We start from the raw sequence: 142,273 nt of genomic DNA, 5'->3' as shown, positions 1-142,273 counted from the left end.
TTATTATTTTATTCTGGGTGGTGGATCACAACTGATTTATTTTCTTTTTAAAAATGTATGTATTTATGCATTACTTTCCTGTGCTGCTATAACAAATTATCACCAACTTAGTAATTTAAAACAGAAGCGATTTATTGTCTTATAGTCAGAGGTCAGAAGTGCGAGATGGGCTTCACTACCCTCTCCTGGAATCAGGGTGTTTGCAGAACTGAGTTCTTTCTGGGGACTCAAGGCAAAACTCTTTTCTTGCCTTTTTCCACCTTCCGGAAGCTGCCAGCATTCAGCAACTCGCATCCCTTCCCCCATCTCCAAAGCTAGCGATTGCTTTGCTGGGACCTCTATTTCTGCAGTTATAGCTCCTTATTTTGACCCTGCTCCCCCTGTCCTCTCTCCCCTGTGACCACACTGGGCCCACCCAGGTAATCCCTGATAATCTCCCACCTTCAGCGCCTCAACCTAATCACACATGCAAAGCCCCCCACGGTGCGGGGCCAGGTGTGCGGCCAGGTGTGCCATAGAGCATATTTACAGGTTCTAGGGATTAGGGGCCGGACATCTGGGGAGGGCCAGGACACCACGATAACGTATTTGATATACTCTTAAATAACAAACATGAAATATGTTGGTCATAAGAGAAACAGTTATAAGAAAGAAGGCCCAGATGGAGAGACGCACTCTTGCTCCCCACTGGGACTCTTGCTGGCAGCAGCCACCCCTGCCCTTTGGCTGGAGGACAGCCGAGGTACCGACTTGTGACAAGGTGGTCTGAGCCAGCCTCAAAGTCAAAGCCCCAAGCGAATGGCTCCAGGCTGAGTAGGGGCTCTTCTTCTAGCCTCCAGCTCCCAGGGGCTCTCCTTCTTCGTCGCTGAGATTCCCCCAGCGGGCGCGCATTTTAGAGGGGACACCAGGAGGCGCATCTACACCGCCACCATCCATCAGCTCCCCTCGGCTTCTTTCCCCGCCCCCCCCCCCCCCCCCCGGGGCCTGCTCGGCCAGGCCCACACAGTGCCCACCGGCTGGGCAGGGTCCCCTGTGTCCCTGGCGCTCCCTCGCCTCCCACACTGGCTCTTGGCCCCCCTGCCTGCTTTCTCCTGCGAACCCCCGAATTCCCACTGCGAGGACATTTGTATTTATTTTTTCTCCCCTAATACAAATATTGCTGTTTTCCAAACCTCCCGTCCCCTGCTGTGCCTTTGATTCTGAACCAGGTCTCTCTCCGGGTCGGGACGGATTCCGCTGACTCTGCACCCGTATTCCTGCTCTCCTTCCCCTCCCCGCTCCGCCCCCACCTCTAATCTCTCGGGCGGCCCTTGGGAGGCATCGCACCTACCCAAGGACACCAGTCCTCTCAGTCCCCGGCGGCGCCCGCAGCCCCTCCCCCACCCATCCACCCCCGCCCCCCCCGCCGCGGCCTGAGGTTGGCAAGAACCAGAAGGGACGTGATCCACGTGCCGGATGGCTGAGCGGCGGGTGGCCGCTACCCAAGCCCCCTGAAAACTCCCCTCCGGGCTCCCCCCACCCCCGGGAGTTTGGTTAAGGTTGGGTCGGGGTCTCTGGGGAGGCTGGGTGCACCTGACACGGAACAGCTCCCTCAGAGTCACCCTTTTCCCAGAGCACAGCCCCTGGGGGCTGGGCAGGCGCGTCTATGCAGCCTCCGCCTGGGACCGTCCTGGCGCGCGTGCGCACCTGCAGGGGGGCCTCGCGAGCAGGTGGGGGGGCTTCCTCCTGCACCTGCAGTAGCGGCTTCTCACCCACCCTCTGTCCGCTCTAACAACCCACCCCACCCCACCCCACCCGAGGGGGGAAGAAAAGGGAGAAAAAGTTAACGGAGGCCAAGAGCCAGAAGATTTTTGGAAAGCGATTTTTTCTTGCGCTTAGAACAGATGTGACATACAATATCTGGGCCTCCGAGGCCTAGAATATCCCTTGACAGGTTCCCAGGACAATTCTTTTCCTCTCCATTTGACCTCTTTATCTGAGGTGTAACTCCCACGTACCAGTCATCCCTTCCAGACGAGCAAGTCAGGTTTGATAGTCCCTGAGCTGAGCAGTCACCCCCGCGACCCGCTCCAGAACGTTTTCCTCTCGGTAATCAGAAACCTGCACCCACCAGCAGTCACTCGGTTCCTCCTCACCCACCAGTCCCTGGCAAACGCTAATCTATCCCTCCCTCCCTTCCTTCCTTTCCTTCCTTCCTTCCCTCCTTCCTTCCTTCCTTACGGTTTATTTGCCAGAGAGTGAGAGCGAGCACAAGCAGGGGGAGCGGCAGGCTGAGGGAGTACGTGGGGCTCGATCCCAGGACTCCGGTATTATGACCTGAGTCGAAGGCAGATGCTTCACCGACTGAGCTACCCAGACTTCCCCAAACGCTAACCTTTGATACATCTTCTATGGAAGGATAAGAGTCAAATAGATTTTACTCCTCTGGACATTCCCTATAAATGAAATCATGGGATCTGTGGTCTTTGTGTCTGGTATCTTCCACTTAGCGTAATGTTTTCAAGGTTTATCCGTATTGTAATACGTGCCAGCACTTTTATTCCTTCTTACAGCCGGATGATAGTCCGCTGAGTGGATGGAGCACAGTTTATCCCTCCATTCGTTAGCTGGTGGACATTTGGGTTGTTTCCACTTTTTGCTGTTATGAATAATGCTGCAGTGAACATTTTTGTCTCCATTTTGGTGTGGACATAGTCTTCGATTCCCTCGGCTCTATACCTGGGAGTGGAATTGGTGGGTTATATGGTAACTTTACCATCTCAAAGAACCATCAGAGACCTATTTTTAGGGTTTTTTTTTTGGGGGGGGAAAACGAAGGTGCGGCCAGTTCAAAAAACAGTTGAATAGATCTACAACAGGGATGGGTAAATCACCTCCCACATGTTGACAGAGAACCTTCTCCGCAGAAAGCCCTCTGCATGGAGACCTATGAGAGGAATAGTTCACTGTATGGTGTGGAATGAGACAGAGCTCAGGGAGGGCAGGATCCAGTGACGACATCCTCCTCCTGGACATCCCAGCTCCCAGGTGTCACCCATCACAGGGACTGAAACACATGGCAAGCAGAAATCCCACGGGCACGGCCCGCAGTGAGCGGTTAGGGCGAGGGTTCTGCTGAGGTCGTGGGGAAGAGTGCAGTCTTACAGCTGAAAAAATATTTGCCTCCACCTCCAAGAGAGTTTGCAGCAGGGAGAAGAGAACAGCATGGATTAAAGCCCAGCAGTGTGACAGTGCCCGATGCCCTTGGTCCTGGAGAAAGGAGGATAGCAGTCAGAGGGGAGGGGTCCATGGGAGTAAACAGAAGCCTGACATCAACACCACCCTGCTAAGGAGTTTGACCTTGAACCTTTAGGTTCTGGGATCTGTCCCAGGACTTGGGGCTGTGTAGGGTGATCAGCTTGCTCTGGAGCCATGGCCTTGGAGGAGGGGAGGGAGGGAGTCCTGAGGGTGGGGGTCTGGGTAGAGGCTCCATGGGGAGAGAGAGACCAGGAGAAACTGGGAGTGAGGTGGGGATAGGGAGGAAGAGGCCAGTGAAGGACGTCCCCAGGACTGCATGAAAGGTGGGAGGTGTGGGGGAGAGGGAGAGCTGCCTGAGTCATAAACACTTTGGTTTTTCTAGAAAGAATGACTGACATTACACCCCTGGGCACACAGAGCTGCTGAATGCTTTAACCGCTTGTTTCATGCAGTCGAGTTCCCACAGGAAGACAGCTTCACATGGAAACTCGGAATTTTGAGAGAGGCTTGCAGATTCTTTTGGTCTGGGACAAAGCCTTTGCTATCTGTCTCCATCAGGTGGGGGTGTGAGTGCCCATCCTATAATGGCGCCCATTACGCGGATGGCCCCATTCGTGGCACACACCACCCAATGCCAGGCCCAGCCCCACACTACAACCCCCTCCAGGTTCCTCCTCATGGGCATGTAAGGCCCACCCCAGGGCAGCAGAAGCGTGAAAAGGAAATTCTTAACTCCAGAGTCACATTTTTTCCTCCTCATTTTCTTGTTTTTCTGTTTTGGGGCTTCTTCTCCCTACTTCCCTGATCTTCCGGAAGAATCTGGAACACTCCAGCTGCCCAGTGTTCTCTGCAGGATCTGTGTCTGCAGGAGCTGGTGTCATTTCTTCCCCAGCAAGAAGGCTCAGGCACAGTCTGGCACAGCCTGGGGATTGCAAAAGTGCCCTTGACTCAAGGTGTCAGAGGAAAAATCAATCCCTAAGGCAGGATGGAGGTCGAAAATCCAGGATGGGAGCAACACAGGGGCAAGCCAGAAAGTTTCAAGGATGCCAACTCCCTGACTTTGATTTATACTCCTTTTCTTACCCTGGGGCGTCAAGGACGGCCAGCATGGAGGTTTTCAAGTGGGAAAGAGCATGAGGAATTCGGTGAGGCTGAGTAATTGGGACAGGTGTCTGGGCAGTTTCCTGACCTTGATATTTGTGCATGATACTTTTCCTCCAGGGAATTCCTGGAATTAGCCCAGACTACAGAGGTGGCCAGGTGTCACCGTGGCTCTGGTCCCCATGTGAGCATCACTCCTTATTGCCGGGAAGGTGACAGGTTTGGCAGCCTGTGGTGACAGAAGGCTAAGTCTGAACAGCACACACAAGGATTATCCTGGTTTTCCTCTGTGCCTCTGCTCCAGAGACCTCCCAGCCCTCCGGCTCTGGTGGATATTTCTGTGCTTTCATCCTTTTGGGAATTGGATCCTTTCATAATTCTACAACATTGTGAAATGTTTAGACATTAGGACACCTAGGGGAGTTGACACACGATTAGATAATAACAGCGCATTTTAAAATAGCTAGTGGGTTCCATGTTACTATTCTGTTAGTTGATGGTTAAAATCTTCATAAAAACCACAGGGTCAGATTTCTCTAAATCGTCTGTAAGTGGTTTCTGATGGTTTTCAGATAAGGATTAACTACATCAAAGCTGGAATGAACTTGAGCTTCTAATCCAAAATATATCTTTAGCTTAACTTCATTCAGTTTCAGATCTAAGAGCTAATTTAATTAATATTTATATGAGCTTTAAACATCATTAACAGTGGAGTTGTACATTGTTACTGTCACGGTCCCCCGATGGATAGTGTCCCTGTGCCCTTTCTACTTTGCAATGTGACTTTGTTGTTCCTCCTTAAATCAAGCAGTAAGATTCATTTCTCCAACCTCGGGCTGGCCTGGTGACTTGCTTTGACCAACAGAATGCAGCAAAAAGACACAGGGCAGCCAATAAGACTAGGCCTTAAGGGATATTGTAAATTCTCTTGTCAATCTCTCGGAACACTCGGAGTCCCTGTGGAGAGCAAAGGCGAGCTGACTGCTGTACAGAGGCCCCAGACATGGGAATGAAACCACCTTAGATCTCTGCCTCAGCGTTTCGACCAGCTGTCTGAACCCAGGGGTGGCCAGCAGAAACTTGAGAAACCATATATTTCTTTGCTGAAGTCACTAAATTTTAATAATGTTTGTTATGCAACAAGAGATAACAAATACAGGGGCTCCTGGGTCGCTCAGTGAGTTAAGGTCTCTGTCTTCGGCTCAGGACATGATCCTGGGGTCCTGGGATCGAGACCCACGTCGGGCTCTGCTCGGCGGGGAGCCTGCTTCCCTTCCTCTCTCTCTGCCTGCCTCTCTGCCTACTTGTGATCTCTGTCAAATAAACAAATAAAATCTTAAAAAAAAAAAGATAACTAATACAAACGGGACCCTAAATGGTGATAGGACGGTGTCCTTTTTCTATGAAAACTGATGTCATCCCTAAAAACAAATGAAGTTTCCCACTTTCCAGAACAGTAACAGTAGGGTTTCTTCCTTGGAAAAAAAGGAAGCAGGGTTATTTAAGAACATCTGTGAATTTAGATTTAAATGCCAAAATATAATAATGCTTACCCATGAAACAAAGAAAACTGAGTGGTTTCATTATTTAAACTAAGAGCTAGTTCAGGGAGGCAGAAAAAGAAATTGCTAAATGGGTCCTGTGATTGCCGGAAAATTGCCATTTTCTCCTTACTGGTGTGTTTGCTTGCTTTGTACTCAAAGGAGTTGGAACTGACTATCCTTTACACTTGGCTTTGAATTAGCAAAATCGTGCTCTCCCTTTCTGCCCCTTTTCCATGCTGACCCTTCTTTCCTAGTAGCTCTCCCCACACCATAAGCTCATCCATGCACGTTTTTGGGTGTCTGAATAATTTGCCCCTTTTTATATTAACTTTCTTTCTTTTTTTTTTTTTTTAAAGGTTTTATTTATTTATTTAACAGACAGAGATCACAAGTAGGCAGAGAGGCAGGCAGAGAGAGAGGAGGAAGCAGGCTCCCCGCTGAGCAGAGAGCCCGGTGTGGGGCTCAATCCCAGGGCCCTGGGATCATGACCTGAGCCGAAGGCAGAGGCTTTAACCCACTGAGCCACCCAGGCGCCCCTGAGTAACTTTCTATTGCATAGATATAGCCCTGATTGTTTACCGACTTGCTCACTGAAACACGTTTGGGTTTTTCTTGTTTGGAGCGATTATGAGTTGAGCTGCTGCAAATGTCTCTTTATTCTATTTATTTAATTATTTAAAAAGTGTATTTATCTATTTTATTTTAGAAAGAGGGTGCTCAGGAGCGGGCGGAGGGGCAGAGGAGAGGGAGAGAGAGAATCTGAAGCAGGCACCATGCCCAGCGCAGAGCCTCATACGCGGCTGGATCCCACAAGCCCATGACCATGACCCCAACAAAGAGTTGGGGGTGCTCGACCGACTGAGCCACCCTGGTGCCCCTCTGCAACCACAAATTTTATTTAATTTTATTTTAGTGCCAGTACAGCTAACACCGAGCATTATATTAGTTTTAGGTGGGTCCAGTGATTCCGCAGATACCTACATCACTCAGCGTTCATCAGAGTAAGTGTCCTCTCACGCCCCTTCACCTATTTCACCCATCCCCCCACTCACCTCTCCTCTGGTAACCATCAGTTTGCTCTCCATGGCTAAGAGTATGTTTTTGGGTTTATCTCTCTCTGTGTTTTTCTTTTTCTTTGTTCATTTGTCCTGTTTCGCAAATTCCACATAGGCATGAAAACGTATGATATTTGTCTTTCTCTGACTTATTTCACTAAGGGAGCTACTCTCTAGCTCCATCCACATTGTTGCACATAGCCGGCCCAAATTCCGAGGACCCAAGGCCAAGCAAGATCAAGTTCACATAATGGATACAAACACAGTGAAATGACCGTTTGTAACGGGCTGACTTTACATGTGATGAGAAGATAGGAGAGATAGAAATACATTTTTTAAAAAAATTTGACGCACTTTGATTGGGCCTAAAAATGTATTCGATATTGGCAGCCAGAAATGGACAAAGGATGCCCCAATTTGTTGATTTGAGGATTTGGGCATTCTTGAGGGTAGTTTTGGGGGGCAGAAAGAACTGTGCAGGTGTTCACTTTGGTTCTATATTTTAATTTTCAATATATGAAGTTTCCAAATCCTAAATCATTCTTCTTTCATTATTAAAGCTTAAGATACAGGTCTCATTTTTCTTATATTTCTAGCAAATTTGAGGCATCAGTTTAAGTAGATCTTTGGATGATACTTGGTCCCATTTACTAATTTAACTAATTAGCCCTCCTCAAACTTTTTTTTTTTTTTTTTAGTGTAAGTGAGTATAAAGGTTATTATAACTGGAATACAATTGAAATCAGAATTATCTTTCTATGGTAAATCTAAAATTCACAAAGGGTGGGGAAAAGACAAACTTCATAAAAAGAAAAACATTAAGCTTTTTTCTGAACTCAAAGCTAAAGAATTAGTCGTGACTCACACTTTTGTAATAACACCCTTAAAATGTTTTTATACATGTGTCGTTTCAGCCTTACTGGAATTCTGTAATAACAGCCAAAATATTGTCAGCCCCGAGCTTCCAGTTCAAGGCATCATTACTCCTCTTGTGATGAGTGAGTGAACAGAAAGGACATGCGATGTCTGTGTCTGCTCCCATGTGCCTCTCCAGCCTAAGAGGACATAATTTTCTGGCTTCTTTAAGTTAATCAAATATGCTATACGCCTAAGCTCATTGAGCCTTTGAACACATGGCTTTTTTCTCATCAAATGCTCAGTTTTTTTCTCTTTGGCTGCCTTATTACCATTCATTTTTTAAAGTTTAACATGTATAGTAAGAAGGCTTGATTTACATACACTGGGAAATGATCACCACGATAGGTTTTGTGAACATCCTTCACCTCGTGTACATAGAACAAAAAGAAGAGGGAAAAAATGTCTCCTGTGGGGAGAACTCTGAAGATCTACCCTCCTATCTTTCCTGCATACCCGAGGCCAGGGTGAGCTGAAGACCTCAGGTTTACATGACATCCCTAGCACTTGTTTCTCTGAAAACTACAAGGTCATGCCTTCAATCCCCTCTCCTCTCACCCACCCTCAGATCTTTTTAGCTGTATTGTAAAATGTCATATAACTGATTTCCTCTTATGGTGTTTTTGTTATTTGGATTAACAATAAAAAAACCTTTTGGGGTGTCTGGCTGGTGCGGTTGACAGAGTATGACTCTCGATCTCGGGGCTGTGAGTTTGAGCCCCACAGCAGGTGTAGAGATTACTTAAAAGTAAAAGAAATTTATTTTTATTTTTTATAGTATTTTTAAAAGTAACATATAATGTAGTATTTGCCCTAGGGGTTACAGATCTGTGTATCATCAGGCTTACACACTTCACAGCACTCACCATAGCACATACCCTCCCCAGTGTCCATAACCCAATTTTTTTTTTAATTTTTAAAGATTTATTTGTTTTAGAGAAAGAGAGCTTAAGCAGAGGGGCAGAGGGAGGGGAGAGAGAATCCCAAGCAGACACCTTGCTGAGCGCAGAGCCCGACGCTGCGTTCGATCCCATGACACCGAGGTCACAACCTGAACCAAAACCAAGAGTTGGACGCTCAACCAACTATGCCACCCATGTACCCCTAAAGTAAAAACAAACAAACAAACTTAAAAAAACAAAAAACTCCTGACTATTGATTATAGGAAATCTAACAAAGTTACAAAAGAAACAAAGCTTAAGTTCTCTCTGAACTGTTTCAACATGGTAAATAAACTTAGTAAGATAAGACTTCATCCCCAAAACAAAAGTCAAATTGATGATTCAGTTGCACATTTGAAATTCAGTGTGACACAGCTGAGCTTCTAATAGGTCAAATTCTCTTAAGTATCCCAAGAATATCCAACACCAAATGTGCATATCCTACCTAACAAATTTCATCTTCATGCTATGTTTTTGAGGGGCACGTGGCTGGCTTGGTCAGAGTGTGTGGCTCTTGATCTCGGGGTTGTGAGTTTGAGCCCTATGCTGGATGTAAACATTACTTAAAAGTAAATTAAAATAAAATATAATGGTTTTGAGTCTCAAAAGTTTTTGATACTTAATTCTAAATCTTCCTGGACTAAAAGATATTTGCGCACGGCAGAAAATAGTCAGCTACCCAGCTCACTGAGGCTACTAAGGCCACGGGCTACCGGCAAATATGAGGCTGAACATTGCCGAGTCAAAGTGGGTCTTCTTCCTGCAGTCATGCGGGGAGCCCTGTGCACGATTGTTCTGTCTGTGATTCCAGAGTCTCTAGGAGATTCTTTGGTGTAGCTTGAATCCTTATGTTCCCATTATACATACTACATTCAAATACCTTGGACCTTAACAGGGATCCTAATATATGTAAATTGTCTGTTCCTTTCAACACAAAAGAATTTAAAACTTGTTGAAATCTTGCTTTCTCTTTTTTTTTTTTTCAGACTATGCACAACTTCTATGGATATTTAAAATGCTTTCCATTTGAATTCTGTAGATCACACACACAGGTACCCATGTATGAGGCTGTCCCACTGGCCGAGGCCTGGAGAGAAGGCTGCGTGAACTATGAAGTCCACGTTCTAATACTTGGACACAGTGTATGTGGCATGATGAGAAAAAGAGTTTTTGTAGATGTAATTCAGTGAAGGATCTTGAGATGAGATCTTCCTGGATAATCTGGGTGGGCCCTCCATCCAACATTTGTCAATCTGGGAGGCAGGAGAAAAGAACATTAAACTACAGACGAGGCATAAGAAAGCGCAGGTGCAGACTGGAGTGAGGGAGACCTGGGACTCGGACCACCTTGAACCTCCAGAAGCCACAAGCACCAGGGAAGGATTCTGTCCTTAGAGGGAGTGCAGCCCAGCCAGACTTCTGGTCTCTAGAACTGTGAGAGAAGACATTTCTGTTATTTTAAGCAACCAAGTTTGTGGCGTTTGCTGCGGCAGTCCCAGGCAACTAATGCAGGCATGTTCAGGGCACACCTGGGCGAGACAGGTTTCTGCATGTGTATGAAGATCCTTGAGTTGCACCTATAGAAACCCCGTGACTCTCTTATTCATAAAAGAGTCACTTGTAAGGATATGGAGGACTAAAACTGAAGGTCAAGAAAGAATCTGGGCTAGAGAAAGGGATGAGAGCCAGGACATATATATATATATGTTTATATATATAAAATCTTAAAAAATACATATATATAATATTATATATATAATATTAATTATATATATATATATATATATATATATATATATATATATATATCAGCTAATGCCTAGATCTACTTGTAAAGGTCCTCCATCTCCCTAGAAATGCCTTTACAACTGCTTTATTGGAGAACAGAATCCAAATAAGGTCTACATATTCTATTCCATGTTGAGTCTTTCAACTCTCTTTTCAAAGTAGAATTTTCAAAAACGTAAAACCACAAGTCTCTTATTAACACAAAGTAACTAGTACCAAATATTTAATTAACTCATTAGTGAGGGAAGCAGCAGGATGGTTAAACTGGTTAAAAGAAACTTTCAGAGATGAAAGCATCGGAGAATGGCTTATAGGTGTTTAAAATTCTGGTTAACAACCTCCCAGGCGATAAAACCGATCATCAAAACATTTTTTTATTATCTTTGCAACCAGACAAGGAACGATTTGCATCCTTACAAGACAAAATTAATCTCAACTTCTGTCAGATAAGAATCATTTGCCTCTTTCAGTTTTGTATATGTTATCCTCCCCCTCACAGAACTGTCAACTATCTTAATGAATCTTAAATAGTCTGAAATGAAGGTGTACCCACCCTCACCCAGAGCGTTAGTGCTCCAGCATGCTGTTGAAAGGCAAAGAGAGCAAATCATGCATTTCCTATTTCCAAGTTTTGAGATTTTTTTTTCTTTTTTTCTTTCTTTTTTTTAAATTTTATTTTTATTTTTTTTCCTTAAGTAGGCTCCAGGTCCGGCATAGAGCCTAGTTCAGGACTTGAACTCACAACCTTGAGATCAAGACCTGAGCTGAGATCAAGAGTCAGATAACTGACTGAGCCACCAGGCACCCTGAGGTTTTCCTTTTTCTTAATGCTCTTTTAATCTAGAATAGTCTCCCCATTAGGTTGTTACCCTGTAGAAAGTTCCCACATTCTGATTTTACCTGCTTCCTTCTAAGTGTACTTCAGTCGACCGTGATTTTAAAATCAACACCTCATTGTTAGGATAACACAGGGCACTGAGTGCATGAGATGGTTTTTGTGCCAATGAGTTATTAAACTATTACAGGATGGTGAGCTAATGTTTTATTAATTTATTCACTCTGTTGTTGACCTCAAATTCAAACACGTCGGATTCCCATTGGGTACTCTAAAAATTGTGAATGTGGGTTTGTTTCAGGAGCACGATCCTGGGGTTGCCTCTTGATCGTGAACCTGCTTCCATTTCCTCCAGGAGTCCTTGGTGCCTAACAGATAGAGGTTTCCTGGTGGTTGTCTTTGAAACCTTGGCCTGCAAGTTTGAAAGGCCTCTTCTTCCCCACCCCTTATTCCTTATCTCAGCAAGTCACTGAGGGTCTGGGAACTTCTGTTTTTCATAAACAACACCGATTTTTCTCCTAGACATCAATTTCTAATTTGTTCCGCTTTCCCTGTATGTCTTTAATATCCTCCTCATGGCTTCTCTCTCTCTCTCTCTCTCTCTCTCTCTATATATATATATATATATATATATATATATATGTTTTTAAGATTTTATTTATTTGTCAGAAAGACAGGCACCGCAAGAGAGGGAACACAAGCAGGGTGAATGAGAGAGGGAGAAGCAGGCTTCCCACGGAGCAAGCAGCCCAATGTGGGGCTTGATCCCAGGACGCTAGGACCATGATCTGAGCTGAAGGCAGACGCTTAACGACTGAGCCACCCAGGCACCCCTATATATATTTTTGAGTATTTATTTATTTGACAGAGAGAGAGATCACAAGTAGGCAGACAGGTAGACAGAGAGAGAAGTAGGATCCCCGCTGAGCAGGGAGCCCGATGCAGGGCTCAATCCCAGGACCGTGGGATCATGACCTGAGCTGAAGGCAGAAGCTTAGGCACCCCTAGGTGATATTAAGGTGATATTAAGAATCATTTTCATTTTCCTAGATGTAAAGATGGCATTGTGGATGAAGGAAAATGACAGGTGTGTTTAAGTGTATTACTTATCTAGCGTGTGTAACAAATTCCCTAAAACACAGTATTTTAAATGTGAGTCAACAGATCAGGGGGTGACTCCCATTGGTATGTCACACATCCCCAAGGAGGGGTACACCGCCTGGGGTGGGGCACACCGGGAAGCACCAGGGTCATCCAGGAGGCAGAGGGGTGATGGGAAAATGTGAGCAGGAGCCTTTACTGTGCTTTTCAAGGAAGAATTGGCAAAGCAGGGAAAGCAAGGTTAAGATTGACTAGTGGGAATTGTTCGGGGGAGCCCTAGGGCATCGGGGCTTTCTCCAGTTGCCTGGGACCTGGGTGATTGGTGCAGGTAGATGGGGTCCCAGAGTGGGAGCGCCCTAGGAGAGTCCCATAAGGAAGTGACTGGAGTGTAGGCTGTGGATTGCTTGGTTTGCCCATAAAAGGTCTGCACTGTCTTGGCTTAGCCCTGCCAAGGACAATCGCTCAAGGTCAGCAAGGCTTCAGATGTCAAAGTATCAGGAACAGATGACTAATACACACAGTGATTTCAAATTATTTTTAGTATTTCATATAGTTTCTGGGGGTCAGGATCCAGGAGGGGCTTAGTCAGGTGGTTTGGACTCCAGCCCTCTTAGGAGGGTTACTGTCAGGATGCTGGTCAGAACTGTGGTCCCCGAAACTTGCCTGGGGCTGAGGGTCTGTGCCCACGGTGGCCCAGGCCTATGGCTCTGGAAAGAAGCACTGGCCCCTTGCTGATTTGGGCCCCAGTCCCAGTTAGTCACCCTGTAGGCCTCCTGACGGGGCTCCTGGCTTCTCAGAGACAGGGAGAAACAGAGAAAGACAGGATGAGGGAAAAGTTAGCCACACTTTTAAAAATAAGTTAACATCGGCAGTGTCATCATTTCTGCCATATGCTGTGGGTCACGCGGACTAACTGTGGGGCGACTGTGGGGGCACACGAATCCTGGAGGTGGGGGATGGTGCCAGCCAGCTTGTAGACTGCCACAGTCCACCAAAGACTCATATCCTTCCCGCGTGCAAATTAAGCCAACCCGTTCTGGAGTGCCCGGAACTTTCATGCTACTATAGTGGCTGCTCTACGTCCAGAATCTCACAACGTATATCCCATCTGGGTGTGATTATATTTCCCTAAATACAGTTCCTCCAGCATGGTTCTTCTTGACAAGTTGTCGGCCCCCCTCTCCCTCTGTATTAGTCAGCTCCGGCTGCTGTAACAAGATACCATAGACCAGGGGTGGGGGGCTTCTGAACAACGTTCTGGGGCCGGGGGTGTCCCAGATCAGGGTACCGTGATAGTCAAGCGCTGGGGAGGCCTCTCTTCCTGGCTTGGAGCTGGCCGCCTTCTTGGAGTATTTTCACGTGGCAGAGAGAGAGAAAGGGCTAGCTCTCGGTGTCTTTCCAATAAGGATACCAGTGCTATCACGAAGACCCCATTTTCATGGCCTCATCTAAACCTAATTCCCCTTCAAGGTTCCATCTCCACATACCATGCCGTGGAAGTGCTAGGGTTTCGGTGTTTGAAGGTTGAGGAGACACTTTTGGTCCCTAACACCCTTCCCCACTGAATGTATAGTGGGGCTGACACAGGAAAACCACCCCAGATGCTCTCGCTCAAAAAGGGAGAAAAATGAGAGCAAGGGAGAAGTTGCTGCTCCGTGTGGATTCTAGAATCTAGTCGGGGATATGTCAATTCTTCAACCAAGTCTCGAGGCTTAGGAGCTAGACTCCCAAGGCTTTGGACTCGGGCCTCTGGGTGTTTGGTTCCTCCCTGTGAGTCATCCTTCTTTTTTTGTGAAAGGTGTCCGGTGTTGGCCCCTGAGTGACATTCTCAGCCAGCCACCTGCCGGAGATGTTTGAGGGTCCGCAGGCCCCGGAGCATTTTGTACTGTCTCTGCACCTTTGGTCTGAGCCAGCGATACTCCTGCGCGCGTCTTTCTCTTAAAAGCTATGGATTTTCTGTGACTTTCCTGAGCATGCGCTCCATTAGACAAAGACGACACCCTCAAGTCTCTCGGAGTTGGGTCCCCTCTCCATCTCGGGTTCCTGTCCACAGCTGAGGGTCTGTATGGGGACATGTTCTAGAAGCTCTGCCCTTTGCCAGAGCCTGTGCGCGTCCTGGCGCATTCGAACTGCTCTAACAAAACACCACACTCTGCAGTTTATCTCGAGGTTCTGGAAGTCTGAGATCAGGGTGTCAGTGTGGCCGTGAGGGGCCTCGTCCAGGGTGCGGATTTATTTCACCGGGTGGCCGAGGCCGGGCAGCTCTGTGGGGTCTCTTTCGTAAGGACTCTAACCCCATTCTGAGGGCTCTACCCTCATGACCTCATCACCCCAGCGGCCTCCCCTCCTAACATCCCTGCCCTAGGGATTAGGATTTCCAAACATGGATTTGGAGGGGACACAGCATTCTGATGCAGCTCGAGGTACACCTTTAATCTCTGTAAAGGGCCTGTTGTCTGAGAAGGGTACTCTGGGGTCCCTCCGACCTTCCATCTTCCTGAAATCTCTTCAGAGTGGTTTGACAGGTTTGCTCTCGGGTTTCTCTCTGGATCACAGTGTTCCCAGTCGGACCCTGCCTTGGAAGCCATTCTTTTCTTCTAGTGTAAATCACCATCTGGGAAGGCTGAGAATTTTCAAAACCATCCAGATCGTAGCTCCTTTCGATTTTTATTTATCCCTCTTCTCTTGCGTCTTACTGGAAGCCATGAGAAGAGACCAGGAAGCACTTCGGTACTCGGGTGCGAAATCTGCTTAACTAGATTGTGAGTCCGCACGTGCGTTTCCTTCTGTCCACGTGTCTACAGGCAGCAGCAAAGCCAGGCCCTCTCTCTCCGGGTTCTAGAAAGTTACTTCTCTCTCCTGCAAGCTCTTCCCTGAACCTTTAGGCACCATGGCTTTCCTAGGAACAGCCTCTTCAAGGCCCCTCGGGCTCCCTCTAGCACTCTCAGAGAAGCCCGCGGCCCCGGGTGGCTCCCACGTTGTAGGGTTTGGTAACAGCAGCTTCCTCCTTGCAGGTGTACGATACAATGCAGGGAGTGTGCGGGCAAGGTGGTGGCAGAGCAGGAGGACCCCGGGCTCACTGCTTCACGCTACAACTACATCACTCTGAAGTCATCCCAAATACCCCAGAAATCAACTTGAAAACGGGCAGAACAAACCCCACAACTAAAGGTTGAGAAGATGCCATTTCAAAGAAAGGGTTTTAAGAATTGCAGAAGGGCCTGGGTGGCTCAGTGGGTTAAAGCCTCTGCCTTCGGCTCAGGTCATGATCCCAGGGTCCTGGGATCGAGCCCCGCATCGGACTCTCTGCTCAGCAGGGAGCCTGCTTCCCCTTCTCTCTCTGCCTGCCTCTCTGCCTACTTGTGATCTCTGTCTGTCAAATAAATAAATAAAATCCTTAAGAAAAAATTGCAACTAACCCATTAGACGGGGAAAGAAAAATTGGCTTGATTTCATCTCCGGCCCTGTCCGGCGGAGTTTCTCTTCTCTGGGGGCACCTACCCTCCGAACGGCCCTTTCACTGAGGCTCAACTGAGGCTCTGGACCCAGGACAAGTGTCTGCTCTGTACACAGGAAAACACTCAGGAATCACGCAAATCACTTATTAACATATCAGTGCCATTTTAACGAAAAAGTTAATTAAAATCCTGTTAGGTATTTTTCATGGAAGCTGACACTAAGATCCCAGAATTAATACAGCATAGTAAAGGGTCAGAAAGAGCCAAGATGATGTTGAAGATGGAGAGAAGAACTTGAGTATCCGCCAAAAAACCATGATAACTAAAGAACGTGATACGGGTACACAGAACAAAAAACGACGGAAGCCCCCAAAACAAATGTGGGGCAATAGTTTTAAAAAGTATGTATTAACTATTTACCACTATGTAACATTTTAGCCTCAAGCTTATCAACTTGAAACACTAGAAATTATTATTCTGCTGTGTGTGAGGGTCAGGAGCCCGGGAGTGGCTCAGCCAGCTGACTCTGGTGCATGGTCTCTCGGGAGGTTACCATCAAGATGCTGGCTGGGGTTGTGGTCACCTGAAACTGGACAGGAGCTGGGGGACCCATGTTTGCAATGGTCCAGGCACGTGGCTGTTGATCAGGGACCATCTTTGCTCTATGGGCCTCTCCACAGCGCTACTCATGACATGGCTGCTGACTTCCCCCAGAGAAAGTGATCTGAAAGTGCATGAGAGAGAATGCAAGATGGAAGCCATCTTTTACAACCCAAAACCGGAAGAGACACACTGCTTCTGTGTTCTCTGCCCCGCCATTTGTGGGAGGAGCCTGCACGAGGGTGTGAATTCCCAGAAGGAGCACATTATGGGTCATCTTGGAGGCTGACTACCACACTTTTTTTTTTTTAAAGATTATTTATTTATTTCTTTGACAGACAGAGATCACAGGTAGGCAGAGAGACAGGCAGAGAGAGAGGAAGGGAAGCAGGCTCCCTGCTGAGCAGAGAGCCCAATGTGGGGCTCGATCCCAGGACTCTGGGATCATGACCTGAGCCGAAGGCAGAGGCTTTAACCCACTGAGCCACCCAGGTGCCCCTACCACACATTTTTTTGAGGGGCAAATGTCATGTTGTCCGTAACTTACATACTTGGACAAAAAAAAAAAGAGATTGATGAAAGTGACAAGATGGCTGACTGGCCAAAGAATCCTCTAGAAGCCAGTTGCTTTCTTTTCCACTCAGCTTTCTGACCTGTCTTCACCGGCAGTGCCTGCCTAGCACACAAGACACGACGCTCTCCCAGCTGGCTACCTCCAGCTGCATCGGAGGCTGCGGGGTCGGGGGTGGGAACTGAGTCAGCAGCGCGGCCCCATAAGTGGTAACAGATGAGCTGGAATATGTTCTCCCTCAGGTATTATTTTGAGATGTTCTGAAACACACCAGCACTTTTTCTGATGGTGTTCCAAGATTTCTCGGGAGGAACAGTTCCACGGAATACTTTTCGTGACCTTGCCTTCAAGGTCAGTGTTAATCATGGGGTTTTAGCAGAGTCAGCAGTCTTCCTGAGCTTTGCCTTTACCCCGTTTGTTAATTCAGCTTGGGCTCATTCCGTCCCTGGACTTTGGTTCCTCATCTCATACGGAAAACTAAAACAACTTTGGAAAGATAACCTGCTGTGTCTGCTGAGTCATAGTTCTTCCGCCTATTGAGGAACTCGGTGAAATCCTAGTGTCCGCTGACACCAAGTATTTCTGTAAGAATGTAACTTTAAACACTTTTTTAAGAGCCTGGGTTAAATGTTAACTTGTGTGATGGATTTTCCAGAGCAATTTGGAACTAAAATTGGGGAATCTGAAAAACTGCCATCTTGGGTGTTGTGAGAAATTTGTGCATTTCAGGATAGAAACAAGAATTTATGTGTAAGGCTGCCCCTCAGTGTGTTCTTGGTGATAACACTTTGGTGGCTTCTTGGTGATAATTGAATAATTATTCAGATGTGGAAGAAAAACAAACAAACCCTAAACACCTACCCATTATTTTGGAGAAATTCCCAGGCAGTAAAATAATTTGATTACGGATATTTCGGACTGGGATATAAAGGAATCTGTTTGATGATAAATAAGTGTATCGCCAGCAGATAACAATGGGGAGGACAGGAACAGTGCCCACCATGGTGAGATGGGCTGGCAGTGTGTCCTCTTGGCTAAACTCAGCCATTTTCCCCAGAAATCCCTTTTCTGGTATGTTTCCAGTTTGATTGAGCTACAGGGGATATTCTAGCCTGGGAGTTGCACCTGTCGTCCTTCAGCTGGGCTTTTCTTGCTGAACTCAGGATATAAAACTATGGAAGGGTCGACAGGGACATGACTTGTACAGATTATCTAGTTGAATCAGGTCCTAAATTCTGTCCACTATAAGGGTCGTCAGGGAAGCTTTTTTGAAATAACAAATTCTCCCTGTGTCAATTATGAAGATTCTGGCTCAGGACGTCTGAGCCCAGGACATCCGAATTTCCTTTGCAAGTTTCCCAAGTGGTTTTGATGATTAGTTAAGTGGGTTCGCTAGTCCCTAATTCTGGTCTTGGTTCTCAGAGTGTGGTCTTTGGACCAGGAACGTCAGCATCATCACCCAAAATCTTGTTGGACGGGCAAATTCCCAAGGTCCATCCTGGACCACTCTGGATCAGAGGCTCTGGTTGGGGCCCTGCCCTCTGGTTTCCCAAGCCCTCCAGGGGATTTGGAGGCTAAAGTTTGAGAACCATATCTGGTGTCATCCCTCATTTTATAGTTAAGGAAACCAAATCCAAAGAGAAGGAACATGTCTGTACTGACAGGAATGGGAAGCATTCTTCATTGAGCTCTGGTGTTTTAAGAGTAGAATACTCATAGCGTCTGCTCTGAGAAACCTCAGGTCACTACATTTGTGTAAACAAGGTTTTCTTCCATGAGAACATGATACTTACCCAGTGACCGTGTTTATAGTACAAAATGCCAAAGGAATAGTTCATTAGGAATGTAGATGAGGGAATTGCAAAAGAGTTGTAGGCGGGGTGGCTCAAGTGGGTTAAGCTCTGCCTTTGGCTCAGATCATGATCTCATGGTCCTGGGACGGAGCCCACCTCAAGCTCCCCGCTCAGGAGGGAATTCTGCTTCTCCCTCTGCCTCTCCCTCTGCCTCTCCCTCTGCTGCTCCTCCCTGGTCGTGTTCTCTCTTGCTCACTCTCGCCTTCAAACAAATAAATAAAATCTTTTAAAAAAAGAAGAGTTGTAGCACTCAAGCAAGCTTCATGGAGAAGAATTCTAAAAGCTGAAGATGATTTGTATAAATAGTAAGAGAGGGCCGCCTTCTCCCCAAGGTGGGAAAGCCGCAGGAAGGAAAGGGTAGGGCAGGAAGGAGTCCAGCTGGGTTCTAGTGAAAGGTACAAATTAAATGATGAGTAAAACTGTACGAAGGATCTGCTAGATCCTTTTAGGAAACAAGGTGGGAAAATGGTAGGAATTAATTGCTTTTGAATACTGTGGCAGAGGCGTATTTTGTAATAAAGGGCTGCCTCATAACATTTGAATCTACAGCACATTTTGCTAATTGAGACTGATGGGGAGGCAACTTTTTTTTTTTTTTTTAAGTAAATTTAACACTGAGCTGGCAAACTGCAGCAAGGCATAGAGTCTTGAGATTATGAACTATCGCGTGTTAACCACTGTGTTATTAAATCAGAAGTTTGTAATGATGCTTAGGGAGCCAAATTAGCAAATAGAGAAAAATGTCATGTCATTAGTCGTATCTAGTCTTTACATCAATGGTACTTCCAAGATGCTGGAAGGTGCTTCAAAACAGTCTTATAGAAACAATTTTGTGTATTGATGGAAAACTAGGCTTGTCTAGAGGATGTCTTCCAGGCTGATTCTCATCTTTCAATGTCTTGGAGACGCCTGACAATTGTGTAAATTGCACGTAAATGGTAGACACTGAGACTGTCCTGTGTCACCCACCCTCCTTTCCCATTCCCTGGAAGAAAGCCAGTTTGCCTCCTTCTATACTTTCAACAATTTTTTACTCTTTATAAATGCAAATATGTGATTTTGGGGGGTTTTTCTTTTGAGCTGTTCTTTTAAAATCTTTTTTTTTGAAGATTTTATTTATTTATTTATCTGAGAAAAAGAGAGTGCATGTGAGCCCGGGGAGGGGCAGAGGGAGAGAGAATCTCAAGCAGGCTCCAGGCTTTTGGAACTGGTGGGGGGTTTCATCTTACAGCCCTGAGATCACAACCTGAGCTGAAATCAAGAGCCGCATGTTTAACTGAGTGAGCCACCCCTGCGCCTCTGAACTCGTTCTAACAACTGCCTGGATCCCTCATTAATGAATGAGGAGCGTAAAATCTTTAACACGGGACATTTTCACACGTTTGCGAGCATCGTGATTCTACCTTTGCCGTAAGATTACCCTTGAACAGTCCAGCTGTCTCCCTCACAAACCTTCCTCCCGAGGTCTGTCTGAAGATTTGACCTCTCTCTGCACGAAAGATCCCTGAAGGAAAAAGTCATCCTCAGTCTGGATTCACGCATTTTCCGATTAGAAGCAACTAAATTAACAAGGTTCCCTCTGAGGTCCTAAGACCTGGGATTAACTTCTCGTGGCCTCAGAAAGCTGTCCCCCTCTTTTCTCCACTGTCACAGATTTTCCTCATCCGCGTTTCTTCCTCTTTTCTTAACATTTGCAGCCAACGGAATTGGTTATGACAACTTTCGGTGACCAAAGCATGAAGTGGGGGACAACGATGAATACGGAACTATGTAACAATTTATTTTTAAAAAATGGCCTCATCCAGATTTAGCACCGGGAAGCCCCAGGTCCTAGGAGGCCGGCGCTCATGCAAATTTCAAGGGCGGGGCGTCTTCCTGCTTCGGGCCCTCCTCCCGCCTCCCCGCCCCGCCTTCTCCCCTCCCCCACCCGCCCCGTGCCCTCCAGGCCTCCCCTCCCCTGTCCCTCCTCCTCCCTCCCTCCCTCCCGCCGGGCCTTCGCGGGAGGCTGGGAATCCGGGGCAGGCACTGGCCCGCAGGGATCCGCCGCCCTCCGTCAGCGCGTCCACTTCCGTCCCGGCGGGAGGCGCCTCCGCCCCGCCCGCCCCGACAGTCCCCGGGCACGGCGGGCCGTCTCCGCGCGGGGAGAACGCAGGCTCCGGGCGGCGGACAGGTACGTGCACTGCGCGGGCCCAGGAACGCGCGCCGCCCGCGCTGCTCTCTCGCGCGCGCGTTTGCAGGAGGTAGAGCGAGTCCGTGGTGCGCGCAGCTCACGAGACGATCAAAGCCCTTGTTCAAAACCTGACTTTGTACCAAAGCGGTACTGTACTTTGTCACCGCGGAAAAGCAGCCCTGGCCAGCCCGCCTTGGTGTGTTGTCCCGCATGGTTTAGCCACATTGTTGAAAAGCGTAGTTGAACTCATACGGAAACTCGTGTTAAGTTTTTCCATTTATCTGGTGCCTTTCTTTCATGCCACTGAATGCTCTGGAATTACTGACCTACAGTTAGACCTTTGGTTGTCTGGTTCTTACCAGCATAAGTCTGCGGGGAGAATGAGCACATCTGCATCGAATGTAGCCGAACCCAGGGAGAGTCTGCCCACCAGATAAGCAGCAAGCCGGTAAAAATGGACCCCGAGCTTTTGCAGAGAAGAGAGCCCGCTGGCTTATTGGTGTGGTGCTACCCGGGAGAGCAGGCAGCCAATGCTCAGAAGTCCAGAATCCTCGATGGCTTGCAAATGAGGGCTTTTAGGGGCAGAATTCGGGGAGGGGATCTCCTGAGAAGGTGGACACTGCTGATTGGAGGCCCACGAGGTCATAGTAACAGGTGACCACTTTGTCTTTGGCCTGGAGGTCTTTTCCATCTCAGGAGGTTTGGAATCTGCAAAATATATCTATATTCCTTATGATAGTAATTTAAGCAAGCATTCTTACCCTTGACCCTAGGGCTGCGTGTCCCTTGACTGGGCTGGCTGTGCCTGGGGCAAATACAACCTGTTGTTTTCAAAGACCACTGAAAATAAGGTGGTCAGAAGTGAGTCCCGCAGGTGTCTGGGGGAAGGGCTCTCCAGGCCTCAGGAGAACTTGAGAGAAGGCCAAAGGCGGCCACGTGACTGGCATGCTTGCAGGCCAGCAGGCTGATCGGTCTGCCTTTCTAATGCATGCTGCCTAGCTAGACCTGTACCCTCCGGAAAATACGGGCAGGATTGCTGACAAATAAATATCTGGAGTTGGCGTGTGTAGGATCATTGTGGGGTAGACGGATGAGTAGGGCGATGGCTGATACTTCCCAGCTTCAAGATCGGGAATCAGTGGCCAGGCAAGTTTCTGCTTTGTTTACCCAGTACGGGGAAAACACCGAGCCTTCCCTCTCAGCCACTGCCTTCCTGGTACCTTTTAGCCTGTGTTTGGCTTGCTGATGGTTTCCAAATCTCTGAAGCTTCTAGCGATTTATTCCTTGATACCGTTGCTGGTTACAGCTGGTTCCCTTTGCTCGTCGAAATCTGTTTTCTCTGTTTCTGTTGGAGAACGTCATTGCATAGAGAAGGCTGACTTACGAATTATTGAAATCCTTGAGAGTATGAGAGCAGGAAAGCCAGACTCGCTGGACCATGCTTTACCACCCGTTTCTTGCTTTTTGATTTCCAGTGAGAAAAAAGGGAATGTTGTTCCATCGCATTGTTAAAAGATAATTTTCAGCGAGAGGTAAAATCTTGATTCTCATACAGATATAAAAATGAGCCCGTGTTGGGACACCCGGCTGCCTCCATTGGTAGAGCGTGCGACTCTTGATCTCGGGGTTGTGAGTTCGAGCCCCATGTTGGGTGTAGAGATTACTTAAAAAAAATTTTTTTTTTAAAGATTTTATTTATTTGACAGATCACAAGTAGGCAGAGAGGCAGGCAGAGAGAGAGGAGGAAGCAGGTGCTTAGCAGAGAGCCCGATGCGGGGCTTGATCCCAGGATGCTGGGATCATGACCTGAGCCGAAGGCAGAGGCTTTAACCCACTGAGCCACCCAGGCCCCCCCCCGCCCCCATTTTTTTTTTTTTTTAATGAGCACGTTTTTAAAGATTCTATTTCATTCATGAAAAAGGGAACCAGGCAGGTGTTATAACTGGTTCAAGAGAGGAGTCAGGAAGCATGGATATATATGGGGCAAAGGAATGCCTCAGAAAGGTTCCAGTTAGGAGAGGGGACAGGACTGTTAGCCCCTGGGAATTGGCAGATCAGACAGGCACCAGTGATCCCCGTGGGTCTTGACTTGTGATATTGTAGAAACCCTTGGTTTCTACCCTTGGTGAAGCAGGGCTGTAGGGTATGGGAGAACAAATTATTCATTCATGGCATTTGCTAAAGAATGGACCTTACTCAGGATCATCGGGATAGGGGTAGGGACCAGTAAAGTGGGGTTTTACAGTGGGGGAGAGAGATTGGGCTCAACTCCGGAAATAACAAAGAAAAGTGAGAATTTAGAGCCAAAGAGTGGAGCGGGGGTCAGTGGATGGAAAATGGCTAAGAGGAAGGAAGCATCACAGGGGATGGGAGTTCTGGAAAACTGACCGAATGGGTTCTTGCAGAAGACAAGCCAGCATGATCAGACCTCACCCCAGGGGTGGGGTGTGGGTGTTGGCAGTGGAGGATGAGGAACCAGATTAGGTTTGAAGAGTCAGGGATTCTATGAAGCTGACTTAGAGGGATTCTTACTGGAATGGAACGTGGCAGAGACGTCATCGGAAACCCTCAAATCAGGGTCTATTTGAGAAGAGAGTTCAGAGGAGCTTGGTGAAGGGACTATAAGTCACTTTGGGAGAGTGGGCCTTGAGGTCATTCACAGTCTTGTTGCATCTTGCATGAAGGTCATGGGCGGATGGTGAGATGTTAGCGCTGCTAGCCAGTGTGGCCTCGTAAAGGTGCCAGTCGGGGTCTCCTCTGCAGGGGCGCGTCTTGGTTATCCTTGGTGCCATGAAGAGCGTTCTGACTTCCAGAGGCTTCACTAGTGGAGACCACAGATCTGATCTCGAGGTGGCCAGTGAGTGCTGCCATGCCCACCTGCTAGGAAACAGAAGAGCCCTTCTTCTTCTGTTTATTTATTTATTTTTAAGATTTTAAGTAATTTCTGCACCTGACATGGGGCTCAAACTCAAGCCTCGAGATCAAGAGTTACATGCTATACGGACCAAGCCAGGCAGGTGCTCCAGAAAAGCCCTCCTTGACACATTTTATGAGGCTCCCACCGTCTGTGTCAGACCCACTGTCCCAGCCCTGTGGGTTTCCCCCAATAGGAGGAAACATTTTGCTCACCATGAGCGACCTCATGATGAATGTCACACAAAAGAAACTTTGTGTTTTTTGGGGACAGCCTCTGTCATCGGTGGCACACCCTCTGGGTCGTCTGATTCTGGCCCCTTGGTGCCACCACGACTCTTTGTAAGTCGCTGGTAACCAGTGAGTTAGTAACTTCTGTCCCCTCTGGTGGAGGATCACTTGGCTTCCTCCCACCTGTGGAAAAATCTGTTTTCTCTCCTTTCGCGATCTCAGGTTTCTCTCCTTTCGTGATGCCTTTACTCCGCATACCTTTGTGCTCTTTCCTTCTCCCTTCCAATGAGCTGTCACAGCTGCCTCATTCCCTCCTATTATATGAGTACAATAAAATCCTTAATGTGTTCATTTAAAAAAAAATCTTATGAGAGTCATCTTTTTATTTTTTTCTGAAAAGTCTCCTTTAACAAATGTGTCATTTGGGGAGGGGTGGGGCAAAGCCAAAATCCTGAAAGGGATGTCCAGACATTGTGTGTGTCCTCCAGTCAGTAGAACTGCCCTGAGGCTCTTTCCCTGAGAGCCACAGCGGAGAGAGGTCCTTGGAAAATCTGCTTGACCTAGAACACAGACTAGTGTTGTGCCATTGATGGGTCTGGCTGGAGTCCAGCCTTCCATACCCAGGCTGTCCTGGGCACTGCCCCTTTGTGCAGATCAGTCCAGATGGTGGCTCTCCTGGCCATAAACTTCCCTTCTAGAAAGTGGGTATCAGTTGAAGATAAAGAAAAAAGATTCAGGCTCAAGGGCACTTTGAAATGGCCACGATTTTTTGGGTTCTCCGCAGCCCCATAGGACAAGTCAGGTAAGAAATCAGCCTAAGGGGGCGCCTGGGTGGCTCAGTGGGTTAAGCCGCTGCCTTTGTCTAGGGTCATGAGATCAAGTCCCGCATTGGGCTTTCTCCTCATCGGGGAGCCTGCTTCCCTCTCTCTCTCTCTCTCTGCCTGCCTCTCCATCTACTTGTGATCTCTCTCTGCCAAATAAATAAATAAAATCTTTAAAAAAATCAGCCTAAGGACATGCAAATTGTCAAGGAAGAAGTCAAACTTTCAAGATTTGTAGATGACATGATACTCTGTAGAAAACCCAAAAGACTCCAGCAAAACATTGCTAGAACTGATACATGAATTCAGCAAATTGCAGGATATAAAATCGATGAACAGAAATCTGTTGCATTCCTGGACACCAATAATGAAGCCACAGAAACTGAAATCGAGGAATCGATCCCATTCACAACTGCACCAAACCCATAAGATACCTAGGAATAAACTTAACCAAAGAGGTAAAAGATCTATACTCTGAAAATCATAAAATACTAAGGAAATTGGGGCACCTGGGTGGCTCAGTGGGTTAAGCCTCTGCCTCTGGCTCAGGTCATGATCTCAGGGTTCTGGGATGGAGCTCCGCATTGGGCGGGGCTCTCTGCTCGGCAGGGAGCCTGTTTCCCCACTCTCTCTGCCTACTTGTGATCTCTGTCAAATAAATCAGATCTTAAAAAAAACAAAAAACAAAAAAACCCCAACAACTTAGAAAACAAATGGAAGAGGACTTAAAGAAATGGAAAAACATTCCATGCTCTTGGATTGGAATAGCAAATGTTATTAAAATGTCTATATTACCCAAAGCAATTTATACTTTTAATACAATCCTTAACAAAATACCACCAGCATTTTTTATAGAGCTAGGATAAGCAATCCCAAAATTTGTATGGAACCAAAAAAGACCCCAGATAGCCAAAGCAATCCTGAGAAAGAAAAGCAGAACTGGGTACATCATGATTCTGGACTTCAAGCTCTATTACATACCTGTAACGATCAAGACAGTATGGTACTGGCACAAAAACAGACACATAGATCAATGGAACAGAATAGAGAGCCCAGAAATGGAGCCTCAACTCTATGGTCAACTAATCTTCAACAAAGCAGGAAAGAATGTCCAATGGTAAAAAGACAGTCTCTTCAACAAATGGTGTTGGGAAAATTGGACAGCCACATGCAGAAGAATGAAACTGGACCATTTTCTTACACCACACACAAAATAAATTCGAAATGGATGAAAGACGTAAATGTGATACAGGAAATCATCAAACTCCTAGAGGAGAACACAGGCAGCAACCTCTGTGACCTTGGCTGTAGCAGTTTCTTCCTAAACATGTCAACAGGGGCAAGGGACACAAAAGCAAAAAGGAACTATGGGGACTTCATCAAGATAAAAAGCTTCTGCGCAGCAAAGGAAACTGTCAACAAAACTAAAAGGCAGCCTATAGAATGGGAGAAGATATTTGCAAATGACATATCCGATAAATGGTTAGTATCCAAAATCTATAAAGAACTTATTAAACTCAACACACTGAAAAAAAATAATCCACTTAAGAAATGGGCAGAAGACATAAATAGACATTTTTCCAAAGAGGGCATCCAGATGGCTAACAGACACATGAAAAGATGCTCAACATCACCCAGCATCAGGGAAATACAAATCAAAACCACCATGAGATACCACCTCACACCTGTCAGAACAGCTAAAATTAACAACACAGGGGACAACAGGTGTTGGCGAGGATGCAGAGAAAGGGAAACCCTCCCACACTGTTGGTGGGAATGCAAACTGGGGCAGCCACTCTGGAAAACAGTATGGCAGTTCCTCAAAAAGTTAAAAATAGAGCTACCCTACGACCCAGCAATTGCACTACTAGGGATTTAGCCAAAGGATTCTAAAATACACATTCGAAGGAGTATGTACCCCCTGTTGTTTATGGAAGCATTACCAGCAATCGCCAAACTATGGAAATAGTTCAAGTGTCCATCGACCCAATCGCCAAACTATGGAAATAGTTCAAGTGTCCATCGACTGATGAACGGATGAAGAAGTGGTATGTATGTATGTGTGTGTGACACACACACACACACACACACACACACACACACACAGTGGACTACTACTCAGCCATCAAAAAGAATGAAATCTTGCCATTTGCAGTGATGTGGAAGGAGCTAGAGTGTATTATGCTAAGTGAAATACATCAATCAGAGAAAGACAAATACCGTATGATTTCACTCATATGTGGAGTTTAAGAAACAAAACATGACTATTTGGGAGCGGGGTGAGAGAGCGGGAAACAAATCATGAGAGACTCTTAACTGTGGAGAACAAACTGAGGGTTGCTAGAGGAAGATGGGTGAGGGATGGGCTGGATGGGTGATGGGCATTATGGAAGGCTTGTTGTGATAAGCCCTGCGTTTTGTGTATAAATGATGAACCACTGATTTCCACTCCTGGAACTGATGCTAAACCATATGTCAACTGAATAGAATTTAAGTTTAAAAAAACAAAAAAGAAAAAGAAAGACAGAAATCAGCCAAAGGAACCAGCTGTCCACAAAGAGTGCATTAGCCATAATATTTGCCACTGTTGGTCTTGGATTGTTGTGACTTCTCTTACTAATAATAGTTTTATAACCGAGCATGTGAAAACAAAACCATGAGGAATAGTTTCAGATTTTCTTTGCGTAAACTACTAGCTCTGAATTTGTATTTCTTTTAAAATTTAGTTATTTTCTTTCTAAAGTATCCTGGGAGGTGCAGGAAAGAGTCTAACAGGCACCCATATTCAGGTGACCCAAACTTAAAAAATGTGAACATTTTGTCCTTAATTGGAACTTTCTGAGGCAATAAAATGTAACAAATGCAGCTAAAGCCAGCAGTCTCCACCCTCTCTCCCTCACCAGGAACCACTGTCTAATGGTGGTGTGTTTATTCCCATGCGTTATACTTTTATGACAGTATATTTATTAGTAAAAGAAATATATATTTTTTTAGTATTTACTTAACATCAAAAGGACCATTGTCTTTTTATCTAGCATTATGTTGCTAAGATATATCATATTGGTAAGTATACATGTACTTTGTTTCTGAGTGTATTTGTTTCCTGTGGCTGCCGTAACAGATAACAAATATGAACCAGCTGGGGGATGTAAGACAACAGAAGTGTATTCTTAAGGTTCTGGGGGCCAGGAGTCTGAAACAAGGGTGTCAGCAGGACCCTGCTTTCTGTGAAACCTGCAGAGGGGAATCCTTCCTTGCTTCTCCCCTTGTTTCTGATGGTTGCTAGCACTGCCCGGTGTTCCTTGGCTTGTCAGAGCCTCCCTCCAGTCTCTGCCTGTGTCTCCACGGGGCCTTCCTCCGCCTGTGTCTCTCTATCTGAATTTCCCTCTTCATACAAGGATACTAGCTGCTGAGGTAGTGGCCACTCTCATCCAGGGTGACTTCATGTTAACTTTTTTTTTTTTTTTTTAAGATTTATTTATTTGAGTGGGGAGGGGCAGAGGGAGAGAGAGGGAGTTTCAAGCAGACTCCCTGCTGAGCGTGGAGCCTGATGTGGGGCTTGATCCTAGGTCCCTGATCCCAGGACCTGAGCCGAAATCAAGAGAGTCAGACCCTTAGCTGATTGAGCCACCCAGACACCGCACCTTGACTTGATTACTTCTGCAAAAACCCTATTTCCAAGTAAGGGCACGTTTATAGGTTCTGGGAGTTAGGACTTGAACATGTCTTTCTGGGGACATAAGTCAGCCCACAACAAGGGATACATCACAGTTTATCCTGTTCTCCTGAAAGTCAGATTGCTTCCTGTTACTGTCATCACATCTGTGCCACCGAAAGCATCTTTTCCATACTCACCACATATGGGCACGAGTGTGTGTGTGTGTGTGTGTGTGCGCTTGCATGCACACAGAGGTCTCAATTTTTCTAGGCAATAGAAATCCCACACCCAGCTGTGGGATTTCTGGGTTGCAGGGTGTCTGCATCTTTGACTTTGCTAGACCTGGTCAGAGTACTTACCAGAGTTTGTATCTGTTCGTGTTCCCTCCCTTTTCCCCACGTGCGTACTAGCTCTTGGTGCTAACAGACATTTCCCAATCTGCAAGGTGCAAAATAGTATCCGTGTCATGTACAAAATAGTACGATTTCTTAGATACCAGTGAGGTTGGATATCTTTTCATATGTCTATGTGCCATTCAGGTGTACTCTTTTGTGAGTCGCCTGTTCATATCTTTGGAGCATTTTTCTCTTGAGTTGTCTTTTTTTGTTGATTTGTAAGAATTCTTCTTTTTTATTTACTTTTATTTTTTAAAAGATGTTATATATTTATTTGACACAGAGAGAGACAGTGAGAGGGAACAGAAGCAGAGGGAGTGGGAGAGGGAGAAGCAGGCTTCCTGCCAAACAGGGAGCCCGATGCAGGGCTTTATCCCAGGACCCTGGGATCATGACCTGAGCTGAAGGCAGACACTTAACCGACTGAGCCACCCAGGTGCCCCAAGAATTCTTCCTATATCTTACCTAGATATTAAATCTTCTGCTTTGAGAATGATATCTCAAATAATAACAACTCTTCCCCACCTCTACCACCCGTGGGCTATTTTGAAGCAAATTCCAGACCTGTAGTTTTTTTGTCTGTATATACATTAGCATGTAGCCGTAAAAGGTTAAGGATTGTATACACACGTGCGCACACACACACACACACACACACACAACCATCTCTGTGATAGTATTATCCCCCCCAATAACAGTAATGCTCAGTGCCATCAAATATCCAGTCAGTTCGGTTCCCCCAGTTGTCTTACAAGTGGGTTTTACAGTTGGCCACTGCTGTGCACGGACTTGTGTCCCTGCTAAGTTCATAGGTGAGAGCTGTAACCCCCCACCTGTTGGTATTTGGAGGCGGGGCCTTTGGTGATTCTGTTTAGAGGAGGTCGCGAGCGTGGGGCCCCAGGATGGGATTAGTGCTCTTATAAGAAGAGGCCAGAAAGCATGTTCTCTCTGTGGGTGCCTGTGAGGACACAGCAAGAAGGGGCTGTCACGAGTGAAGAGAGTCCTTCTCATCATCGAGCTTGCGGGCATCCCGATCTGGGACGTCCAGCCTCTGGAGTGGGGGGAAATACCTTTCTGTCATGTCAACTGCCCTGCCTGTGCTATTTTGTTGTGGAAGCTTGAGCAGCCTAATACACACTTCGTGAACTTTATTAATCCTTTTCTTTCTGGTTTGTGTTTTTTGGGTCCAGTGTAAGGAATGCTGCTTTACGCCAAGGGTCAAGAAAACGGTGTTCTCTAACAGATTCCTTCTGCTTTCCTCCTCAGGCTTCTTTCTGTCTGGCTGGGCTGCACAGCGGTAGGGGGAGCTCCACTGTGACCTGTCCGCTCCCCTGGATTGCTCAGGGTCGTCGCGTCTTATCCCCCATATCCACCTTATGCCCTTGACCTCCAGAGCCCGGTCTTGCTCTGCTCCGTCTCTCTGCCCTCTTCGGACCATCTTCCTGCTGTGGGACGGGGCTGGAGGGACACAGCCTCAGGGACCGCGTACATTTCCTTACATTTCATTTTCCCTCTGCTCCTGTCCCTTCCGACTTCCCCCGCTCTCCCCTCACTGCTGACATGGCTCTCGGTTCTCTGAGCAGAAGCAGGTAGGGGACATCCACACAGCCTCCTGCCTTCCCTCCCGGGACGTGGGGGACCTGCCCAAACTTCTGGGGAAGCTGACCTTCTCCCTGGGCTGACCCTTTGCCCCTCGCGTCATCAGTTTGTTTTGCTTGTGCTTTGTTTTCCGCTGTGAGCTCCCATTCTGATCCACGTGGAAATGTGCTAAAATTTCTTCCATTATAAAAAGAGGGGCGCCTGGGTGGCTCAGTTGGCTAAGCGTCTGCCTTCAGCTCAGGTCATGATCCCGGGGTCGGGCCCCACATCAGGCTCCCTGCTCAGCCGGGAGTCTACTTCTCTCTCTCTCTCTCCCCCTCTCTGCCTCTCTGCCTGCTCATTTTCTCTCTCACTCCCTCTCTCTTTGAAATAAATACAGAAAATCTTAAAAATAAAATATACATAATAATTAAAATATAATAAAAATAAATATAAAATAGGTAATAAAAATATAATAAAAATAAAAATAAAAATAAAATAAATAAATAAAAAGACTGTTGCCCTATCTTCCCTCCATCTTCTGCTCACTCCTTTTGCTCCTGTTTCTGGCAAAAGTCACGAAGAGCTTCTGCGTTCACCGGGTCTGATTCTCTCCTGCCATTCTCTGCAGCCTGCGGCTGTCTTGCCCACCCCAGTCCTCCAGACCTGTTTTCGTGGAGGTCACCCTGCCGTCCACCTTGCTTCGCCCTGTGTCTCTCTCAGGGTTTCTTGCAGAAGGTCTCGGTCTATACTCTGCTTCCTAGAAACTGTCTTCACGTGGCTTCAGGCCCATGACTTGGGGTTCCTCCCCCCTCACTCACTGTTTCTTCTCCGACTTGCTTGCTTGTTCCTTCTACTCCCCAAAGCCTTTAATGGTGAGGGTCCTAGGGCTGGAACTTCTAGATCCTTCTCTTCTTTATCTACTGTCGTTCCCTTCCTGGTGTCATTCACTCTCAAGGTTTTAAATACGATGTGCAGCTGATTCTCATTATTTACACCACAGTTGGACAACACCAGGGCTGGGAGTGCTGACCGCCGTGCAGTCAGGGATCTGCCTAGAACTTTTGACTCCTCAAAATGTAATCCTAATAGCCTACTGTTGACCGGAAGCCTTGCCGGTACCATGGACAGATGACTGACACATAGTTTGCATGTTAATATGTGTTAAATACTGTATTCCTGCCATGAAGTAAGCTAGAGAAAAGAAAATGTTGAGAAAGTTATAAAAAAGAGAAAATACATTTACGGTCCTAGAGTGTATTTATGGAAAAAAAAGCAACGTGTACGTGGACTCGTGCAGTTAAAACCCGCGTTAAGGGCCAAACGTAGTCATGGTCGATAAAGTCAGGTGGATAGCAGACTAGCAAATCCCGAACCACCGCTCTGAGCCTCTGGTCCCATTTCTGTGCATTGGTCAATGGGTCACCCCGTTTTATGTGTGTTTCTGAGTAGAGACGCCTTACTTAATAATAGAGTTGATTCATTGACATTGAACCTGCCATCAGCGGGTTTGTCTACCGTCCGTATTATCTTTGGGGGCACATGGAGCCCTTAGGATCACGAGACGGCTCTTCAGCACTACGCCTGGAGTCTGTTCATAAACAATGAAGTCGCCATCGAAAGTGCAAAATGCGGAAGCTGTGGGACCCCACAGAAAGCGAGCGGATCCTTGTGTGCGGTGGGGGCTGCATGAGGAGGGAGAGCGTTGCCTTGTTCGACCTTGGCAGGGACCGTGCGTGTCAGTGACTCAGATCTGCCACTGCTCTACAGAAGTCCGTGGATGATGGCGAAAGCATGACAAATACTGATTTTGGAGTTGCAGTAAATTTTGCAACGAGGCAAATTCATGTGTATGGAATCTGCCAAAAAAAAAAAAAAAAAGGCTGGGCTGGGGATTGCTGACTCTTTCAAGCTTGTCATTTCCGCTTGGACCCCTGCCCTGATATTCTTGTTAGGAGCTGCCACTCAGCTTGTCCGACAGATGTTTCCGACTTACCACCCCACTTTTAAGACCCGATCTCCTCAAACCTGCTCTTCCTGAGTCTCCCCCTTCTTGTTGAAAGACACGCTACCCTTTTCCAGTTGCTCGGGCAAAAAACCCTCATCGTCACCGACTCCTCTTTGTCTGACCCTCCTCCCCCGCCATGCCGTCTACCAGCAAAACCAGTCGGCTCTCCCGGCACATGGTGTCCAGGACCCTGCCACCCTCAGGCTGTCCCCTTTGCCGACCCTCTTCAGGGGTAGCGTCTTTTGTCTTGGATTGTGGAAGTCTCGCTCTAAGGAGGTTTGCGTTTGCCTTGCCGGGTGCCCAGGGATCTCGCTGCCCCGGGTCACTTGTTTGGTTCATTTCACTGCCTACGAATTCCTACTTTGAAGGGAGAGGGGAAATTTCGGGGGATTGGTTTCTTTTTTCCCTCCCTGGGCTTTCTAACCTTTGTCCTAGTCCTTGTTGGTAGAGTTTTATTTATTTTCTCCCCCCCCCCCCCAATAAATATAAACCTTGGGGGCTCTGACACTGCGTGGAGTCTCAGTCACAAATCCCCATCTCAGGGGGTATTAGTGCTTGTTCCTGGGTCTAGCCTGCTCCCCAGGATCGCTGGGCTCACTCAGTATCTGCTCGTTGCCACCATGACCCTGGCTTCAAGTCTCCTGTCCAATCCTGGCTGGGGATTGTTCCCTTTTTGGGCTCCACCATTTTAATTTTTATCTGTTGGTTACATTCCTTCTGATATTTCTAGTGTTTGTAATGGGAATGGATTCCTATTAGCCCCACTCAGAATCACAAGTTACCAGCGATTTCCTCCATGAAATACACGATGCAAATAGTTAAAATGAATTCTTTTCTACACTCTTGATTTTAGTTTACTTACTGTTTATCATCTTTGGATTTGCACCATTCAGAACATAATGCATGTTTCTCTCTCTCTCTGTAGCCCACCTTCAATCTCTGCAATGGCTAATGAGGCTCACCCTTGTCCATGTGACATTGGGCACAGGCTAGAGTATGGAGGGATGGGACAGGAAGTTCAAGTCGAGCACATCAAGGCTTACGTGACCAAGCCCCCCTTCCACACGGGCAAGGCTGTGATCGTCATTCAAGATATATTTGGCTGGCAGTTGCCCAACACCAGATACATGGCTGACCTGATCGCAGGAAATGGATACACGTACGTAGGAAGTTCTGTTCTTTTCCTTAAATTCCTGGAGATTTCTATGCTCTGTTACGGTCCCTTCAGGGAAAACAAAACCAAAGCCAAAAAGCCCTACCTGCATTCTAAGTTAGGTTACTACTTCCTCATCTCATGGTGCCGGCACCCCCCCCACCAACCGCAAATGGGGAATGTCACGTGAGCTGAACACCACCTGGCGTCCAGAGGCTGCCATTGCACCCAGACCCCCTGGCGCGCCCCCCCCCCCCCAGGGGCTTGGGCTCCTCCTTGCCCTGCTTGGACCTGTAGACCCCTTGGACTCGGAGGGAGTTACTGCTGGATGCAGGGTCTGCCTGGGCAGGTGCAGGGCGCCTGGGGCCGGCCTCCCTTGCCGGCTCTGTAATGGATCTGCTCCTTGGCCTTGGACACGTCTCAGCCAGGTCAGATTTTACAAGCAGACGACCCATGATTAAGCCTGGGCGAAACACATGCTAAACACAAGCGATCAGGGTCCTGTCCGAGTTCCCAGGGGTTCCAGAACGGTGCTGTGAGACCTCACTCCTCTCCTGAAGGTTAGGCCTCTGCCGGATTGAGTATTGAGAACACACCTGTCCGCTTCCCATCACGCCAGGTCCTGGCACAGTGTCCGTAAACACGGAGGAGAGGGGCCGGTCCTTACCTCTAGCCTCAGACAGCCTACCACCCACCAGCCCCGAGTGGGGCGCACCGCGATTTCCTTTGTTTTCTCAAAAAGCTGCAAATCCAGTGTGCACTGACCTTGTTTTCCTACCAGAGAAATCGATTTGAAGGTCACACGCCCACTGTTGTGTGACTCAGCGTTAGTGCAGATGGCAAAGAGGGTTTGCGCTGGAGTTTTCACTTTTTCATGCCCCCAGATGTCTGGAACAGGAGGCCACGTGACTTACTAGGGGCAAACCCAGTGAGAAGCACGGTAGCCAACCCCGGTTGTCCCGAGGCTGAGCTGGATGGACCCCGTGCAGAGGGCATTGCAGGAATGTGTCCTTTATCCTCCCAGTGACCCCGCAGGCTGGGCCCTGGCGTGGTAGCTTCCATTGTCCTACGGTGGGTCCTTAGCTAGAGATGGAACACAAACGATGAGCAAAGGCACCCGTGACTTACAGAGCTCTCCCACTTATCCAACTCCCTTTGCTGTCAGAATAACCCGTCGAGGTTGGCCAGGGCCGTCTGTTCATCAGACCGAGAAAATGAGGCTAAAAGTGACTTGTTAAGGTCACGGCGTGGGCGGGCGCCATACTGGGGCTTGAACTTGGGTTCTTCTGACCCAGATTCCAGGGTTCCTTCCACCCTGACAGGAAGAGCTGGGTTCCTCCATCTGTGGCCACGGCCTTTATTCTAGGAAGCGAGTCTCGGGCTGGTGCTGTGTGGACCCAGCCTTGGGACGGGGGGGCGGGGGGTTGACATGCATGGAGGAGGGACACGGACTCAGGGGAACTGGCTTGTTTTCTCTCTGCCGCCTGTTTTAGAACCTGCAGGAGACCGTTCCCTCTGAGCAGGAGGTTGTGCCCTGTCGGCATCCTGGGCGGAGGCTGGGGGAAAATTGCTTGGTCATCGTGACTGGATGTGTGACCCAGGTGTACCCTCTGACCTGGGACTAACGCAGAAGGCCAGCTGAGCCAGGTGGCTCCTCCCGGGGTGGGGGAGGGGGCTCTGGGGCTCCTTCCTGGGTCATCCGTCCCATGGGGACTGTGCCCGTGGGCTCGCCTTGTCATTTCAGATGGGCTGGGCTCCAAGGAGGCTAGCAGAGGCCTCGCACCTACAGTTGTGAAATCCCCAGTGGTCTGGCCTGGCGCCAGCTGGCCTCTGATTCGATCACACTTGGCCTTCGTGGTCCCCACTGTGAATCAGAATCACCAACGTAACAGGCTTCTTCATGAATGTCAGCAAAGCCCAGCAGCTCCGAAATGAAGAGCAATGAATGTCCCTGTTTGACAGGACCATCGTCCCGGACTTCTTCGTAGGTCAGGAGCCATGGCACCCATCTGGGGACTGGTCCACCTTCCCGGAGTGGTTGAAAACAAGAGATGCCAGGAAGATTGATAAGTAAGTTATCGTCCATGTTTGTGCCACCCCTCCACCCCGTCCCCCCACCCCCCGCTCCCATCCCAGGCCCCCCGGGAAAGTGGAGGCTGCAGGGTGAAGTGGGTACGGCTTCACTATTCAGACACCCCCCACCCTCCCTCGTGTGGGACTTCCAGGGCCATGGCTAATGCCTAAGGAAACTGGCTTTCATGGAGCCTGTGTGTGGCCTGGAAGGTGGGACGCCAGCAGGCTCTCTGCTTCCCTCTATGAGCAACTTTGTGGCGCTCATGCCAAGGGAACGTTGGGGAAGGACCACTTTGTGGTGGCCCGATTTCCCTTGACAAGGGTGCTTTCGAGGTGCATAGGGTCAACACTCCTTCCTTCCTGTCCAGGCTGCAGAACCAGTCGAGGCAGTGGGCGGAGAAAAGAAGCTGGGTCAGGGGCTTGCCCCATTAGGGCTCAGCTGACAGGAAACCCAAAGGGCTGTCCCCTCCCCCAGCCTAGACCTGACCCCCCACCTCCCCCTCTGAGAGACTTCAGGTCTTGACACCAGGCCCATTAGACCAGGACTGACATCTTGTCAGGGTCCAGGGAGCAGTGAAGTAAAAGAGGGGGATCCTCCCAGGATTTCAGCTTTTTATTGAAAAAAAGTTGCCCAGAAGCAAGGAACAGTGTGCTTAGCTGCCGTCCAGACAGCTCTTTCTGTCTGGGCTAAGTGTGCAGGGGGAAAGGGCCAGGAAGGTTCTCTGATGCCAAGCTTCTCCTGAACAAGTCAGTGTGAGCCCAGGGCAAAGGAGGTTCCCCCAACACCAGCCCGAATCACCTTGGCCATCTGTCCTTCTGAACTCTTTCCTTCCCGGTCACCAGACGTGAGCCTTGGGTTTAATAAGCTGCTCCCCCAGCTGAGGTTGGGGTAACTGCTAAGAATGTGGGGCCCTGCCCATGGGCATGCGGTCCCTGGAACTTTCTGTTCCTTCTTCCACCAGAATGCCCTTCAAGAGCTGCACCCAGGGCTGGTGGACCTCAGGCAGACCTCTGCCCCTAGCCCAAAGGGGCCTGGGGCCCTGCTGAGTGCTCCTACCTGGCTTCTCAGCCCCATTTTCATGCCCCACACTCACTGGGAACCCCTTCTCGCAGGGCCTGTGCTGCGGGCTGCGCTGGGAGCTCCCAGCATGGCCAAACTTGTGGGCTGGAGACCAGCCCAGCAGTGGTCCGTGGGACTGTCTCTGGGACATCAGCTGCCTTGTCTTCCTCTGCCCCATCCTGAGTAGTCTTCCTGCAGGGCTGTGTAGGCCTGGCTCCTTCACCTCAAGTCAGGGGGACCCTTGGCGGCCACCCCGGCTCCAAGCCTCCCTGAGGAGCTGGTTGGGGCCTGTGTGGAGACTGTCACAGCTTGTTGCTCCCCGTGCCTGGCTCTGTGTCCTTCCCTCCCTTTCCTCAGCGTTGGCCCAGAGATTCTTGGGGATAAGCCTCCTGCACACTTAACCTCTTCCTAGTCCCTCCCAGGAGACCTGCACCCCTAACCTGCAACCCCAAGAAAACCAAAATGAAGCCAGATGTGGAGAGAAAAATTAGAAGTAGAAACACAAGAGAACCACAGAGACCGGGATGCCACTGTGGAATTCATCTTTCCATGGGGGCTGGGGTCGGGGGAGAATAGTTAGGACCTTTTGCGACTTTCTGAGGAAAAACTGCGGGGGGGGGGTCTGCCTGCCATTTGTTAGCACAAAGCAGAGTGATCGCTGCTGGGAGATGCTGGAGCAGCCCAGCGGTACTGTGCCACAGGGGAAAAGGAGAGCCATGCATTTTAAACAAAAATGAGACCGAGAAACACTGGGGCATCTGGGAGGCTCAGTCGGTTAAACGTGTGACTCTTGATTTCAGCTCAGGTCACGATCCCAGGATCGTGAGATCAGGCCCCATGTTGGGCTCCATGCTTGCTTGAGATTCTCTCTCTCCCTCTTCCTCTGTCCCACCCCTCTCCCAGCCCATGACAAAGCAAAGCAAAACAAAACAAAAAAAAGGTGGGGGGGGGAGAGAGAGAGATAGAAACACTCACTTTGAAAGGAGACTGAAATCCTTGTATCTGGTCAAGTGTGTTCCTAAGTAACACAAAACCCATCTTGAATGCTAAAAGAGGTAGTTTCTGGCTTGAAGCAGGGGTTGGTTCCTAGTACAGAAACTATCTCTGGGACTTGCCTTCCAACATTTCTCTACTAGGTTGCCTGTACACTGCCTCCATTCTCAGGCAGCTCTTGCCGCTGGGTGACAAGATGGCTGCAGCAGCTCCAACCTTCCATTGGTCCCTTTTCCAGCAACTCAGCAAAATTCAGATTTTGCCCTCATGGCTATGGCTCAGTCATAGGTCTGTCCTGGAATCAGTCATTGTGGCCAAGAAATGGCTGTGCTTTCTGCTGGTCAGCCTGCACCACACACTTCACAACTGGAACCTAGTGCAGAATCCCCCAAGGTATATGAACCAAGGTGGGTGGGAGGAGAGCTTCCCAAAGCTGAACCCTGGTGCTTCCAGAAACGTAGGGAACACATGCAGAGCAGCACCAGCAAAGACATGTTCACACAAGCTCAAGTGTTTTTATAGAAGTGACCTCTTCCTCGTCTCCTCCAATTAAGGCCGTTACTCTTGAGATCAAAGCATCCGAGGAAAAATTAAAACCCCAAATGTCAAGAACTATTGCTCTTTCCATGTTTTGCGGAATTACTTAATTACCGCTCACATGAGGACTGTAAGTGCCCTGTACTTAGCAGTAGAATCCATTTATTTAAAGGTGCTCCAGGATATGCTATGATCAAAAGGGAGAGGAAGTGCAAGAGAATGGCTTGCTTTCTCTTTTTTAAGCTGTAGCATTTCTTCCTTATTCGATCAAACCAGAACTTTCTGCCTGGTCTTGCTTCCCTATCTCCGTTTGGGTGTATTGCTTCTAGCTGAAAATACACCGAGTTCCCAAAAAGCAATTTGCAAATAAACGTTTGCAAAGACCACTTCTGGTGTTCTTCTGGCTTACATCGTGCTGACAACTTTCCAAGTCCCGCTCTGCTCTTTGGGCACGGAAGGAGACCAGCGTTCCCGAGTCAGGGTGTTAGCTGCGGGAGTGAAGTTTGGGGAGCTGCCCGGCTGGGGCTCGTGTCTGTCAGAGGCAAGCAGGCTGGGCTGCCCCGTGCGGGGGTGGATCTTGGGATCAGGTCTTAGGACGCTGTGCTTTGGCCTCTGGCCTTTACTGGGAGGCTGTGGAAAGCCAGGGCTCAGCTTTCATCTGGGTTGTGGGCTGGTGTGATATGTGGTTTGCAAAGAGCCCGCCCGCCGCTCTGTCAGGTGGTTGGAGGAGGCTGTGCTTGGTGGAGAAACGTGTGGGGAGACCCGTGGGGCGATGTGCATCACTGCGGCAGCCGCGGGGGAGGACAGAGCTCCAAAAGCAAGAATCGCAGACCGCGGAGGCAGAGCTGCTGCGGAAGCCCCGTGACTGTCCATGTCCGAGCACCTGCTGTCCCGCGCTCGTCCCCTGCGGGGGGAGGGAGGGGGCGAGAGACGGGGTGCTCACAAAATGCCTCTCGATTGTCTTTTTGCCCGCCCCCGCCTTATTGAGATATAATTGACCCATAATGTCTAAGTGTAAGGTGTACAGTGTTGATTCAACACGTTTATATATTGCAAAATGACTGCCACCCTAGCCTTTGGCAGCACCAATGTCCTGTCCCAGGGTTACCTTCTTTTCGGTGGCGGGAACACGCGCTGCCGGCGCTCGCCGCGACCTGCGCGCACGGTATGCAGCGGCATCGACTGCGTCACTAACTCTGCCCCCGCGGCACGCTACAGCCCGGGGCTCGCCAGTCTCCGGACCGGAGTCCGCGCCCCTCGTCCGGTGTTTCCCCGCCCCCGCATCCCCCGCACCGGCGACCGCTCCGCGTCTCCGAGGCTGGCTCTTCAGAGTCCACCTACAAGGGGCCTCTAGCCGCCTTTTTTCGCTTTTTGTAGGATTTTCTTCGAGAGGGCGAGCCCGGGGGGGCGGGGGCAGAGGGAGGCGAGGGGGAGCCGATGCGGGGCTCGATCCGGGCCTCCAGGATCGCGACCTGAGCCGGAGGCGGTGGCTCCACCCACGGAGCCACCCCGGCGCCCCTGATTCCCGAACTTTCTGTTCCAGGGAGGTGGACGCCGTGCTGACGTTCCTGCAGCGGCAGTGCGGCGCGCAGCGCGTCGGCGTCGTGGGATTCTGCTGGGGGGGCGTGGCCGTCCACCACGTGATGATGACGTACCCCGGGCTCCGGGCGGGGGTGTCCGTCTACGGTAAATCCGCCTCGCGCGTCGGACTCGGTGGAGGCGGGAGGCCTGGGGGAGGCGCAGCCTGTCCGCAGGGGCTCGGCTCTGCAGCCCTGAGAGGGGAGGGCCGGGTGGGTGGTGCCGGAGGCGGAGCTTGGGACCCGGAGCCCCGGTCCCCGCGCCCAAGGGCGAAGGGGGTAACGTGTATCTCCGGGCTCGTGGTGACTCTCCGGCCGCGTTCCTTCTGAGGGACACCGTGAACCGCCGTCCGGACACGGGAGGGTCGGGCTGCGCGGTGCGGGCTAAGGAAGGAGGGGAGGGGAGGGGAGGGGAGGGGAGGGAAGAGCCTTGTAGCGGCGCGTAAACGCTCCAGCACGACAGACCGCCGCTGTCATGGCAACGAAGCAAGAGCGCGTGTGCGCGGGGCCGTGCGTACTAGGTCCATGCTGGAGGAGCGGACCATAAACATGTAAGAAAAAAAAAAAAAAAGGAAAGAAAGAAAAAAAAGACAGAAGGGAATTCGGTTTCTTTCATGATCGTATGTCCTACAGTTACAGACCGAGGATTCCTATCTGGATCAGTGGTTGTTCGCTGTGGCGATTTTGCTTACTTTTAGCATTAAAAAAAAAATCCTTTAAAGATACTAACTTACGGGACGCCTGGGTGGCTCAGTTGGTTGGACGACTGCCTTCGGCTCGGGTCGTGATCCTGGAGTTCCAGGATCGAGTCCCGCATGGGGCTCCCAGCTCCACGGGGAGCCTGCTTCTCTCTCTGACCTTCTCCTCGCTCATGCTCTCTCTCACTGTCTCTCTCTCAAATAAATAAATAAAATCTTAAAAAAAATTTTTTTTTCAAAAAAAATTTTCAAAAAGATACTAACTTACACCAAAGAGAATACGTTGTCAGTTGGCTTTGGGCACAACGGGGATGACCGTCCCCTTGTGTGAAACGAAGGCTCTCCTGCGTGGACGCCTCGCCGGCTCCCCCTTCTGGCCGCTGTTGCGCATTGCTTGGCAGGACGCAGGAGACGCCTGGGGGCATCGAACCTTTGCTGTCCAGCGATGCATGGTGGCCTTAACAGAGGGGGTCAGGGAGCGTGGCCAGCCCTCCTGTGGCTCCCTGCCTCCTAGAGAGGGGCTACAGGGAAGGGGAGGCCCTCTGGGCTGCTTGGCTTTGCTGTGCTGCCCAGACATGGAAGCAGGAGATGCCCGTTGTTTTCTTCTTCCTACTGACTTGGACCCTGTCCCGACCCCACCTGAGCCAGGCTCCTCTGTGAGTCCTCTTTCTGGGGGGGGCCCGACTGGGACAGCCAGTCTGTCCTTGGCCCATTGGGACAGCCTAGTGAGAATCCCCCAACTTTGGATGTCTGACCACATTCCTCACCCCCCACCCTCTGGATCGCGTGAGCCGGAATTCTGTCACGTCCTCTGGCCAGAATCCGTCTTACGTTTGCTCTTAGTCATTTTCCACCCGCTGCCCCCGCGCCCTCCTCCTCGGCGCTAAATCCCCACTTGTGCTGGTATTCGGGTTGAGCGATCTCTCTCTCCTATAGCCAGACCTCATTCTGGTGGTCCTTCTTGAATAAAACTTCCTTCACAATGTCAGGATAATTTCCTTGAACACTAGTTACCTTAAGATGGCTTCGGATCACAGACAGATCGTGGGCAGACGCCCGGCTGTGGTCTGAATGCCCGGGGCAGAGCAGGCTTTGGGCCAAATGCGCGCTAAAATTCTGAAACAAAGGATGAAAGGTAACTTTTACAGATGTCCTCTGAGGACCGGGTACCACACCTGTGATGTCATACCTGTGATGTCACAACCGTGGTCTGGTCGGAGCACCAATATCCTGGGAAACAGCTGCCTCACCTTATGTATGAAGCCACTTGGCAAACTGAGGTTGGATGCTGTGGGGCTTCTGTGGATTGTGAGAGACTTCTAGAACAGGAGGGGCCAGATGGTCCAGATTTGAGAGTTTGTCCCCCGTTTGTAAAGGAAGGCATCGTCACACAAGGGAGTGTTTTTCAGGCTGCTCCTGTCTCTGGGCAGGCCAAGCAGACAGCAAGGTCTAATTCCACTATTTATGGCCTGACTTCTCATGAAGTAGAGAGCAGGAAGGTCTAGCTAGGTAAGTTTCTCTTTGAGACTGATTTTGTAGGCCAGGTCACTTCTGTAGAATTACCGAAAAGGAAATAAACTGAACCCCCAAAGCACATATTTTACTTTGAAAAATCAAACCAAACCCACAGAGGTTTCTGAGGCCCGTTTGGAAATCCTACCGCACGTGTCTGTCCCCATCTTCCAGGCATCGTCAAGGACTCTGAAGACGTGCACAGTTTAAAGAACCCCACGTTGTTCATTTTTGCTGAAAATGATGCTGTGATTCCCCTTGAGCAAGTAAGTTGGCATCATTCCTCTTTTCATTTTTTTTGAAGGTTTATTTATTTAGAGAGAGTGCGTGCTCGTGAGTGGGGGGAGGGGCAGAGGGAGAGGGAGAGAGAATCCTCGAGCAGGTTCCCTGCTGAGCACAGGCGGGACCCGGGGCTTGATCTCATGACCCTGAGATCATGACCTGAACCGAAATCAGGAGTCTGATGCTTAACTGACTGAGCCACCCAGGTGCCCCTCTTCTCATTTCTATATTTAATAACATGACTTGACCTTTCAGGGAAAATGTCCCAAAGGTTCATTTGTTGCTCCAAATATTTTTCAATGTTAAAGTTATGAAGGTGATGGGGCGCCTGGGTGGCTCAGTGGGTTAAGCCTCTGCCTTCGGCTCAGGTCATGATCCCAGGGTCCTGGAATCGAGCCCCGCATCGGGGGGGGGGTCCCTGCTCAGCGGGGAGCCTGCTTCTCCCTCTCCCTCTAATGCTCCCCCCATTTGTGTTCTCTCTTTCTCTCAAATAAATAAAATCTTCAAAAAACCCCACGAGTTAAGATAAGGAAGGTGTGTGTCCTTAAAGACGTTGGTGTGGGGCACTTGGTGGGCTCATTCCATGGAGCTTGCAACTCTTGACCTTGGGGTCATAAGTTTGAGCCCCACATTGTGGGGGTTTTACTTAAAAAAAAAGTTGGATATGTTCAACCCAGTATGTTGATAAGAAAAAAGCAGAAGAAAACTGGTTCAAAAGCAGTCATTTAGAAATTATTGTTATTCATAACTAATACATTATATTCATACAAATTTAAAATAATTTCTACTTGAATATATTGAATATTTTGTTGTATATTGAATGGTATACCAAAGATATTAATACAGTTTCAAAGAACTGATATTGTATCATTTTTATATTGCTTGGAATCCTCTCCTTTGCCAGAGATTATAAGGACTGTGTTAGGTATAAAAGTAAAAAATTCATAATAGCTACAAAACTTAAGGCACTGATGTTAAGTTTTTTTTCTGAGCATTCCGAGAGGATTTGGGGACTGGAAACCATGATTAGACTTAAAATCATACTATCATGAAATCCTTTTGTCTATCAGGTCTCTTTGCTGACCCAGAAGTTGAAAAAACACTGCAAAGTGGAATATCAAATTAAAACATTTTCTGGGCAAACCCATGGCTTCGTGCATCGAAAGAGAGAAGATTGTTCAGTGGAAGACAAGCCCTATATTGACGAAGCAAGAAGAAATTTACTTGAGTGGCTGCACAAGTATGTTTAGCTGTGGCCAAGTGTAACTTCCTCAAAACAGCTTGCTTGCACCCAGAAACGGGCTTTGGGGTATTTGGATCGTTTGATTTAATTTTCACTTTATATGAGCTAGGGAATCCTGAAACTCATTATTTCCTCTGTTAATGCATGATATAATTTAACTTTTAACATGTTAAAAAAGCCCCTAAACAAAGAATTTGAATGATAGGGTAATATCCTAACTGTAAGAACCTAGGGCTGCTGGGGCGCCTGGGGGGCTCAGTCTACAGCTCGGGTCATGATCCCGGGGTCCTGGGATTGAGCCCTGCATGGGGCTCCCTGCTCAGTGGGAAGCCTGCTTCTCCATCTCCCACTCCCCCCTGCTCGCGTTCCCTCTCTCGCTGTGTCTGTCTCTGTCAAATAAATAAAATCTTTAGGGCTGTTTATGGACCCGCTGACAGCTCAGATGTGGACTTCTTGTGTTTTAATTAAGTACATCCTTTATGATGATGAGCACGGCATAGCCGTGAAGAACGTGAACTATAAACTCAGATTCAAAGCCCAGCTTCATGGGGCATTTGTCTGTCCTAATACGGATCTGTCTGTCACGTTCATACATTGCACTGTGAGAAATCCTGAAGTTGAAATAGGGTTTCATTGACCTAATTACATCAAGCCAATAAACTTACTTTTTGAATGTGTGGCTTTTTCTAAAAGCTAATAAAGAATGATGGATTACAGTGACTGTCTCCTAGGAAGTGGTTTTCTAAAACAGGGCATTTTCCAGGCCAAGGGCCTGGAGTTGCATCACTTGGAAGGGGTACAGGGTCAAGTTTCAGTGTTTAGATTTGAATTACTTTAGATTAAATCCCACGAACCAGCTCAGCTCCTTGGGAGGCCCGGCCCCCATGCCAGGTGCTCAGCGGCCACATGTGGCTGGGAGGAGCCGTTTGGGACAGATCCGGTCTGCGCCAGGAAAGGCTCTACCTTTTTGCTGTGGCCTGCCGACTTTCCATGAACCCTAGGCTGGACGGCGGTCACCCCCACTGGCCCCTCTGAGACTGCAGATCCAGAAAGGCCACCTCGTTCCCCTCCCACCCCGGCTTGGGCCCTCCAGGATGTCCCCTCCATCAGGTGGGACCCTGGAGAGGGCCTTTCCACTTGGCTCCTGGGCTCAGGGTGGGACCTCGTTCACCCCTGTGCACCGTGGCCAACCTGGAGCCATTTCCTGTTGATCCTGGGCCTCCAGGAGGGAAGCCCACACGCTTCCTTTCTGGAAGACAGGAACGAGAAGGGTCCCTAAGATGTCAAGGATCCACACCCACCCCTTTGTTTCTTCCACAGCTGGGCTTGCAGAGTCCCATGTGACCGATGGTTTTAGTGACAAGATGGGTCCCTCTGGAGAGGGAGAGGAAAAGGAAGCAGCAATGTGGGCCTCACCCAGGCAGGGAAATGGAAAGGAGGGATTCCAGAGCATCTGGAAGAGTCCTCGTGAACTGTCTGAGGCCTGCAGGTTAGGGAGAGAAGCAGGGCTGTGGGGGAAAGTTAGGTTTGGGTCCAGGCTGGAAGATATGGTTTTCCTGGGCTGCAAATACCCCAACTCACAGTGGCTCGACTAACAGTGGCTGAGAGAGTAACACCGAAGTCTCTCCCACGACACTCCTAATTGGGTCCCGGAGCGGTTTCGGGCCCTGGGGAAGTCAGGACACGGGTGGGTGCCCACCAATCTGAGCATTCTCCTCACGGGCACAGCGGCAGGCTTCGCCCTCACAGAACACCGGCCAGGGGGAGGGGGGCCAGGGGCTCTGTTTTTTTTTGCGGGGGGGGTTACTCTTTCCCAAGACCCCATCCCTCCGTCTGGGACTCCCAGCCTTCAGAGCTGTGAGAGCAACATTCAAGCCACCGCCTGCAGCACTTCTTTCTAGAAGCCTGAACGACGATCTGCCACAGGTCCAGGCTCATTGCATCCCTCTGGGGAATTGGAAGCAGGTCGAGGTCCTTTCAAGTACGGGGACGTCACGTGAGCTGCGAGCAGGCGCGCCACCCGCTATGGCAGGGGACGCCGGGTGGCTGCGCTCCAGGCTGGGAGCATCCGCGTAGCTTGGGCAAGGCCCCCCTTCAGAGAGTGGCCTTCCCAGGCGGGACCCGTCCGCAGACACGCTGGCCTCTCGGGCCTCCTGGAAGCAGCGGTACTTTGGTTGCTTGTCACGAGCAGGCCACCTCGCAAACACCGAATAAACCCACTAGCGTCAGAGGTGGCCGGCGTGCTGGCTGTGGTTTGGTGCGGGCGTCTGGCCCGGGGGGGTCCCCTGCCCTGGGTCACTCTTGCCGCGCATAGACAGTGGGGGCTGGGGCCCCGGGGGGGGGGGGACCCTGAACCAGGGAGCCAGCTCTCCGGGACCTGTCCGGTGGTCAGGATTAGGTAAGCCGGCCCGGCAGGAAGGCCCCACGTTCGCAGAGTCTGCTCGAGCAGCAGGTGACTTAGCAGCTGAAGGCGGCCCCGGCAAGTGCCCCCGCACCCACAGGGCCTGGGTCCCAATCTCGGCTATTCCAGACTCCGGATCCTCTCCATCTCAGAGACTGGCTTCTCTGGCCTGGTATTCTCATAACAGCACGTAAATAAATGTCCTGTGTTACACATTAAAAAAAAAAAAAAAAAAAAGGGACACATAATTTGACAAGGATTTAACCGGCAAGTAAGAAGGGTGGCGTGTTATCTTGAAGAGCCCCTCACACGGAGCGCAGTCAGGCTGGCAAGCCGTCTCTGCGGGTTCTTCTGTTCAGAGGCCGAGTCGTTTCTCAGCCCCCAAATGCACCAGGGAGTGAGGCCCACGCTGCCAGGGAGTGGTTCGTTCAGTGGCTCCTCTCAGACAACCGCGGGCCCCTTCAGGCGAAACTGGTCCAAAGCAAGGTCCTGTGACGTCTGCAGGCGGGAATCAGTCCCTGTGAGGCGGGTCTGACTGGACTCCACACCCGGAACCTAGTAGTACGGATATAAGTGCTGTTGCGCTGATGTGTGAAAATGAGACACATAACCAGGTTCTATGTGAAGTAGATTTTGTTTTTAAATTTCTTCTCTTCATCTGATTGCGTGTGTGTGCGAGCACAAGTAGGGGTGAGGGACAGAGGCAGAGGGAGAAGCAGACTCCAAGCTGAGTGTGGAGCCCGGCTCGGGGCTCGATCCTAGGACCCTGGGATCATGACCCAAGCCGAAGACAGACGCTTACCCGACTGAGCCACCCAGGTGCCCATGTTCAGCTTTCAGAACCAGACTGTCCCCCACAGCCTGCTGCTAGGATACCAACACTCACTCCCAAGCCTGTAGGCTACTTGCTTTGCCAAACCACCAGCGCAGTCCCAGAGAAGAAATAACCCAACAGCTTCCAGGCTGAGAGGCAACTCTGAACCTTCACTGAAGTCAGCGTAGACAAGTGACTTCGTGATTCTGGTTATCTGACTGGTCCCATCAGGATTCCTCTCCCCCTGGTGGCTCGTAAGTAAATTTGATGATGATTCTCCAGAAAAACGCAATCTAGAGAACCATACGTGAGGCAAAATGGCATAGGGGAGGAGGGGCCACCGGGGTCAGGCCACCCGGGTTTGACCCAGCTCTACTGCTCCCCAGCCAGGAGATGAGAGCAGCACGAGGCTAGCCCCGACTCTCAGAAAAAGGACTGGCCTGTGCTCTGGCCTAGGTCACGTCAGCCACTGTCACTTTAGGTAGACACACTGGTCTACCCGGCAATGAGAACCATGATGCCCTTCCTTCCACTCAACCCACTCTAACCTCCCCCAGTTCTGTCCCACTGGAGACCCTGGTGGGGCTCTGAATGGCTCTTCTGAGTTCCTGCAGGTGGCACCGGACCAGGGTCATGTGATTCCCTGGGGACCACAGGAAGTCTCATCCTACCCTCGCTGTGTGGCTCTGGGCTAAGAGCACTCAGGCCACCCTGCCATCTCGTGGTTTCCCACGCTCCTCTCCCATGGGTCTCTACATCTGTTGAGACCCTAAAACATTTCACAGAATCGAGCCCACAGTCCACGACATCTGTGGCACAGGCTCAATGTTTAAGCTGTTCAATGTACCTACAGACTGAAAAAAAGACCCACTAGAACCCCCTCATCCAGGCAGCATCTGAATGACACAGTCGGGAGTTTCCTTCAGAGGAAGGAGACAGCACTGGGCCGGAGAGCCTGCTTTAATGGGACGAACACAGAAGCCCGTGAAATAGCACATCCGCTCACATGAGTCTCTGAACAAGGAAAACCGCAGGTACCGAACAGCTTTCTATTTATTACAGTAGCATCCGCAGTGTCTGGGAAGGACACAGTAATAACTGCAGATGCGCCACGAGACACCCCTTTATTCCGCCAAGGCGGGGGGCCTCACTGCATTGTAGTTTCCATTTTCGCCTCATTCTTCAGACTCTCCAGGCTTCCGGATGTCATCGATCTTCAAAATCATTCTCACCATTTGCGTCGCAAGAGAGATCTGCTGCTTTTTGCCAATCAAAGTTTCTATGACATGCTGCTGCTTCATATCTGCAAAATACACACACATTATCCTAAATATATTTTATATTAATAACTTGTTCTCATTTACAGACTCACAATAAAACTTAAAAAAAGTACAAATCTGGAAGAAGCCCCCAGTCCTAGTTACATTGTCAGAGGAACAAGATCTCGTTAGTCCCAAGGACACTGTGGAACTTGAACCTGGGTGCCAGAAAGCTGCAGGTGGGGGGGGGGACCTCTCTCCAATGACAAACCCAAGTGCTGGGCGCCCACATAAAACTTTGCAGACATGTCTCACCCCACAAAGTAGTCACTGCTAACATAAATTAACAAGCCCGAAGTAGATGAAAAATCAGACTATACCTGAAATGTAAAATAATTACAAGAAAGGCCTAAAAATTAAAAACGTCAACAGAACCAGGCATGCAAATTAAAAACAAATTTAATTATCTGTCTGACGAAGAGTCGCTATGGTTATTAAAACCTGCTGGCTGTGAACATGAAAACCACAGCACAGCTGTCGTTCCAAGTAAAAGCACAAATCCTCAGATTCCAGGCTTGGGAAAACGTGGAACTCTGGACACGGCCCCGCTAGCCCCAGAACTATAAGCACCACCATTCTAACAAGCTTCCACTAGCTCATGCTTGAAGCCCCAGCAGCGACCGCACGTCACAAGAAAACACCCTGGAATGTGAGGACACACCCCCAGGATACTCGGAGAACACCAAGTCCACTGCAGAGCTGCTTCCCAGGACTCCCAGAACCTACCTGACACACACCTGTGTAAAAGACAAAGCTGGGAATGGTTTTTGTGAAACCAGAGACTGAAATGGGAACCACCTTTGGTGTAAAAACAGCACATTATACTCTAGTTATTAAAATCAGTCCTCTGTTGCCAGGACCAGCAGTCTAACCAACTCCTAAGTGATCGAATAAAACTCTCTGAAACTCGGGACCTACTGCGCCTCTAAGTACTTGAGAAGACCGGGTAAGCTCACGCTGTGCACCACATGCCACGCAGTCAGCATGAGTCACTCGATTTCAACCCAACGCAGCCCCTCCGGGTCGGGCGGGCTCCTCACCGTTTGTGCCCTTGTGCAAACAGTCAATCCCCAGAGCGGGGTTCATCTCCTTCACTTGTCTGGCCCGGACTTCGGTCATCGTCTGGATGGGATTCATGCCGCTGTTTTCAGAAAGGGCCATGGGGATGACCTCCAGCGCGTCGGCGAACGCCCGCATGGCGTACTGCTCCAGCGTCGGGCACTGGAAGGGACGGGGATGCAGTAAGCAAGCTTGGCAGTAAGAACAAAGAGGCCAGCAATTTGGAAATGTAATTAAACCGCATACTTTGGAAACCTAACTCACGCAGAGCTCTACGAACAGGCACTCCTATTTTTAATCTACCAGAATATGCAGCGGTCACTATGGAGGGAGAAAAGGGATACACGTGAGAGAAGTCTCACATCAGCTCTCCCTACTTTATTTTTAGTTACGCTGGTCAATTAACCTGGAGCTTCGAATAACATTACAAGACTGGAGAGCGACTGTCAAGGCCGGAATGGCTGCAGGAGGTGGAGGATAGTGAGTTTTGGACACGAACACGGCAAGAATCACAGACCAGACGCTGGTCACCCACGGCTACGACGCTCTGTTCGCGGCACCGCAACCGTCCCTGCCCGAGTCCAGAAGCCCTGCTCGGGCTCTACCTTGTCGGCCTCCTGGCTCACTGCCAGTGCACACGCGATCTCGGCGGCGCCCCCGCCGTACACCACGCGGTTGTCGCGGATGAGATTCCGGATGACACACAGCGCGTCGTGAAGGGATCGCTTGGCTTCCTCGATGATCTAGGGAAGAAGTTTTGCCTCAGTTACTGCTACCACAATGTGTCTAGAGCCAGCCACCCGGCCGTGTTTGCTGGGCACTGGAAGTACTACCACCCCATTAAAACGGTCCAGGTTAAGAACAAATGGAGAGAACACACTAGAATGTTCGTTACGGGATGGTTTCTACCTCTGCCCTCCCTTTCCTCTCCGTAATGTAGTTAAAACCACACAGAGGCAGCCATAGACTCATTCTGAGACCCATGACAGAGGGAAGGGTCAGAAAATCCAAAACTGACCAAGAAAAGCTTCACTGTCTAAGTAATCACGATGCAATAAATATCCCTTTTCGGAGAAGGGAGAGATTACCGTGGTTATTTAGTTGGGCCCCCTACTTTCACTTAAGTGACTCAAAAACCAGTGTGCCTTATAGATTAACAATGGAACGAGGTCTTTGATAATTTCATATTCTGGTAAGTCCTGGTAATTTTATATCCTGGTATGCAATCGTATCTCAGTTAAACACCTGATAGGCAAAGCCAAACCGTATACCAGAAGCGGATGAAATGCAAGATAAGGAACTGGAGCCTCACCATCTTATTTCCTCCTCTGATGAAAATGGTCACCGCCCTGGAGTTCTTACACTGCTCGATGACCAGCATTTTGTCCTTAGTGGTCCCAAAGGAGATCTCTTTCACAAGCCCGGCAAAGCCCAGCTTCTCTGAGGTGAGCTCCGAGAACCGCGGCACGATGCGGCCTCCCGTCGCGATGGCGATCAGCTAGGCGGGGTGTGCCAGGAGGAGGAGAGAGAGGACCTGGTGAGCACTGAACTTCTCCAATCAGACCACACGTGAGCCAAGCTCTATCTAGGCTATGTCGTGCATCCAAGTACTAACCCACACTCGCCCAGAAAGTCAAGGTCAACCCAAAAAACCATGTCAATGAGCGTGGTTTGAAGGGCTGATGTCTTGGGTCGGGCCCCATCACCCTGCACATACTCCCCAGAGCTCCTGGCCACGGTGAAGGCCAGAGGCCGTGTGTGTCCGGGCACAGACCACTTGTGGGGTGGCTGTCGGCATGCGGTTGACACGGAAGTGGCTAAGACAGGGCTTCCTGCCTCAGAGAGCCAAGTGGGATGACAAATGGTGAGCATTTCTAAAAACCAAGCTCTGCTAATCTTGTAACAATTTATGTTCTTACAAATAAAAAAAGATTCCGGCACTTCCCCCCTCCCAAGCTCCCCTCCCCTAATCTATGATGCCTTGGCACAAGTGCTATCAAAGCAGCCCCAAGAACCTCCTACACAGTTGGTGGGAATGCAAGCTGGTGCAACCACTCGAAAACAGCATGGAGGTTCCTCAAAAAGTTGAAAATAGAACTACCCTATGACCCAGCAACTGCACTACTGGGTATTTACCCTAAAGTACAAACGCAGTGATCTGAAGGGGCACGTGCACCCGAATGTTCATAGCAGCAATGTCCACAATAGCCAAACTATGGAAAGAACCTAGATGTCCATCAACAGACGAATGGATAAAGAAGATGTGGTATATATACACAATGGAATACTATGCAGCCATCAAAAGAAATGAAATCTTGTATTTGCGATGACGTGGATGTAACTAGAGGTATCATGCTTAGTGAAATAAGTCAATCGGAGAAAGACAACTATCATATGATCTCCCTGATATGAGAAAGTGGAGATGCAACGTGGGGGGTTTTGGGGGTAGGAAGGGAGGGAGACAAGCCATAAGAGACTCTTAATCTCACAAAACAAACTGAGGGTTGCTGGGAGGAGGGAGGTCGGGAGAGGGGGGTGGGGTTATGGACACTGGGGAGGGTATGTGCTGGGGTGAGTGCTGTGAAGTGTGTAAACCTGGCAATTCACAGACCTGTACCCCTGGGGATAATAATACATTATATGTTTATGAGGAAAACAAAACAAAACAAAACAAAACAAAACAAAAAAAGCCAGCCCAAGACACTGGGGACCGTGAGCTCAGTCCCTGCGTCCGCAGGAGTCTGCCCACGGCGTGTCCTACCTCTATTTCGGGTCCTCCCACCCAGCGAACCGCAGGCAGGTTATTCTGAAGAAGTAGATGATTTGCTTCGTCATCGAAGCCCCACTGGCAAATAGCTAGGTTAGCTCCCGTTTCTTTAATCTGAGGGAAAAAAATGCCACAGTCAGGTCAGTAGAAGTGTTCCCTGTGCTTGAAGAAAGATGGGATACACAGTGGGGTGTGCACTAAAACAAAGCACAGAAAAGAGAAGAAACACCCAAGCGTCTACCTTCTGTCAGGCCCAAATTCCAAATGATGACCAGGTTACCAACGGGAATCACTGCATTTTTTTTTTTTTTTAAAGATTTATTCGAGAGAGGGAGAGCGTACAAGTGCACGTGTGGGGGAGGGGGAGGATCCCAAGTGGACCCTGAGCTGAGTACACAGCCCGACACGGGGCTCGATCCCATGAACCTGAGATCACGACCTGGGCCAAAAACAAGAGTTGGGTGCTCAACTGACTGAGCCCTCCAGGTACCCCTGGAATCACCTTAGTTTGCAAACGATGCTTTAAGAATCAGGAATTCATGCTGAACCCCACTGCTACAGGGAAATAAAACAAGGACGTGTCAACAAGGTTTGTGAGCACTGTCCCCGACCCGGGTGACAGCTGTCTGTCGCCAAGTTTCGTAAGGCAAGTTCACTCGTTGTGTGTGTTAAGAGAAACAGCATCTTCGAAACCTTCTCCTCCTGTGCTTTTCTCACTCGAGTGCACCACCCTCTGTGGATTAACACACTACTTCAGGGGCGCACAGAGGTGATCCTGCCTCCCACCCCTGCAGATGGCTAAGCCATTTGTCCTGGGAAGGCAGCAGTGACCAGAACCGTCTGTGCATCCTGCCCTTGGCGGTCACCTGTGGTGGCTAGGCCACGCCTCACAGCACCTAAGCCTCCTGAATCTTCCATCACCAGCTCTCTGCTTCTAGTCCCCGACCCTCGGGAACTCAGTCTGTTAATAGCCCCCTCGTTCTTGTACTGCTTCTGGCACATTCCTGCTGCGAACAAACCCTGGCTGTGCCCTGAGATCCATCGGCCTCAGTATCGCTCCTCAAACGGCTGGTTTTCCCTCCATGTGCTCAAAATAGAAGGGGGTCGTTCTTGGTCCCCACAACTAACGACAACATTCTTCTGTGGCCAACTCTCTTTAGAACGTTAGCCTCTAGTCCGGTCACATTCCTGGCAACCCGCACATGTACCAACATGATCGTCCAACTCCCCTGGTCCTAGTTCCCGCCACCTTTGTGCCCAGTGCACCTTGGCTGGCCTTTCCACGGCAGTCCTGTAGCTCAGATAATGGGTCTTAATTTACAAACTCCCGCCAGCATTCTCCCACCTCTCAGCCTTGCTGTTCCCAGCACATGCCAACCATGTTCCTACCTCAGGACCTCTGCACATGCTACCCACACCCACTTTACCTCAGCCTGGAATGCTTTCCACCCAGATACATAGCGCTCTCACTTTGGTCTCTGGCCACATGTCACCTCCTGAGAGAGGCTTTCTCTGACCAGCGTCCTTCGCAGAGCCCCTACTCACCTTCCCCTTCTGTGCCTCAAGAGCCAGAACTCTGCTTTATTCCCTGATATATCTCAGGCACCTACAACAGCGCCTGGCATATGGTAGGCAAAGATCACGTAAGAGCAGATGAACCCAGCTACTTCCACGAAGAAAGAGGTCACGATAGCTTCTAGGGTGTCCGTCATGGTAAGCAACGTTCATGGGGTGCGGACGCTGTACACTCCCAAGGACGGGATTCCGAAGAGGAGCCACCGTCAGGGTCATGCACACGTAAGACACTAACAGCCGCAGAAGGGCTGGTGAAGGCGTTCACAGTACTCAGACTCACGTGAGCAAAGGGCAGGAGTCGTTACTCACTGCGCTCCAGTTAACTCCTGCTCCTCAGTAACCCTCCTCCCTCCCAGTCAGGGTCGGGTGCCTCGGACGCGCGCTAAGCTGTACTGAAGTCGTCCGGACCGCGCACGGACCGGCAAAGGCGTCCGGGAAGGCCGGCAGGGGACATGACGAACGCGGCTCTGAGCCGGCCGGCAGCTCTCCCGGGCACTGCCGCGCTACGGTGCTAAGACCCGATCGGCTCACTCTCCTCCGTGAGCCTTTCCGCGCCCGGCGCCCTCGGATTTCCTCTCAGGTGGACGTTCGTTACTTTTCTGATTCAGAACCGAGGGGGGGGGGCTCCCGCTGCCAACACGCAGGCTGCGGCCGCACGGCGAGGGACCCAGGCTGTGCAGGCGAGCGCCCTGCGGCCTCCACCGGGGACCACCCACAGCTCGCCCAGCACGGCCCACGGGGGCCTGAAGGCCACGGCCAGACCCACCTGCTGAATCATCTCCTCAAACTTCTCCTTCTCGTACTTCTGGAGGGCTTTGTAGTCCTCCACAGACGTCACGTCCAGCTTGTGCTTGGTCTTCGGCTTCGGCGGCTCGAACGGACACGTGAGGATGGCGATCTTGGCGTTCTCCACTTGCTGCGGGGACAGAGAAGCCCTGAGGATGCAGGCGCGCGAGTGACAATGCTGCGGGGGCCAAGGGGCGCGGACTTACTTTGGGCATCTGCGGGTGACTGAAATCTTTGTCCACGATCACGCCCTTGATCAGTTTCGTGTCCTCCAGCCTGCCGCCCACTTTGCCTTCCACTTTGATGAGCTCGAAGTCCACGTCCCGGCGCTGCATGTCGGCCACGGTGAGGACGGCGTTCACGGCGATCTCGGCCATCTGCCGGTGACAGCTGTTCACCCTGGGGGGGGGGAGCCCAAGAAACCGTCCACATTCGCCGGCAATGACTGTAACTGAAGCCGGACACGTGGCACAACGTGGTCCCTCAGGCGCATTTCATTAAACTAGTGACATTTCAGAGGCTGTAGCCAGCAGTGCCACCAGAACCCGTGCTTTCGGAAGTCTGGGGCAGGGCTTCCTACCCTAGACCCCACAGACCCCAGAGAAACCTGTAATAGGGACAGGGAAAGCCATGACATCCTGTCTGAATGAGGTGCTGTGCTTGGTAAGAAGCTAGAGGCCTGACCCGGCTGCTACCCCTGTGGGAACTTCCGCCAACATCAGTTATGGACTTGGAGAGGGGGGCAGTAGTGGTATTTTTGAAACCTTTAAAATATCGGAACAGACTGCTCAATAAATTTACTTTTGGTTCTGGAAAAACTGCATGGAAATTTAGTACCTGAACACAAAGCCTGAAATCTTGAGTCATTTTTGAGAGAAACAGAACCATGAAGTCGTTTAAGCATTTTTAGTATCCTAACTAGAGGGATCTATAGTATTTTGCGTTGTACTGCATATATTTGGCCATTATTGGTTGTTTTGAACATCTCTGGTACTAAAGACCGATGTGTGCTCGACTTTATGAAGCCCTGCAGATAGAGGCAGGCCGGCTTATAAAGCAGTAACACGAGACCCGTGCATTCTGGGTAAGGGTAACACCTGCCTTCCGGGAGGAAGACCGTGCTGGGCTTGGGGCCGAGGCCATGCCTTCGGACAGCCAGTCTCCGCACCCAGCACCGGCATGACAGAGGCACCTAGCACAGCACTGTGGTAGAAGCCTTTCCCTGGGGGGGTAGAAGGAGCAACAACACTTTCTGTTGCACTCGCCCTGATATCTGAGTCAAGACTGTAACTTCCTTTTCGCTGAAACTACCACATCCACAAATTAGTAATTAAAACATTTCTCACACTGATCTTGATTCAAAATAACCAGTGTAATAAAGTACCTCAGGCCAGACTGTTATGCTACATCATGGAAAGAACCAGTAAATCCCTATTATTGTTTAAATGAGTGTGTTCCTTGGCTGAGGCTGTTTTGAGTCTCCAGGGGGCAGGAACTGTGTCTCTGAGCCCCCAAGACACGGCGGCAGGCCTGGCAAACAGCAAGCATTCGGCAAACAATGAAAACACCCAAAGTGAGTCAATTTTGAGACTGTCCCTTCTTACTACATTAAGATTCTGAACCAGTAACTTGCTTGTTGAATAAATGAGAAGTCCCTCCCCCTAAATGGCTTTTTAAGAGCCATTTTAAAAGCAAAGAAATGGTGAGTATTTTGAAAACTAACACCGCCCAAGGAGGACCTACCCTGCTAAATTAAAGAGCATCGCTCACAAATACTGCAGACAGGATTTACCACCCAAGCCTGGAACTCCACTTTCCAGCTACAACAGACGCATGTGACTGTACCTTATTACAAAGGAAGCAAACCAAAGTCACAGAAACAGAATGCAGGACATGGATCGAGTACGAGGCTACCAGTGGCCTCAGAAGGACGTCTTTAGCAACAAGCTCACACGTTTGGCTCCCGCTATAAGTGCCAACGGCGGCGCTCTACCGTAAACGTACACTTTGGAGCCCAGCGTGGTCTTGGCGGTCTGGATCAGGGGCTCAGTGTCCTTCATGTCCACAAGGACACTATCGCTGATCTTGTCCAGGTGCTCGATAGCAATGCGGGCAGCCTGCTCGTAGCCGTCGGCGATCCTGATCGGGTGAATGCCGCGGTCCAACAGCTGCTCGGCCTCCTCCAGCAGGGCGCCGGCCAGGACTGCAGACAGGAAAGGGCATGACCAGTCAGGAAAACGCCAAAGCTTCTAGGATCGATACCGATTAGCTGCTAACCCTACAAGTAGGAAGGCTCTGGAATTAAAGTAAAAGTACCTTGAGGACAGAGGTATTTTAAGAGAGATTCTGGTTTTGATTTTAGGAAAGATCTACAGCTCTCCCCTTATAAATGGGCGTTGAGTTGAATGTAACTGAGAAACACAACCTAAAAACATTTTTGTAAGGACCAAAACCTCCTGTATTTCCTGGGTCAAGAATTTCTTTTTTTAGGATTTATTTTATTTATTTAAAGATTTTATTTGAGAGAGAGAAAGAGATCATGAGTAGGGGGGAGGAGCAGAAGGAGAAGTGAACTCCCCGCCGAGCAGGGAGCCTGATGCGGGGCTCAATCTCAGGACCCTGGGATCATGACCTGAGCCGAAGGCAGAGGCTTAACCCACTGAGCCAGCCAGGCGCCCCTGGATTTTTAAAAGTAATCCTCGCACCCAACACGGGCGGCTAACTTACAACCCCGAGATCAAGAACCGCACACTCTTCCAAGTGAGCCAGCCAAGCGCCCCTCCCAGGCCAGGGATTTCTATTCTGTAGAATTTGTTAGTGATAAGACGATCTAAAAATTTATGCTTTATCCTCCCCACCACCTTCCCTCCCCCTTGTTTTATGGTCACAAAGAGGAAGAACACTGTTTGTTTTACTACTCCGACATTAACACTCCAAGTACATCCATAATAGTGCTTCGTACCCAAAAAATATTTGTTGAATAAATGAATTCAAATCTCATCTGCAGAAAAGGTAACATTACAGCTATTTCCCTCTTCACCTTCCCCAACTTTTTAAGTATTTCAGACCATCAGGAGAAAATGCAAGAATAGGAAAATGAATAGTTCATTCACTGACACCATTCTGCCACATTTCTCTACGGATACACACAAGTATCTGTTCAACTCTGTGACCGTTAGTTGGGAACATCACAATGTGTCACCCCTAAGTACCTGAACATCCACTCCGGGTATAAGGGCATTCTCCCACAGCACTATAACGCAACTGCCACGCTCAGGAAAGTTAACGGGGTACTAGTCTACAATGTGCATTCCACAAGCCCCCCATATATCCCAAACATCCCTCACAGTTAAACAAAACAAAAACAAAGAGAACAACAAAGCACCCACAGCCAATCACATGTTACGTACTCATCTGGGTGCCATTTCTCTCTCGCTCCCTTGATTTAGAACAGCTGTTTAACGCTGCCCCAACCCCTTCTTGTTCTTCCAGGAAAAGGACTTTTGGGCCTTGGACTGAGCATGTCCTTCAACTTGGATTTGCACAACTGTCTCCTCACATCTGATTCACAGTAAGTATTTTTGGCAGGTATGTGTGATTTTAAGTAATATGTCTGAAATGGGGGTGTTAGAAAGGCTATTGTGCTTTCTTACCAACCACCCCCGTGGTCCCATCTCCGATTTCATCATCCTGGGATTTGGACAGCTCCACCATCAGCTTGGCAATCTGGTGATCGACATCCATCATGCTCAGAATGGTGGCGCCATCATTTGTGACCGTCACGTCACCATCCTTGTCCACCATCATTTTATCAAGTCCTAGAAAGATGGCAATGATTATAGTGGCATTAGGGAAAAGAACAAAAACAAAATCTGTACGAAAATTATAAAGTTAGGCTTCTCAACTCAATCCCTATTTACAGAACTTATTCTAAAAACTTAACATACATGAAAGAGTATCTACGTGCAGACAGTCTTAGGTTGGCAAACACAAAGCAGGACACAGGAAGCAATCTAAAGGGCTAAAGCCAGAGAAATGGGAGAAATAAGGAAGCGTCACTAAGTGTAGCATTAATCATCAAAAGGGACAACTACAATTTGGAAAATGCTAATGAAATGATGTGAAAAGGGAGAAAAAACCCCTGACGTGAAACCATATGCACCGACGTTTATAAATACATTGAAAGCCCGGAGCACACAGAACAAGTGTGTTAGCGTTGGGGACCCAGGATGCCCCTGCTCCACGTCCCAACTTTATAAAAGGATTCTATCAACTGTCTGTAATTGATAGTATTTGCCAAAAAACACGGAATGATAGTCTCTTACCATTTGGTCCAAGTGATGTTCTCATGGTATTTGCTACAGCCTTTGCCGCCATGATATGAGACTAAAAAAATGAAATAAACAGAAAAAACAAATGTTCAAGTTAACTACAATTTTAAGTTAATAGCATACAACTAATGATTATAAAATCTAATTATACATAGTTTCTACTCTCTAGAAGCTTCTGCATTTAAAAGTCAACACACAGGTGTAAGTGTGGTAACCTTCACCAACACCAGCTTGAGTAGACCATTCTTACGTAGAAGAACTGGAAGCTAGTGCTTTAACTCAGCACGTCTAGGAGGCAGGCTCTCCTACCTGCCCCATTTCACAGCTGAGAGCCTGGGCAGTCCGACCGGACAGGTCTTGCGAGATCATTCTGCCATGCTAACCTCACGCAGAGAGTCCAGATGTCCCTGTGCAGCACCTTGAACTATCACGTTATGGAGTACTGCAGAACCGTACCATTCTCTCCCACGGCTGAGCCAGTACATGGCCCATGTGAAAAGCCACCCTTGTCATGTGCCAAGATTATCCCTTTCCTGTTTGCACACATAATGTTTCCTTTGCTCCCAGTCTTGCTGTCGCCTCTGGATCCAGAGGACCCTACAGAAGTCCAGGGTCTCTCATCTTACTTCCGATCCTTTAGTCATCCAACATCCAGCTAACCCATCCATCTTTCTCAAACATGTTCTTTGCTAGTCTGCAAACCTTAAATGACTTCCTAGTGCTTCAACACTGAAGTCTGAAAGCTTCAGCGTTTCCTCCAATGCCCTTCACAATCTATCTGAGAGCCAGTTCCCCTTCTGGTGACGATGGTCCACTCTTATTCCCCACATATGCCCTCTGACCCTTGAAACAGTACAGTGCATACAAGGCACTCTGCTTGTCAAAACTCTGACTAACTTTCAAAGAAGTTCAAATGCACACGTTCTGTGAAGCCCTCCTGGCTCACTCCATCAGACAGGTAAGAAAAGTCAAACTTCACAGATCTGTGAAAATCCAGGTCGCCATTAAAATACACATTGACAGGGGCACTTGGGTGGCTCAGTGGGTTAAGCCTCTGCCTTTGGCTCAGGTCATGGTCTCAGAGTCCTGGGATGGAGCAGAGAGCGAGATCACAAGTAGGCAGAGAGAGGGGGAAGCTGGCTTCCCGCTGAGCAGAGCAATGCGAGGCTCGATCCCAGTACCTTGGGATCACAACCTGAGCCGAAGGTGGAAGTTTAACCCACTGAGCCACCCAGGCACCCCAGGTAAGCAGTTCGTAAGTGGGGATGGTTTTGTCCCTGGGCAGACATCTGGCAATGCCTGCAGACACCTTGGGTCGTAACAAATGGGGTGGGGGCTGCTACGGGCATGGACTGAGTGCCGCTCAAGGAAGAAGGATCCGGCCCCCCAAATATTAACAATGCCAATGCTGAGAACTCTGGCTTTAGACCACTGGCTTTGGTGTCAGCCAGAGGTGAGCTTGAATCATAGCCCCATTCTTCAATGCGAAGCTGCACCACCTCCCTGAACCATGGCCCCTTCTGAAGTGACCTCACGTAACCCTCCTCCTCAACCTGAGGGAGGTGTACTACCCACACTGAGAAACGAGGTTCAGAGACATTGTGCAAGTCAGTGAGAGAACCGTACGGCTTCTTCGCTTGTTTAAGATACAGAAACACCACGTGAACAGAGAGACCTCAGACCTGGCGATGCGACTCACTTTAATAAACCCTAAAGAAGTCTGTGTCCTCTCAAAGCTTCCCCTGCATTTTCTGTCAACATCTGTGTTCAGACGACTTTCTCACCTGCACTCCTGCCCTTGGTTTAATTCCTCTGGTCCTTCCTGTTCCCTTTCCTCCACCAGACCCCACTTCCTACAGTACAGTTCTACCTGAACTGCGGTTCTGTGGAAAACCCCCTTACTGGCTCCCCTCCCTTCGAGGATTAACATCTCCACTGTGAGGCATTCAGGCTTCCACGTTGGGGGAAATGCTGTTAACTTACACGAGACTGGGCTCCACCGAAACCACGCTGCTCTGTCCCGCTACAATGCGTCGCGTTTTCCTGCCCAGCCTTTTGCCTTTGCTGTCCCCTCTCCCCCAAATGCTACCTCTGTCCCATTCAAAACAGTGGCCCACCCACCCTCCGCCTTTCATCCACATCCACAAGGGTGATGCTAGTCACACGCTGCCTCGTATTCCTTGCACGATGGTCACGGGGGGGCATCTTCCACCTGGCGGTGCTTTTTCTTACTTAAGGGCACACGCGTTTCGTTTTTACGACACCACATCCCGCATCACGCCATGCAGAAAGGCGCTGAGAAATAAAATACTTTGTAAACGACTACGCCTCTAAGAAGTGACAAAAAGGGAGCCCCATCCTTTGGGGGCTGTTGCTTCTCCCCTGGCCAGGTGAGCAGAGAACACCCGCCCTGCGCCTTCCCGATGGAAACGCGATGCGAAGGTCCCGACCGGACAGTCGACGGAGGCGCGCTCAGTCTAGGCACCGAGCTGCCCCACCCAACGCAAGGGCGCCAGCGGCTCCGCCCCAACCCCCAAACCGGGATTAAAGGCTTCTACGCTGGCCTCGCCCCAGCTCAAGGAGCGGGGTGCAGGGCCGGAGAGGAGACCGAGCTCCCCAACCCTCCCCGGGAGCACATGGCGGAACTGCTCCTGGGCTGGCGCAGGCGCAGAGCCACCGGCTCAGGCCGCCTCCCCTTAAGACACCGCCCGCGTCCGTCCCGCTACCTTGAGAGCCTCAAGTCCCATAAGACGAGACTTGCGATCCTGATCCTTGATGATGAGGAAAGGGCGCCCATATTCATCGAAGGCGAGGGTCCCGACCGACGCCATGGTGCAGCAGCGGTGGTTAGTTTCCCCGAACCGGTGGCGACCGCTCCGGAACTCTGCACACGCCTTCCGCTCGCGGGAGGGCGCTAACGATGCGCGCATGCGCAATCCGGGCGCCTGAGACTTATTTTTCACCAGAGACCACTTTGACGCCAGACAGTACCTTCTGGAATCAGACGCCTTAGGAAACTTCAATCATCCAGGAAGCGTGGGGGGGGGTTTCGAAGACACGGGCGGGAAGTTAAAACCCACAAGCCGGGGGTAGATGAAACGCATTTGCCAGAGCTGTACAATGGAGAGTTTCTGGGTAGTGAGTCCCCAACGAGGACTCGTTTCCTTATAGCATTACTTTCTCCCTCCGTCCCACCCCGGCTCCGGGACGATGGTAGAGCCCACTCGGATTCCCATTCTCTTCCCCCTACTCCCCGCCTCCGTCTCCGCCCCCCTCCCGGACACGCAGGAAGTCTCGCGATGGAGGGAGAAGGCGGTGAGCCGGATGGGGCGGCGGGTTGCAGGGGTGGCGGCTGCGGGCCCCACGTCGGGCTGGCGGGCTGCAGAGCACCCCGCGGGCCGGGCGGGAGTGGGAGCCGGGGGTGCAGGGGGCGCGGGGCGCTCGCTGGTACCCGCACGCCGCTGCCGGCAGCTGTCCGGAGCGCCTTGGGACGAGCAGCTCGCGGGCGGTGCCCCACGCTGTTCTGAGTTGTGCTCCGGGGTCACGCTGGGTGCGAATTCTGCCGCGCGGCCGCTGACTGCTAGCTGGGGCTTCGGGGTGACAACCGCTTTGTGTCTCCGTTCCCTTGCCTGCAAAAAAGGCAGTAGTGACAAGGGCATCTGCCCGGCACAGCTCCAGAAAGGGTTCAGGGAGAACAGTGCCTGGCCCTTAGCACGTTCTGTTTAAGTGTTTGTTGAATAAATTCCCTTTTTGCACAAAGAGTAACTCGGGCAACGTGAGACAGCCGGTAGGAAGCAAGTTTGCACAGCCCAGAGCTAAGTTCCCAATCTTGATTCTGTCTTGATAGTACTCTGTCCTCGAAATCCCTTCTGCCGCTTCAGGGTCCTGGTCATGACCTCGTAACTTTATAGGGTTAGGTTCGGGCATAAAAAGTGATAAAGTACAGTGACCCTTGAACAGTTGCGCTGGTTAGGGGCACCCGTGCGGTCTAAACCTGTAGAGTCAGACCCCATGTGCAGAAAATGCATGTACAACTTTTGATTCCCCCAAAACTTTGCTGATACGTTGATGGGAAGCCAGTTTCCGTATTTTGTATGTTATAGGTATTACATACTGTATGCCTACAATAAAGTAACCTAGAGAAAAGATGTTATTAAAGTCACAAGAGAAAATGTTTACAATAGTGTATCCAAAAAAATACATGCTTATGAGGATCTGTGCAGCTTAAACCGGTGTTTTTCAAGGGTCTGCTGTACTAATCCATGGATCCTGAAAACACGCTAAGTGAAAGTAGCCAGTCGCAAAAGAGCACATGCTATATGATTCCACTCCTGTGAAATTCCAGAAACTCTGTAAGAGTCAGGAAGTAGATTAGTGGTTGTTTAGGGCTAAGTTGTGAAGGGGGTGGGGATGGTGATAGTTAAAGTTTAAGGGGTTTCTTCTTGAGGTGATGAGAATGTTCTAGAATTGACTTTGGTGATGGTTACACATATCTATGAATATACTGAAAACCTTTGGAGTATGTGTGTTAAATGGGCACATTGTATGGTATATGAAGCTGTTAAAAATTACGGAGCTCCCCCTGCAGCCATAGTACTGACACTAACAGTAACAGTAGCTAACAGTCCTCACTTACTCTCTTACTTAGAGCATTGTCTTATATGCATTATTATTTGTCTATTTCCAATAATCCCACGAGGGCACTCTTATTTCTGAATTTTACACGCGAAGAGCCTGAGCCTTGGCCAAAACTTATCCAATATTACACACTAGTTAAGTTCTGTGACTCCAGAACTTTATGACTCAAACCCTTTTAACCACTGTGCTGTATAATCGGAATACCGACAGTATAATTTTGCAGAGGTCTGACAGATGGTACTTTGACCTTTTAAGAAACAATCAAATGCATGACTATTTACTAGGCATGTAAAGTCCTCCTTATGATACTGAAAAGTCTAACTGCAAATGTACTTCAAACTCTTGCTTTCTGGTAAACACCATCACCTTCCTTATCTTAATTTTATCTTACCTCCAGCACCAGCAGGAGACTCCTGTTCTTGTTTCCACTGTGAAACCAGTTTTAAAACTCACTTCAGGGGACCTCAGGTGTCAAGAGCAAAGCTCCTCTCTGTTTGAGATGCTGGTGCTTGGTCACGGCCTCGAGCAGTGACTCACTGCAGCCGGCCAGTGTCATGTGTTCACCTCCGTACCTCACAAGTTGTAACAGATCACCATACTTCACGGGTATGGTAGGCAGAGGCTCCCCCCGCCCCACCCGGGTCCATGTGATAATCTCTGGAACCTGTGAATATAGTACACAAGAGAATTTATAAATGGGATGTTGTTAGGGCTTGAGATGGGGAGATCGTTCTGGCTTGTCTGGGTGGACCTGGTGTCCTCACAACGATCCCTATAAAGAAAAGGGAGGTGGGGGAGTCAGAGGTATCCTGATAGATGCAGAGGTTGGGGTGATGTGGGGCCACTGGCTAGGGAGTGTGGGTGGCTTCTAGATGCTGGAAAAGGCAACCAAATCCATCCCACCCTAGAGCCTCCAGAAGGAGCCTAGTGCTGCCAACGCATTTCAGATGTCCGACCTCCTGACCCGTATGATAGTAAGTGCGGGTTACTTTAACTCTAAGATTTCTCACTGCAGCATTGGGAAGCTAATCCAATGGGCCTTTAGAATCGCTTACTAATTCCTGAAACCATGAATGTTAACGTCTTCAAATGATAAGAATCTCTTGTCCCCCCCCCCCCCCCTTACTGTCTTCTGTTTCCTATGATTCCTGTGTTTTGGGCCCTCTCTTCTCTACTAGACTGGGAGCTGCTTCTGGGCGGCTTTGTTCCTTGTAGGGTTCAGCACATAGCCAGCGGTGGACACGGTTAGCATGTGCTAAGCTGTGTTCTAAGTGTGTCCCTTGCATCCATTTGCTTAATCTGCAGTGACCCTGTAATCCCCATGTTACAGCTGAGAAAAGCAAAATTCCCAGAGGTGAAGGGTCACACCAGTAGTCAGGTGCAGAGCCCAGATCCTCACCCAGGGGTCAGGCTCTTACTTGCTATGCTGGGCCCCTCTGTAATCAATTTCAAAATCACTTTCAAATCAGTTTCAGTCCTGGGAACTTGACTTCCTCTTAAGACTGTATTTTAAAGGGTAAAACTCAGGAGGAGTATATTTCAGGTTTCATTCATTTCTGTGTTCAAGTGACTGGATGGAGCTTGCTTTATTCCACACTGGTGGATTGAAATGATTTTATCATTTGTTCTTTTTGGATCTTCTTCAAAAATCTTTCTATTACCATACTATTTTTTTGGGAAAAAAATTTTGGTCTCCTATTATTTGACACTGGTATTAGTGCATCTGGACTGTAGACACCTAACCAAGTTGGATGTGGAATCTGTGTATCTTATTGGAAACAGGGTGGTAATTAGACATTTTAATACTTATTTGTGAAGTTTTGTTCTAAACTATGAAAATAGGGAGTTCATGGTTAACATCTGTATTAATGTGTGTTTTTATTAAATTCATAATATGTCAGAGAGGAATGAATACATTGTTTTGTTTTTTTCTTTTTGATATTATTTATTTGTTTGAGAGAAAGCGTGTGTGCATACACACTTTAGGGGGAGGGGGAGAGCCTGATGCGGGACTTGAACCCAGGACCCTGAGATCATGATCTAAGCCAAAGACAGCTGCTTAAACGACTGAGCCACCCAGACGCCCGAATACATTTTTTTCAAAGAATGACTCAAAAAAAAAAAAAATTAGTAAGTTGGAAAGAAAAGATTTTAGTTAGTCTCGCATTAGAACTGAATCGTTTTCTCAGAAACGCTTCAGTTTAGTTGATGGAATTTAGAACTCATGGCATCCTACCGCTGTAATTAGGTTGTGTTTAGCTAAATCATCCTTTAAACAGTATGAGTTTGTCAGGAAGAATTATAGAAAAAAAAACTACCTTGGATTTCAGATTGGTGTGATGTACCTGTTTCCTGCTTGCTTTCCATCTAGGTGCACCCCCAGAAGTCCTTGAAGAAAATGAGTCAGGATGCGTCCCACCTGCAAGTCGCGGAGCCAACGGTTCAAAGAGAAGCAGTTGGGGGTTCCTATTTACTGGGATTGTTGGCGGGACGCTGGTGGCTGTGTATGCCGTGGCCACACCATTTCTAACGCCAGCCCTCCGAAAAATTTGTCTGCCTTTTGTACCTGCAACTACGAAGCAGATTGACAATGTTGTGAAAATGTTGCATTGCAGAACAGGATCCCTGGTCGACATTGGCAGTGGCGACGGGCGTATTGTGAGTTATGCTAAGACGCTTGAAGTTTTGAATTAGAGGTTTTAAAATTCCTGCTTCGTTTATCTCTCTCTCTTTCTTTCTTTCTTGTATCTAGTTTTTATTTAAATTCTAGTTAGTTAACATAGATTGTAGTATTGGTTGCAGGAGTAGAATTTAGCGATTCATACCCAGTACTCATCACACGTGCCCTCCACAATCCCCGTCACCCATCTAGCCCATCCCAGCTTCACCTCATTTATGAGGTTTATGCCAAGACCTGCTAAATCGGACAGTTTAGTAAAGTCATTTATTTTGTGTGTTTGGCTGAACTCTCAAACCCTCCAGCATGAACTGGAATTTTTTTTTCTCAGATTTAATTTTTCTGAAAGGTGGAAGTGCTCTGTAGATTTGCCAGGTAAAAAGGAGCAATTAATTAGTAATTAAGAAATTTTCCAATAAAAAAACCCGGGCCAGGAGAAGTGGTGTTAGAGGAAACATGGAGCCCTGTAGTTTAACATAGACATTTGCTTCTATACTTGTCTTTATTTATACATTGTAATGATATCTGTGGGGTCATGTAGAGTCAAAATGGGAAAGAGCCAGTGCATTAACCCTCACTTATCCAGAGATGAGACTTTGAGTGATCTCAGCTCCCTGACTCCAGCGGAGAACCTATAAGTAAGATTCAAGGCCACTGGCCAGCGGGTGTCCCCAGCATGTCCCTCCATGGGCACGGTGGCACCATCCTTAGGACCCAATCCACAACACAACCTAATTACAGCGGTAGGATGCCATGAGTTCTAAATTCCATCAACTAAACTGAAGCGTTTCTGAGAAAACGATTCAGTTCTAATGCGGAAAGTGAGGATAGCAGTAGTCAGGGCTCCTGTTCTGGAAACATTTGGGTGGAGACCAGCAGGGGCTTGACTCCTTTTACCACCCCCTGGAGCATGGACCTTGCCATGCTGTCCTGATGACCCAGATAGCCAGGATGAGGTTAAAACATAAGCATATTTAGAACATAAAAAACTTGTTTGTTTTTAGGAAATCAAGAGGTATATCTGTGAACCAGGAGAATGTTTTAAAACCCAATTATGGGGGCGCCTGGGTGGCTTAGTGGGTTAAAGCCTCTGCCTTCAGCTCAGGTCATGATCCCAGGGTCCGGGATCGAGCCCCACATCTTAAATCTTAAAAAAAACCCCAACCCAGTTACGAATGCTTTACCCATCTGAGTAGTATCTTTGTGGTTTCCTTTTCTCCTTAAGGGGGTAACACTACAGTTAACGAGGGAAATTAACTGTGGGTGGACAGCTCCTTCAGTGATGGGAAAACAGAATGAGCATGGACCGCAGGACCAGCCCACTGTCCTCAGCTTACAGAGGCCTGTAGCCTTCTGCAGTCGACTGTATTGTGACTCCTTCCCTTTTACTTTTACCTGTTTTCAACTTGGGGTGAGCAGTCTTTAAGTACTAAGGAAGTGTGTAAGTAGTTGCAGGTTCTCATTGACAGGTCATTTTTTTTTTCTTTTTAAGATTTTATTTATTTATTTGACAGAAAGAGATCACAAGTAGCCAGAGAGGCAGGCAGAGAGAGAGGGGGAAGCAGGCTTCCCACTGAGCGGAGAGCCCGATGCGGGGCTCGATCCCAGGACCCTGAGATCATGACCTGAGCTGAAGGCAGAGGCTTTAACCCACTGAGCCACCCAGGTGCCTCTGACAGGTCATTTTGATCGAAGATTAGAGCTAGTTCACAAAACATTCTCCCAGCTGATTCGTTTTGCCTGCTGCTCTGCTGTCACTGATGGAGAGGGATGCTGGGCTTTCAGGGACTGCTCGTCGGGCGGAGCCAGGGGTTGGCCAATCCAGAAATGCTCTGTCCAGAGCAAACCTGACAGTGGTGGTGCTCCAGGTGAAATCTTCAACAAAAACATGAAAACTGAGTTTAAGTCAGCACTGTCTTGTCTGCAAAGCTACATAGTTTCAGAGATCTATCTTTAAATGGATTTTTAACAAAAGAAGTGCCTTTTGATTGGACATTTTGTGATTATAGACCATAAATAGGAAGTAGTCCTATCAGTGGGGCACGTTAAGTTGCTGTTTTTCTTTTTTTTTAAATTAAATTAATTAAAAAACTCTAAGTTTATTTTTTAAATTGCAGTATAGTTAATATACAGTGTTACATTAGTCTTAGGTGTACAGTACAGTGATTCAGCAATTGTTCGCGTGACTCCGTGTTCATCATGGTAGTGCACCATTAATCCCTGTCACCTAGTTCACCCACCCCCCTGCCTGTCTCCCCTCTGGGGACCAGTAGTTTATTCTCTGTATTTAAGTGTCTGGTTTTTTTGTTTGTTTCTATATTTGTTCATTTGTTTTGTTTCTTAAATTCCACATATGAGTGAAATCATAGGGTATTTGTCTTTCTCTGACTTATTTCACTTAGTATCATACCATTCTAGATCCATCCATTTGTTGCAAATGGCAAGATTTCATTCTTTTTTTATGGCTGAGTAATATTCCATTGTGTATATGTACATACACCACATCTTCTTTATCCCTTCATCTATCACTGGACACTGGGGCTGCTTCCATAATTTGGCAATTGTAAATAATGCTGCGGTAAACATGGAGGTACATGTATTTTTTCAAATTAGTGTTTTCATGTTTTTTGGGTAGATACCCAGTAGTGGAACTACTGGATCATATGGTATTTCTGTTTTTAATTTTTGGGGGACCCTCCATACTTTTCCACAGAGGCTGCACCAAATTCACATTCCCACGCATAGTACGTGAGGGTTCTTCTCCACGTTGTCACCGACACTTGTTTCTTGTGTATTTGACTGGATCCACTCTCACGAGTGCGAGGTGGTATCTCATTGTCGTCCGGATTTGCATTTCCCTGACGGTGAGTGATGCTGAACATCCTTTCATGTGTCTGTTGGCCATTCTGCACGTTTCTTTGGAGAAATGTCTCTTCACGTCTTCTGCCCCTTTTTAATTGGATTATTTGTTGTTTTTGGTGTTGAGTTGTCTAAGTTCTTTACATATTGTGGATACTAACCCCTTATTGGATGTCATTTGCAGAGATCTTCCATTCAGTAGGTTGATGTTTTTCTTCTTACCTTGAATAAACACTGGCCTCTTTTTGCAGGTGATAGCAGCTGCAAAAGCTGGATTCAGAGCCGTTGGTTATGAATTAAACCCATGGCTGGTTTGGTACTCCAGATACCGTGCTTGGCAAGAAGGGGTGCAGGACTCCGCCAAGTTTTATATTTCAGACTTGTGGAAGGTATGTAAGGCAGAGGACGCTCCTAGGAAATGCCAACCAAAACTTTGTAATTCGCAATTACTATGATTAAAAACAATTAGTATGATTAAAAGAAAAACAGTTAAGATACAAGTGTATATCTCAGCATCATGAAGTGTGAACACTTTTTAAATTGATAGATTTATACGTTAACATTTTTAGAGTAGAAGCTTAAGGTCTTAGACCCAATAGGTCATGTGAATTCTAAGAATTTGCTCAATTAAAAAGTTTTCCTTTCTATTCGTTACAAAATGATGAGATACTTATTTCATTTGGAAATCTCATAAATTATCATCCAGGAATTAACTTGTTAATGGCCTTCTTGGTAGATACTAGACCCTGTGTGCATGTGTGCAAGTGTGCACATACACAGAGGTGTGTTTTTGTGTGTGGCTGTGTGTGTACATGTGTGTCTACAGAGAGAGATGAGTGCAAAAGAGAGAATCCTGTCCCCCCCCCAAAAAGAATCCCCTGATTACATTGTCATGGTTCTTTTTGGTCTTCATAATGTATAAGATACTTCAAGTTTATTTGTACTCTAAAAAAGAATGTCCTGTAATTTTGCTTTAGAATTGCTCCATGAAATGCTTTTTCTTAAATAAGAATTTCCCATTGTAATATTGTCATCAGTAGCTTATAAAAATTCACTTGAGTTTTGCTTGCATTGTTTTTTAGACTGTCTATGCATAAACGATCCCTCTATAGAGTAGATAAGACTTTTATTGGGTAATAAGAATTTTGACTGGCAAAGCACTTTTCTCCCAGTTTTTCAACTAAAGTTCATTTTATTCCATTTTTTACTTAGTCTTTTAGAGAAGAGGAGGGGGCCTAGAATCTTAAGATGGCTCAGCGTTACAGACAGGTGTGTGTCTGGTGTCACACGTTCCTGCTGAGCCCGTTTGGCATATGGTGGAGCAGGGTAGGAAGTGTACATCAGGGCACAGGTGGCTGAGGCCAACCGCACGGCCACCAGCTGGTCACTGGATGAGTCACTGGCATTTCGGACGGATGACCCCTGGTAGGCCTTGCCAGGAGCATCCTCGAGGGTGACAGCAGTGACTTAGGGAGGTGTTTGGACAGCGGCAGTGGGTCAGACTAACAGAAGCATGAACGTGGCTTCTCCTCGTGAGATCTCACATGGAGCCACTCTCTGTGGAAACCTGCCGTTGGATGAAATGGGGAATTGGTCCTTTAGAAACAAACGTTCAGCTTGATGTTGGCCTTTTAAAACTAATCTGCTCATCGCTCCCCCTCTCCTATAGGTTACTTTCTCGCAGTACTCAAACGTCATTATTTTTGGAGTGCCTCAGATGGTGAGTGTGTGGCCCCTGCCCCTGGTTAGTTGGCTTTAGGTCTTGAGCAGACTGGCCAGCGCTGACAGGCCACTTCCGTGTGGCTGCCGGCCCACCCCGGGGGGCCTGACGGCGGTGCCCCAGACTTTTGGGGTGGGGGACGTTGGATTTCACTTGACGGGCTTGACGAAGTACCTCGGGGCCTTAAAAGTTTAATCGTAGAAGAGTCAGTCATGTTGTTAAAACTTTGGCCTCGGATAAAATTCTCAATGATCTCCCTAAGCCCTAAAAACTCCAATCTGGAAACTACTTTATGAGCTCCCGGTGTCTAATGTGGTTGCCGATTTCCGTGGTTGCTCACCTAACAGCCAGCCGAAGTCACTTGGGAGAGTTAATGGCATGTTCCTTCTAGCTGATCCTTCCTCTGAGTTTGTAGGGAGGCCGTTTCCAGGGCTGGCGAGCGGCGGCTCGTTTCGGTTGGCCTCAGCTGACTGATTTGTAGCGAACTTAGATTACACCTTTTACAAAGTGGAAATACCATGGCATCGTGTTGTAAATGGCTCCAAACTTAGCTTTTGGAAAGATGACCAGGATAGGACGCTCTTATCGTAATTGTTGGTTCACAGACCACAGAGAGAAACCCCATTTGATTTTTCTGTAATTGTCGCCATAATAATTGTAGCAAAATTGGGTGTTTGCTGAAATGCCACAATATGACTGCTATGTATAGTTTGTAAAATAAAAAAAAAGGGGAATTTAGCTTTTTTGTGTTTTTTTTTTCCTTAGTCACAGCTTTTTGTAGAAGATGGCTGAGTGCTTGGGAGAGTTATCCTAACGATCAGGAACTTCAGGACAATGCCACTTCTGTGTTTTTTTTTTAAAGTCAATTTGGAAGTTCTGTTGTTACATGTGCTTGAAAGTAGCAGGATTCTATATGTTTGGAATTCTCAGTAAGCCTCAAATTAAGACAAAACGTGGGTGTTCACCCTCTTGTTACAGAAGTGCAAAGGGGCGTGATCCGTTGTCGTTTTAAAGGAACTGTTTGGGACCTTAGCATTGCCCTGGCCTTTGATGGTTACCTGCTCCTGATGGTGTTTGGGCAGCATTTTGGGGCAAACAGATTTAATTTGAGTTGCACGCTTTATTTAAAGGGAGAGGTGATGTTTACCGTGACTTCTGTGCCATCCTGTGAGGCCAGCCGGTGGTGGCCTGAGGTGTGGGCTTACGAGGCCACAGCAGCTACGCCCCAGGGGGGCGGGGCGTGGAGTGGGCAGCAGTGGCCTTGGGGGGTGGGCACGTCATTGCCACATGGCCTGTAGGCTCCAGCTCCGTGTGCATCTTACCATGTTTGAGCGTTGTAAGTTTTTGAAGCTGTTCACTCAGGAAATAAGAGGCCTGTGTTTTTGATGAATGCTTTTGCATTTACTGTCCATTTTCCTGTACACAGAGGAAACCTTAAATAAACACCTTGTGGCATCTCCCTGTTCCTAAGAAAAAGGGGAGCAGCTGAAAACACGGGACAGCCACGTACTGTGGGATGAGAGGGACTCAGCCAGTTTCCCACCAGGGGGCGTGTTCACAGGACCCGTGGGGACTCTTTCGTGGGTGCAGGGCCCTGCTTTTAACCCTCACGGAGCCTTGCCTATGTGGAGGCAGTGGAGGGGAAGAGGGAAAGTGCCAGCTGGGGGGTTAGGGGGCCAGCTGTGCTCTCTGGAGTCTGGGGGGCCCTGATAGGTCTGTCTTCAAGGAAGCGCACTTCCCTTGTCTGGGGCGCTGGTCGGCATGGTGACGTGGCTCGGCAGATCCTGTGTGGCACCTGTGTTCCCTGTGGCAGCCAAGCCACATGTAGGCCACGGGGGAGCCTGGAGGATGCTTAGGAAACTGGAGAGGTAGAAGCCTGCTGTTACCGGTCCTTGCCCCGCTCCCGATAGCACACCAGTGGTTCCTACCAGCTCTGTGCTTTTGTGGCTCCCACCCAGCAGAGGTGAGGGCTCTCATCTGGGCCTGGCAAATGCACCGGGCGTGGTAGATGACCACAGGTAACTCTAGCCCCGCACCTCTATTCAAATGTGAAACAGGTCTTGTCCTTGGGTGAAACCCACCTGGGACGTCTTAACTGCTTAAAAAAGCAGCGAGGATAAGGTATGGAGGCTCCACCAGGTCCAAGGCATGGTGCAGAGCGGCTTCCCCTGCTTCCCTTGGCTCTCTGCGCGTCAGCGCTCTGTCCTTCTCTTGGCCCCTGGATCTGCAGTGTGAGTTGTGTTCTTCCCTCTGGCTTCAGTCCCCCCAGCTCTGGCCCTAGTTGGTGAGCACCTCCTGACCACTCACATGTCAGGTGTCCTTTCCTCCAGGAAGTCATCCCTGATTGCCTTGTGAGACAAACCCCAGTGCCCTCATTTTCTATCCACTGGCTGCCTGTTCCCTTCTCCGGGGTGAGTTATCACACATCTCTTTACATGGTAGCCTTGGCAGGTTTGCCGCGGGCACTGCAACGTAAGTTCAAGAGCGAGCTTACCCCCAGCGTGGCCGCACCAGCACAGAGCAGCGACTCAGGAAATACTTGTCATGAGTAAACGTACCCAGTAAGGACACTTGGTGGTGGGGTATTGAATTTCATAACTTCAAGGACTAATTTTAGTTACGAATCAAGATGTGAACTGATGAGTGTAAATGTTATCATCATATTCTGATGAAGATAAATGATTCATGACGGGATCATGTGTCCTTTGTTCGTTCATTCGACAAGTATTTATTCGGTGCCACAAAGTGCCATTCTCTGATGACTTGGGATCCTTTAGTGAGTGAGCAAGAGGGACATCCCTGCCCCGAGGTGCCTAGATGCCCGTGGGGAGAGCAGATATTAAATGAGGTCCCTGTGTAGAGGGCACCAGGCTGGCTCGGTCAGTAGAGCACGCGACTCTGTCTCAGGGTTGTAAGTTTGAGCTCCGCAGTGGGCATGGAGCTTATTTAAAAAAAACAAAAAACAAAAAATAACAACTTAAAAAAAAAAGTGTCCAAGAGGAGGGCTAAGTGCTGTGGGTGGAGTAAAGCAGGAGAAGGAGGGACAGAGATCGTGTCCCTGGAAAGGGAACACATGGAGGTCTGGGGAACGTGCCAGGCGGAGCCACCCGCAGAGGCGCCCAGGGCTGGGTGCCCCTTGGGTTCCGGCAGCAGCAGGGCGGTGGGTGTGGCGGGAGCAGGGAGAGGTGGCATCAGAGAGGAGCTCGGGGCGGGGGTGGGAAGGACAATGTGCTGTTGGGATGCAGGAGCCCTGGCGGCTTTGAGCGGAGGAGCGGAGGACCCGCCTGGGGGCAAAGGGTCCCAGGCTGCTGTGTGGACACGGACGTGGGTGGGAGCCAGTGACAGGTTAGGAGCTCCTGTGGGCAGCCCGGTGGCTGGTGTGGTCGGCTCGTGCCAGTGTGCAGAAGCTGATACAGGCGGGCAGGTTCTGTGTGCGTCGGGAAGATGAAACCAAGAGGAAGCATTGGCATGGCCAGTGCGGGACGGGCGAGCTGGAGGAGCCCTTCGCCCAGGATTTGGGCCGGCAACTGGAAGTTGGCAGTTGTCGCTGAGCAAGGGAAGGTGCAGGCAGATCCCGGAGAGGGAGGACCGGGGAGCATGAGATGTGTGTGGAGCTCTGAGGCTGGCAGTGGTGGGTAGAGGGGGGCCTGGGGCTCAGGAAGGAGGGGCTGGAGACTGGCCTCAGCTCCCAGAAGTTGCTGAAGCCAGGAGTGGCTGAGGTTCCCTCGGGGAGGGGGCAGAGCTGGGCAAGGCCTGAGCTCCGGCCTCTGACACATGAGGGGTGCCCCGTAAAGACTCCAGAGGAGGAGTTGGGCAGGAGGAAGGCCCAGGGGGGTGGGGGTTACCCTAGAGGCCACGCCAAGCCAGTGTTTTAGGGAGGAGGGAGCTATCGCTTGGCTCGGGAGCTGCTCATGGGCATGGCTGTTTGGTCTTACATCGTTGAGCTGCTTTCAACTGATGTTTAAAGTTTTGAAGTTGTAATTAGAATATGATGAGTTCGTGTCGCTTTGAAGCCTCTAATTGTATGAATAATTTTGAATTCCATTAGACAGACATGACACATCGCTGCCTCTTTTTGTGGGTGATATCAAAACCCAGGTTCACTGCATATTTATGTGTGATTGACTCAGTTAATTTCTTACTGTTGAAATAGCTCCTTTCATTTGTAGGTTTATCTTGACTTAGCATAGGACAGTCACTGGGAAATAGAAGAAACTGTAAAAGAGAAAATAATAACGATAACGTGAATACGTTTACAATGATCCTTTTGATGAACAAAATTACCGTGAGAAACCCCTCTGATATTTTGGAAAAACACATATTGTCTCATTCTTTGCTTATTTCATTTTTCCCTTGAGGAACAAAACTTTTTTTTTTAAAGAAATCTTTTATTGGCTGTGGAAAGAGTAGAAATACCCCGTCCGTAATGGAATTTATTCTTGGTTATCTTGGTATTAATTGTCAAGAAGAATCAGGAGTTTTGGCTCACTCTAGCCGGAGGTCACATGGAGGACTTTCCTGAAGCCACTTTTTAAAGATATGGGTCAGGAATAAAGTCTTTGTAGAAGGACTATTGATTTGTTTGTCTTGATTTATTTGGTTAGTTTTAAAGGGATTCGTTTTTGCTCAGATCTTGGTATCAAGATACCATTTCCCATTTAGAGGAGCCGGGGATGTCTGAGAGGCGGCAGATCTGAGAGCTGAGGAGGGGGAGTGATACAGAAGCCTGGGGCATTTTGTGGAGCCCCAATATGAGGAAGAGTTCAGAGTGTTTGTTGGGGCGCATCCAGGGAAGAGAGAGGCCAACCTGAGGTGGCTGCCTGGGGCCAGACTGGGACAGGCTGAGCATCGGAGGAAACAAGAATGATGGTAGATTAGAACCCATTGAACAGAACAGGCATCTAGGTGCTCATACGTAACGGCAGTGGGCACACAGGTAGAGAGGAGGGAGAGCTCTTCCTTGAAGTAGAATGCTGACTGTCAGTCTAGAAGGAATGACGGAATCAGCAAATTGCCACTTTGCCACCATCTAGTGAAAATTAACGTGGGCCAGAATCATGACGAGGGCTACATCTACTGAGGGACAGTTCAGTGAGAAGCAGGATATTTACATCATTTCGAGCTACTTACGAAAAATTATTCGTTATAAGGGGACATTGGTAACCCCACTGTGGAGATAGCACCTATAACCCTAACTGGGTGGTGACCGTCACTCTCAAAGCAGAAGGTCCCCATGGGCACCCGACAACAGGGCCCTGAGAAGCTCCCAGCCCCACTTGTGGGGCATTGCCCAAGATGCATGTGCCGAGTCATGAGCCGGAGGCGAGGAGACGACAGGAGAACCCGAGGTGAGGACCACCGGTGACTCAGTGGCCCGTCTTCCTAAAGATGTCATCAGAGACAAAGGAAGATAGGGGAATTGTTCCAGGTGAAAGTAGACTAAGGACGCGTGATAGCTAAACGCAGCGTGACCTCGGGGGGAAAGTGTCACAGAGGATGTTATCGGGACGTTTGGCAAAATAGGAAGGCTGTTGGCCATTATTACTGGAATACAACCTTAAATTTTCCGAATTTGGTAACTGAGCCGGGGCGGCGTCTTAGGAATACGGAAGTTCTGAGGAGTCGAGGGGCATGTTGTATGGCAGCCTCTTCCCAAGTGGTTTAGGAAAAATATCCACAGAGGACGGGGGCGGATCTGATGAGCTGTTTAAAACCGGTGAGCCTGGGTCAAGACAGACGGGAATCCTTTGTTCTAGTCTTGCAACTTTTCTGTACATTTGAAATTCTTTCACAATCACGGAAGAAGTGAAAAAATAGTCTTAGGAGGTAAAGGTGGTAGGATTGGAAGATCAGTTTTTAATCTGTTATTAATTTGCTGATATAATTACAGGGTCAATACTTGTGGCAGGCAGATTGGTAATCAGAGGATACAAAAGTGGCACATCAGGGGGTTTTACTTTTTTTTTATATTAACAATTTTCAGGCTTTCTTTTTTTTTTTTAATTTATTTTCAGCATAACAGTATTCATTGTTTTTTGCACCACACCCAGTGCTCCATGCAATCCGTGCCCTCTCCAATACCCACCACCTGGTTCCCCCAACCCCCACCCCCGCCCCTTCAAACCCCTCAGATTGTTTTTCGGAGTCCATAGTCTCTCATGGTTCACCTCCCCTTCCAATTTCCCCCAACTCCCTTCTCCTCTCTAACTCCCCTTGTCCTCCATGCTATACTTTTTATGTTAGGTTGACAATGAAGAAGTTTTGCATTATAGATAAATTTTGAAGAATTATGAAATACTTCATTGTATTTCAAGTTAGTAGAATGAGCATATTGTTTCATGGTCTAATTTAGCAGAACCATATTTCACTTAGTTTAGAGGCTGTTAATTTTAGAATGTACCATTGCCATTGAAAAAGAAAAAAAATACCGCCAGTTGTAATTCTAAGACAATGTCAGCTGTAAGAGGTATCCTGATTTCCAAGATGTTAAAACATGTGGGAAATGTGTTAAATAGTTGAGATGGGGTAGATTAAAATGTTAGATGGGCCGATAATTTAAAGCTGTTTTTCATTTTTTAATTTATTTTTAAATAAGGGTATTTTATTTTATCTCCTGGGGGGATGGGGCAGAAGGAGAGAGAAAATCTCAAGCAGACTCCCTGCTGAGGGTGGGGTTCAGTCTCATGACCCTGAAATTGTGACCTGAGCTGAAATCTAGTTGGACACTGACTGAGCCACCCATGTGCCCCTGTTGTTAATATGACTTCTGTGTTTTAATGGATCATTTGGTAATGTATTTATGCCCTGAAGGGATCTTATGTGCAGTTAATAATCTTTTTTTAAAGATTTTATTTGAGAGAGAGGGAGATTGAAAGAGCACTAGTGGGGGGCAGACGCAGAGGGTGAGGGAGAAGCAGGCTCCCTGCTGACCAAGGAGCCCGATGCAGGGCTCGATCCCAGGACCCTGATGTCATGACCTGAGCCGAAGGTAGATGCTTCACCAACTAAGGAACCCAGGCACCCCTACAGTTCCTAATTTTTGCACAGCTACTTCCAGGCACTCAGGTCCAAAAGAACCTTTAGGAATCTTTCCCTCCGATTCACCTCTTACTGAAGTAACAGCTGTCGTTCTGCCCAGATGCCGCAGCTGGAGGAGAAACTTGCGCTGGAGCTTAAGGATGACGCCAGAGTCATTGCCTGCCGGTTCCCTTTCCCTCGCTGGACCCCAGACCACATCACTGGGGAGGGTGTGGACACCGTGTGGGCCTACGACGTGAGCACCGTGAGAGGCAAGAGGCCCTGAAGACCCGTGCGTTTCCAGTCGATCCTGGAGATGTAGATGTTACTGAGCGCGATTTTCCGAGTGTTGGTGGTCTTCGATTTTACAGAGACTTCCAGCTGTGTCTTCAGCAAGGAGTGTATTTTTTCTTCAGTATGGAATGAAAAACTATTACTTTCCTTAACTTCTGCCAAACAAACAGAAGTTAGAACAGCAGGTAGATTTAAAGTCTGTTTTCATGCTGTACTTCAAAAAGTGGCCTCCTTCCCTTCCAGGCACTTGGACATATGAAAACATGAACGAGTGACTATCGCGTTCATGTGCAGGAACGTGTGAACAGCCCTTCCCATTATAAAAAATATGATTTAATGCCACAGATGAAAAGAAACACTTTTTAAAGAGGGTGTGTGTGTTAGCAAATATTTGTAGTTTCCTCTAAGTTGATTCATACTTAAGATTTATGGATTTATGTCTTTCTTTTCTGTACTTCGTGGTAAAACTAATTTTGTAGAGGACGTAGGTCCTCATATTTTATAACATTTACTAGGAATAATTTGTTCCAAGGCTAGCGGATTACTGTATTTTTTGGAGTCGGAGATGTGTACGTGTGTGTGCACGTGTGTGTGGAGACACACATTTGAACATTTCTGAAACGGTGCTATACCTTCCAGTCGATGGTGTTCTCTGTCTGTGATGGGCAGTGTCGTGCGTCATGATATAGTCGGACATCAGCCGGCATGGATGGGTCTCAGGTTCGAGGAGATGGGCTCAGAGAAGCTCATGGCAGAGGGGAGTCATTGGTAGGAACATAATAGTAAAATAAGCAGGTGCGAGCTTGGGGCTCAACCAGCCCTGGGAGCACATCCCTGCCTGGCCAGCAGCAGGAGGCCCTGGACCGCTGGCTTGCCCTTGTGGAGCCAAGGACCCACTGGGATAATGATAGACTGAACAGGGGACTTTCTGGGGTAAACTGACGACACGAGGTCTTTGGTCTTTAAGTGGTGTTTATTATTTTAGATCTTAAAGGCAAGCTTATTCACAGAAGTTAGGGGTTATTTCTGCTAGTCACTTCTTGACTTTGTGAAAGCCGCCATTTATGTAATATTTCTCATTTATGAGAAGAGACTTGACTGATTAGATAAAACAGTGAAGGAAAACCTTTGATTGTTGGTAGACAAGCTTCATGTATCTGATGTTCGTATTAAGTAGTGGCTCGAAGAATCCCTGTGCATCACGGGAAAGAACAGAGCTCCCGACTGCACACACCTGTGACCTAAGTACCAAACCGGCTTCATGGAGGTTTGCAAAAGTGAGAAAGTGAGAGCGTTTTTAACTGAACTAAAACGGATCAGCTTGATAATCGCCATTTAGATGAGCAGCGACCCAGCCACTCACTCATTCCTTCAGCAAACATTTACCAAGTATCTGCCGTGTAAGGAGCTTTTCCGACTCAGCGGTGAATAGACCTGCGAGACCTCTGATCTTACGGCCTGTGTGTTCTAGAAGAGCGAGACCGGCAGGTAGGGGAGTGAATGTTAGTGTGTGTGACGTTCTCTGAAGGAAGTCAGCGGCGTGGCTGTCCCGTGCACGTGTCAGATTTTTGGCTGCTGAGGTCCATCCCTTCCCAGCGGCCCCCGGTTTCTTTCTGAGGAAGGAATTCTGCCCGGTGGTGTGTAGTGTGGTCTGCACCTATCTTCCCTGTCACTGCCGTCAGCCCTGTGACCGGCTGGGTGTCCCCAGAGAGGGACCCACCAGAGCTCCCTGCCCGGCAGGTGTAATGCGTGGAGGCCGGGTTCCGTGGAGCCCTGGGTGTATTCGGTAAATTTCTGAAGACACACTCCTGGCCGCTAGCTGGAGGCATCAGGTGGTTCTGCAAAGGCATATGCAACTTGCTGTTCTTGGTTTCTCCTTTAGGTTCCCAGGAATTAGATGATGGCTGGTCCTGCAACCTCAGAATGAAGTAGACCATTTCACAGAAGTGTTGAGGTTCATGGAGTTTATAAGTTCTTTAACTGATTTTTTTCAGCTGTGCCTCGAAGTGACCCGTAAGAATGTTCTCATGGGGTCATCGTGGCCTCTCTGGCTGGTTTCAACGATCGGTCGCTAGGTGGGCGATGTTGATTCAGTCTGCACACGACACGAAGCGGGAGCGGGAGCTGCTCTTTTTGATGTCAAAAGTCGGACTCAGAACTGTCTGGCAGACTGAAATCAGGCGCAAGTGTTACCTTGATAAAATGGGAAGTTCAGACAAACAACCAGACAAGAACAGAAGTGAGCTGAGTGGTGCCGTCGCCCGACGGGAGCCGCGTGACCAGTCCTGGACGTCCCGTCGGCGTTCGGCTCCGTGGCCTGAGCACACTCCTGTCTGCATCTTTCTCTAAGGGCTCGGCCTCGGTTGCAGGCCCTGCCCTCCCGGGGTCCCAGGTGGGCTTCGTCAGACCCCCTGCCGGTTCTGACATCCGGGCCCCCGGGAACGCTGAGCCCCGCCGAGAGGCTGCGCACCCAGGTGTGCACAGCCGAAGATCCACATTTGCAGGTACATGTGTTCCCCACGGCCGAGCGACAGCGGCTGCCGTGACAAGCCACAGCCGAGCAGGACAGGAAAAGTGCAAGATTCCTGATGTTTCCGCCGCGCAGCTGAATACCACGGCTCTGCCCACGTACTCTCCCCGATGGGCCGGGGTCCGGAAGGGGTGCCGTGAAGGGGTGCCGTGAAGGGGTCCCGTGAGGGCACGGACGGGCTCAGTGCCGGCGTCTTCGGAGCGGGCGCCGTGAGCCGTGTTTCCTCGGCTGCCCACAGCCTGAGCGTTCCTCCCCGGCCCCGGGCTCCCGGGTGTGCAGGCCTCCACCCCGGCCCTGTCCTGGCTGAAGGTGAGGGGTGCTGCTGGCTCCGATCCCGTGGCCACGTCCCCTCTTCCTGGGTGACAGGGCCCGGTGCTTCCGCTGTCAGGCACTGGTGTGTTCGGACACTGTGGGCCCGGCCAGTTGTCCGGCCCCATCCCCTGGGCGTCAGGGCAGCTGGTGGGCCGTGGGCGTGTGATCGATCCACGTCCTGCCAGTGAGGTCCGAAGGGCCGTCTGCTGGGAGCTTTGGGAAAGGTTTCGTTGTCACAGAAAGAGGTGCTTGAGAAGTGAGCGTCCCTGCTGTCCTTGGGCAGGAACACTGGCCGTCGTGGCCCTTCTGCAGCCGCCGGGGGAGAGGGAAGCTAGGAGCCAGGGGATGGTGGAGCAGAAAGACGGACAGACTGGAGGTCCTCGACGAGACCCCAGAGTAGCTGACCTGGCCTGGAGCCTCTGACTTCGGGATATCTCAGGTGAGGTGACAAACCCATGCTGTTGCTGTCCCACTGGTGTGGTGGTGCTTGTGCCCTGTGGCGGCCTGGCCGGGACAGGAGGCTGTGAGGTGGGGTGAGGGAGCCCGGCCTTGTGGAATGCAGGCATCTGGACGGCGCTGCATGAGAGCACACTCGCTGGCAAGGTCAGAAGCGCGACTCGAGAGGGATCAGGAGCTCCTGTGGAGGGAGGCCCCACTCCCAGAGGGGTTTTTGGGCCATTGGACCAAGTCAAGGGGGCTCTGAACATGGACCTTGCCTTCCCCAGCAGCGGGAGTCCTAGGTGGGTTTCCTGTTCTTGGGGACATGGACAGGGACAAGTCACAGCAGAGCCCAGCCACAGCCCTGCTCCCACAGAGTTTTGTGGGGGGAAAGATGATTTCTCAGGATTAGAATTAATAAAAGCAAGGTGGGAAAACACGCAGACTGCTCCCTGAGTGGGGGGCAGCCGGGGCGGGGAGCCACGATGCGGGCTGGGCGTTTGTGTCCATTTCTGTCACACAGAAATCCTGACTCTCTGTGATCATAGGAGGAGGCCTTGGAGAGGGGCTTAGCTCCTGAGCGGGGAGCCCTCCCGAATGGGATCAGTGCCCTTATTAGGCGACCTCAGAGAGCTCCATCCTCCCGCTGTGTGAGTGGGGTCAGGCAGCTGTGAACCAGAGGGACTTCCCGCCAGACACCAAACATGCCGCAGCCGTGATCTGAGACTTCTTAGCCTCCATAGCTGGGAGGAAGAGCTACTTGTTGTTTGAGTCCCCCAGGCTGCGGCATTCTGTGACAGCGTCCGAGCCGGTCATCTAGATAGAGCCCACCCAGAACTATCAGACTTATTCCCACTTTAGCTGTCGTTTCCAGGGCCCGCATGAGGTCCGGAAGTTGAAAGGAGCCAAGCTTCGGGACGATTCTCCCCAGTGCCATCTGGGGAGAGCGGGAAACCATCCCCTGGACGTAATGGTCAGGGCTGGTTGGCTGGGTGGGCTCCATGTGGATGGTCGTCGGGGGGCGTGGTGGGCACCGTCACGGGGGCGGGGGGAAGCTTCCCCGGGAGGGGTCTCTCCTGTGCCTCCCGGCTGACACGCTTTCGGCACAGTTTGTCCCTAAAGCAATGTGGACTCTGAAAAAACTAGAACCAGAGGAACAGGAGCCACTGTGTCGACCAGCAGACACGCAGTATCGCTGGTGGGTCTGGAGAACCTGTCCTACCAGGCACAGCTCAGGAGGTCGCGGCTGTTGCCCTGAGATGAGAGGAGGCTGGAGGAGACAGGACAGACGTTTCCCAGCGTGTGAAGGCTTGCCAGGCAGAAGAGAGGAAAGGTGACCGTGAACATGATGGCTACGTACCGGAGGTCTCATGTGCTTGTCTTTATGGGGGAGGCGCTGTCTACTGGCTTTTTTAAATTTTTAACCACAGGGACCTGCGGGAGGGACGTGAAGCTGAAGCTCAGTGGGAAGTGGGTTTGGATAAAGTCGTTGGAAGTTAGAATGCGTTGCCTCTGGACGTAGGGACTTTGTGGTCACTGGAGCTGCCACCGCAGAGGGCCAGACAGCCACATGGTGGAGATGTTGTAGCAAGGATCCCATCAGCTGGCAGGCGCGGAGTCTAGAAATGACCTGAAATGACCACGAGTTTTCCAGCCTCAGTGGGTCTGCCAGACCCTTTGAGCAGAACGCAGTGGCTCTGGGAGGCATCAGCGCGGCGTGAGCAGTGAGGGCGTTTCACACAACTTCTGGGGCGCTTAGCCTCCCCCAGCAGGAGGCCACGGGCTGCTTTTTACTCTGATGTATGAGACAAAAGCAGCTGAAATCTTGAAATCTCTGGGAAGCTGATGGATGACAGTAAGATTTATCAGAGCTCCAGCCAAGAAGTGGTAATGCTGAGAAGAAGGTTGGACTCTCTTGGACCCCAGAGGACTTTGCTGAATTTGTGCTCCCCACGTTCTGATGAGAACCAGGAGACTGTTCTTGAATCCGCTGGGAGAAACACATCCTGAACGGCGCCTCGTCCCCCTCTAAGGGACACTGTCCCACCCATCACCGTGTCTTGTCTTACAAGGACCCAGGGCTTGCTGACCCTTGTCCGGATGACTGGGGCAGAGTCTGGCATCAGAGCCAGAGGCTGTAGAGATGAGATGAGCCCTGCGGATCCCATAAAGTGGGGGACAGAAAGATCGGGGACGTCCCAGTGGAAGTTAAGGTCTTGAAGTTGAGGCCAGAGAAGTTTGGAGGGCTGTGAGAGATGAGAGTAACAGGTTTCTCTCTGGGTGGAGGGGCTCAGTGCCAAGGAGCGGACCACAGTCCTGTGGAGTAGGACCTGCCACAGGCCTGCCCTCCACCACCCCAGAGGGCCCAAGAACTGTGGCAGGAGCAGAGCCAGACTGTGGCCAGCGGAGCCCTCGCGGTCCTGAACATCTCAGCCCCTCTCAGAGTTTTCAGTGGAGTGTCATGTTCTCTGAACAACTCCGTTTATGAGGTAGGTTATTTTATGATGAGTGAAAATCGCATTTGTCATGGTGGATATTAAACACTAGGAACTTATTATCCCCAAAGATGGGGCAGGCCATATATTTAAGTAGGAAAATGGATACTTACATAAATGTAAGGAATTCTCCCTTCTGAGTAACACAATGAAGTTTCCACGCTCAAATAGAAAACTTGAGTCTTCTGGAATCCTCTCAGGTAGAGTGAAGTATTCCTGTAATAGTGACACATTACGGCTACATTGGAATTGTCACACTGGTGACCCAATGGACTGATGCAAATTGAACATGAACAAAAAAACCATAAAACTTTCATAGGTGAGGGAAATGCGATCTTATTTTTTCTAATTTAATATGGTGAGAACATTACCTGAGAACGACTGATAAAACAATAGCTCGTTGATCACAAGGCTTAACTCAAGGATGGAAAGGAGGCATCAAGTGCATTTTCTTCTCTGGAATATTGTAGGGTAAAGAATTGGGCAACGAAATTACCGTTTATGAGTACGAATCCAAACATCAGGAAAATCCGCAAGACCCCGCCAGTGTCCCAGACTTGGTGGATACATTCGAGGGTGAGGTCTTGTGGGGTTTGCCGGGAAGATAGCTGGGCAGTGTCGTTCATGGGGAACATGACAGCGACAGAGGCAGCTTGTCACAAAGCATTAGGTACCTGCTGGTGCGCGTGGCGAACAGCGTATTTGGGAGGCAGCGGGAGTTCTGCCCTTCCAGTGATGGTCCCTTCTTCCTGCCCCTGACATTTACTTGTCCTGGGCACCCACGCTTTATCCTTTATCCCGTCACCTTTTTGCTATGTGTCCGCTGCTCTCTAAGAATTACGTTACATAGTCCCGTTTTCAAGGGCATTTGCATTTTGTTAAGGAGCGCAATGGTATGAATTTGAATTTTCAGTGAGAGTAAAAGATGGATTTGTAATCCAACACTTACTCTCAGGGCCCCGCTCTGGCCCCAGCCCAAACCGCCCAGCCGGCATATCCGAGACAGCTCAGAAAGGCAGACCGTACTCACCGCAAGTTTCTCTTGACCGGAACATGTTAATTAGGAATGGAAATTCATAGCCCAGAGGCCAGGATAGCAAGGATAGCTCTCCAAGCGCTGATTGTCATAGGTCTTGTAGATGCATTATTTTTAATTCTCCTCCTAACTGCGGTGTAGGTATGACATTTCTCAGTGGGGGAAACTGAGGCATTTAGAGGGTAGTTGCTTTGTTAAGGCCCCTGCACTCATTAGCAAAGAGTGGAGCTGGTATTCAAACCCAGTGTGACTTTACCCCCACCCCCCGTCACCACCCCCCCTCATCCCTGCCACTGTCACTGCCTGGCCAGCGTGTGGAGAGGGCTCTGCTGCTCCAATTTCGATCCTGTCTACCCAGTAGCTTAGATATTAGCAATATTTGAATAACTCTGAGGCTTGGGTCTCCTCTCTCTTTGAATCAAAATAAATCTTTGTTTTTGGAGGGACAAGGTGGTCCTTGGGTTAGAAGCATAAGCTGGGGAAAAGGATCGAGCAGCCAGTTTCTCAGAGCTATCGCTCACTCAGAAGTAGGTAGAGGAGGTAATGCCTCCCAGGCAGACCTGACTTGTCACCTGCTTGGGAGGTCCACCTCCAACGGTGGGTCAGTGCAGACATATTGCAGCCTAGCCGTGTCGAACAAAGAGCAGCTTGTGGAACTGCACACGTCTCCGTTACCCGCTGGGGCTGTCCTCAGAGCGGCGTGGCCAGGCAGGGAGCCAGCAGATCTGTATTCCTGTACAGTTTTGGAGACTGGAAGTTCAAGACCAAAGTGTTGGCCTTGGTTTCTGCCTAGCTTGCAGGTGGCCGCCTTCTCTGCTCACGGTGTCCTCCCACGGCCCTGCCTCTGTGCACCGGCCTCCCTGATGTCTGTTCCCCTTACAAGGACGCTGGTCCTGTTGGGTCAGGACCCACCCCAACAGCCTCATTTTAGCTTCATCCCATCTTTAAAGGCTCTATCTCCAAATACAGTCACATTCCGAATACTGGGGATTAGAACTTTAATACATGAGTTTTTGTGGCGTCAGGGGGTCACCAATCAGTCCATAAGAACATCTTACCAAGTTAGCGACAGCCTCATTTTTGTAAGCAAGTAATTGGACATGGCCTAAGCGTACATGAGCTGAGACTAGTTGAGTACACGGTATATCTGTGCAGAACAGCTGGGGAAAGGCTGTGGCAGACTGACACGGACTGATGCACGTGTGATTCCCAGGAGAGGCTGGAATTTCTGCGAGGATGCACGTTGAGCCTCGCCGGTCTTATGGAAAAAGCAGGGTTAATGGGAGACCACTCGGAATGGCGGCAACCTTGAAGTCACAGCATTAACAGCAGCAGTCGTTGGTCTGTGTGGAGAGAAGCTGGCAGTCCAGCAGGCAGCTCAGTGCACTGGAGACTGCCTGCGGGGGTGATAATTTAAAAAAAACAAAACCGCCTGGGAGGGGCACCTGGGTGGTTCAGTGGGTTAAAGCCTCTGCCTTTGGCTCAGGTCATGATCCCCGGGTCCTGGGATCGAGCCCCGCATCGGGCTCTCTGCTCAGCGGGGAGCCTACTTCTTCCTCTTTCCCTGCCTGCCTCTCTGACTACTTGTGACCTCTGTCTGTCAGATAAATAAATAAATAATATCTTTAAAGAACAACAACAACAACAAAACCAGCCTGGGAATACTGCTTTGGGGAAACAACACAGTGCAGAGGAGCCCCGGAGGCCTTGTCCCCTGCCACAAGCCCAGGACTGCAAGGCTGGGGGGCCCCTCTCCAGGGAGGGGCGGGCACCCGTACATTTTCTAAAAATCCTACTGACGGTTTTCTGTGTTGAAGGTCACTTCTCTTCCTGTTGAAGTTTCCAGTTCTCATGATTCAAAGCTAAGCTCCTCTTGCAGAAAGAACCTCCCGGAGGCCAGCGAAACTTCCAGGTGACTCTGGCGTCATCCTGCTGCTGCCGTGGCATGGGAGTTAACTGGTGTCACAGCAGTGGTGCTGCGGCAGAGCAGAGTGCTGTCTGTCGGGGGCCGGGGTGGGGGGGAGGAGTGGAGACAAGGGGTGGGACACTGTGACATTTGCCTCCACTTTCATAAGGGCATTCACATGCTGTCATACGTGTGCCCTCTCCTTCCCCGACTCACCCACGCATACCCTGCTGGAAATCATCGTGAGGGTACGAGAAACTGGTCATAGCCTCTGGGACTTGGGGTTTGGGATCTGAGATGAGGGCAAGACCCCTTTGATTGTAGATTTTAAAATATTTTTTTGCCTTTTTTTTTTTTTTTTTTTTTACCATATATAGCTTTTCAATGAAACGTTAATTCTTTAAAGCTTACATGCACGGGTGGAAGACTGGCTCTGCTCACACATGAGATGCCCCTTCTGAAAGCACATGTGGGAGAGAACTGGTCGATGATGATGTGGGACTGACATGCCGAGCGGGTGTGACCCTCCTGAGCCGGAGTGACTGTGCTGAGCGGGTATGAGCGTGCCGGGCGGCTGTGACAGTGGTGAGTGTCTGTGATCGTGCTGACCCAGGGTAACCGTGATGGGCGGGTCTGACCGTGCTGAGCAGGTGTGACCTCACACAGTGGGGAGTCAGACTCCGGGTCACCTGGGTGCTAGCATGTTTCAAGGCACACCCATTGGTATTCTGGGCTAAGCTTTTGTGACGGTGGGAACTGAGTTCCAGGGACTTGTATTAATGGTTAAATATTGTACGCATGCGTGTGTTTTCCTCCAAGTCTTTTCTCCTTTGTTCCGTGATACACACTTTGTCGTAAAGTCGAAGGGAGAAACACATGGTTTGCGAGGTTTAGGTCAGGAGGTTGCAGGACCCCAGAGTCAGAAGGGACTGCAGCATGGGGGCAATAGGGATGAGGTGTGGGCTCTCGTGAATGGTGTGTGTGAGCAGCTCTGGGGGGAGCCTCTTCCCCGGGACACCTTCTCCTCTGCCCTTCTCCCCTGGCCTCTGTAGTCATGTCCAGCTCCTATCCCTGGCCTTGTCACAGCTCTTTCTCGCCTTCTTTGAGAGTTTGGCGTTAACTTTTAGAGCTGGTTGTGCCCAACACCAAATTGGGATAGCAAGTTCCAAGCCGAGACTCGTTCTTCTTTGCTTTTCGTATCGTGTGAAAGGACGAACCAGGTAGACTAGCAGGTGACACACACAGACAGTGATGAATGGAGCGTTTCTGTTGTTGATTCTAAAGGACCATCAGCTGTGGACTGAAACGCTTCATTTTCCGTTAGGGCGCCCCTGCGTCAGGCCTGTGGGGACTGGCCATGCACCCCTAACTTTTAGGCAGCTCGTCTTACCTTAGGGCACCCCGTTAGAAATGCTCGCTGGCACTTCCCCCACTGGACACCCGGGGACCACCGCGAACAAATCTGCTGCTGCCTCCGTGAGAAATCCCAAATCCACACACTCGGAGGGCTCTCCTGTCCTTGCGGGCTCTTCTGTTGGCGTGTTTCTTCGTGTAAACCAACCCAACCCTCCCTCGTCTGCGAGGTTCACACAAGCTGGGTTCTCCCTCTGGAGTGTGGGTTCTGGAGTCAGAGAGTCAGGTGTGGCCCCCCCAGCGCAGAGAGGAACAGACAGCCCCCTTCCTTTGTCTTCAGACTGACACCTGATCCTCGACTCAGGCGGAATTTCTACTTACGCTTCTGGTAAGTCATCTGTCCCGTACTATGCAGTTGTATAAACCATGTCCATGGAGGTTTTTTTTTTTTTTTTAAGATTTATTTATTCGACAGAGAGAGAGAGAGAGAGAGAGCGTGCACACACGAGCAGGAGGGGCAGAGGGAAGGGAGAGAGAATCCCAAGCAGATTCCATGCTGAGCGTGGAGCCTGGTGGGGCTCGATCCTGTGACCCTGAGATCATGCCCTGAGTGGACATCATGAGTCAGATGCTGGTCATACTGTGCCCCCCCAGGTGTCCCTGGAGTTATTTTTCTTTTTTTGGACCCAAGTGCATGTTCTGTTTTTGAAGCAAGTGAAAAATTCCAATATTTTCCTTCTTAAGTTTTGTCCTGTTAGATTTGTCCCACTGCCACAGGATTTTAAGGGATTTATTTGGGATCTTTTTTTTTTTTTTTTTTAATTTTTTTTAAAGATTTTATTTATTTATTTGACAGATTACAAGTAGGCAGAGAGGCAGGCAGAAAGAGGAGGAAGCAGACTCCTTGCTGAGCAGAGAGCCCGATGTGGGGCTCGATCCCAGGACCCTGAGATCATGACCTGAGCTGAAGGCAGAGGCTTAACCCACTGAGCCACCCAGGCGCCCCTTATTTGGGATCTTAATTTAATCGTCTAATTATTTGTTTGTTCCCGTGTACTTGATGCCACATACAACTTTAACAACCAGGAAATTAGTGTCCTTATCTACCCCATTTGAAAGAAAAGCCACAAATTTCGAGTAAGACAGAGCCCTTGGATCCATCTGTCCTATAAACTGTATCATTTGCTCTGCGGGCCAGCACTGCTGGGAGGTGGTGGTTCATTCATTAAAGCTCTACTCTCTGATGCTCTTGAGTGGACCATGAGAACATAGCCCGATGTCCCCTCCATGTGGCTTCATCACTGCGCGCCTGGGTCTTAGGCCACAAATACTTGTTGAGTAAGTGTGTGAGTGAAGGATGTCGGGGAAGAGTGGACCCGTCTTACCGAAGTCTAGCTGCATTATGTTTTATCTTTAATCCAACCTAGTCGTGTTGGTGCACTGGTTAGAAAAGAAGATCTTCAGAATCCATTCCTAGCAATCCATAGTGTCTCCTGAAGTTTCCTCCTCTTTTTTTTTTTTTTGACTCATATTTTATTATTTGCTTTCCCACATTTTTCTTTCTTAAAAAACAAAAAGCTTTTTTGCAGTATAACTGAAAAGCAAAAAACAAACAAACAAAAAAAACCAAAACAAACAAAACCCCATAACAAACCTGAGCATGTTTAATGTGTACAATTTGATGAATTTGGACATATGTACGCACCCATGAAGCCATCACCACAATTATGGTAATAAACATATCCATCACCTCCAACAGGTTCCTTCTGCTCTTTTGTTTTTTGTGTTTTGTTTTGGGGATAAGAACACAATGTGAGATCTGTCCTCTTAAAAATTTAGAAGTTGGGGCGCCTGGGTGGCTCAGTCGTTAAGCATCTCCCTTCAGCTCAGGTCATGATCTCAGGGTCCTGGGATTGAGCCCTGTGTCGGGCTCCTTGCTCCACGGGAAGCCTGCTTCCCCCTCTCCCTCTCCCACTCCCCCTGCTTGTGTTCCCTCTCTTGCCCTGTGTCTCTCTCTCTCTAATAAATAAATAAAATCTAAAAAAAAGAAAAAAATTGTGAAGTGTACAACACTGAAAAAATTTTTTTTTTAAAGATTTTATTTATTTATTTGTCAGAGAGAGAGAACAGCAGGCAGAGGAACAGGGAGAAGCAGGCTCTCCGCTGAGCTGGGAGTCCCATGTGGGACCCGATCCCAGGACTCTGGGATCATGACCTGAGCCGAAGGTAGCTGCTTCACCGACGGAGCCCCCAGGCGCCCCTACAACACAGGATTGTTAACCACAGACACCGTGTCATCGGCAGAGCTCCCAGACTTCATCCTGCATAACTGAAGCTTCAGGCCCCGGAACAGCCGCTCCCATGTCCTGCTCCCCCAACACTTGGAGGCCCCCATTCTGTTCTCTGCTCCTAGGAGTCTGGCTCTTTCCGATTCCTCGTGCAGGTGGGGTCATGCAGCATTTGGCCCATGTGACTGGCTCCTTTCTCCAGGCCCAGCGGTGCGGTCACACGCGGCTGGAACCTTCTCTTCCGTCCTGCAGGCGCGCGCGGACCTTTAAGGCCGGTCTTTCCGAGCCTAACTAACACCCACACTTGTGTGTCTGTCGGTCAGACAGTTGACCTTCCTCCCCTTTCGGGATGTCACCGATGTTGGTGTCCGCCTGGATCTCTGGTGCTTTCGTTCCACGCCATCTCTCCAATGTCCCCGACAGTAATTTCAGTGTCTCATGTGCACAACTTCTCCGTTTTCTGGACACTGTTTCATTCTAACTCGGATTCATTTAGAGCAGTTAACTGACAAGGCTGTCTCTTGTCTTGAATATGTCTTGCTATCCACCCCCATTTTTATTTTTTTAAAAAAACTTCCTTTTGCTTTTTGAGACTGGAATTCGTACTAGTTTCTTTCTGAGTAAATCAGTCTAAATTTGGAATTTCTAATGAAAAAAGTTTCCTCTTAGCCTAAGTAGTAATTGGGAGAACATTTCTTTCTACTCAAACGTTTTCATTTTTTAATATGTCAGTTAAAATCCAAGTATTTTGGGGGTGGTGGGTTGCCAAAATAGAACAAAATAGAATTTCACATTTACTGCACATTTCTGCTTTTATTTACAATTTACAAAGTACTTTCTATTTAATAGTCCTTTTTTTTTTCCCCATCGATCAGCTCAGCTGAGCTGGCTACGCTCTTCCTCCTTCTGACCTTCACCTGCATGTTTTTCCCGTCCACTCTCTGCTGCATCCTGGACCCTGTGCTCCTTCTGTCCTTGTGTCCTTGAGTAAGTGTGTGAGTGAAGGACATCGGGGAAGAGGGACACACATCCTTCCACATTTTTCTTTTTCTTTTTGGGGGACACACATCCTTCCACATTTTTCTTTTTCTTTTTAAAAAGACTTTATTTATTAGAAAGAGAGAGGGAGAGAGAGAGCATGATTACAGGGAGGGGCAGAGGAGGAAGCAGCAGGGAGCCCATCTCGGAGCTCAATCCCAGGACCCTGGAATCCTGACCTGAGCTGAAGGCAGACACGCTTAATTGACTGAGCCACTGAGGTGCCCCTACATTTTAATTTTTCTGAATATAATTTTTTTGGAAAGATCTCATTTATTTATTTGACAGAGAGGCAGGCAGAGAGAGAGTGGGAACCAGGTTCCCCGCTGAGCAGAGAGCCCGATGTGGGGCTCCATCCCAGGACCCTGGGATCATGACCTGAGCCGAAGGCAGAAGCTTAACCCACTGAGTCTCCCAGGCGCCCCTGAATATAATTTTTGATTGCAAAATTTGTGCCCTAAGGAAGCCTCTTGTCGTTTTGTTTTGTTCACATTTAACTAGGCATCATCTTGCTTTTTTATGTTTTATTCTGTTGCCTATCTGCTGATGTAGCATCACTTTTGTTTCCAGTAAATGAAAGGAAAACATTTCCACCCACTTAGTAGTTAGGCAAAGGGAAGAGAAAAAAGCTCGAGTGTTCAGCAGTTCTCTGAGACGAGATAAGTACGTGATGGATTTGCATTTTAATCTGCTTCACGGTTTGGTTCACTTGTTGGCATTTTGTATCTTCAGTAGTTTGGTGATTATTTGTCCAGGCTTTTACTCAGTGCCTTTTAAGACATGAATTTTGATCCTATATAAAGAAGGTTTTCGTAAAAACAGAAGGTTTTGATTTTTTTTTTTCCAGGCATAAAGAATTACTTTGCTATAGAACACAATGAATTCTGTGGAGATGGATATGAACAAACAAATATTTCAAATTATCCATATGACTGTTGGTCAAATCCTGCAGACGGCTAGGAGACATGAAAATAACTCAGACTGATGATGATGAATGCTTTCCCAGAAGCAAATGAACTATTGCTGGAATTAAAACGAGAAAGAGGATTTTACTGCTCAATTTTTATGTGGAGGAAAATGAGGAAGGACAGTGATTTGCTATTTACAATTTTTTTTCCCCCACAGTGGGAGAAAGTTTCCAAGTGGGTTTGGTATTTATTTTTGTCAGACAAACCTTTGTCCAGAAAAACCAATATTCTGGCCTAAGAAAATAAAAGTCTCTTCCAAGTATCAGCCAGTAACGATGACGTATGTTAGTACGACACAGGAAGGTTTTAACATCCTACTTTAAGGTGTTAATGGTAGAGGAGGAAAGCTAGAAACTTAAGAAAAATTGAGGTAGGATTCGCATATAGAAAAATTACCCTTTTTGGGCTTGAGTGCTATGAGTTTTGACAGATGTATGTACAGTCCTGTACTATGACACGATCAAGCTAGAGAATATAGAGATAGATTCCCACTACCCATGAAATTCCCACCTGCCGCACTGTGGTCAGTGCCTTGTCCCACTTTCGTTACCTGGCAAACACTGATCTCTTTCCTGTCCTTGTAGTGTGCCTTTTCCAGAACGTCACGGAGACAGAATCATACGGAACATAACCTCTGTGTCTGGCTTCCTTCACCTCGTGTAATGCACTTGAAACTCATCCCTGTTGTTGGGTGTTTATTACTTTTCCTTGCTAAGTAGAGCTCCGCTGAATGAACGTACTTGACGTCATCATACACCAGCAGAGAAACATTTGTTTTTTTTTTTCCCAGTTTTTGATGATTGTGAATAGAGTCACTATACACAGTTGTGTACATGCTTTCTTTTGTGAACACAAATTTTCTTGAAGTGGGCCAAGTCCCTCGGAGTAGGATTGCTGCCTTGAATGTTAGCTGTATGACACTGGTCTATGAGAATTCCCATTGCCGTGCGTTTTCCTCAGCATCTGCTTTTCTCAGTTTTCTTCCCTCCGTCCTAATAGATTTGTCCTGGTTTCTTATAGGGTCTCAGTTTGCATTTTGTGAAGTGTCTCTTTGTAATCTTATTTGCTACCCGTATGTCTTCTCTGGTGAAGTGTCTGTTCAAATCTTTTGCCTCTTTTCAGAACTGGGTTGCTTGTTTACTTACTATTGGATTTTAACAGTGCTGTATGTATTTAGGGTACGAATCCTTAATCGTACATGTCTTTTGCCAGTATTTTCTCTCAGTTTGTGGCTTTTCTTTTTCATTCAAGGAAGAGCGTCCTTTGCAATGTAGAAGGTTTAAATTTGACGAAGTCCAGTTTAATATTTACTGAATTGGTGGCTTTGGTATCATAGCTAAGCAATCTTTGCTAAGGTCACAAAGATTTTCCCTTATGTTTCCTTTGACAAGTTTTATAGTTTCAGACTTATATTTAGGTCTGTGATCCATTTAGGTTAAATTTTGTTTACGAGGTAAAGTGTAGGTGAAGGCTTATTTAATTGCATGTGGCTGGGAGTGTTCAAGCAGCCTCTGTTGAAAAGACTTTTCTTTCTTCATGGATTTGCCATTGCATCTGTGTTGAAAATCATTTGACAAAATATATGTGACTCTATTTCTTTTTTTTAAATTAAAACATTTTAAATTCCAGGACAGCTAACACACAGTGTTACGGTAGTTTCAGGTGCACAGAACAGTGATTCAGCAGTTCTGTACCTTACTCAGTGCTTGGTCACGGCAGCTGCACTCCTTAATCCCCATCACCTGTTTCCCCCATTCCCCCTCCTCCCCACTGGTAACCATCAGTATGTTCTCTGTAGTTCAGAGTCTGTTTCTTGGTTTGTCTTTCTCTCTTTTTTCTTCTCTGCTCATTTATTTTGTTTCTTAAATTCCACATGTGAGTGAAATCATACTGGCTTCTCTGTTCTCTGACTGGCTTATTTCCCTTAGCATTACATTATACTCTCTAGATCTACCCATGTCATTGCAAATGGCAAGATTTCATTTTTTATTTATTTTTAATTTTTTAATTTTTAATTTTTTAAAAAGATTTTGTTTATTTATTTGACAGACAGAGATCACAAGTAGGCAGAGAGGGAGGCATAGAGAGAGGGGGGGAAGCAAGTTCCCTGCTGAGCAGAGAGCCCGACACGCTTATTTCCCTTAGCATTACATTATACTTTCTAGGTCTACCCATGACCTGATCTAGATCATGACCTGAGCCGAAGGCAGAGGCTTAACCCACTGAGCCACCCAGGTGCCCCAAGATTTCATTTTTTAAAAAAGATTTTAGGTGTGCTTGGGTGACTCAGTTGGTTAAGCATATGACTTCAGCTCAGGTCATGATCTCAGGGTCTTGGGATCAGTCCCACATTGGGCTCCCTGCTCAGCGGGGAGCCTGCTTCCCCCCTCTCCCTCTGCCCTTCACCACCCCTCCCCTCTTGGCTTGTGCTTTTGCACTATCTCTCAAATAAATAAGTGGAATCTTTTTTATTTTTTTTTTAGATTTTATTTATTTATTTGAGAGAGAGAGAGAGAGAGAGAGAGAAAATGAGCTGGGGGGAGGGGCAGAATTTGAGAGACAAGCAGGCTCCCTATGAGCAGGGAGCCTGATGCTGGGCTGGATCCCAGGACCCTGGGATCATGACCTGAGCTGAAGGCCACTTAACCGACTGAGCCACCCAGGTGCCTGAAGACTTCATTTGTTTTTATGGCTGAGTGATAGTCCATTGTATATATACCACATGTTTCTTACCCATTCATTGATCAGTGGACACTTGGACTGCTTCCATAATTTCACTATTATAAATAATAATGCAATAAACATATGGATGCATATATTTTTTGAATAAATACTGAGTGGTGGAATTTCTAGATCTTAGGTAATATTACTTTTCATTTTTTTGATTGCCTCCTACTGTTTTCCACAGTGGCTGCACCAGTTTGCATTCCCACCAACAACGCATGAATGGTTCCTTTTTCTCCATGCCTTTGCCAACACTTGTTTCTTGTGCTTTTGATTTTAGCCATTCTGAAACGTGTGAATTAATAACTCATTATAGTTTTGATTTGCACTGAATGATTTTGAGCAGCTTTTCATTTGTCCTTGGCCATCTATATGTATGTGAGTCTATTTCTTGACTATATATTCTGTTTCTCAGGTCTATATGTCTATCTTTTCTTCAGTACCATACAGTCTTATGTACTAGTTTATGATAAGTCTAAAAAGTGGATGGTGAGTCCTTCACCTTCAATCTTTTAAAAATTATTTTGGCTATTCAGTTCCTTTGCCTTTCCATGTAAATTTTAGAGTCAGCTTGTCCATTTCAACAAAAAAACTCTACTGGGATTTTTGCACTAAATCTAATAATATGTAAAAATCTATATGTATAAGATAATAACTAATAGAACAAATATACCATCCTTTATATATACCAAAAGAAATTTAAAAAGTGCCAAAGTGGTGTCATTACTGAGTCTTAAACCTATATTCTTGCAAAATTCTCTCTAGTTGGAGGGACACTAGATAGATCCTAGATTGCTCTAAGGGTTTTTTTTCTTCTATTACCTTTATCTTCAAAACATCCTCTCCTTGGGACAATTTGAAATCCTTACGAGTACCTTTTAAAAAGAGCTTTGTGGGAATCTTTACCTTTTGTTTTTTAAGATTTTATTTATTTATTTGAGAGAGAGATAGTGAGAGCATGTGAGGGGAAAAGGTCAGAGGGAGAAGCAGACTCCCTGTGGAGCTGGGAGCCCGATGCGGGACTCGATCCTGGGACTCCAGGATCATGACCTGAGCTGAAGGCAGTTGCTTAACCAACTGAGCCACCAAGGTGCCCCCATTACCTTTTTTAAAAAAAGATTTATTTATTTGTTTTAGAGAGGGAATGTGGAAGCAAGAGATAGTGAGAGACGGAGAGAGAATCCCAAGCAGATTCCTTGCTGAACATAGAGCTTGATGCAGGGCTGGATCCTAGGCCCCCGAGATCATGACCTGAGTCAAAATCAAGAGTCGGATGCTCAACCAACTGAGCCACCCGGGCGTCCCTGTTATCTTTCTCCTCATTACGGTTTTAAGAGAGCATTTCCAATCTTTCTTTACCTTGTTGGAATTAGTTATGTAGAAATGTGATTCCAATACGCAGTGACTGCATCGGTTTCAGTACTGCTGTGTTCATACACACCCAGTGTGTTTGGAAAATCTTTGATTTAGAGCAGGAAGTTTTAGTCCTGAATGATAGGGGCCGCATGGCTTAATTTGATCCTTCGGCTTGTTTTCTCTCTACCTGGCCTACTCTTAAAAGTATTTGTAATGTATGCTGACATCATGCGAGACGTTTCTCATTTTCATACTGAAAATATGAAATGGAGCTGTTAGTACCCGGTTTCTTCCTCCCTTTTCATGACTAGTGGAAAAACTCTGAAGAGCTGGCTTCTCACACAAAAGGTGTTCTAGAGGCACTTGGGTGGCTTAGTTGGTTAAGCAACTGCCTTTGGCTCAGGTTATGATCGCAGGGTCTGGGATCGAGCCCCATGTCTGGCTCTGGCTCATCAGGGAGCCTGCTTCTCCCTTTCCCTCTGCCTGTTACTCTACCTGCTTGTGCTCTCTCTCTGTCAAATAAATAAATTAAATTAAATAAAAAACTAACCCCAAAGGTGTCATAAACATTGTAGTTGTAATGCATTTTTTTAAAAGATTTTATTTATTTATGTGTCATAGAGAGAGAGGGAGAAAGAGCGAGCACAGGCAGACAGATGCTTATACCGTCGGACATCATGAGATAATTAAGTCCTAACTTTGTAATTATCTTTTAAGATTGACCCTTGTTTTAATGAACATGAGATTATAGTTATTTCCTTGGCATGACTGCAATGGTTTTTCCAATATGAAACACACATATGCAGTATTTTTAAAAGGGGCCATGTGCGATTTTTGATGGATCAATGAGTACTAGATGCAAGGTGCAGAAACTGAAGAATTCTCAGTACTTGACATACATCAGTCTTAACTGTGGCTGGTGCTTTATTTAAATTTAATTGATCAACTACTTCGTAAAATGGCAAAACATGTTCAGGAAAGGGAGAAGTTGGAGCATAGTCAATAAATGGGTGTGATTTACCTTCTGAAAAAATCATTGCTGAGTATTTTATTATAATTATCCCAATGAAAAGGAAGATAGTGATTTTTGATCATTTTATTAGTCATTGCTCTACAGGAATGATGTGACACTAAATGATATGTATCAACAATATATGATACAGGAAACTAGGGATAAAATTTTTTCTCTATTTAGGGAGAACAGATGTGACATAGCAAAATATGATTTTTAGTATTTTTATCTTAATTGCTGTAATTTTTTTATCCTCCTACTTCTATGTTTATTAATATTTACATCTTTTACTCCCCCCAAGTTTTTATTTCAATTCCACCTAGTAAACCTAAGTGCAATATTAGTTTTGGGTATAGAGCTATAACTTTTTATATAATTTTTTTGAACATAGTCACATTTTCATGTATCTTAATACTTTATTTTATTTTTATAAAAGATTATTTGTGGGGGTGTCAAGAGCAGGGAGGAGGAGCAGAGAGAGAGGGAGAAGCAGATTCCCTGCTGAGCCCGATGCAGAACTTGATCCCAGGACCCTGAGATCATGACCTGAGCCAAAGGCAGACGCTTAACCAACAGAGCAACCCAGGTGCCCTTCACATACCTTAATATTTTACGTGAAGCATTTTTAGAAAGATTTTATTTATTCATTTGAGAGAGATGGAGACAGAGACAGAAAGAGGACAACTAGGGGGAGAGGCAGAGAGATAGGGAGAGGCAGACACTCCACTGAGCCACCCAGGCACCCCTTGGATGCTTTTTTTAAAATAAAGGAATGTGTATTTTATTGTTAAAGCATTGATTTAAAAAAAATTAAGTGTACAATTGAGTGGTTTTTAGTATATTCACAAAATTGTACAATCGTCCCCACTATCTAATGTCGGGATATTTTCTACACCCCAGAAATTACCCACTAGGTGTGACCGCCATACCCCACTTCCTTAGCCCTTGGAAACCACTAATCTATTCTCTGTCTCCATGGATTTGTGAATTCCGAAGATTTCATCTACCTGGAACCATAGCATCTGGGCTTCTGTGCCTGCCTTCTTTCACTTAGCATCATGTCTTCAGTGTTCATTCATGTTGCAGGATGTAACAAGTCTCCATTACTTTTAGTGGCTGAGTAATATTCCACTGTACAAATATGTCTGGTTTTGTTATCCAGTAATTAGTTGAAGGACATTTGGGTTGTTTCCATTTTGGGCTATTATAAATAATGCTGCTGTGGACATGCATGTACAAGTGCTTGTAGAACATGTGTTTTCAGTTCTCTTGCTGGGTCATATAGTAATACTGCATTTAACTTTTTGAGGAACTGCCAAACTGTATTCCAAAATGGCTGCACCATTTTACGTTCTCACCAGTGTGTGAGCGTTCTGATTTCTCTGTATCCTCACCCACATTTGTTATTGTTCCTCTTTTTTATTTTAGCCATCTTAGTGTGTGTGTGTGTGTGTGTGTGTGAGAGAGAGAGAGAGAGAGAGAGAGAGAAGTGGTACCACATTGTGGCATTGATTGGCATTTCTCCACTGAAGAATGATGCTGAATATCTTTTCATGTACTTAATGGCCACTTACATATATTCTTTGAAGACATCTGTATTCAACTCCTTTGCCCATTTAATACATTGGGTTATATGTCCTTTTCTTGTTGAATTGTAAGAGTTCTTTAAGTATTTGGAAAATAAGCTTTTATCAAATACATGATTTTGTAAGTACTTTCTCCCATTCTGTAGGTTGTCTTTTCACTTTCTTGACAGTGTCAAAAGCACAAAAGTGAAGCACAAGAGTTTTTAGTTTTGATGAAATCCAATTTATCTTTTCACTGCTTGTGCTTTTGGTCTCACATCTAACAACCATTACCTCCTTCATGGTTGTTCATACTTACTCCTGTGTTTTCTTCTCGGAGTGTAATAGATGTAGCTCTTACATTGGGTCTTTGATCCATTTGGAATTAAGTTTTGTATGGTATAGAGTTGAAGCTTCATTCTTTTGCACGTGGACATCCAGTTGTCCCAGCGCCATTTGGTGACTGCTGTTTCCCCATTGAATGGTCATGGCACCCTTGTCAAAACTCAGTTGACTGGAAATGTACAATTTCATTTCAGGACTCCCAATTTTATTATTGATCCATAAATCTGTTCTTCTGCCAGGACCACAGTCTTGATTGCTGTAGCTTTTTAGTAAGTTCTGAAATCAAGAAGTGTGAGTCTTCCCACTTTCTTCTTTTTCAAGACTGTTTTGGCTAATCAGGGTCCCTGAATTTCCAAGTGAATTTTAGGATCAGCACATCAGTTTCTGTTAGAAAAAAAAAGTCAGCTGGGATTTTGATAGATTTTGCATTTGATAGATTTTGAACCTGAAGACCAGTTTGTGGAATATTGTCAGCATAACAATACTACATTCTCCTTCATGAAAATGGGATGTTATTCCATTTATTTAGATCTTTAATTTCTTTCAACAATGTTGTGTAGTTTCCTGCATTCAAATCTTGCATTTCTTTTGTTAAGCATATTCCTAAGCATTTTATTTTTTATGCTATTACAAGTGGAATTTCCTTAATTTTCTTTTCAGATTATTCATTGCAAGTGTATGGAAATGCACTTGATTCTTGTATATTGACCTTGTGCCCTGCAACCATTCTGAGATTGTCTGTTAGCTCTAATAGTGCATTGGTGAATCCCTTAGGATTTTTCTGCACAAGATCATATATCATCTAATCTGGATGCTTTTATTTCTTTTTCTTGTCTAATTGCCCTGGCTAAAACATCTAGTAGAGTGTTGAATAGAAGTGGTGAGAATAGACATCCTTGTCTTGTTTCCGATCTTAGAGGGGAAGTTTTCAGTCTTTGAGCATTGGCTATAATGTTATCTATGGGTTTGTTTTTTTTTTTTGTAACTACCCTTTATCAGGATGAGAAAATCTTCTATGCTTAGTTTATTGAGTGTTGTGATAAAAGGTGTTGGATTTTTGTCAGATGTGTTTTCTGTATCTTTTGAGATGGTGACATGGTCTTTTAAAAAAAATTCTATCAGTAGTATGTGTTGCATTGATTGATTTTCATAAATTGAATTAAACTTGTATCCCATAAATCCATTATGGTGGATAATTTTTTTTATATGTTACTGGATTCAGTTTGCTAGCATTTTGTTGAGGACTTTTGTACCTATGGTCACAAGGGATATTGGTCTGTAATTTTCTTTCCTTATGATGTCTTTGTCTGGTTTTTGTATCAGGATAGTACTGAACTCATAGAATGAGCTATGAAAATGTTGCTTCCTCTTCTAGTTTCTGTAGAGTTTGTGAAAGATCGATGTTATATATTCTTCAAATATTCAAAAGAATTCACCAGTGAAGCCATCTGTTTACCTAATGCTTTTGCGGGAAATAAAATCCATACTTAGTCTTATATACATCAAAGACCAATATATTAATAGTTTGCATCACAGCTTGGTTATCACCTTAATAGTTTGCTTATTTGAGTATCTTTAGAAGTAACTCACCTTCCCAAATGAATTGTTAAAAATCAGATCCATTAATAATTGACTAATTTCAAGACTTACAGCTTGGTTAGACTAAGGAATCATGTTTGATGGACTCGGGTATCTGTTCTTTTTCCCTTAAGAATTATTTATTTATTTGTCAGAGAGAGTGTGAGCGCACACACCAACATGAGCAGGGGGAGCAGGAGGCAGAGGGAGAAGCTGGCTCTCTGCCAAGTAAGGAGCCCGATGTGGGACTTGATCCCAGGACCCTGGGATCATGACCTGAGCTGAAGGCTGACACTCAGCCAGCCACAGGAACCCCAACTCAGGTATCTTTTAACTGATTAAAACCATCAACTGAACAAGCCCATTTATTCAGTAGACATTTATTGCGTATCTATTATGAATTAGATTTAGAAGAGAAATTTTGACATGAAGATGATGTTCTGATTTGCTGCTGTGGAGCGGCTTCATTGGAATGTATGTAGGCAGTTGTATATTGGTGAGAGCGAAAGTTTCTGGTCATCCAGAATATTTATTCATTTGCCAGTGACTCGTTTTTGATAATGAATTTGTAAACTGATTTGAATTTGCCCAATTCTTATTCTGGAGCATTTAATTATTTATTCCTTTTTGAAAGCCCGGCCACTGTTTTCCTTTGAGTGTCTCATTGTTTTTAAAATCTAAGACAAAAGATGATTTAAAATTTCTGTTCTTTCTGAGCCTGTTATATCTGGCATTTTGTTGTTTTAATGTTAATTTATATTAATTAATTATAATTTAACAAAGGTGATTTGACCTCAGGACTTTAATTAATAGCTATTTATTTATTTATTTATCTTTAAAGATTTTATTTATTTATTTGACAGACAGAGATCGCAAGTAGGCAGAGAGGCAGGCAGAGAGAGAGGAAGGGAAACAGGCTCCCTGCTGAGCAGAGAGCCCGAGGCGGGGCTCGATCCCAGGACCCTGAGACCATGACCTGAGCCGAAGGCAGAGGCTTAACCCACTGAGCCATCCAGGCGCCCCAATAGCCATTTATTTTTAAAAGAGTTGCTACTGGGACGCCTGGGTGGCTCAGTTGGTTGGACGACTGCCTTCGGCTCAGGTCATGACCCCGGAGTCCAGGGATCGAGTCCCGCATCGGGCTCCCAGCTCCACGGGGAGTCTGCTTCTCTCTCTGACCTTCTCCTCGCTCATGCTCTCTCTCACTGTGTCTCTCTCAAATAAATAAATAAAATATTAAGAAAAAAAAAAAGAGTTGCTACTACCATGGATGAAAGAAGATGAACATGGAAATAAGGCCTAAAGAAAACTTGCTAATCTGATACTTTCTTCTAGTTCACCTTATTGTCATCTCTCCTTTAAACCGAGCCAACTATAAAAAGAGTATCCTTAGGTGAAGAAAAGATGTCATTTCATATACTTTAAAAAAGTCGACTGATCTCTAAAAAGTTTCACTTTAATAAACCTCGGTTCAGAGAAATCCAAAGCATTCCTCAGTCTGAAGGCTGTTCTTAGAGGTGGAAAGGGAGGAAATTGTGTTACTGTTCTCTAATGAAAGTCCCCGAGTGAAAAATCTGTAGCAAGATGAATGGTCATTCATTCTTCAAGGTCTAATTCTTCCTACTGAATTTTCTTCTTTGGGCCCAGTGACACATTCAGTGAAGGATCGTGGTTTTATACAATTAATTCCATGACTATAAGTACTGAAAAAAGGGAGGTTATTAAAACTGGGGAGACTTCTGAGTTCTAGTAAAACCATTAAGAAGGAACTAATGTGATAATAAAATGGAAAGCAATTCAAAACTTATCAACCTAATAAAGAATATTACCAAATATCTTACCATAATAAAGATCTTTGAAAATGAAACAAAGGGAAAAAAAAACCCCACCAGCTCAGATTTACAATCTGTTATGATGGGTTTGGCCTTCATTAAATCAGCCATGATATCTTGAAGCGGATATTTAATTACTGAGTGATTTGTGACCACATTCAGGGGAGAGTTGTAGGGGGAATTGGAAGCATCTTGAGTTCAAGACGGCAGCGCACGCAGGATCTGGCCAGAAACACCGTCTACCGTTTGGTGCTCACCTGTCTTTTCTGTGATCCAGTTAGAAGCGGCTTTTCCCCTGCGTGGCAGGGAGTTACACGTCGCACTGAAATAACACCATTCTACCAAGAAGCGTGAAGTATTTCATCTCTACAAAGGGCGTCTGATGTCAAGAAATGCTCGGTGGCAGATGGCCATGCGTCCAGGTCCCCTACCTCCCATTCTCCCAGTCCTGGAGGGAAGAGGGGATTAAGTGTTCCAGCTTGGACGCTAATTCCTCACGTCACAGGAAAGGCTGGCTTCCCCCCCGAGTGGACTTGTGCTTGCCTGTTCCATCTTGTGCGCACACAGATCATCGCACACACTTGCATTTCACAACCAGCGGAAGTCATGAGATGAGCCACTGAGAACCGCAGAGTGGCAGGTGCTCTTCCCCCTCTGCCTCTTTGCTCTTACCTTAACGCCCCTGATGGGTTTCTGTTCCGCGCTCTGCCATTCCTGTGGTGTTTTTTGCTCTCTCATCCCCTTCCTTCAAGGCTCTCCTCCTCCCAGTGCCCTGAAGTTACTTCTGGGTGCCCGGTAGAGTTTTAGCAGTCTCACCGTGTTTGGACTCCTCTCTCTGCAGAAAGCAGGCGTATAAAAAGCGGGCTTTCCCATAATAATCTCCAGTGATTATAAAGCTGAACTAGACTTCAAGAAAATGAATCAAGTCCCGAGTGAGAGGTCACCGAGAAAGTGATGTGTCAAGGCATAAAAAGGTGGCTGGACTGGAATGCTCGTGCCGGTGCCCTTGAACCTGGCTGAGTGCCTGCTAAGTTCATGCACACCCGGCTGGTGGTAACCAGTGCTCACGCATTGCTCGGGATTTGCAGGGCCCTAGAAAGCCATCGGGCGAATCAATATGGCGCATCTTGGGAGTATCAGTGCAAGGAGGACTTCTATTCGAAGAGAATGGAGTGCTGTGTCTCTCAGCTCCCTCTGCCCTTCTGTGTTCAGTGTGGGGTGCTGGGACCGAGACTGCACATTTCTGCATTGTCAACTGCTCCTTTTCAGGTGCTGTCAAGGGTGGGGGTGCTGGAGGGTGGCTGCAAGGCAGGAAAAGTGGCACGGTTCTTCTGTTCCCTGTGCCTGACCTCCCAGGGACAGCTCGGGTCCTCACCGCGCAGCCTCACAGGATCTAGTAGCTATGGCTGCCTGCCGTTTGCGGTCTTCCCACGTGCTCGGGACCAGTGTCACGGGTCATCCTTGGAAACACAGTGCTGACTGTTCGTGTCCCCTTCTCGGAGACCCAGATCCCTCCTGGGGCTCCTCCTCTCCCCTTCCAGAGCTTTGTAATCTCAGCCTGTTCTATTTCCCAACCTCAGTGTGGTAGCTGCCTTCTGCATCATGACCTTTGGGAACCTCTGTGTCCCCTCTCTGCGTTTTTAGGTCACCAATGCTTGGTTGTCAACTTTTTTTGTTAAATTCTCTGTTAAAATAGTAGGGCATGGTTTCTGTCCTGACCAGACCCAGACTGACCCAAGTACTTCAATCAGTATTTACTATGATATTAAAATAACTGTCATATCTTTGGAGTAGAACAGAAAATTTATTTACATTTAACAGATAAAACAGAAACAGCCTCAAAGGAATTTCACACCTCTTCAGAAATGCCTCTTGCATTCCTTTCAAAACACCTTTATTGTCTTCTATTGGGGTGCCTTGGTGGGGAAGTTTGAGAAGCATAGGCTTAATGAGTTCTTCCCAAGTACCTATCAGTGCTAGGAGGGAGACTTCCAGAGACTCGTGCCTTCATTTACTTTTGAAATTTTTTTAGAGAGGGAGCGGGGAGGGGCTGAGGGAGAGAGAAAATCTTAAGCAGGCTCCATGCTCAGCTTGGAGCCCAGCGTGGGGCTCGATCTCACAACCCCGAGATCCTGAGCTGGAATCAAGAGTGAGACACTTAACTGACTCAGCCACCCAGGAGCCCCTCATGTCTTCATTTAAAGAAATGGAGATGGCAGTTTGGTTGGGAGGGTAACTGTTAGTAGCTCTCCACAAATTTTACCTGTGGGCAGGTCAGATTGCTTCTTCCGAGATTAAAAGTGCATGGCCTTAAATGATGCCATTCAATTAATCATCATTCAACAAAACTGGCAATGGATTGGTGTGAGAGTCCTGTTTTCCTGAACTCTGTTAAATTCTAGTGGAAAGTTTTAGCTCAAGCTGAGTCATCTACTGCATATGGACTGGGAAGTTCATGCATGAATCAAAGCCTTAACCAGCCTTTGGAGATGGCGTAAGTCACACCTTCTGACTGGAGCCAGAACTCAGCTAGCAGCTGTGGGGTGTTCTGCTCACTGATCAGTGAAGCTTCTGTTGCACGTTGGAAAACTGTGCATATGCTTGGCAGGCTGATGGAGTCTTGTTTGCAACTCCCAGAGAAGACATAACCAACGGAGCAGTATCCTTCTTGAGTAAGCTCCCGGTGTTCTTCTCGGAATAAATAAGGCAAGAGAACAAGAAGAGAGGAAACTCATTCCTGAGAGTGTATCGCACATTAAATTGTTCATAATGCAGCTTAGTATCAGGAGATAAATCAGTCTTGTGTTTGTAAAGTCATAAACACAATGGTAACTAGACATAAGTGGGTATATGTTTATGACCTTCTCATAGACCCGAAGAGAAAATGAGGACTTGAAAGTTACACTCTGGTCGAAAGCAAAGAAGTCTCCAGTAATAGTTGGGTGAGAGATGTGGAATAGGTTGGGATCGATGAGCTGGTCCCTGGGAGTTTGCACCAGACCCACGGAGGTCCTGAAATCTAGGTGTGGTTTCTGTCTAGTGTTGGATGAGTAGAATTGTATTAATAGGAATGTCAAGGTAGTCTTTATGGGAGAGGAATGCCTGAAGGGCAAGTCGAGTGTTGTGGAGAAGAGAAGACCAACCCCAAACCTTTGCCTGCTCAATGGTCGGAAGTAGAGAGCAGAAGAAGCTGTAATAGGAGAATTATCTATATGAAACCTGAAGTCACCCTAAGTGATGGGCACTCAGAATATGAACGTGACGTGCTAGAGGTATCTCTGTAAGACACAGACACCCTCTCTAGTTGGTCTCAGCAATTTCTTGGGACTCATAGCTCGTATCCTTTAGGGTAGCCGAGCCTAGACGTAACTCACCTGAGAAATGAAAACTTAGCAAAATACAGGATAAGTTCACCAACCAAATTGTATTTTTAGACGCAAAAGCCATTTTCCCCAAAGTATATGTCCAGGGACACCGGTTCCATGAGCTGTTCCTGAGGTCTTTTTGGATGTAACCTTTTGTCAACTTTCTTGGAACTTATTCTTACACATCTCCACCTTAAAAAAAAAAAAAGAATGTGATAATCTTAAGGACATTTTACTATTATTTTGGTACCCTGCTTTGGTACATGGTAGGATTGAATTAAGTTTGGTCATGGCCACGTGACTTGACTTGGTTGGGCAGAAGTCTTTACGAGCTCCTGCGCCAGGTGCTACGTTTATTTCTTCCTGCCGTAATAGTTCCAGATGGCGGAGTTGTTGTCGGACTGTGTCCCTTCGCGGTGACACTAAGGAGCAGAGCCTCACCGGCTGAGGCATAAGGGATGCGTAACACGAGAAAGAATGATTTTTTTCTGGCCGTGGAAGCTGTGGGGTGGTTTCTTCCTGTAGCATAATTTAGCTAATTCTGACCTATACAGAAATTGCTACCAGGAGTGGGGCGCTGATGTAGTGAGAAAATTGTAATTTGTCATTGGTTTGAACATCAAGTTATAGACAGCGAAGGAGCTGTTATAAAGTTGGAAAGAGGACAGCCCATGTTATGGAGTGGCAAAAAACTTGGTGAAACTAATGTCCAGCTAACTTGGAAGGCAGATTTTATGCCTAATGAATTTGTAGTTCTGGAGAAAAGGCAGGAAACCAGAATGTTAATGATGTGTGTTGTTTTCTCTTGGCTGCCTTTCACCATGTAGTACAGGACACAAGGTCAGAAGAGAATCAGCTGGATTTTCGTCAGGAGTTCAGGGGAGATCTGAGGCTTTGCAGTGTTGGGAAGAATGACTCCGAACAGCAGAAGATACAATTGGGAGAGCCTTTGCTCATAGAAGAATGTTACCTCTGAGTCTTGCAGCGAGGTGCGCGACCTCTTTGCCTCCCGTTAAAAACCATTCAGCTGATTGTATTTCCTTGGCTATCACTACATTATTCAAACCCCTGCATTATTAAAACCTCTTTACTAGAGTAAAGATCCAAATAAGATATGTTTTTCAGATAACTGAACTAGACAGTTGGAAGTTTTCTGGGATCCGAGAGATAAGAGGCCGATGTGATTGCAGAAGCTGTGCTTCCAAAAGGATCACCAGGTTGAACCACAGGAGACTGGAACTGCCAATGACCGAAAACAATCCTCGGGCCCCAAATATTTAGGGCAGGAAGTGGGCCGACCCAGCTCAGCCCTCGAGCCGAGCATATCCCCTAACGCCTGCTTCTGCGGTCTGCAGGAGCACGACAGCATGCTGTGCGAGGGACCCGGGGCCGCGGAGGGTTTCGGGTCGTGAGGCTGCTGGCAGAGAGCACACGAGGGGCTCATAGTCCTCAGGCCCGGGGTAGGCCTCCGTGTGTTTGTGTGGGGGATTTCAGCATTGCTAAAGACCGGCGTCTCCACGTCTCTTCCCAAGCAGACAACAGAGCTGTCTGCTTCCTGTTTCGTCTCTGTAGCTTAGGTGTGAGAGACGGATAATTTGTCTTTTCCTTTCCTAAGGCTCCGGAATGAGACGTTTAGGCACACCGTGACTAAACTGTGTATCCTCTCCTGGGGACCGAATTGTGTCCCCCGCAGTCAAATGTTGTAGCCTTAGCCCAGCCACCCCCCACCCCCGTGGGATGACACTTGGAGGCAGGGCCTTTAAGGAGCTGATTAAGGATAATTGGGTTCTAAGGGTGGGCCCCAGTCTGCTGGGACAGACCGTCAGGAGGAACCAGCCCCGCTGTGCCTTGGCCTTGGCCTTCTAGCCTCCAATACCACACAGAACAAGCTCTGGTTGTTTTAGCCCCACAGTCTGTAGTATTTTGTTCTGCCGGCTCGAGTCGACTGATACGTCTCCTGAGGAAGGGCCTGCCCTGCGTCCCCCAGAGATAACTGGTCCACGGGAGGGACTTCAGAGTCGTCTCTCCTGGGGAGAAGAGGAAGTGAATTGTGTTTAAGGGAAGAGAACTGAGCTCTTTCTCGACCAGAGAGGGCCATGGCAGTTACCATGAGGACTCGTCAGCTGCGAGGATCGTGTTTCCAGGACCCCTTGAAGATAGGCTTTGTCTCGTGGCTCACTTGGCTGATGAAATGTGACCAGAAGCGACAGGTGTTTCGTCTAGGCAGACTCACTTAAGAGCTAATGTGCAGTTTGCTACCCCCCCGCCCCTACTTCCCTCTGCCACAGCATCTGTGACGTCCCAGATGGTCGAGTATTTGTCAGCCTGTGTCCCTGAATGCAGATGACACGGAGCAGAGTCCCGGCCCGTCGGCAGTAGTCATGAGCAAGGGCGAGAAATAATGTTTACAGCTGTTAGATTTGGGGATTGTTATGATGGTGGCGTGGCCTATAGTCTGGCTCAACTGATTTAATCACTAATAAGAGAAGGAAAATTTCCAAAATTTTCACAGAATTTGTGTACTATGATCAGTATATTGGAGTTTGTCCTTCATTACGTAGTGAAGTCGAGCTGACATCAGGACGCATATCAGTCACTGAGCTCTCCTTTGTAGTCAAAGGTGATGCTCTTGAATCAGCGTGGGAAGAACATGCTTGAAGGTAATTTGTCAGTAGCGGTCATGGATTCTCTTAAAGCCATTCAGTCTTCTCCACTCAGCGGCCTCTAGTAGGACCAGGGTGATGTGTAACCATTGATCAGAGCAAGCCCGGGCCTCCAACACACACTGTCAGTCCCATTCACTTTGAGTGCAAGAAACGGGCATGAACCGTTAGTTGACAGCAAGAAGGCAGTGTCCTCAGCGAACCTTCAGATCATGGTTTGCCTCCTCGTGAACCACAAACCAGGAACAAGGAACGGCGACTCATGAATTGCTGACATTTGTAAAATCAGGGTATAATGATGGAGGAAGAGCCATTGTATACCTTTTTGCATGATGAGGTTTACAAGGACTTTAACCCCATGATGATTCCAATGGCTCCTTAATAAAGCTCTATGACCGGGTGCCTGGGTGGCTCAGTGGGTTAAAGCCTCTGCCTTCAGCTCAGGTCATGATCCCAGGGTCCTAGGATGGAGTCCCGCATCGGGCCCTCTGCTCAGCAGGGAGCCTGCTTACCCCTCCTCTCTCTCTGCCTGCCTCTCTGCCTACTTGTGATCTCTGTCTGTCAAATTAATAAATAAAATCTTAAAAAAAAAAAAAGCTCTATGACCGTAGTCTGGTTTGTTATAATAGGAAGTTGAGACTAGATTAACACATTCTGTAGAACAGAACGCACTGTTGTCTTTCGATGGTTGATGTTTGTTCTCCAACAATACTTCCCAAAGCAGAGACTCTCAAGGGTGTGTGTGATGTGTGTGTGGTGGGGGGAGCTATGATGGATCAGGGCCCACCCTGATGACATCATCTTAACTTGATCGTATCTGCAAAGACCCTGTTTCCAAATAAGGTCTCATTTACGAGGGTTGAGGTTAGGACTTGGACGTATCCTTCGAGGGGACAAAATTCAACCCATAATACCTTGTGATATGTCTTTTTCCCGAAGCTTCTTGGAAGTGACTTCTGTCTCTTGCGATGTCACTTGGAGAAGCAGGGAAGGCCCCCGAGGCAGAACTCGGGGGCCTAAAACAGAGTGGGAGTGAGGGGAGGAGCACCAATGTGAGCTGTGGGGAGCAATATTTGATCAGTGCTGGGAGGACTATTTGATTAGGAGTTGAGTTAGCAGAGTGGCTCAGAGGACAGGCGTGCACAGCCGCGTACGCTGCCAACCCCACGGTAAGACGGGATGAGAGCTCTTGGGATTCTTGCCTTTGGAAGACAGAGACCCAGCTCAAAACTGCCTAAGTGAGAAAAGGATTACTGACTCATGTAGCTGGGAAGACGGGAGAGACTACGCATAAAGCAATAACCATTGGTCATTATGCGGAAATATCAGAAAGAGCCAGGATATTTCTCATTAGTACTGTCTAGAAATTAATAATAGCAGTAATAATACTTAAAAAAAAACAGGCACCCAAACGTATTTAAATATATTGGTGAATGGCCAGTTTTTAAACTCAGGTGACACTAATTACTTAAATTATATGCAGTATGACAGGGGTCTAAAAAAGGAAGGAAGGATTTTTTGCTGGAATAGGAAAGGTTTCAGGGAAGAGTTAAAATATCAGCTACGTTTGTCTGATGAATCAGGTAAGATGTTTATCAAGGGTCGGGTTGACTTGAAGCTGCAAGTGTTTGGGCTCATGATGTTGAACTCGAGTTTCAGTAGTGTTATTGGGGTTCCAGTAGTCACCATTCTGTGGAGGACGTCCATTTGGACACCCGTTTCTACACAAGGTTGAGAAGATATGGAATAGTCAAATCAATCTCTAGAATTTATCATCCAAAAGTAGGCACTTTAGCTCAGTAAGATCAAGTATGAGGATTTGCAATTTAACTAATTCTTAGTTAGAATAATACAAGGAGGCACGTAAATCCCCACCCAGTTCCTGCTTCATCTTTGGGGTGTGAGGAACGAGAGTTCGGTCCCGTAAATGAGCATAGGAAGCTCATCTCCAAAAAGGCAAGGAGACACTATTCCGAAAATTCCCTATCTCCAGTTCATTTTACATTTCAGGAAGAAATAAAGAAGAGAAAGAGGGCAAAAGGGAAGAAAGCTCGGTGTTTTGTTGATGTCCTGCCATTTTGCAAGGATTATGTAATCTTACTAACTACTAATTAGTAGTTTCGTCTTTGAACTATATGCACATGTTAGATCACTCAGGAGTTTCTAGAAAGGGTGGCTGGAGTAACATAGCTCCGCCTCCCACTCCTGATTGCCTAAGATCTCCCCAGAGGCCCTCAAGCTCACTGGTTCCTTATGTATACTCCTGATGATAGTCTTTGTATTTTTTTTTTTTAATTATACAAGCAGGAACATACAATATAAACGAATTATTTTTCATCTTGGCAATCAGTCTGTCTGCAGACACAAAGCATGGTACTTTTTGGTGGGAAATGGCACTCTGTCATACGGCCGTTGTTTAAGTTGTTTACGACCTTTTGCAATTAGAAACAATGAATTTGGGGGATATAGATGTGGTTTCATATTTGAGTGAGTCTACCTCTAGGATAAATTCCCTAAAGATCTTCCCAGACCTCTGTGTGACAGGGGTCGGTCAGGGAAACAGAAGCCAGTCTTTGTAAAAGTTCTGGCTAGAGGTTTTCAGAGGAGCGAGGGCACGTGCATCTTTAACACATGCGGGCAGTGAGGGTCAGGGAGGATGCAGCCGGCAGTCCAGCCGCAAGCCGCTGAGTGGGTGGTCCTTGTTAGCTTAGCGAGATGGTGGTGGTTTCCAGCAATCTCTGCTGCTCTCACCGAGGATCTCTGGGTGCCGCGCCATGTGGGTGGTCCTCAGGAGCTTGCCTGGACCACCAGTCTCCCGCTTTCCAGTGTGTCCTTCATCTGCAAGGGAGGACTAACTCAGGACCACCCTGGAAGCGGGTGCTGGGGAGGGAGCCCCCTACTTTTCTTTTAATGATGCCTGAGTGGGTGCTGGCGGCCAAGAGCTAACAATAGATAATCCAGAGCAAGCAATGTGCGGGCGAGGGCTGGGTCCGCTGGCACATGAACTTGAGATACTGACTGCTGCTCAGAGAGCTCGTACTGACTTACCTCTCAGCCTTGAGACCTCGGTCAGGTTGCCTCCTTCCTTACACTTGGGATAGCACAGTGGGTGACACAAAAACTTTATCTTCGCTAAACTCATCATGGAAATGGCTATCCTCTTGTAGTTTCTGGTTTGAATTTTGAAATAAAATGGAGGATTTTTCATACTTTGGGAAACCATTTTTTTTTTCCACCTGTGACTTGTCCATTCATGTCCTTTGCCCGTTTTTATATTATAGGCACCCTTTGTCAGAGTGCTGTGAACTTAGACCAGGGCTGGTGGTTTTTTCTTACCATGCAGAAAATTTTAATGTTGTTTCCTCAGATTTAAAACGTCTTTTATTTATTGCTTTTCAATTCTGTATCATGCATAAAAATGTCTTCCCTACTTGGAGAACATCAGGGAATTTGCCTGTGTTTTCTTCAACAATACCTATGGATTTTTAAAAATTTATACCTTTGACCCATTTGTAATTTACTTTGGTATGAAGAGTGCGATAAGTGTCCAACTTAATATTTCCCCCACATGAATTAAAGGGAAAAGAGGGTTCTTGGTTAAACTGTAGTCTCTCTAATGCTTTCTAGAATTTCTCCATTCCAGATGTCCCACCTGATGATTGTTTCTGTTTCCTTGGTGTTAGTTGTGCTCTCTCCCTTTTCATTCATAATTTTATTAATTTGGGTCTTCTCTCTTTTCTTTTGGATTAGTTTGGCCAATGGTTTATCGATCTTATTGATTCTTTCAAAAAACCAGCTTCTAGTTTTGTTTATGTGTTCTACTGTATTTCTAGTTTCTATCTCATTGATCTCTGCTCTAATCTTGATTCTTTCCCTTCTTGTGTGTGGGGTTGGCTTAATTTGTTGTTGATTCTCCAGTTCTTTAAGGTGTAAAGAGAGCTGGCATAGTCTGGATTTTTCAATTTTTTTGAGGAAGGCTTGGATGGCTATGTATTTCCCTCTTAGGACCGCCTTTGCTGTATCCCATCAGTTTTGGACCAAAGTGTCTCCATTCTCATTGGTTTCCATGAATTAAGTTCTTTGATTTCCTGGTTGATCCAAACATTCTTAAGCAGGGTGGACTTTAGCTTCCAAGTGTTTGTATTCCTTCCAGACTTTTTCTGTGGTTGAGCTCAAGTTTCAAAGCACTGTGGTCTGAGAATATGCAGGAAATAACCTCAATCTTTTGATATTGGTTGAGCCCTGATTTGTGACCCAGTATGTGGTCTATTCTGGAGAAAGTTCCATGTGTGCTTGAGAAGAATGGGTATTCTGTTGTTTTAGGGTGGAATGTTCTGTATATATCAATGAGGTCCATGTGGTCCAATGTGTCATTCAATGCTCTTGTTTCTTTATTGATTTTCTGCTTCGATGATCTATCTGTTACTGAGAGTGGTGTGTTAAGATCCCCTGCTATTAATATTCATATCAATATGACTCTTTATCTTGATTAACAGTTGTCTTATGTAGTTGGCTGGTCCCGTATTGGGGGTATAAATATTTATAGTTGTTAGATTTTCTTGGTGGATAGACCCTTTAAGAATGATGTAGTGTCCTTCTTTATCTCTGATGACAGTCTTTGCTAATAAGTTAAGCAACCTAGACAAAATGGATGCATTCCTGGAAACATATAAACTTCCAAAACTGAATTAGGAAGAAATTGACAACCTGAATAGACCAATATCTAGTAACGAGACTGAAGCAGTGATCAAAAACCTTCCGAAAAACAAGAGCCCAGGACCTGATGGATTCCCTGGAGAATTCTACCAAACATTTAAAGAAGAAATAATACCTATTCTCCTAAAGCTGTTTCAAAAAAACAGAAACAGAAGAACTTCCAGACTCTTTTAATGAAGCCAGCATTACCCTGATCCCCAAACCAGGCAAAGATCCCCCCCCAAAAAGGAGAATTTCAGGCCAATATCCCTGATGAATATGGATGCTGAGATTCTCAACAAGATCCTAGCTAATAGGATCCGACAGCACATTAAAAAGATTATCCACCATGACGAGGTGGGATTTATCCATGGATTGCAAGGGTGGTTCAACATTCAAAAATCAATCAATGTGATAGAACAAATCAATAAGAGAAGAGAGAAGAACCACATGGTCCTCTCAACTGATGCAGAAAAAGCATTTGACAAAATCCAGCATCCATTCCTGATTAAAACGCTTCAAAGTATAGGGATAGAGGGAACATTCCTGAACTTCATAAAATCTATCTATGAAAAACTCACACTGAATATCATCTTCAATGGGGAAAAGCTGACAGCCTTCCCGTTGAGATCAGGAACACGACAAGGATGCCCACTCTCACCACTCTTATTCAACATAGTACTAGAAGTCCTAGCTACAGCAATCAGACAACGGAGAGAAATAAAATGTATTCAAATTGGCAATGAAGAAGTCAAACTCTCTCTCTTTGCAGATGACATGATACTTTATATGGAAAACTCAAAAGAGTCCACCTCCAAACTACTAGAACTCATACATCAATTCAGTAACGTGGCAGGATACAAAGTCAATGTACAGAAATCAGTGGCTTTCTTATACACTAACAATGAAAATACAGAAAGGGAAATTAAAGAATCGATTCCATTTACTATAGCACCAAGAACCATAAGATACTGGGAATAAACCTAACCAAAGAAGTAAAGGATCTGTACTCGAGGAACTACAGAACACTCATGAAAGAAATCGAAGACTCAAAAAGATGGAAAAGCATTCCATGCTCTTGGATCGGAAGAATAAACATTGTTAAAATGTCTGTACTGCCTAGAGCAATCTATACTTTCAATGCCAGACATCCCACCTAGAGGTTCGGGTGGTCCCAGGTCAGGTTGGGCAGGTGGAGGACTGGTAAAGACTTTCCAGGGCACCTGGGTGGCTCAGTGGGTTAAGCCTCTGCCTTCGGCTCAGGTCATGATCTCAGGGTCCTGGGATCAAGGCCCGCATCGGGCTCTCTGCTCAGCAGGGAGCCTGCTTTCCCTCCTCTCTCTGCCTGCCTCTGCCTACTTGTGATCTCTCGGTCAAATAAATAAATAAAATATTAAAAAAAAAAAAAAAGACTTTCCAGGCTGGGGTGGTGCTGGAGGCAGCCGTGAACTTGGGCATCTTCACAGCAGGGAGTAACACTGGCGGCGATAAGGAGAGTTTGAGGATGTGGAGCAGAGGGAGAAATGCGATCAGTCCGGTAGGAGGGAGTCCTATGGAAGCTGGTCGATATCAGGCCAAGGTGGTGAGGAATAAGGGTTTGAGCAGAGAACTGTGATCATTGTGTTTTGGTAAGTTTGGCCTGGTAGTGGGTTGGGGAAGGCAGACGACAGAGTCGGGGGGACTGCGTGGAGGTCACTGTCAGAGCTGTAGCCTGGGCTGAGCTCAGGGCTCCTTCCTCGAGGCTGGTGGGGTGGTGGGTGGGGGGGGTGTCTGCTGACCGGGGACAGGTGTCAGACCAGGACTTTCAGTAGCATCCCTGGACTTAGAACATGACCTCCCCAGGAGATCTGGGGACCAGGTGCCCCATTTCTCCTGAGTTGACCCCTGAGAACTTCACATCAGACCATGTTTCCTTGTGGGATCTGTGGCTCTGTGATGAAACTGAACATTTGTTGAGTTGACAACATGCCTTGTTGCAGGTGAGTTTTACATTCAGATCTCATGGAATCCTTGCCTGCTCTCACCCCCATTTTGTAGATTAGGAAATGGAGGCTGATAGAAACTAGCTAGCTTACTTGGGGTCACGTAGAGTTGGCTCGGGAAAGGTGTCTGTCCCCAGAGCCGGAGTGCATAACCACTCACTAGCTGTGCCTCTGTGACTCAGGCTCAGCACACTTTCCCCTCTGCTGGGGCTTACGAGCCAAGGGCAAAGATTTATGTGCATATATAAACTGTCCACTTACAGTTCAAAATGTACCCAGGTGTGGGAATCTACAAACAAGTGATTTTAGGGGCGCCCCAGGGGGCTTAGTCAGTGAAGCGTCTGCCTTTGGTTCAGGTCATGATCTTGGGGTCCTGGGATGGAGCCCCACATCGGGCTCCCTGCTCAGCGGGGAGCCTGTTTCTCCCTCTCCCTCTACGCCTGCCTCTGCTCATGTGCATACTTTCTCTCTCTCAAATCAATAAATAAAATATTTTTTAAAATATGAAACAAGATGGGACTGGGGAGGGAGACAAACCATAAGAGACTCTTAATCTCAGGAAACAAACTGAAGGTTACTGGGGTTTGGGGGTTAAGGAAACGGTGGTTGGGTTATGGACACTGGGGAGGGTATGTGCTATGGTGAGTGCTGTGAAGTGTGTAAACCTGGCGATTCACAGACCTGTACCCCTGGGGCTAATAATACATTATATGTTAATAAAAATATAAGTGATTCTGAATTGTTGACATACATTTTGGTCTAAGCAGGTCACTGCCTAGAGAAAGATTCTAAGAGCTTCTTTGGGGAAAACACTCCTCTCCCAAAATACCTCTTCCAGATTCACACAGATGCCCAGGATTCCTTTAAGGGAGACCAAGGCTTTCTTCAGACATAAGGTTTAAAACTAAAGGCTGGGGCCACTGTTTGCTCCTCTTCATCTTTCACGTCCTCTGCAAGGCACGCAGCAGATATGTGATGATTTTTGTTCTGGACCACAGCATGAGAAGAGGTGGCCTCTCTTAGAAATGTTAACCCTTCCTGTTCACTTGCTGTTTTTGTGCAATTATTTGATAAGAAATCTGAGGTTATATAAAACTGGCCAGGCATGTTTATATGAAAGGGAGGGAGCCAACAGTCTGTAAGCACTTTCTCACCTGTCACCAGCAGTGGTCTTCCCCAGGGTCTGGAAATCAGGACTGGCTACCTGGGCTCGCCCCCCAGGCGGTCATACAGGGTCCCACACTTCAGAGGGCTCTGTGCTTGCTTTAACGCGCTGCTGTCGCTTGCTGTCCTCAGAGTCTTATGGTGTTTTGAACAAGGAGCGTTGCCTCTTCGTTTTGCCCTGAGTCCCACAGATACCATTGTCCCAGGGCGGGGGAAGATGGATGTCTTAGCTCACAGAGAATGAATTCCTCCTTCCTCTGCCTTTTTTTTTTCTTATTTCAAACTTTATTACACAGCTATAATAAAACAGCATGGTACTGATACAAAAACATACATACAGACCAATGGAACAGAATCAAGAGCCCAGAAATCAACCCACACCTACATAGTCAACTAATATTAGACAAGAGAGCCAAGAATACTCAATGGGGAAGGGATAGTCTCTTTCAGAAATGGTGCCAAGAAAACTGGATATTTGTATGCAAAAGAATAAAATTGGACCTCTGTTTTACACCACTCAAAAAATTAACTTGAAGTGGATTAAAGACTTAAATGCAAGACCCGGAACCATATAACTCTTTTTTTTTTTTTACATTTTTATTTATTTTATTTTTTTAATCATTTTTTAAAAATTTATCTTCAGCATAACAGTATTCATTGTTTTTGTACCGCACCCAGTGCTCCATGCAATCCGTGCCCTCTCTAATACCCACCACCTGGTTCCCCCAACCTCCCACCCCCCGCCGCTTCAAACTCTTCAGATTGTTTTTCAGAGTCTATAGTCTCTCATTGTTCACCTTCCCTTCCAATTTCCCCCAACACCCATCTCCTAACTCCCCATGTCCTCCATGCTATTTGTTATGCTCCACAAATAAGTGAAACCATATGATAATTGACTCTCTCTGCTTGACTTATTTCACTGCCTTTTTGTTCCATTCAGACTCTCAACAGATTGGGTGATGCCCACTGGCTATGATGGAGATGATCTTTCCTTAGCCTGCTGATTCAAATGCTGATCTTTTCTGGAGATGCCCTCATAGGAACTAGAAGTAATGTTTTTCTAGCTATCTGGGTAGCTCTTAGCCCAGTCAAGTTGACACATACAGTTAACCAAAATAATCTCTAATGAAAAAGAGCATCCCTTTCCATATCATTCCCTAACCCCCATTGGCAGATGCTTTCCCCTTTTTTTCTTTTTTTGCTGTTTTCTTACCTTTCTTACCACCATAATTCTAAAGATAATGCTTATACTCCTATTTCTTGACTTTTAGTTTTGAGTACCATTTTATTACTGTTGAATTTATATTAAGAAAACTCAGAATTAAGATTTGTTACACTATCACATAATCCTGTAGTGTATGTATTTCCTTTCCCCACCTTTAGGGATGGAGAGGTTAGGTAGTGTTTTCATTACTTTAGCTGTGTTGATCTTGGTTACAGATGAGACAAATTATATCATAGTGATTCTGTTTCCTTTCCTGTGCATTTTTGATTCCTTCAGTTGGGAACTGCAATTTTTCTTCTCCCTTTTCTGTCTTCCTTCATCTCCTTGGCATTATCTTTCTACACACTCAGCCAGCTCTTTCCTCCAACCTTTATTCCAACTTTCCTCAAGGTGAGACCTCTCAGATGTTAGTCCTATTTACTTATTTTTGTTTTTGTAGCTTGTGCTTTTGGTGTCCTATCAAAGAATCATTGCCAAGACCAATGTCAATGGATTTTCTCTTCTTTTTTCTTCTAGAAGTTTTACAGTTTTAGTTCTTGTGTTTGAATCTTTAACCCATTTTGAGGTAATTTTTGTGAGTGTTGTAAGATGGGATTATCTGGTTTTCTCAATACTGTTTATTGAAGAGATTATTTTTTCCCCATTGAGTGTTCTTGGCTCCCTTGTCAAGTATTAGCTGACTAAATACCTGTGGGTTTATTTCTGGGCTCTGGATTCCATTCCATTGGTCTATATGTATATTTTTATGCCAGTACTGAAACACATTTTTTAAAAACCATATTATTTTGATTACTGTAACCTTATAATAAAGTTGGAAATCAGGAGGTATGATGTCTCTGGCATTGTTCTTCTTTCTCGAGATTGTTTTGGCTATTCAAGGTGTTTTGTGGTTTCTTTTTTTTTTTTTTTTAATTTAAATTTAGTTAGCCAAAGGAGGGAAATCTTCTGCGGTTTCATATGAATTTTAGGATTTTTTTTTCTATTTCTGTGAAAAATCCCATTCGAATTTTGATGGAGATTGCATTGAATCTGGGAATCCCTATGGGCAGTATGGATATTTTAACAATATTAATTCTTCCAGTCCATGAGCACAGGGTATCTTCCTCTTATTTGTGTCGTCTTCAGTTTCTTTCATTGAAGCCTTATAGTTTTCAGGGTAAAGATCTCTACCACCTTGGCTAAGTTTATTCCTAGGTACTTGATTGTTTTCGATGCTCTCATAAATGGGATTGTTCCATTTTCAACTATCTTATTGTTGGTGTGTAGAAATGCAACTGATTTCTATATGTTGATTTTATATCCTGCAACTTTACTGAATTTATTAGTTCTCCCAGTTTTTTGCTGGAGTCTTTAGGGTTACCTGTGTATGAGATCATATCATCTGCAAACAGCTGTAGTTGAGTCATAAAGAGGCTTTTCTCATGGGTCTAGAGATCCTGGGCTGGTGGCTAATTTTTAAGGATGGGCCACTTAAAAGGGGATCAGGGCTCTGTGTGCCTTGAAGGGCCGTGTGTGCGTCCATTGACCAGATGGTGAAGGTGTAGGGATACCGCCATTTTGTGGAGAGTCTATATAGATCCTGCCATGTGCCATCACTTTTCCTGGGGTGCACTGATCTTTTCACTGGGGTTTAAGAACCTTACTTCCAAGAATTTCATGGATGTCTTCTGATTATATCCTCACATGGAAGAGTGAAGGAGAAGTTGGGAGTAGGGTAGAGATAGGGGAAGCTCTGTGTCTCTTCTTGTAGGGGTGCTAATCCCATTCCTGAGGGCTCTACCCTCATGACCAAATCTCCTCCCAAGGGCCCCACCTCCTAATACCATCACACTGGGAATGAGGAGTAAACCTGTGATCTTCGGGGGGACACAGTTCATAATACACCATGAGATGAAGGGTCAGATGTGGACACTCGCTGAACCCCAAGAGCGCTATAATACTCACCTCCCCTACGAGTCAGTAAGAGCTTTCCTCCGCTCTCTGCATTTTCTTCCTTCCCGCTTGGCTGCAGGGGTCAGAAGCAAGGATAGAAGCCTAAGCCTAGTGAGAGAGCAGAGGCTGAGGCAGCCCCTTTCCTAACTGCAGAGCACAGCCTCATGTGTGGGGGAAACAGAGAAACCGTAGCTTGGAGCAGTGGTTTGAATTTCAACACTTACCCAGAAATGGACATTTAAAATATGGAATTGATCTTTTGTGATTTATCCCTTTTTAGATTTTTGTAATCTGATTATGACCAGGACATTGATGGGGCTGAGTTTTTATCCAGGAGTAGAAGAGGAACTTGTCCACTGGCAGTTTCAAAGCAAAAATGAGATGAAAATGGATGTTAGTAAGTTTCCATTGCTTTATGAGTGCATCCCAGAATTTGGAGTAGTTCATCCTAAAGGTTACATTTCTCTGAGAAGATGTGTGTTTTGCTTTTACTTTTGAGGGGATAAAATTCTTGACTATTTGTTTTTTAGATCATTTCAATGATGTCATTCCATTGTCTCCCTACATGGAATGCTGTTGGAGAGAAGTCTGTGTCATTGTAAATATCATTTGTGTTTCTGAATGTTGTGCAAAGGAGGCACTGGAGCCCTTGTTTAGGATTGTCCTTTCTATGGAGATTTTTAGAGCAAACAGCCTGGCAAGATAGAGATGATACTTCCTTCCAGAACAAGCAGTAGCTTTGCTCAGCACTGTGGAAGAGAGAGATGTGACTCCCTTGGGGTTTTCAGCACGCCATCCTCAGAGCACTGAGACTGCTTTTCCTGTTTGCGGAGGGAGGTGTTTGGAGCGCAGCTTTGTCTTTTTTTGGCTTGGAACACAGGAAGTACCATTTGGACAGGAAGCTGAGCAAATTCAAGCAAATCATCATTCATGAACTCCTCTTGAGTACTGAACCACTCTTACGTGGTAGTGTGAACAATCCTGGGCTTGCGCTTGTCCCCCCAGCAGCGCGCTATTGATAATTCCCACTGACTACCCTGACCTGGTTTTAGCTGACATTGTTTGTACTGGTCTCCTCCACATTTATTTCAGAGTACTTGTTCTGTTTATCCTTTTTTTTTCTTTTAAACTTAACTGATCCACTATCTTGGGATTTTCAGATCAGAGTGTTGCTATTCCTAAAATTTCACAGTGATCCCAGTCCCGTTTAATGCTCCACACATTTCCCTTTCCCCCTTGTTCATGCTCGAGGTGCTACGTTTCCCATTTTATGACTTTTCACTTCTTCAAACTGCCCTTTATTGCTGAAAGTTCCACATTGTAATTTGAAAAGTAGAACACTAAACTATCCATTTCTGAGTGATCTGCTAACTACTGGGCTGTAATTGTGTTCCAAATTGACAGTTCAGCCAAAACTTCAACTATTTTATTCAACTTGAGAGATATCTTTGTAGCCAATTTTTCTTGCTTGTGGCTTTAATAGGGCTTTCATGTCACATTTGTATTTTGTACCACGTTAGATATTTTTCCATCTATTTGCACAAAACTAGATTAAAAAATGTTAACAAAGACAAAAAGTCCTATGTTAAACCAAGAATCCTGTTGGAATCAGAAGTGATACACCTCATCATCTTGCTTTTATTTTTTTTTTTCCGAGATTTATTGTTATGGAGAAGATTCAACCCAAGAATACGATAGCTGATACAGGTGTATCAAAATTTCAAACCCCATCAATTATGGAGCTAAAACTTCTCTCCTACTCTGGCTGGAAATGAAAAGGACTCCATGTTCGGATAAATGACCCAAGGCAGAAAAATAACTACCAACCGCAAAGATGAGACATGTCTTGCTTGTTGTGGGTGCCGGATTGGGGGTTCTCCTAGTGAGGGCTGGCCCATCATTGCAGCTCCTCTTCCTTCAGTGATTTCCCACAGTACACTTTAATCTAAGGGAGGTTGGGAAACTCTGGGTAGCATGACAGGAAGTTACTGCACCTCTGTCTTTTCCTCCCAGTGGAAGGGCAGGGCTTCTTAATCTGGGATCTGTGGAGCCCCCAGGGGTTCCAGACAGGCTTTGTGTACAAGGTGGGGCAAGAGTTTTGGTGTATTGATGTGAAGAATGTCCACATCGTTCATCACATCCTTGGAGGGGCCCATGATCTTCCAAATGCTAAGAACAGCATGCGACGTCTCTCTTTGTTACACAAGGGCTGACGGGTTTAATAAGCACTTATGTGTGAGGCCTATTTTAAGAACTTGGTTGCAAATTATTAGGGATGATTTCAAACGCACATGAAGTAGGGAGTATAGTAAAAGGCTCCTCCCTGGACTTATCCAGCTTCAGCAATCCTCAGCATTTTACAAATTGCTTTTAGCCGTTGAAATGCATGGCCTGATGTCATTGTCCTAACTACCCTGCGAGGAGGGTCCTGTTATGGACCCCTTCCCGATGGGGTACTGAGGCTTGCAGGGGCTCAGTGAGTTGCCGATGGGTACACAGCTAGCGAGGGGAGGAGTGGGGAGTTGGGATTTGAACCCCGGGCCGGCCAGCTCTGCTGGTCCTCCCAGGCATATGGCACTTGGCTGTCTCCTCTGGAGAATCTTTGGTCCACGCTCTGCATTCCTCTCCTGAGTGCTGTGCCTGCCTTCCTTGGACTTGCTTTTATTTGGGAAGAAGGTGCCCTTTACAGAGGGCCTCCTCTGCTCTACACACAGTTTTATTATATTTTTTTCCTGCCTGTTTAAAAGAAAAATTATTCTTCTTGCTTTTGTTCTAATAAGGACTCTCAGAGAGAAGTATTTTTAGTCTCATTTTACTGTGAGGGAGCCTCAGATGTTAGCAACTTGACCAAAGTTAGGCCTAAGAAGTGACAGAGTTGGCCCTGGAATCCAGACACTCCGTGCCCTTGCCTGTCCGGCCCAGACTGGGCTTGAGGCTCAGTGAGACGCAGCATAAGCTTGTGTACAGTATATTTTCTGGAAGACGGTTTGTGTTCACATGGTCAGTTAATGGTAGCTAGAACTGGCCATGTGGCTGGACATCGTAGCTATTTCAGCAAAGGGGAGAGTGCAAGGCTTAGCAAATGAGCATCTCGCCTGCCCTTGGGGCACGGGGTGTTCTGATCGGCCTCTCGATACCCACTGCAGGCTCTCGATTCCCAGCACCAGGCTGGGCCCATCACAGCACGTGCTCCCACGGCTTTGCAAGCCTTTTGATAGGGGAAGGAGAGACCTGTTGAACTTGGGCGTTTTACAGCTTTTGGTCACCACCTTAGCCAGATCTGTTTTCTGGAACTGGGAGTGCCCTCAGCCACCCTCGACCAGAAGGCATAGGGGCTGTCCTCCTGTGAAGGAAAGCATCCAGGCGAGTGACTTCCCAGCATTGAGAAGATGTTCCTGTCCTCCAGGGAGCGACCGGCCCAGCTTGAACGTGTCATCTGACTGCTTCATCCAACCGTATATACAGAGATGGGTGAACAGGGAAAATTCTGCTCCACATGAAGGTCAGTAGGAAAGAAAAAACTGTAGGGAAAATACCAGAAGCCAGAACATTACTGTGAAGAACTGACCTACCCTTAAATATATAGTAAATGATTAGTTTGCCTTTTTGGTATCTTATTAGCCCAAATTACTGCTAGAACATTAAGACACAATGATGGCTTGGCTAAGTGGTTAATTAGAAATCATCTGATCTAATAATAATCTAGGAATAATCTAATACATATACCAATATACTCGCACAGGTATAGAAATCCCTATGGGGTATATATCCCCTATTATCTTTTTTATGAGGGAGGGACAGATTTTGGATGCTTTCCACTTTCTGTCTCCCTTACTTTTTAAAAAAATCATAAAGAGCATGTGGTATTTCCTGTCATCAGAAAAAACCACAAATACGAAGCATGGATTTGGAGGTGAGATTTCACTTTTTGCCTCTGGAGCTCACCTGGGAGAGGGTTGCGGTCCAAATCCCCTGGGGGGTGTTTCAGCAAGGGCAGGCCTGTCTCCGCCCTCACCACAGGCCCTGTGTGGCTTCTTGTGTAGTCACTGGAAGGTTCGGAAGCCTTGCTAGGCCTGGCAGCCACCTTCTGCCAGTCTCTGATGGGGGCTCTGTAGGGGTCTCATCAGGGAACGTGACGACGCTGGAGGAGACCAGAGCACCGAATCCCTCTGGGTAGGGACATCAGAGCGGTCTAGGGAGAGGCAAAACCAGTCTTCCTTTAGGGGAGAGAGCGTTTGTGGAATTAAGCACCTCTGCTAATACTCCCGGGAGGGAAAGGGTGTTGAATGTGACTTCCTAACGTTTCAGGACACTTCTGGAAAATTAGGATGGAACGCTGTCCTTGAACCAGAACATTTCTGAAGACAGGATACTGGAGGGATGCCCCAGACCAACAGGGACAGGTCTGGGGGACCCGTGTGTCCCCATCTTCCATGTCTAAGGAGAGTTGGAAAAGGCCGGTTGCTCAGCTGCCCTGTGCCTCGGTGGGAAAGTAGGGTAATAATGATCGCTGTGATGACGACCTCCATGCGCACGTGTGCACGGGCTTCTCCTAAATGGTAGCCATCACTTCTGTGAAGTCACGGGGGTCGTTCGTGCCTATGGTGGGAGCACGAATGTTGGTGGTACAACCACTCCTTCCTTAAACCCTGGAGGGTCGACGTGCCCCGTCTGCCAGCCTTGCGGTGTGAAGCAAGTGAGCCCAGAGCTCTGAGCTCTCGGGGCCTGGTAGAAGCTCACTGTGTGGGAGTTGTTGGCATTTAGGTCCCTTCATGGGAAGTTGGGAGGCCGTTGGGGGGCCTCCTGACTCCCCTTTGTGTCCCTCTCTCACCCATGCCCTCGGTGCTGCTCAGTGGCTGGCTTCCTGATAAACCGTGATGAAGACAGTCTCAAATAAGGCCCTGTCCTTCCTCTTGCCAGAGTGCAAACCCGGGGTGGATGGTGTTGGTCAGGACGAGCTTTTGGCGTAGTTGACAGGATGGCAAAGGATGACTACAAGCTTGACTGGGAGATGAGGAAGGAGGGACATCAAGGCAAGAGCCTCATGTACTGGGATGGCCTCCGGGAGCCCAGGGCGTTTGGTGGCTGTGTCCGGCCCTGCGAGTGTCCTCTGTTGAGGTATTGGGGACATGGGGGTGGGTGGGCTGCTCAGTGGGGGAGCCAGCACTGGGACACCCAGCCTGTCATCCTCCAGCCCTCGCTGGAAGCCTGTGAGATTAATCTCAAAGACGTCCCAGAGGTGAGATCTGGGGGGCTCTTGGCAGCTAGCTAAGGGGGATGGAGGCCTGTGTGTCGTTGTGTCCCCTCCTCTTCCTATGAGGACACCAGCCATTGAATGTAGGATAGGGATTGCCCTCAAACCCGGGATGATTTCATCTTGGGATCCTTAGCTAATGACTTCTACAAAGAGCCTTTTTTCCCCAAATAAGGTCACCTTCTGAGTTTTGGGGTACACATGAATTTTTTCACTATTTAACCTATGACATCCTGGATGGCAGAGAGAGGGCAAGGACCGTGTAGTAGAGTTCTTGCGGGAGACTTACTGTCACGGGGATCGCTAGTGATTCCCACCAGCCGGTTCCTCAGGGGACGGATGATGTTGCAGTTCCCCAGGCTGGTGGCCTCAAGAACACATTTCTGAACGTGAGTTCCCCTGAGATGAGTCTGGCTGGGAAAGTCTGATGAGCTGCCTGCAGGTAAGGCCACAGAACCACGACTTCTTCGTCGGTGAAGTTCACACCCTCCAGCGGGCTTAGGAGTCCAAGTGTCACTGCTGGAATTGGGTCATTGACCCGCTCAGAGCAGGGGTTTATACTGTAATAGCACGTGCTCATTTAGTGTTGGGTTCTTACTATATTTTTGCCACGCTCTGCCGTGTCCTGGTAACGCTTGTTTGTGTCGCTGGGCACAATGGGACACGGCGGGGTACGAGAGCGTCCGTCTCCATCTTCACAAAGGGGTGGGTTGTGGTAAGCCATGGCCAGGCCTACCGTAGGCTCAGTGACTCGTAGGACATGGGACACGGGACACGCAGCTAACTGTACGGTAGCCTCTCTATCGCAGTGCTTAGGGCCTTGTCTGCTGACGTGGCCCGCGAATGCTGAATTTGGGCTCCAAGCCCCGTGACCTGGGGGATGGCTCACTCCACGAAGGCCGCACTGACTTAAGGAATTTTGGAGGCCACAGGAAGGTCACAGCGGGTCTCGTTCGCACCCGGGCGACCGTAGCTCCGGAGTACCTTCGGCATGCTGGCCGTCTCGGCAGGTACACTGAGGTGGCCTGACCTCATGCTTTCCATTCTAGTCCATCTTAATACCCTGACGTCGTGGTCTGGCCTAGCTCCCCCGACCAGGCGCAGATCAATCTCCATGGCTCGGGGGCCGGAATCACCTGTTGGACTTGGGCCAGCGCACCAGTGTTGGGGGTGGGGCGGCGAGGGCAGAGGGGTCTGTCTCCACCACGGAGCTGAGTGGTGGAGGGGAGGTTTGTAAAGACTTTTGCCATTTTGTACCTCGAAGAGAGAGGGAGAATGACAGGTGACTAATTTCATGGGTTGAGGTTTTCCAGATTACACGTGCACTCCAGATGGCTCAGTCCGGTACTTGCCAACTCCAGTGTTTTCCTTGCTTTATGACCTTTCTTCCTCATCACGAGGAGTAAAATTTCACTTTGTCTTTCCAAGCACTGGGAGCAGTTCTGCGAAGCCCGGCTTTACAGGTAGAGACGTTGCGTTTCGATTATTCAACGAGTAACAGAGCCACGCTCTGTTGTAGGCACCGGGGATACAGAGATGGGCAGGTCTGTATTGCTTCGGGTGACGCTAGCTGCTGTGACAGAGACGGCAAACTACAGAATTGTAATGTATTAGTGACTTTGGAACAGTGCGGGTTGGTGGCGGCTCTGTTCCCTGTGGTCACGCGGGGACTTCCGCGGACCATGGCTCTGTAGTTCTCAACACATGGCTTTCGGGGTCACCCTAATCCTTGGCACTTCTGCCAGAAGGAAGGGGAAGGAGTGTGGGGGACACATGCAGGGTTCAGGAACCAGACCTGCAAGTGACAGGCATCACTTCTGCTCACAGGTCTTTCGTCCAGAATGTTCTTGGCTGCCCTCTTAGGACACGCTGTTTGATGAGGAAGAACAGCGTGTGAACCGAAGGCAGAGGTGGAGTAGGGCTTGGCAGTAGTATCCAGCCTGACGGCCTGCATTCACCATTCCAAATCGCTCCACACTAAGATCTGCTCAGAGGGAGAGAACTTTTATTTTTTTAATTTTTATATTTTTATTTTTAAATATTTTTATTTATTTATTTGACAGACAGAGATCACAAGTAGGCAGAGAGGCAGGCAGAGAGAGAGGAGGAAGCAGGCTCCCTGCTGGGCAGAGAGCCAATGTGGGGCTCGATCCCAGGATCCCGGGATCATGACCCGAGCCGAAGGCAGAGGCTTAACCCACTGAGCCACCCAGGCGCCCCGGGAGAGAACTTTTAGATGGAAGCATGTGCCTCCTGTTACATGGAAGAAAACCATATTTAAAATGTTTTATTTCCCTTGGGGCGCCTGGGTGGCTCAGTGGGTTAAAGCCTCTGCCTTCGGCTCAGGTCATGATCCCAGGGTCCTGGGATCGAGCCCCGCATCGGGCTCTCTGCTCAGCAGGGAGCCTGCTTCCCCCTCTCTCTCTGCCTGCCTCTCTGCCTACTTGTGATCTCTGTCTGTCAAATAAATAAATAAAGTCTTTAAAAATGTTTTATTTTCCTCATATCTATTTCCAATAAGCTCTTTCCTTTTCTTTCTTTCTTTAGGTTTTTTTTTTTTTTTTTTTGAGAGAGAATTTTAATCAGGCTTCATACCCAGTGTGGAGCCTGACACGGGGCTTGATCTCACAACCCTGAGATCATCACCTGAGCTGAAATCAACAGTCGGACGCTTCACCAACTGAGCCACTCAGGCGCTCCTCCAGTAAGCTCTTTCTTGCTAGTAGTGATGCTCTTTTTTTTTTTTTTTTTAAGATTTATTTATTTATTTGCGAGGGAGAGAAAGCACATGAGCGAGGAGTGGGGGCAGGGGAGTGGTGGAGGGAGAAGCAGTCTCCCCATTGAGCAAGCAGCCTGACGTGGTACTTGATCCCAAGGCCCTGGGCTCAGGACCTGAGCCGAAGGCAGACACTCAACCGACTGAGCCACCCGGGCGCCCCTCTAGTGATGCTCTAAAGTTTTATTTGCCTCATTGCGTCTCCTGGCCATTCTTAGTCTCTGTTCCTTGTGAAAAAACAAGTAAATCCAAACCTTTATTGAGGGCTTACAGCGTTCCAGGTTCATACCCTACTGCCTTCTCAGTCTGATGACTGCAGCACACCCGTGAAGGAACAGTGTGATTTCATCTTACGGGTACGGACTCTGAGGCCCGGAGAACTTAGGAAGCACCGTTAAGATCAAGCCCCCATAGGCACAGCGCTGGTGTTCACCAGGGTCACACTCGTTGCTGAATAAGTAAACCTCTACATTTCAGAGCTCACCATGTGGACCTTTGTTTCTTGCTCAAATGACAACCCAGTCAGGGGTTCCTAGTTGGTGGGTGGCTTTTGTCCCCAAGTACTTTCTTATGGTTCTTTTATTTCTAGGATCTTGGATCACTCAGTCTCCAGTTGGCTTCTACCCAAGCTAATGCCTCTTTATGATTCCAGAATCCCACTTCTTCCTATGGCTATGGTGTGCCGTAGACGTGCTTGCCTGTGATGATTTTTGTATTTTATAAAATACATGCTTTGATACATGGGGCCATCAAGTGCTTTTCCAAAACAAAGTTTGTAAAACTTCGTATAGGTTTTTGTCTCTTAATTTTTTACTTAAAAAAAAAAAAAGTGTCAGGGAAGCAGTGCATTTTCCAGGCTCTCCAATGTTAGCCTTGCATTTTCCTTCAACTTCTTCGCAGTAAAGCTACGCCTCCTGGCAATGTCTGGTTTCCTGCATTGCTCCCCTTCTTATTTCCCAGCTGAGAGCTGGCTTCTGTGGGTGTTTGGGCCGATGCCTGGCTCACACCGGCTCCTTGGAGAAGGGAGACTTCTTGCTCCCCATGTTACCACTCAGACTATTAACAGTTCCTTCAATGGACGCCCCAAACCTCAGCACTCAAGTCACCCCTGGACTCCTCAGGTTTGTCGGCCACAGCTGGCGATGCTTCTAGCACTTCCTAAAGCTCTCAGAACCTTGTTCCACAGTTAGCGGTTTCTCCTGAAAACCCTGGATTGGTTGGGGAAAAAACAACACAAAGCAACTTCTAACTAGTTCTGGGATCAAGACATTGGAAAGGAACCTCTCCTGTTTACCGTTACCCATTCTTTCTTGGTAAGCCCCTTTGGGGCCCAAGGTGAGGGGCCTGAGTTCAAGAGCCATGAAGGGTGAGCCCGGAGAGGGTGCAAGATAGAAGTAGACCCATCACATGGCGAGTGACTCACCACCCATTGGCTCCATCTCGGGACCAGGTCGTCTCTGATACCTCCTCCCCAAGACCGACATGGTCAAGCACTTGCTTCCAAGCAATGCACTGTCCCTGGACGCTGGCGGAGCTTGGCTGCTGCATAGGCTTCCTGTAGCACTGACACACGCTAGGCCTCACACATCTAATGCAGGATCCCTGTCCCCCAGCCCCATCAGAGGCAGACGTCAGTGTCGCCAGGGCCCCATCTTTCTGAAGATGAAAGATTGGACATGGGCTGAGCTCCGGGGGTGTGACTCCAACCTTCCGACCTGGCTTGCTCTGCAAGTGTACCCCAAGCCCACTGAGAGCCTGGTCGCTCCCGCCTGGGGAGAGCTTGACAGGGCTCTCTCCCTTGTGGAGCCTGGGGTCCCCTGGGAAGGCTCAGCTCCCTGGGGATTCCAAAAGCTGAACCACTGGGTGGCCCAGGTGTGACCCAAAGACATTCGATAACGTGGGTGTGAGTGGGAAGCCACGCTTAGCTTCCCAGTTTAGCTTCTGTTTCTAGTTGTTCTATGGAATACATTTTAGATCATGGTAATAGCTAAATTTCCAAATCCTAAGAGGTTACTGATTGCAAAACACATGATTGATTTACTAATAGTACTTGCATGTGCGTGTGCGATGAGGAGAGTGAAATACCAGTTAAAACAGACAATTTGACCACAGAACATTCCAGATTTCAGAAATGATCAAATGTGATGGAATGGCAGAATGTTTTAGCTCAAGGAAATATGTTAGAAAAGGTTTCCTGCTCGGTGGGGAGCTGGGGAGGCCTTTCCTCTCACAGTAGTTTTGGGTCTGGAATTACAGGAGGCGGCAAAAGCCGGCCGCCCTAGCACCCAGGCTCCCACAGGGCAATTTGTGGCTGTAATTTCCTGCTTTTGTCCGTTCAGCCGCCCATCGAGCTAGCACTGGACCCACCATGAGCCAGCGGACCCCTAGGGACTGAATTCTCAGGAAGATGAATTCCCCCGCCCCTGCCTACATTTGACTGCTGTTGTGGAAACTGAATAGAATACAGATCATCCCCAAATTGAATTCTGCGTACCTGCTTTGCTAAGTAGAAAATTGGATATCATATGCGGTTCCTAGACAGGGCTCTGTCTAGACACAAAACCTGCTTACGGTTTCTGATGTTCTTGCTCATTCAGGCATATGAAACCGGTTTGCCCCAGTCATTTCCGGACCTCAGGCATTTTAGTTGGGAGGAAGTTTTTACTGCCTCCTGCCAATCCTGTCCCTGTGGGACCCCCAGGTTCTTGAAGATGCCGTAGTTGCCTCTGGTCCTGCATCCTGACTTGGAACTGCTTGGGCGAAGGGATGGGGTCTCATCTTCAGGGTCCAGCGAGGACGCCGGCATGTACCTCGCTCAGTGCGTGAGCGCAGGGGGATCTGGCCGGCAGGAAAGCCTCTAGAGATCCTTCTGACGTGGTCTTGACCCTGGAAGGGAGCCTGTCACCCCCTTATTGTATACAGGGCATGTGGCCCAGATGTTAATAAGTGTCGGATTGGTGTTTGAGCCCCATTTTCTCCTTGAAGTAACTCCTCGTTAGGCCCTTTGCCTCTGTCTCCAACAAGCCCTGGTTCAGGCTGTGGCCCGCGGAGCCGGGAGAGGCTGGGGTGCCTGCTGTGGCTGTTTGGCCCAGCAGGAAGGGCGAGGCCCATCACCACGTGGAGATGCAGGGACACGTGCGGTCCATCCAGGAGCACCCCCGTTGCTGGCTGGGTGGGTGGCCCCAGACTCTGGACTATTTGGGGAGCGTCAGGAAGACCAAAGATGGTTCCTCGCTGGTGGGACAGCACATGCGTTTTCACCATTAGTGCTTCGTTCCTTTGAGGCTGAAGCCTTTTATTTTCACGAGTCTAAGTCAATAAAATCCCCTGACGGGGACCCGTGTGGGGGAGGGCCTAAACCCAGTGTCAAAGAAATGAAATCAGAAAATCCAAGTTTTGTCCCCCGATAGCTTTGCCAAGAGGGGCCTTTTGCTTGCGTCCTGAGACAGCTGAAAGTCTCCCCTGGGCAAGGGCCTGGCAGTGAGGCCTGAGCTGTGTGGCTGGTGAGGGGCGGGACAGGACCCCAAATAAGAGGCCCTGCCCTTTGATTTTTCTCTCTGGGTCTCATGGGTGAGTTGTCAGTCCTCACGGCCTCCGCTAGGGGTGGTATTCCCCTGGGGGTTCTACATGCTGGAACTTGGAGGGGGCGTTTTTGTTTGTGAGTGACTGGAGGGCTCTGCCAGCATTGAGTGACTGAAGTGCAGGAGCTCTTATCCTCTGGGGCGCCTGGGTGGCTCAGTGGGTTGAGTGTTTGCCTTCAGCTCAGGTCAGGTCATGCTCTCAGGGTCCTGGGGTAGAGCCCTGAGTTGGGCTTCCTGCTCAGTGGGGAATCTGCTTCTGCCTCTGCCCCCCACCCCTGCCTGGTGGGCTGTCTCTCTCAAAGAAATAAATAAAATTAAATTAAAAAAAACAACAGAGAGAGTCAATTATCATACGGTTTCACTGATTTGTGGAGCATAACAAATAGCATGGAGGACATGGGGAGTTAGGAGAAGGGAGTTGGGGGAAATTGGAAGGGGAGGTGAACCATGAGAGACTATGGACTCTGAAAAACAACCTGAGGGTTTTGAAGGGGCGGGGGGTGGGAGGTTGGGGGAACCAGGTGGTGGGTATTGGAGAGGGCACGGATTGCATGGAGCACTGGGTGTGGCGCAAAAACAAGGAATACTGTTACGCTGAAAATAAATTTAAAAAATGATTAAAAAAAAACCCAACAACAACAACAACAGAGGAGTACTTAGCATCCTGCCATGTGTGGTCCAGTACTGTCCAGTGAAGACTGCTGTGTCCTGTCAGTTTCAGATGTCCCATGGGACTTTCACGCAGTGAAAATACTCTGTTTTCCATACATCCCGGTGTGATGTGCCCTAAATTTTCCAGGAAGGCAGCTGCCAGGTAAATCATTTTGCTTGCAGCTTTGCTGGGAGTTATCACCTCTGTCTACCTGCCACTGTGGCTGTTGTGTCCTTGAAGATGCTAGGGTAGCAGCAAGCACTGACTCCTGCATTACACCCTCTAGGGTTGTGTTCTGTGAACATAGCTGTCTCAAAGTGTATGGACATGTGTCACAAATTTATTTTCTCCCCTTTTTTCACCATTAGGACATTGTGTTGAGTATTTTAAAAATTGTTTGTGTTATGTTACACACACACACACAAACACACACACACAAACACACACACATTTTAGCCATCTTAACCATTTTGTTTTTATTTTTTGAAAAAGATTTTATGTATTTATTTGAGAGAGAGAGAGAGGGGGAGGAGCAAAAGGAGAGGGAAAAGCAGACTCCGTGCTGAGTGTGGAGCCCGATATGGGGCTCAATCCCATGACCTGAGCCAGAAGTTCCATATTTAATTTTTTAGGAACCTCCGTATTGTTTTCCTCAGTGGCTGCATGATTGTACATTTTCACCAGCAGTGCAGGAGTGTTGCAGTTTCTCCATATCCTCGCCAACACTTGTTATTTTCTTTTTCTCTTTTTTTTTTTTTTTTTGAGAGAAGTTATCCTGGTGAGTGTTGTTTTACGTTATATTTTGCACAAACTCTATCTCCAGATAGAAAGTGGTACATATAAAGTATTTGTTATCATAACGGGTTGATGACAGCAGCTCTCGTGTCTTTATGGTCTTAACAGTCATGTCAACATACTATCTTTTTCTTAAATGTTTTATTATCTTTTTGTTGAAATATAGTTGACACACAATGTTGCCTTAGTTTTGAGTGTACTACACAGTGATTTGATGAGTCTATATGACCTGCCGTGTTCAAAGGTAGCGTAGCTATCTTCTGTCACCGTACAACACAGTTATAATACCATTGGCTATATTCCCTGTGCCGTACCTTTTATTCCCATGACTTATTCATCCCGTAACTGGAAACCTATATCTCCCATTCTTCTTCACCCACTTTGCCCATTCTTTACTCTCCTGCCCTCTAGCAACCGTCACTTTGTTCTCTGCACTTATGGGTCTGTTTATGCTTTTTTGTTTGTTTTGTCTTTTAGATTCCACATACAAATGAAATCATGTTATTTATCTTTGTTACTTACTTCACTTGGTGTAATACCCTCTAGGTCCATCCATTTGTTGCGAATGGCGAGATCTCATTCTTTTTTATGGCTGAGTAACAGTCCATGGTATATATAGATCACTTCTTCTTTATCCATTTTTCTATCAGTGGACACTTGGGTTGCTTTAATATCTTTACTATTGTAAATAATGCTGCAGTAAACATATGGATACATATCTTTTTGATTTAGTGTTTTTGGGGTTTTTTTTGGGTAAATACCCAGAAATGGAATTACTGGATCGTGTGCTATTTCTGTTTTTTTTTTTTTTTAATGTTTGGAGGACCCTCCATGTTGTTTCCTACAGTGGCTGCACCAAATTTACATTCGCACCAACAGTGCACAAGGATTCCCTTTCCTCTACATCCTTGCCAACACTTATTATTTCTTGTCTTTCTGATACTGGCCATTCTGACTCCTGTGAGGTGGTTTCTCATTGTGGTTTTGATTTGCATTTCCCTGTTGATTTAATCATGTTGAATGTCTTTTCATGTGCCTGTTGGCCATCTGTAGTCTTTTTCATCAATATATTATTTTTAGAAAATTGTTAGAAAGCAACCTCTTCCTTCTTTCTCTCTAACAATGCTCTGCTTTTCCCACACCTGGTCCTTGGAGCCAGCTTTATTTACCCAGTTCCGCCTCCATGATTTTCCTTTGTTCTGCATGGACTTTTCTTTTTTTAGTGTATATTTTTTCCCTTTGCAGTAATTAGTGATCTCTTTCTATTAAGCAGGAGACTAGAATAGCTGTTTTGGCATCGACCACATGAACATTATATATATAGTGAGTGTTAATGAGTAATATTTCCATGACTGAGCTAGAGTGGATTTCCTGGTGGACAGGAATAAATCTGGACCCCTTGAAACCATGGTTGGGGTTGTGGGGATTTCCCTGTTTTAAATTTGTTGGCTGTATAAGTTAGGACAACACAGTACCAACACAGAGTTTTCTGCGAATGTCTAAAGGAATGTCATCATTTGGTGAGTTAAGAAGGCTGAAAAGTGCACTGTTGGGTCACCTGGCTGGATCAATCATTGGAGCTCGTGGCTCTTGGTCTTGGGGGTATGGGTTTGAACCCCATGTTGAGTGTGGAGATTGGTTAAAAAAAAATCTCAAAAAAACCCCCAAAACGATAGGGCATTGTCGGTGACGATGGGAAGTGACAGGATTTTTTGTTGTTGGGCAGACATAGAAGCAAGCCTGCTTGACCCGTGTGTCCCAGGACCGTCATCCTGGGGTGCGCCCAGGGAAATCCCTGTTGCATTGGCCGTGGGCTCATTCTGAAGTTTTCTCTTCTCCCCTTGGATGTCTCCTCTGTGTGCTCAAACATGGAAAGCCATTATAGGAAACCGACCTGGGATGCCTTTAATAGCTGATGTTTCCTTAATAACCTTCAGTATCGGTCCCCAAAAGAAATTTTTCTTTAACGTGACAGGGACCAAAAATATATATAAAAGAAAATCATTACAGTATTTCACTTGAGATTGTTCAGATAATGACAAGTTCCTTTTTTTTTTTTTTAGTAGTATTTATAGCTATTCAATTAGACTGCCACCAAACAACAGTGAACCCACCACCATTTCTGAGCACACTATCTCGGTGTTTGTAGCTCACCATATGTTTGAAGTATGACATAATCCTTATGGAACACATTCAATTTGTTGCTTCCCAACTTCAATGGAAGCAGTTAAGTCTGTCTCCTTTTAGACAAATTGTTAATGAAAAGGTAGCGGAACAATCATTTTCTTGTAATATGCAGTTCCGTCTCCTTAAATACAGGAGCCTGACAGACCCATTCAGCAGTTAGTACTTTCTCTATACAACTGAACTCTCTCTGACCCTCTGAAACTAACAATTGGAGCAAAAAAGAAAAAGAGGAGGGAAAGGCAGCTAAAAAGAAATACTCACCTGTAGTACGTATAATCCTAAAAATTGAGTGGATGGTATATTTTACTTTATTGTTTTCAGATAATGTATGAATAATTGCCTTCTGCTGCCACGTTCATTTTTATTGATTTTAAAGTGTTTTGTGATGTTGGTGCAATGTTTGGAAAACGGTGGGATTGTCTGAGAGATTCAGAATTTACAGTCCTGAGCTTTCCTCTCTTTTAGCAGTGAGGGAATGCTGCTGCTGCTGTGGGCACAGATGTGCCATGGCTCCCTTCTTCCCAGAGAGCAATGAAGGCGGAAACAAAAGAACTGGCCATTTGTCCAAGCTAGCACATGTTTTTTTTTTTTTTTTAATCTTATTTTAGAATTGATTTTACTTTTTAGCAATTTCCCCAAGAATTCCTTAAATAGAATGGAAAAAAAGACAGCGCACATCTCATTTCTAAATACAGATGAAATACCCTGGCAGTGTCCGTAGGGTATGGCTCAGAACAGTAATGGCTGTGTTTTTTGAGAGTTCACTCTATGCCATCTGATAACCCGGATTATGTGTGTACCACACCCCTGGAGGGAGGATGGGCTAGGATGATCACTCCCATTTGATAGATGTAGAAATGTGGGTCAGAGAGTTAATTAATTTGCCTAAAACCACCCAGTAATGTTGTGATGGAGCCAACGTTTGCACTCAGGAAAGCACACTCTAGAGTCAAGACGTTTAGCTTCTACATGATGCTGCATGTCAGCTGAAGATTGCTTTTTTACAGTAAAGCCTCATCAATTCAGACCAATGTGGGAACTTGGGGAAGAAGCAGTCTGAATGACAGGATGTTTGAAAAAAAAAAAATGCAATCTTATACCTCCAGAGAGATGGTGGATGGAGGAGATTACATGAGGGTTTTACAATGGGGGATTCAGTCTTGAAGATCTCCTTTTACAATTAAGGAAAATGGTCTTTAAAATAACAGAGTATTTCAGGGGGTGCCTGGGTTGTGCAGTTGGTTAAGCGTCTGATTCTAGATTTTGGCTCAGGTCATGATCTCAGGGTGGAGAGATGGAGCCCTGTGACGGGCTCTGCGTTTGATGCAGAGTCTGCTTCAGATTCCTTCCCTCCATGCCTCTCCCTGCTCATGTTCTGTTTTTCTCACATAAATAAATAAATCTTTTAGAAAAGCAATAAAGTATTTTAAGGCCTTGCTTTCATGATTATAATCCCCATTTTTTCACACTACAAATGTAAACTATTTACGAATTGATGAAATAAACATCTGTGGTGCAGGCCATGTCAGTGCCTCGAGTAGGTGGCAACTCTGAGAGTGTAGACTCCAAGCTCAGGGGTGAGTTCCCAGGCTTATTCCATTGCTTGATAACTGTTTGGCCTTGGGCATATTTCTTTATCTCTCGAATCTCTGTTCCCCATCTATAAACGAATCTGATGGTCAAACCAACTCTCTAGAGCCGAGGACTAGACACACCAGATGTGGATTAGATGGACAGACAGGTACTCAGACCTTTGCTCAGTGCATGGAGCAGAGAAAGAGCTCGGCTGGTGTGAACTGCCATCACTAGCACACAGAAATGAGGGCCCAGGGCTTACAGATCAGGTGGGAGACAAAGACGCATCGACCACCTTCCCTAGTGAATCAGATGTGTGTGATGGTGTGGGAAGTCGGGAGTCCGGAAGGGTGGGGGTATAGCAATCCCAGATAGCCTCATTAAAGCACTGGGCTCCATTGTGTTGGCACGAGGGAACTCGGAAGATTCTCGAAGCTGGGGAGATTGGGTAGGATTTAAGGAGTGTGATTTGGTGGAGAGAGACTTTGGCGGGAGGGGAACAGAGAGAAAGGAGATAGGAGGAGATAGGAAAGGCTCACTGGGCCTCGTCCAGCATGCCAGGTGGGGATCTGGTGGACCCCCAGCCTGTTCTCACTGCATCAGGAGACCATGGAGCTCATGGAGGCTGCCTCCCTGTCACCAGGCAACAAGGTCCTGCTAAGCTGTCACTAAACAAGAGCTTCAGGCCACATGACATCTGTATTTCTCATCGTGAATTGGTAAGTCTAGATCTAGGTTTGTTTTTTTAATGGGACTAAATGACTTTATTCATTTATCAACCCGTGTTCCCCTTTTTGAGTTCCTTTATTATTAATATTTTTATTATTATTTATTTCAGTTAGCCAACATATATTGTTGCCTTGTTAGCAAGGGTCAGCTTCGCAGCTCCACACCCTCTGACACTACGCGCAGACAAGCCTCTGGGCTGCCCGGCCCAAGGCCAGCCCAGACCATGGGGAATTTACCAGGGTGGGTGGAGGCTTTCCTGCTGGCCAAGCTGGCCTTCCCTTGGCCATACCCATTGTGTCCAGCATGCCTTTTCTTCAAGTACTGTGCAAGTTACCGAAGGCATCCCTGTGCCTCAGACTTCTCTGGGATTTCAGTCTGCTGCTTCTGCTGGCCCTTTAGGTGCCCGTCCTCAGTTGAGCTCATTCTACTCACACCCTGTTTGATAAAGCGAACCTCAGGTCCTTCCTCTCCCGGCGACAGGCCCTGGCACCTCCTCTCCTCACTTGTGACCTGGCTTGGGGCCTTTGGGGAAGGCCTGTGGCCATGGTGTGTTCTCCTGGCTTTAGTCCTTTGTCAATAACACGTGACTCTCGTTGGCTTTACCTCTCGGCCTTCCTTAAGATGTCTACCCTGGTCTCCCTTTTTGAGGTCTCAGCTTTGGTGTTCTCTGGCAAGGCCATTACTCCAGGGTTGTGTGCTCCTCACCCCTTCCCTGGGACCCAAGCCGATTCCACACCTGCAGCCTCGTCTGCCTCAATTTGACTTTGGGAGCTCTCCAGGGGATGTTCAAAATCATGTTGAAAGTAAAAATTACTCTGACCCCTCTCCCCCCACCCCAATTCTGTTTTTCTTTGACATTCTGGAATTTTAAAAAATGGCATGGTTTTTTGTCTCTTGGCTCAAGGTCAAAAGCTTGTGGGCATTTGTTTCTCTCACCTTCCTTGCATTTGGATGCCAAGCCCTTGGTGAGTTCTCTCCATAAATGTCACTCAAAGCCAGCCACTGGTCTGTCAGTGCCTTCATTCAGAACTTGGGGTGTGTGGCTCAGTACTGTGATGGACTTTTAGCTGATTTTCTTGCCTCTACTCTTTTTTTTTTTTTTTTTTTTTGCCTCTTTTCTTTGTTCCTGCAAAGAAACAAGAGCAACAACCAACTAGTCAACAAAACCAATACGACGTCTTTGGTGGCCCTCATGTGCTTGTACGACGACCTCTTGGCTTCACATTAAAGAACGTTCATCATCTGGCCTTTGCTTTTTGGCTCCTTGCCCTGCCTCACAGTTCAACCACCTGTTTCCTAGGAAAGTTGTGTCTTTGTGTTTGTTATGTTTTCAAATGCACTTCTGTACTTTTACACCAATTGGAGATGCATTTCTCGCGCCCCATCCCAGTGTCTGTCCGTTGAACTCGTGTTCACAGAGGTGTGGTTTCCATGGGCGATGGCACACGTTGCAGTCCCCGTGTGCTCATGGTGACCGGAACACACCAGCATTCTCCCCATACTTGTTTGTCTTCCCATCAGCCTAAGGTAGGCTCTGCACTGCTGGAGGGTAGGGCCTGTGCATTTCTGTCTTTGCACTGGTGTGTGGGGTTGTGCATGGCCCCTGTAGCCATTTGTATGTGTGTGAGCAAGGAGTGGGGAAGGAAGGAGGGTAGGAAGGAAGGAGCAGTGTCACGGAAATGGAATGGGTGGCAGTATACCGTGGCTGGGACATTAAGAAATCGAAAGAAGAGTTACAATCAATGAGCTGTGACAGCTCTGAACTTTGTGTTCGGCTTTGATGTGCCACAGAACTCTGCCCTGTTGCCAACAGTTTTTGGAAAAGCCACAGCCCTAATGCTTAAACACATTGCTGTAATTCGACTCTCCAGAACGTGGTCATTAAATTGTGTTCTGAGGCTGGGAAGTGTGCATCAGCGACATGCTTAACTGTACAGCCACAGCGGAACAGGAATCCAGACCTATCTGTATGCAAATACAATGCTTCAAGTTCATTATTGTTATTAGGGAATGGAAATACAGCCAGAGCAGAAATAACAGTATATTTCCCTCTGCCTATGCTGTGTTTTTGTCACTGGGGCTTCTGAAGGACTATGCATTTACTAACCCATTAGAATGAGCGATTTTATATCCTAATGAAAATTAAAGGAATTTAGGGATCTGCCTAGGAGATGCACTTGTTTAAACCTATATTAATGTCTCTATTGGTTATGTTGGCTAGGTTGGTGGTACATTATTAGAAAAGAAAATGTCCCGGCCGTGTGTATACTTTCTAAATCTCAATGTACTTATTTTCTGACAACCAACAGAGCCGATTTTCTTCTTTCCCATCCAAAATATAAGACGTGGGGACAACATAACTACTCTCAAATGCAAAGCATACCACCAGTCCTTATTTATCTGGAAAAGAATCTCACTCCTATTACATCATTCTGCCTTTTCCTTCTGATGTACATTCTTGGCTTCTCCCAGTGCTCATGTTTGAGGCCATTAGTTTCTTTTTAAAAATTTTTTTAGTGAATTTTTGATTTTAATTCCAGTGTAGTGAACACACAGTGTTACATTAGTTTCAGGTGTACGATACAGTGATTCAGTAATTCTGCGCATTTCTCAGTGCTCATCCGGGTAAGTGTTCTGTTAATCTCAATAACCTGTTTCACCCATCCCCCCCACTTTCTGGTAACCATGAATGTGCTCTCTGTAGTTAAGAGTCTGTTTCTTGGTGTCTCTCTCTCTTTTCTCCTTTGTTCATCTGTCTTGTTAAATGCCACACATGAGTGAAATCATATGGTATTTGTCTTTCTGTGATTGACTTATTTCACTTAACATAATACTCTCTAGCTCCATCCACGTCCCTGCAAATGGCAAGATTTCATTCTTTTTTATGACTGAGTAATATTCTAGTGTGTATATATACATATATATACACACACATATATATGTTATATGTATGTATATATATGTATATATACACACACCACATCTTTTTTTAAAGATTATTTTATTTGAGAGAGAGAAAGAGACCGATAGCACAAGTGAGGAGAGGGAGAGGGAGAAGCAGACTCCCCACTGAGCAAGGAGCCCAACATGGGGCTCGATCCCGGGACCCTGGGATCGTGACCTGAGCAGAAAGCAGAAGCTTAACTGACTGAGCCACCCAGGTGTCCCCACACCACATCTTCTTTATCCATTCGTCAGTCAGTGGACACTTGGGTTACTTCCATAGTTTGGTTATTGTCAATAATGTTGGAATAAACATAGGGGCACACGAATCCTTTTGAATTAGTGTTTTTGTATTCTTTGGGTAAACGTCCAGAAGTGGAATTAGGGGATCATATGGTAATTCTATTTTTACCTTCTTGAGGAACCCCCACAGTGGCTGTGCCAGTTTGCACTCCTGCTAACAGAGCACCAGAAAGCCCGTTCATTTATTTTCCGCACCCCCACGGTATTTGCTGTGGTACTTACCAGGGTTTCCCCAGGTTGTGTGGGATCCCAGGCAAATATTCCTTTGTGGCCCCTGTCCATATTACCCATGTGATTGAAAAATGTGTTATAAAATGTATGGGCCCATTGAGCTGTACTGATTTGTCAATGAAGACTGAGAATAATGGGTAGAAAAGAGATACTCACACACGTATTTATTTCCCAGTCAGGTACCTAATGGTTCTTCCCTCCAGGCACCATCTCTCCCTGATTGTCTTTATTGCCAAAGGCACCGGTCCCTGAAAATTCCCGGTCTCCCGCCCTGTTATTCGCAACAGCGTGGCTCTGCAGGACCGACGCGTGTTGGAGTGGCGCAGCCCATCCTGCCTCCAGCGTTGCCCGCTCCACGGACCGCAGGCCGGCTCGCTGTCCCTCGTGATGCTGTGTCGTCGGTAACGCCGTCCAGGACCCCTGTCTTCCAGGGACCCTCTCACAAAGGTGGTCGTTGTGCTTTGTCGGTGACGACCGCAGATACAAAACTTACCCAGAGGATGCAGTGAAATTTGAACGGTCATTTGCTTCCGGTCATATTAAATGTACGAATCTTCTAGCAGGTGGCTAGAGTAGCATGTCTTCCGACGATGTCCTGAACTCTGTTCAGACACTCCTCACCGCACTCCTAGGACGAGATCCCCCCGTGTCCATTATACCCAGGGCTGGGGTGAGGAGAGCGGCCCTTGGTGCCGAGGGCCCATCCCCCACCCTGCGGGGCTTTCGTGGATGCAGAAAAGTAGAACTATCGAGGCTTCTCCCTCTGTTTACTGTCACTTCCGTAAAAAGTCAACCTCAAGTTTTGCAGATGTTGTTGGGTTACCCCAGAGACAACCCAGTAGGTACTCTCAGAGAACTGAGAACCTTGACAAATCCGGAATTGTCCAAGCACCTACTAGTTTGTAAAAATAGCTCACGTGTGTCCTAGCCGTGCTGCGTGTGCGTGTGTGTATGTGAATTATTGTAAGTGCTCGGCTCCTCTCATGATTTTCTGCCCCCATTTGCGAAGTGTATCTTGCTGTAGCTTTTACTTCTCCTTCGTGAAAAAAGTGCTGATAAGAGACTTACACATTTTAAAAAGGGCTGTTGATGGTAGGGGAAGCTCTGCATACATGGGTTTATGGGAGCCTCTGTACTTGGTGCTCAGTTTTGCTGTGAACCCGAAAGTGCCCCCCAAAACCTACTTATCAGGGAAAAAACTAACATAAAGAAAAGAGACCAACCAACCCAGAAGAGTACTATGTCACAACAATGATTGGAGTGGGGAGGGGACTTTGAAAAACTCCA

General features: G+C 47.4%; 3 protein-coding genes across 4 annotated transcripts; 2 read left to right on the top strand and 1 right to left on the bottom strand.

The window, feature by feature from the left end:
* The first annotated feature begins 20,992 nt into the window (after nt 1–20,992).
* On the top strand, nt 20,993–44,230 carry CMBL (carboxymethylenebutenolidase homolog). The gene is made up of 6 exons (XM_032861867.1): nt 20,993–21,169; nt 33,699–33,932; nt 35,889–35,996; nt 40,133–40,275; nt 42,551–42,642; nt 43,729–44,230. Exons 2-6 carry the CDS (start codon nt 33,718–33,720, stop codon nt 43,906–43,908), a joined length of 738 nt encoding a protein of 245 aa, XP_032717758.1. The 5' UTR covers nt 20,993–21,169; nt 33,699–33,717; the 3' UTR covers nt 43,909–44,230.
* Nucleotides 44,231–48,155: 3,925 nt separating this feature from the next.
* On the bottom strand, nt 48,156–61,851 carry CCT5 (chaperonin containing TCP1 subunit 5). Its single transcript, XM_032861866.1, has 11 exons — nt 61,680–61,851; nt 58,948–59,008; nt 58,276–58,440; nt 56,627–56,825; nt 54,829–55,021; nt 54,603–54,752; nt 52,256–52,375; nt 50,807–50,992; nt 50,100–50,237; nt 49,476–49,656; nt 48,156–48,419 (listed from the first exon to the last, which is right to left on the bottom strand). The coding sequence occupies exons 1-11, from the start codon at nt 61,782–61,784 to the stop codon at nt 48,292–48,294; spliced, it is 1,626 nt and encodes a 541-aa protein (XP_032717757.1). The 5' UTR covers nt 61,785–61,851; the 3' UTR covers nt 48,156–48,291.
* A 395-nt stretch (nt 61,852–62,246) lies between these two features.
* Nucleotides 62,247–78,400, top strand: ATPSCKMT (ATP synthase c subunit lysine N-methyltransferase). 2 transcript variants are annotated; one of them, XM_032861865.1, is made up of 5 exons: nt 62,247–62,268; nt 65,963–66,249; nt 69,379–69,516; nt 70,797–70,847; nt 77,986–78,400. In XM_032861865.1, the coding sequence occupies exons 1-5, from the start codon at nt 62,253–62,255 to the stop codon at nt 78,148–78,150; spliced, it is 657 nt and encodes a 218-aa protein (XP_032717756.1). In that variant the 5' UTR covers nt 62,247–62,252; the 3' UTR covers nt 78,151–78,400. The 2 variants fall into 2 exon arrangements, with proteins under 2 accessions (XP_032717756.1, XP_032717754.1); XM_032861863.1 differs by lacking the exon at nt 62,247–62,268 and adding an exon at nt 63,900–63,943.
* The last annotated feature ends 63,873 nt before the right edge of the window (nt 78,401–142,273 follow it).

The sequence above is a fragment of the Lontra canadensis genome, unplaced genomic scaffold (genome assembly GCF_010015895.1).
Source record: "Lontra canadensis isolate GAN:19392208 unplaced genomic scaffold, GSC_riverotter_1.0 scaffold22, whole genome shotgun sequence".
NCBI classification, from domain to species: Eukaryota; Metazoa; Chordata; class Mammalia; order Carnivora; family Mustelidae; genus Lontra; species Lontra canadensis.
This window is presented reverse-complemented; position numbering and strand designations above follow the sequence as displayed.

What these genes read in the sequence shown, in the direction of transcription:
- CCT5 (XM_032861866.1), bottom strand. Translation starts at nt 61,784, where the DNA reads ATGGCGTCGGTCGGGACCCTCGCCTTCGATGAATATGGGCGCCCTTTC. An exon ending in TGAGCCAGGAGGCCGACAAG is followed by an intron (nt 49,657 to 50,099) that starts GTAGAGCCCGAG and finishes CGTCCCTTCCAG; the next exon opens with TGCCCGACGCTGGAGCAGTA. An exon ending in TTTGCACAAGGGCACAAACG is followed by an intron (nt 48,420 to 49,475) that starts GTGAGGAGCCCG and finishes TGTATTTTGCAG; the next exon opens with ATATGAAGCAGCAGCATGTC.
- ATPSCKMT (XM_032861863.1), top strand. Translation starts at nt 63,919, where the DNA reads ATGTACTTCAAACTCTTGCTTTCTG. An exon ending in GCAGTGGCGACGGGCGTATT is followed by an intron (nt 66,250 to 69,378) that starts GTGAGTTATGCT and finishes CTCTTTTTGCAG; the next exon opens with GTGATAGCAGCTGCAAAAGC. An exon ending in ATATTTCAGACTTGTGGAAG is followed by an intron (nt 69,517 to 70,796) that starts GTATGTAAGGCA and finishes CCTCTCCTATAG; the next exon opens with GTTACTTTCTCGCAGTACTC.
- CMBL (XM_032861867.1), top strand. Translation starts at nt 33,718, where the DNA reads ATGGCTAATGAGGCTCACCCTTGTCCATGTGACATTGGGCACAGGCTA. An exon ending in GATGCCAGGAAGATTGATAA is followed by an intron (nt 35,997 to 40,132) that starts GTAAGTTATCGT and finishes TTTCTGTTCCAG; the next exon opens with GGAGGTGGACGCCGTGCTGA. An exon ending in GGCGGGGGTGTCCGTCTACG is followed by an intron (nt 40,276 to 42,550) that starts GTAAATCCGCCT and finishes CCCATCTTCCAG; the next exon opens with GCATCGTCAAGGACTCTGAA.